Raw genomic sequence first — 144179 nt, forward strand, 5'->3', positions numbered from 1 at the left:
AACTTCCTAGTCTCCTCTTCACTTTAGCCATTATTCTCTGACTGCTTGTCTATGTCGTAGCTGAGAGGGCATGACTGGTTTAGGTCCCCAGCACCTCATAGCCTCAAAATTGTAGCAGTCTGTAGAGTAGCCTATTTCAATATGAAAGGGAGTGACTGGGTGAGACTGAGTGAGAATGTGGGAGGAGTAGGAGGAGCATGGAATGGGGAGGAGCAATGCTAGAGGTAAGATGTGCATGGCTAGATTTCCAAGCCAGAAAATACAAAGCGAGAGACCTTCAGGGGCAAGTGCTGACAAGCAATTAGTGTACACCGATTCGAAACAGCATAGGCTTTAAAGGTATCACAGCAACAGTAGATTGTTCCCTTGACAATAAACATGATTACAGATATCCTGACAGGAAACTTACTGAAAACGTTTCACTTCCCTTGTTTAAAAAATTGGACAAAAGAGAAATGATTAAGGTCAGCTTAAAAAGATTTAATAAAAAAGAAGAAGAAAAGACAAGAAGAGAGAGCGCAAGAAGAAAAAAAGAAAAAAGTTCTCAAGTAAAAAAAAAAAACTCTGTGAAACTAAAAGGAAGATGTGTTTTCTTAAAGGCCATTGCATGAATTAATGCTGCCTGCAGGCGCTGCTTGTACATGTGGGATTTGCTGTGACTTTATCTCTTTCTGTTTAATATAAAACTGTGCTTACCATAGCAACCAATGCTCTGATAGTATGTGTGCGCTCATCCCTTTGGATTTAGAGAATTTGATCAAAAAAATCAGCAGAAAACAGTATGTAAATTATCAGCCAACAATATTTTCCTAGTTAACCTCTTCGCGTCTCCTCCGCTAGCCCGTTAGTACGGGAAAACACCAGCAAACAAAGATATGCGTGTATCTTTTTTTCATAATTATTTTTTATGAATAATAATTGGAGTAATACATAAAACAGTAAAGTGAGTGCATCAGACTGTAGAGAGACATTTTAATTAAAGAGGATATTTGATAAACGCAACTTAGATAATAACATTCTTTTTTTTAAAGGAAGTCCGTAATAAAAAATAAATTGCCCCTGGGGGGTATTTAAGTCTGAAAGGGGAAGCCTCTGGATCCTGATGAGGCTTCCCCTATCTTCTTCAGCTTACTGCTGGCTGGCAGCCCCCAAACACCATGTTCAGCAAAATTTGCAATCTGTGCTCCTGCGTAGCCGCAGTATCAGCTTTCCGATAGGGCTCAGGCCAAAATAGCCAAGCCCGATTGGTTCCGCTTTACTGTGCATGGGCAGGCATGCACAGTAGAGCGGATTTGGCTCGGCTCTTTCTGCCTGAGCCAATCGTAAAGCTGATCTTGTGCCTGCAAACGAGCCCAGATTGTAACCATTGCTGCACGCTACTGTTCCTGAGCATAGCTTGTCACTTGTCAGTGCTTGGTGGGGGTATTTTGGGGTAGCCAGTGCTAGATCCCCAAGGCTCAAGAGGATAGGGGAAGCCTCATTAAGACCCAGAGTTTTACCCCTCCTGAGATAAGTACCCCCTAGGGACACTTTTTTTCCTTACAAATTCACTTTAACCACTTCCCAACTGAGGGGTTTTACCCCTTCAGCATCCGAGCAATTTTCTCCTTTCAGCGCTCCTTACATTCATTCGCCTATAACTTTATCATTACTTATCGCAATGAAATGAACTATATCTTGTTTCTTTCGCCACCAATTAGGCTTTCTTTAGGTGGGACATTATGCCAAGAATAATTTTATTCTAAATGTGTTTTAATGGGAAAATAGGAAAACATATGGGAAAAAAAACATTATTTTTCAGTTTTCGGCCATTATAGTTTTTAAATAATGCATGCTACTGTAATTAAAACCCATGAAATGTATTTGCCCTTTTGTCCCGGTTATAAAACCATTTAAATTATGTCCCTATCACAATGTTTGGCGCCAATATTTTATTTGGAAATAAAGGTGCATTTTTTTCAGTTTTGCGTCCATCCCTAATTACAAGCCCATAGTTTATAAAGTAACAGTGTTGTACCCTCCTGATATAAATATTTAAAAAGTTCAGTCCCTAAGGTAACTATTTATGTATTTTTTTTATTGTAAATTTTTTATTTTTTTTTTAATTACAAAAAAAAAAAAAATGGGGAGTGTGGGAGGTAATGAGTTAATTTTTTGTGTATAAGTAATGTATGTGTGTGTGAAAAATAGTTTAGGGTGTAGTTTACTATTTGGCCACAAGATGGCAACAGTTTAATGCGACCTCCAAGCTTCCTTCCGGAAGCTTGGAGGAAGTACAAAGAGGCTGGGATTTTTATTTTTTTTTCACAATGATCGAGCTGCTTAGCGAAAGCAGCAGATCATTGCGGGGGCAGAGATCAACGAACGGGAATGTATTTTCCCGTTCATTGATCTCCGGGCGAGCGGGCAGCGGCGTGCACGATCGCGGGAGTGCGAGCGGGAGAGCGGACATCGGCGGTAGCGGCGGGGGTACGTATATCTACGCTCCGGGCGGGGAAGTGAAGTCCAAAGGAGCGTAGATATACTGTACGGCGGCGGGGAACCAGTTAAGCAATATATCATGATACATTATTTAGTCAGTGTTTGTCCATTGTAAAATGTTTCCTCCTGCTGATTTAGATTCTGAAATTTTACACAGATGGCGACATCTTTACTGCTGGTGAGGTGCATCATTGTAGGATTTTTTTTTCTCTTCAGTATAGAGAGCAGGTACATCAGTTGACCTTATAGCGTGCTCTGGGACAAAAGGTTTGGTGACATCATGCCCTGATTATCATTTCATCTCCCAGAGTGCTTTGGGAAAGAAGGCTGTGTCACATCATACCTTGATCATCAGCTGATATCCCAGAGTGCTCTTTGGCAGAAGGCTGAATGCCCAAGGCCAGATTAATACTTTTTCCACTCCAGGCCAATTTTTGTTGTTGTTGTTGCACCCTATTAGAGATGTAGCGAACGGTTCGCCGACAAACGGTTCCAGGCGAACGTTGGGGGTTCGCGTTCGCCTGCATCAGGTGAACTTTTTCGGAAGTTCGATTCGCCCCATAATGCAATATGAGGGTCAACTTTGACCCTCTGCATCACAGTCAGCAGGCACATTTTAGCCATTCAGGCTACACTAAGCCCTGGAGCCACCCCCCCCCCCCCCTTATATAAGGCAGGGTCCGGCGGCCATTACACTCACTCGTGTGCCTGCTAGAGAGAGGAAAGGGACAGCTGCTGCAGACTTGTTCTCCTAGGAACAGATTAGTTAGGTTCTAGGCTGCTTTGCTTGCTCCTGACTGATTATTATTGCTTTTAAAGCACCCATCAACAGCAACAGCTCTTTTCAGAGCTCATCCTGTACATATTTTTTTTTCTGTGTGTCAAACTGACACTTTTGTTGCATGCACAGCCTTGCTAATTGATAGTGTGTGTATGCCACTGCCAGCAGCCCAGCACATTCAGTGATTACCTGTGTGTGTGACAGGGAGCTGCACATTGTACTACCCAGTACTGCATATACCCCAGTACAGGTTGTGTTTACTTAACCCACCTCATCACTGCATATACCTAGCTTTGTGTTGAGTGAACCCAGCTCACTGCATCTAACTACCTGTTGTGTTGAGTGAACCCACCTGGCCACCTCACTGCATCTAACTACCTGTTGTGTTGAGTGAGAACCCACCTCACTGCATCTTAAGTACCTTTACTGGTCAGTGAACCCAGCTCACTGCTTCTTACTACCTGTTGTGTTGAGTGAGAACCCACCTCACTGCATCTTAAGTACCTTTAGTGTTGAGTGAACCCAGCTCACTGCATCTAACTACCTGTTGTGTTGAGTGAGAACCCACCTCACTGCATCTTAAGTAGCTTTACTGTTCAGTGAAACAAGCTCACTGCATCTTACTACCTGTTGTGTTGAGTGAGAACCCACCTCACTGCATCTTAAGTACCTTTACTGTTCAGTGAACCCAGCTCACTGCATCTTACTACCTGTTGTGTTGAGTGAGAACCCACCTCACTGCATCTTAAGTACCTTTAGTGTTGAGAGAGCCCGGCTCACTGCATCTAACTACCTGTTGTGTTGAGTGAGAACCCACCTCACTGCATCTTAAGTACCTTTAGTGTTGAGTGAACCCAGCTCACTGCATCTAACTACCTGTTGTGTTGAGTGAGAACCCACCTCACTGCATCTTAAGTAGCTTTACTGTTCAGTGAAACCAGCTCACTGCATCTTACTACCTGTTGTGTTGAGTGAGAACTCACCTCACTGCATCTTAAGTACCTTTACTGTTCAGTGAACCCAGCTCACTGCATCTTACTACCTGTTGTGTTGAGTGAGAACCCACCTCACTGCATCTTAAGTACCTTTAGTGTTGAGAGAACCCAGCTCACTGCATCTAACTACCTGTTGTGTTGAGTGAGAACTAGTGTTGGGCGAACATCTAGATGTTCGGGTTCGGGCCGAACAGGCCGAACATGGCCGCGATGTTCGGGTGTTCGACCCGAACTCCGAACATAATGGAAGTCAATGGGGACCCGAACTTTTGTGGTTTGTAAAGCCTCCTTACATGCTACATACCCCAAATTTGCAGGGTATGTGCACCTTGGGAGTGGGTACAAGAGGAAAAAAAAATTAGCAAAAAGAGCTTATAGTTTTTGAGAAAATCGATTTTAAAGTTTCAAAGGGAAAACTGTCTTTTAAATGCGGGAAATGTCTGTTTTCTTTGCACAGGTAACATGTTTTTTGTCGGCATGCAGTCATAAATGTAATACATATAAGAGGTTCCAGGAAAAGGGACCGGTAACGCTAACCCAGCAGCATCACACGTGATGGAACAGGAGGAGGGTGGCGCAGGAGGAGAAGAAGGCCACGCTTTGTGAGACACAACAACCCCGGCCTTGCATGAGGGCAAGAAGCGTGCGGATAGCAGGCTTTGTACCGCCATGCAGTCATAAATGTAATAAAGATAAGTGGTTCAATAAACAGGGACCACGCGGCAACGCTAACCCAGCAGCAGCAGACGTGATGGAACAGGAGCAGGCGCAGGAGGAGAAGGCCACGCTTTGTGAGACACAACAACCCAGGCCTTGCATGAGGGCAAGAAGCGTGCGGATAGCAGGCTTTGTACGGCCATGCAGTCATAAATGTAATAAAGATAAGTGGTTCAATAAACAGGGACCACGCGGCAACGCTAACCCAGCAGCAGCAGACGTGATGGAACAGGAGGAGGCGCAGGAGGAGAAGGCCACGCTTTGTGAGACACAACAACCCAGGCCTTGCATGAGGGCAAGAAGCGTGCGGATAGCATGCTTTGTACCGCCATGCAGTCATAAATGTAATAAAGATAAGTGGTTCAATAAACAGGGACCACGCGGCAACGCTAACCCAGCAGCAGCAGACGTGATGGAACAGGAGCAGGCGCAGGAGGAGAAGGCCACGCTTTGTGAGACACAACAACCCAGGCCTTGCATGTGGACAAAAAGCGTGCGGATATAGCAGCAATGCTTTTTGCCGCCATGCAGTCATAAATGTAATACAGATGAGAGGTTCAATAAACAGGGCCCGGAAACGCAACACCATCCCAGATGTTCATTGGTCATGTTACTTGGTTGGGGTCCTGGAGTGTTGCGTAGTCATTTCCAATCCAGGATTGATTCATTTTAATTTGAGTCAGACGGTCTGCATTGTCTGTAGAGAGGCGGATACGCCGATCTGTGACGATGCCTCCGGCAGCACTGAAACAGCGTTCCGACATAACGCTGGCTGCCGGGCAAGCCAGCACCTCTATTGCGTACATTGCCAGTTCGTGCCAGGTGTCTAGCTTCGATACCCAATAGTTGAAGGGTGCAGATGGATGGTTCGACACAGCTACGCCATCTGACATGTAGTCCTTGACCATCTTCTCCAGGCGATCGGTGTTGGAGGTGGATCTGCACGCTTGCTGTTCAGTGGGCTGCGGCTGCATGGGTGTCAGAAAATTTTCCCACTCCAAGGACACTGCCGATACCATTCCCTTTTGGGTACTAGCTGCGGCTTGCGTTGTTTGCTGCCCTCCTGGTCGTCCTGGGTTTGCGGAAGTCAGTCTGTCTGCGTACAACTGGCTAGAGGAGGGGGAGGATGTCAATCTCCTCTCTAAAGTCTCCACAAGGGCCTGCTGGTATTCTTCCATTTTGACCTGTCTGACTCTTTCTTCAAGCAGTTTTGGAACATTGTGTTTGTACCGTGGATCCAGAAGGGTATAAACCCAGTAATTGGTGTTGTCCAGAATGCGCACAATGCGTGGGTCACGTTCAATGCAGTCTAGCATGAATTGAGCCATGTGTGCCAGAGTCCTACCAGAATCCTCATCATCCTCTTGTGAGCGTTGTGATAGTTGTTGTGATGCATCATAGTCGTCACCTTCCTCCTGGTCTGCTTCTGCTGACCATTCGCGTTGAATTGTGGAAGTCCAACGTGCACCGCTCTGGCCCTCGTCAGTGGTGGCATGAAATTCCTGCTCCAACTCCAGCTGTTCCTCCTCCTCTTCTTCGTCATAGCTGCTGGGGCCAGCGTTCCCTGAGGCGGATGGCCTGATGTTGGTACCATCACGCTGATCGTTTTCTCCTTCAGATTCCCCCAGTTGCATCATGACAGCTGTTTCCTTGATTTTTAACATCGACCTCTTCAGTAAACACAGCAGTGGTATGGTAATGCTGACTGAAGAGTTGTCACTGCTCACAAGCAACGTGGATTGCTCAAAATTTTGGAGGACTTGGCAGAGGTCCAACATGTTGGCCCAATCGGATCCACAGAAGCTTGGCAGCTGGCCGGATGCGCCTCGGTACTGCGCCGTCATGTACTGGACCACTGCACTCTTCTGCTCGCAAAAGCGGGCTAGCATGTGCAGCGTAGAATTCCAGCGCGTAGGGACATCACACAGCAAGCGATGGTGGGGGAGATTGAAGCGCTCCTGCATCTTGGCGAGTGCCCCCGAAGCAGTACTGGAATTTCTACAATGTTTGGACACTCGACGCACCTTCAACAGCAGATCGGGCACGCCTGGGTATGTCCTCAGGAACCGCTGAACTACTAGGTTCATCACGTGCGCCAGGCAAGGGATGTGTGTCAGCTTAGCCAACCTTAAAGCGCGAATGAGATTACTCCCATTATCACACACAACCATGCCCGGTTTCAGGTCCAGCGGTGCCAGCCACAAATCCGTCTGTTCCTTTATTCCCCTCCAAATTTCCTCCCCTGTGTGCTGCTTATCCCCAAGGCAGATTAGCTTCAGCAACGCTTGCTGACGCATGCCAACAGCTGTGCTGCACTGCTTCCACGATCCTACTGCTGCTGGGTTAGCGTTTCCGGATGAGGTACAGCTTTGAGATGCGTTGGAGGAGAAGGAGTCAGAGAGGTAGGTGCTGCTGTTATCCAGTGGGAGGGACGGCGGTGCAGCTGTTTGTGGCGTGGGCAACACCCGTGCCGTAGCAGGTGAGGAATCGCTGCCAGGCTCCACAAGGTTCACCCAGTGCGCGGTAAGGGAGATGTATCTACCCTGGCCGAACGCACTCGTCCAGGTGTCAGTGGTGAGGTGAACCTTGCAGGCAACGGCATTCTTCAAGCTTCGGGTTATTTTGCTGACCACGTGCTCATGCAACTCAGGCACTGCAGAGCGTGCAAAGTGGTAGCGGCTGGGAACCACGTAACGTGGGATGGCCACTGACATCATGCCCTTGAAGCTGTTTGTCTCCACCAATCGATATGGCAGCATTTCGCAGGCCAGAAGCTTGGCTATGCTGGCTGTTACTGCCACGGCCCGGGGGTCATTTGCTGGCAATTTCCTCTTGCGCTCAAACATCTCCGACACAGACAACTGAACCGTAGCGCTGCACACGGAAGGGCTGTTGGTTGTTGTGTTTGATGAACACTGGGAGACCTCAAGAGCACTACTCCGGAAAGTGACAGTGTCAGCGTCGTCTGATGTTTGTGAATGTTGTGAACCACGCAATGGCTGGGCTACTGCTGCTGCTGAGGCGGGTCTGGTGAACCCAAGGGAGGCAGTGTTGTTTCTGGTACCCTGTCCTGACGCGTTTGCCCAAAGAGTGGGATGTTTGGATAGCATGTGACGGCTCATGCTGGTGGTGGAGAGGTTGTTAATATTTTTCCCCCTGCTCAGGCGGGTCTTGCACACCTTGCAAATCGCCATGGTAACATCCTCAGTGCAGTCTTCAAAGAAAGCCCAGACTTTGGAGCACCTGCCTCCTTGCTGGCGATTTCTGTTTGCTCCTCTTTTGCCTCTCACTTGAACTTCCACGCTTGTGGTGCCTGAAATTGCGCGCCGCCTACCTTGTGGCACAAGGCGAACTCGTGCAGCAGTGTGTTCTTCAACAGACTCATCTGTGCTGCTGCTTAGACGGCGATGTTCTCGTTCACAAACAAAATCTGGGTCTCTGTCCACATTGTCCATACCCTCCTCTTCCATCTCCTCAAACTCGTCATATGTCATTGTGGGCCACCGCCGTGGAGTAGAGCTCCCCACAACAACCTCTGCGCAGCACACTCCAACGTCGTCTTCCAGATCTTGTCGGCCGACCTCCTGCAATTGCAACCCCTCCTGCCCAAATTGCTCTGGGATTTGGGTTTCCGAGTCCTCTTCGGACTCGCCTCGTATTTCAGTGCGCGGTACATTTCCCACAGTTAACGGTTGTGAATCCAGGCACAACATTTCTGGCTGTTCCTCCATTGACCTTTGAAAGGTGGAAGTTTGTTGGGCTGGGAATAGCTCCTGCGAATACCCCATTGTGTCCTGAGGTAATTCATCGGACTGGTTATCTGGCAGTTGTGTGCGTGGTGTCGCTGCCGGTTGTGTCAGCTTTGTGCCCACTGGCTCCTTGTAACTGGCTGAGGACTCGGACCTCGTGCGTGATGTGCTGGTGCTGCTTAACCCACTGCTGGACGCTTGAGAGGTCATCCAAGTAATTATCTGGTCCTGTTCTTTTGGATTTGTGAGGGTTGTTGTCCTGGACAACATGGGTGGTATTGAGTGGGTTTTCTTGGGTGCTCCCCTGTGGCCTGTACGTGAACCGTCAGGGGAAACACCTCTTCCCTTGCCCCTCCCTCTTTCACCGGATTTCTTCCTCATTTCACTTATCCTTACAGTACACGCTGACTGGCAGCAGTACAGTGGCAGTACAGAAATGCTATACAGTACCACTATTCCCAGCAGCGACACAGAGCACAATGCTATACAGTGACGGGTGAGCGGTGTACCACTATTCCCAGCAGACACAGAACAGTGAACAGAATGCTATATAGTGTGGCTGAGCGAGCGGTGTACCACTATTCCCAGCAGACACAGAACAGTGAACAGAATGCTATATAGTGTGGCTGAACGAGCGGTGTACTACTGTTCCCAGCAGACACAGAACAGTACACAGAATGCTATATAGTGTGGCTGAGCGAGCGGTGTACCACTATTCCCAGCAGACACAGAACAGTGAACAGAATGCTATATAGTGTGGCTGAACGAGCGGTGTACTACTGTTCCCAGCAGACACAGAACAGTACACAGAATGCTATATAGTGTGGCTGAACGAGCGGTGTACTACTGTTCCCAGCAGACACAGAACAGTGAACAGAATGCTATATAGTGTGGCTGAGCGAGCGGTGTACCACTATTCCCAGCAGACACAGAACAGTGAACAGAATGCTATATAGTGTGGCTGAACGAGCGGTGTACTACTGTTCCCAGCAGACACAGAACAGTACACAGAATGCTATATAGTGTGGCTGAACGAGCGGTGTACTACTGTTCCCAGCAGACACAGAACAGTACACAGAATGCTATATAGTGTGGCTGAACGAGCGGTGTACTACTGTTCCCAGCAGACACAGAACAGTGAACAGAATGCTATATAGTGTGGCTGAGCGAGCGGTGTACCACTATTCCCAGCAGACACAGAACAGTGAACAGAATGCTATATAGTGTGGCTGAGCGAGCGGTGTACCACTATTCCCAGCAGACACAGAACAGTGAACAGAATGCTATATAGTGTGGATGAGCGAGCGGTGTACCACTATTCCCAGCAGACACAGAACAGTAAACAGAATGCTATATAGTGTGGCTGAGCGAGCGGTGTACCACTATTCCCAGCAGACACAGAACAGTGAACAGAATGCTATATAGTGTGGCTGAGCGAGCGGTGTACCACTATTCCCAGCAGACACAGAACAGTGAACAGAATGCTATATAGTGTGGCTGAGCGAGCGGTGTACCACTATTCCCAGCAGACACAGAACAGTGAACAGAATGCTATATAGTGTGGCTGAGCGAGCGGTGTACCACTATTCCCAGCAGACACAGAACAGTGAACAGAATGCTATATAGTGTGGCTGAGCGAGCGGTGTACCACTATTCCCAGCAGACACAGAACAGTGAACAGAATGCTATATAGTGTGGATGAGCGAGCGGTGTACCACTATTCCCAGCAGACACAGAACAGTAAACAGAATGCTATATAGTGTGGCTGAGCGAGCGGTGTACCACTATTCCCAGCAGACACAGAACAGTGAACAGAATGCTATATAGTGTGGCTGAGCGAGCGGTGTACCACTATTCCCAGCAGACACAGAACAGTAAACAGAATGCTATATAGTGTGGCTGAGCGAGCGGTGTACCACTATTCCCAGCAGACACAGAACAGTGAACAGAATGCTATATAGTGTGGCTGAGCGAGCGGTGTACCACTATTCCCAGCAGACACAGAACAGTGAACAGAATGCTATATAGTGTGGATGAGCGAGCGGTGTACCACTATTCCCAGCAGACACAGAACAGTAAACAGAATGCTATATAGTGTGGCTGAGCGAGCGGTGTACCACTATTCCCAGCAGACACAGAACAGTGAACAGAATGCTATATAGTGTGGCTGAGCGAGCGGTGTACCACTATTCCCAGCAGACACAGAACAGTGAACAGAATGCTATATAGTGTGGCTGAGCGAGCGGTGTACCACTATTCCCAGCAGACACAGAACAGTGAACAGAATGCTATATAGTGTGGCTGAGCGAGCGGTGTACCACTATTCCCAGCAGACACAGAACAGTGAACAGAATGCTATATAGTGTGGCTGAGCGAGCGGTGTACCACTATTCCCAGCAGACACAGAACAGTGAACAGAATGCTATATAGTGTGGATGAGCGAGCGGTGTACCACTATTCCCAGCAGACACAGAACAGTAAACAGAATGCTATATAGTGTGGCTGAGCGAGCGGTGTACCACTATTCCCAGCAGACACAGAACAGTGAACAGAATGCTATATAGTGTGGCTGAGCGAGCGGTGTACCACTATTCCCAGCAGACACAGAACAGTAAACAGAATGCTATATAGTGTGGCTGAGCGAGCGGTGTACCACTATTCCCAGCAGACACAGAACAGTGAACAGAATGCTATATAGTGTGGCTGAGCGAGCGGTGTACCACTATTCCCAGCAGACACAGAACAGTGAACAGAATGCTATATAGTGTGGCTGAGCGAGCGGTGTACCACTATTCCCAGCAGACACAGAACAGTGAACAGAATGCTATATAGTGTGGCTGAGCGAGCGGTGTACCACTATTCCCAGCAGACACAGAACAGTGAACAGAATGCTATATAGTGTGGCTGAGCGAGCGGTGTACCACTATTCCCAGCAGACACAGAACAGTGAACAGAATGCTATATAGTGTGGATGAGCGAGCGGTGTACCACTATTCCCAGCAGACACAGAACAGTAAACAGAATGCTATATAGTGTGGCTGAGCGAGCGGTGTACCACTATTCCCAGCAGACACAGAACAGTGAACAGAATGCTATATAGTGTGGCTGAGCGAGCGGTGTACCACTATTCCCAGCAGACACAGAACAGTGAACAGAATGCTATATAGTGTGGCTGAGCGAGCGGTGTACTACTGTTCCCAGCAGACACAGAACAGTACACAGAATGCTATATAGTGTGGCTGAACGAGCGGTGTACTACTGTTCCCAGCAGACACAGAACAGTACACAGAATGCTATATAGTGTGGCTGAACGAGCGGTGTACCACTATTCCAAGCAGACACAGAACAGTGAACAGAATGCTATATAGTGTGGCTGAGCGAGCGGTGTACCACTATTCCCAGCAGACACAGAGTGGCAGTAAACAGAATGCTATATAGTGTGGCTGAGCGAGGTACACAGAGTGGCAGTAAACAGAATGCTATATAGTGTGGCTGTGCAAGCGGTGTACTACTATTCCCAGCAGACACAGAGTGGCAGTAAACAGAATGCTATATAGTGTGGCTGAGCGAGGTACACAGAGTGGCAGTAAACAGAATGCTGAGCGAGCGGTGTACTACTATTCCCAGCAGCGACACACAATGACTGGGGGGGACCCTGGCTAGCGTGGCTGGAGCGCGAACTACCCTGCCTGCCTACCCAAAGCTAAACCCACAGACAAATGGCGGAGATATGACGTGGTTCGGGTATTTATTTACCCGAACCACGTGACAGTTCGGCCAATCAGAGCGCGTTCGGGTCCGAACCACGTGACCCGTTCGGCCAATCACAGCGCTAGCCGAACGTTCGGGGAACGTTCGGCCATGCGCTCTTAGTTCGGCCATATGGCCGAACGGTTTGGCCGAGCACCGTCAGGTGTTCGGCCGAACTCGAACATCACCCGAACAGGGTGATGTTCTGCAGAACCCGAACAGTGGCGAACACTGTTCGCCCAACACTAGTGAGAACCCACCTCACTGCATCTTAAGTACCTTTACTGTTCAGTGAACCCAGCTCACTGCATCTAACTACCCAGTACCTGTTGTGTTTACTTAACCCACATCATCACTGCATATACCTAGCTTTGTGTTGAGTGAACCCAGCTCACTGCATCTAACTACCTGTTGTGTTGAGTGAACCCACCTGGCCACCTCACTGCATCTAACTACCTGTTGTGTTGAGTGAGAACCCACCTCACTGCATCTTAAGTACCTTTACTGTTCAGTGAACCCAGCTCACTGCATCTAACTACCTGTTGTGTTGAGTGAGAACCCAGCTCACTGCATCTTAAGTACCTTTACTGTTCAGTGAACCCAGCTCACTGCATCTAACTACCTGTTGTGTTGAGTGAACCCACCTGGCCACCTTACTGCATCTAACTACCTGTTGTGTTGAGTGAGAACCCACCTCACTGCATCTTAAGTACCTCTACTGTTCAGTGAACCCAGCTCACTGCATCTAACTACCTGTTGTGTTGAGTGAGAACCCACCTCACTGCATCTTAAGTACCTTTACTGTTCAGTGACCCCAGCTCACTGCATCTAACTACCTGTTGTGTTGAGTGAGAACCCACCTCACTGCATCTTAAGTACCTTTACTGTTCAGTGAACCCAGCTCACTACATCTAATTAGCTGTTGTGTTGAGTGAACCCACCTCAATGCATATACCTAGCACCCCCCGAGATGGACAAAATGGACAAACCAGTTAGAGGAAGAGGTAGAGGTAGACCCAGAGGATGGCCACCAGGCACCAGCAGGTCTGTGGCTGTGCGAGGTGGTGTTGCTGTGATTCCGTGCGGACCTGGCCCAAAATACAGTGCTCAGAAGAAGGCACGTGCCATCACTTCCTAAAATCGTGAGGAGGGGCTTGAGTATTTAACACAGAACACCTCATCTCCCGCAGCCACCAGCGCTACAACAAGCACCACATCTGCTGCATTTGACACTTCGCAGGAGTTATATGGTGGTGGTGGTGAAATCACTGATTCCCAGTCATTACTGCAACAACAACAAGGAGGCGCAGGTACACCACCTCATACGTCTGAGTTAGGTGGCGATAGTATGGAGGAGGGGGATGATGAACCACCTGAAGTTGGTGCAGTTGAGAAGGTGTCTGAGGAAAGCGCAGCTGGCCAGGATTATGATGACGATTATACGGATACCACTTATGTTCCCGGTAGAGGAGATGACCAGGGGGACAGTTCAGAGGAGGAGTCAGAGAGGAGTAGGAGGAGATGACTCCATGATAGAAGCAGAGGGAGCTCGTCCTCAGAAACAGCTGGGGGCAGTGTCCGGCCCCACGGATCGCCAGCTATGGCCAGCCAGCCAACATGCCCTTCAACATCAGCTGCTGATGCCACCGTAGCGCCATCACCCCAGGGGGGCTCAGAGGTTTGGAAATTTTTTCACTTGTGTGTCTCAGATCGGAGCAAAGCCATCTGTTGTCTCTGCCAGCAAAAATTGAGCCGTGGAAAGGCCAACTCTCACGTAGGGACAAGTGCCTTACGAAGGCACCTGGAGAGAAGGCACAAACAGCTATGGCAAGAACACCTGAGGAAAAGCAGCACCCCTCAAAAGACAAGCCAACCTCCTTCTCCTCTTCCTCCTTCAGGTGTATCGTCTTCATCCACTTTCTCCCTTGCACCTTCACAGCCATCCTCCTCCACACCGCCTCTTCCCTTGAGTGGTTCCTTCTCCTCTGCCCACAGCAGTACCCAGCTGTCCGTGAAGGAAGTATTTGAGCGTAAGAAGCAAATGTCTGCCAGTCATCCTCTTGCCCGGCGTCTGACAGCTGGCGTGGCGGAACTATTAGCTCGGCAGCTATTACCATACAAGCTGGTGGAGTAGGAGGCTTTCCGTAAGTTTGTGGCCATTGGTACACCGCAGTGGAAGATACCAGGCCAAGCACGGGCAGGGCCACTACATTACATACACAGCCCATTGGGTCAACCTGGTGACCGATGGCAGCAAGCAGGGTGTACGTGGCTGCACAGCGGACCGACTTGTCACACCTCCACGGCTTGCAGGCAGGCCTCCAGCCACCTCCTCTCCACCTGCTACCACCGCTTCGCTGTCGTCATCCTCCTCCTTGGCTGGTGCCGCGATCTCCTCTCCAGCTACACAGCTCCAGCACCCCAGGGCCTATGCTGCATGCCAGGTACGATGGTGTCACGCAGTGTTAGACATGTCTTGCCTGAAAGTGGAGAGTCACACTGGAGCAGCTCTCCTGGCTGCTCTTAACAAACAGGTGGAGCAATGGCTGACCCCGCACAAGCTTGAGATCGCCCACGTGGTGTGTGACAACGGCAGCAATCTCATTGCTGCATTGAATCTGGGAAAGCTGACACACATACCCTGCATGGCACATGTGCTGAATCTGGTCGTGCAAAGATTTGTGCCCAAGTACCCAGGCTTAGAGGACGTCCTGAAGCAGGCCAGGAAGTTGTGTGGGCATTTCAGGCACTCTTTCAAGGCCATGGCACGCTTTGCGGACATTCAGCGTAGAAACAACTTGCCGGTGAGACGCCTGATTTGCGATAGCCCGACTCGCTGGAATTCCACCCTACTGATGTTCTCTCGCCTGCTAGACCAGGAGAAAGCCGTCACCCAGTACCTGTATCATTACAGTACAAGGACACAATCTGGGAGGAAGGGGATGTTGTGGCCCAACAACTGGACACTGATGCGAAATGCATGCAGGGTCATGGAGCCCTTTGAGGAGGTGACCAAACTGGTAAGTCGAGATGAGGGCACCATCAGTGACTTGATCCCCTACGCCTACTTCCTGGAGCGTGCCGTGCGTAGAATGGTGGATACAGCTGTGGAGGAGCGTGAACGAGAAGAGTTACGGCAGCAGGAGTTGTGGGAGCCATTTACACCCGAACCCGATGTTCCCACAACACCTGTGGCAGCACAGAGGGGGGAGGAGGAGGAGGAAGAAGAGGAGTCGTGTGGGGAAGGAGAGGAGTCAGACTCTGATGATGGTGATGATGAGGAAGGTGTTTCTGTGGAGGAGGAAGAGGCGGCGGAAGAAGAACAACCGCGGCAGCCGTCACAGGGGGCTTCTGCTTCTCCACGTTCCCGTGGTATTGTTCGTGGCTGGGGGGAGGAAGAGGAGTTGCATCCCGTCACTGAGGAAGAGCAAGAGGAGATGGCGAGTACGTCTGCATCCAGCTTTGTGCAGATGTCCTCTTTCATGTTGTCCAGCCTGTTGAGGGACCCCCGTATCAAAAAACTCAAGGCGAATGACCTGTACTGGGTGGCCACGCTACTAGACCCTCGGTACAGGCACAAAATGGCGGACCTGTTAACAACTCAACACAAGGCGGAAAGGATGCAGCACTTGCAGAACAAGCTGTCGATGATGCTTTACAATGCGTTTAAGAGTGATGTGGCTGCACAACGCAATCAAGGTACCACTGGCAGTAACCCTCCTCCTTCCAAGTCCACGCAGGCAAGGACAGGACGCTCCAGCGATCTCAGGGTGATGTCGGACATGCGGACGTTCTTTAGTCCAACTCCTCGTCATAGTCCTTCCGGATCCACCCTCCACCAACGCCTGGACCGCAGGTAGCCGACTACCTGGCCTTGAGTGTGGATGTAGACACTGCGAGAAGCGACGATGAACACTTGGACTACTGGTTGCGCAGGCTTGACCTGTGGCCAGAGCTGTCCCAATTTGCCATACAACTTCTCTCTTGCCCTGCCGCAAGCGTCCTGTCAGAAAGGACCTTCAGTGCAGCTGGAGGCATAGTTACTGAGAAGAGAAGTCGCCTAAGTCACGACAGTGTTCATTACCTGACCTTTATCAAAATGCATGAGGAATGGATCCCGGAGGGCTACTGCACGACCGAAGACTAAGTCAGTCCCCACACACAGCATCTCTGCCTGCAGGCCTCTTGCCTTCTCCGCCACCACCAACAGGGTCCAGGACTCTAGGCGGATTCCTGAATTTTTAAGGCCGCTGCTAGCAGCGGCCGCTACACTAATTTTTCTGGTGCGTGTACATGTCTGCCTAATCTTTCTGGCTGCACTGCGGGCAGCTGCAACACAAAAACAAAAGGCATGTACATGTGCCCATCCCCCTCCGTGATCATTACCTTGCCGCGGTGAAGGGGCTTGCGTATCACAATGAAGCAATGACCGCCGGCTATTTGAGTGTCTCGGGTGGGGGTGGCACACAAAAGATAATAAGGTCGTTGCTTTATTGTGGTCAGACCAAATTTGATCAGCTGGACAGTCGCTGTTGTTCCATCATTGAGCTACCACAGCCCGGCGACCATATGGGCTTGAAAAACACCACGGCCTACACTCTGGCCACGGTGCGCACCAGTCCAGCACGGTCGTCACTACGCAAACAGCTGTTTGCAGTGCGTTACACAGTGAGTTTGGTGTGTCAGTGTGAAGCAGAACTCTAATTACACTCCCTGATTGATGTATACCCATGCAAGATGTTTGAAAGCACATTAGGCCTGCAATTTAGCATTCAATGTGATTTCTGCCCTTAAAACGCTGCTTTGCGTCAAATCCAGATTTTTCCCCGGGACTTTGGGAATGTATCCCACTCATCCATGCCCCCTCCAGGTGTTAGACCCCTTGAAACATCTTTTCTCTCACTTTTGTGGCCAGCATCATTTTTTCTATTTTTCAAAGTTCGCATCCCAATTGAAGTCTTTTGCGGTTTCGCGAACTTTTCCGCGAACCGAACCTTCCGCGAAGGTTCGCAAATCGGGTTCGTGAACCGAAACGCGAAGGTTCGCGACATCTCTACACCCTATGTGCCTCTTTCATTTCATGTGCACTGTGTGTAACATCTGTAACATCTATATACAGCAGTGCAACACTACAGCCGGGGGACCTATCCGCGCCCCCCCCCTCCACCAACACCCCCAAGAAAAAAGAAACATACTGCATTGCAAAGGGAGAAACAGAGGTGTGTGCATCTAACCAGTTTCACCTGACTTATATACTGGCTGCCTCAAGTCTATTGACTCATTCAAATTTGAAATTTAACTGACTCTCGTCTAATTAAAATGGCAGAGCGTTGCAAACTGCAATCGCCTACCAGTAGTGCAGGATCTAAGGCTAACTCCCTGACATTCCTGCAGGAGTTGGCCCACGCAAATACTTGCATCTCAACAGGGGCGCCTCGTGTAGGCCTCCTTGTACCCCCAGGAAATGAAGGGCAGCGCAAACGCCCCCACAAAGCATCCACTGCCCGGGAGCGCCGCAACTGCCCCCCACAGGGGGGGGGGGGGCGAGAACGCATGAACGGCATACTCCCCAGACGCGGCCTATGCCCAGAGAGAACCGTCCACGCTGCCCCCCAAAGGATAGATGCCCTAACCTTACGAATATTGCTTACCTGTGGTGCATATGCGCATCCTGGGAGCAAACACACCAAAAAGGGGCGAGGGGGGGGGGGGGACACAGACACCCCCCCGGTGCAACACTACTGCCGGGGGACCTATCCGCGCCCCCCCCCCCACCAACACCCCCAAGAAAAAAGAAACATACTGCATTGCAAAGGGAGAAACAGAGGTGTGTGCATCTAACCAGTTTCACCTGACTTATATACTGGCTGCCTCAAGTCTATTGACTCATTCAAATTTGAAATTTAACTGACTCTCGTCTAATTAAAATGGCAGAGCGTTGCAAACTGCAATCGCCTACCAGTAGTGCAGGATCTAAGGCTAACTCCCTGACATTCCTGCAGGAGTTGGCCCACGCAAATACTTGCATCTCAACCTTCCGCGAAGGTTCGCAAATCGGGTTTGTGAACCGAAAATCGAAGGTTCGCGACATCTCTACACCCTATGTGCCTCTTTCATTTCATGTGCACTGTGTGTAACATCTGTAACATCTATATACAGCAGTTCCACTCTTTCGTGTACAGGCTCAGCTCCCTCAAGCAGCATCTATCCTCTTTTAAATGTTGATTCCCTTTTGCAACCTGCCTTTTCCATTTGCAGGCTTCTCTTCCATGTCCAGTAAACCTTTTTTCATGTCCTTCTGCCCCTTGGGCAACAGCCACGGAAGGCCTGGGCCATTGTGGCCTCTCCAGAAATCTGGCCCTGTGCATGACATCATACCCAAGACTTAACATCACTGGGTGTAGGGAAACGTAACAATATTGTCATAAGAAGCATTTCTAATGCATTTCTAATGCTAAATAATTAACATAAAAGAGGGGTTCCAGACTCATACCCATTTTTCGTGTTTGGTTAGATTCCTTATCAACCATACTTAAAGAGACACTGAAGCAAAAACAATCATGATATAATGAATTGGTTGTGTAATACGAATAATTACTAGAACATTAGTAGCAAAGAAAATATTCTCATATTTTTATTTTCAGTTATATACTTTTTTTTTATTTATTTTTTTATAACCCTGCATAATTTTCTAATATTTGCAGTTTGCACACTACTCAGCGTCCTAAATGATTTTACAGAGTAGGCTAGTGAACTTTTGAACTCTTCTCTGAAGGAAAAATTAATACAGTACCAGACACTTGAGATAATAAGCTTCAGAAGACAGGGCTCTCTGCAACTTTGAAAGTCATGGAGCTCAATGGCTTTTTTTGCATACATAACCCCCCCACCAACACCCCCAATTTGAATGAGTCAATAGACTTGAGGCAGCCAGTATATAAGTCAGGTGAAACTGGTTAGATGCACACACCTCTGTTTCTCCCTTTGCAATGCAGTATGTTTCTTTTTTCTTGGGGGTGTTGGTGGGGGGGGGGGGGCGCGGATAGGTCCCCCGGCAGTAGTGTTGCACCGGGGGGGGTGTCTGTGTCCCCCCCCCTCGCCCCTTTTTGGTGTGTTTGCTCCCAGGATGCGCATATGCACCACAGGTAAGCAATATTCGTAAGGTTAGGGCATCTATCCTTTGGGGGGCAGCGTGGACGGTTCTCTCCGGGCGTAGGCCGCGTCTGGGGAGTATGCCGTTCATGCGTTCTCGCCCCCCCCCCCCTGTGGGGGGCAGTTGCGGCGCTCCCGGGCAGTGGATGCTTTGTGGGGGCGTTTGCGCTGCCCTTCATTTCCTGGGGGTACAAGGAGGCCTACACGAGGCGCCCCTGTTGAGATGCAAGTATTTGCGTGAGCCAACTCCTGCAGGAATGTCAGGGAGTTAGCCTTAGATCCTGCACTACTGGTAGGCGATTGCAGTTTGCAACGCTCTGCCATTTTAATTAGACGAGAGTCAGTTAAATTTCAAATTTGAATGAGTCAATAGACTTGAGGCAGCCAGTATATAAGTCAGGTGAAACTGGTTAGATGCACACACCTCTGTTTCTCCCTTTGCATTGCAGTATGTTTCTTTTTTCTTGGGGGTGTTGGGGGGGGGCGCGGATAGGTCCCCCGGCAGTAGTGTTGCACCGGGGGGGTGTCTGTGTCCCCCCCCCCTCGCCCCTTTTTGGTGTGTTTGCTCCCAGGATGCGCATATGCACCACAGGTAAGCAATATTCGTAAGGTTAGGGCATCTATCCTTCGTAGGGCAGCGTGGACGGTTCTCTCCGGGCGTAGGCCGCGTCTGGGGAGTATGCCGTTCATGCGTTCTCGCCCCCCCCCCCCCCCCCTGTGGGGGGCAGTTGCGGCGCTCCCGGGCAGTGGATGCTTTGTGGGGGCGTTTGCGCTGCCCTTCATTTCCTGGGGGTACAAGGAGGCCTACACGAGGCGCCCCTGTTGAGATGCAAGTATTTGCGTGGGCCAACTCCTGCAGGAATGTCAGGGAGTTAGCCTTAGATCCTGCACTACTGGTAGGCGATTGCAGTTTGCAACGCTCTACCATTTTAATTAGACGAGAGTCAGTTAAATTTCAAATTTGAATGAGTCAATAGACTTGAGGCAGCCAGTATATAAGTCAGGTGAAACTGGTTAGATGCACACACCTCTGTTTCTCCCTTTGCAATGCAGTGTGTTTTTTTTTTTTCTTGGGGGTGTTGGTGGGGGGGGGGGGGCGCGGATAGGTCCCCCGGCAGTAGTGTTGCACCGGGGGGGTGTCTGTGTCCCCCCCCCCCCTCGCCCCTTTTTGGTGTGTTTGCTCCCAGGATGCGCACATGCACCACAGGTAAGCAATATTCGTAAGGTTAGGGCATCTATCCTTTGGGGGGCAGCGTGGACGGTTCTCTCCGGGCGTAGGCTGCGTCTGGGGAGTATGCCGTTCATGCGTTCTCGCCCCCCCCCCCCCCCCCCTGTGGGGGGCAGTTGCGGCGCTCCCGGGCAGTGGATGCTTTGTGGGGGCGTTTGCGCTGCCCTTCATTTCCTGGGGGTACAAGGAGGCCTACACGAGGCGCCCCTGTTGAGATGCAAGTTTTTGCGTGGGCCAACTCCTGCAGGAATGTCAGGGAGTTAGCCTTAGATCCTGCACTACTGGTAGGCGATTGCAGTTTGCAACGCTCTGCCATTTTAATTAGACGAGAGTCAGTTAAATTTCAAATTTGAATGAGTCAATAGACTTGAGGCAGCCAGTATATAAGTCAGGTGAAACTGGTTAGATGCACACACCTCTGTTTCTCCCTTTGCAATGCAGTGTGTTTCTTTTTTCTTGGGGGTGTTGGTGGGGGGGGGGGGCGCGGATATGTCCCCCGGCAGTAGTGTTGCACCGGGGGGGTGTCTGTGTCCCCCCCCCCCCTCGCCCCTTTTTGGTGTGTTTGCTCCCAGGATGCGCACATGCACCACAGGTAAGCAATATTCGTAAGGTTAGGGCATCTATCCTTTGGGGGGCAGCGTGGACGGTTCTCTCCGGGCGTAGGCTGCGTCTGGGGAGTATGCCGTTCATGCGTTCTCGCCCCCCCCCCCCCCTGTGGGGGGCAGTTGCGGCGCTCCCGGGCAGTGGATGCTTTGTGGGGGCGTTTGCGCTGCCCTTCATTTCCTGGGGGTACAAGGAGGCCTACACGAGGCGCCCCTGTTGAGATGCAAGTTTTTGCGTGGGCCAACTCCTGCAGGAATGTCAGGGAGTTAGCCTTAGATCCTGCACTACTGGTAGGCGATTGCAGTTTGCAACGCTCTGCCATTTTAATTAGACGAGAGTCAGTTAAATTTCAAATTTGAATGAGTCAATAGACTTGAGGCAGCCAGTATATAAGTCAGGTGAAACTGGTTAGATGCACACACCTCTGTTTCTCCCTTTGCAATGCAGTATGTTTCTTTTTTCTTGGGGGTGTTGGTGGGGGGGGTGCGGATAGGTCCCCCGGCAGTAGTGTTGCACCGGGGGGGTGTCTGTCCCCCCCCCCCCTCGCCCCTTTTTGGTGTGTTTGCTCCCAGGATGCGCATATGCACCACAGGTAAGCAATATTCGTAAGGTTAGGGCATCTATCCTTTGGGGGGCAGCGTGGACGGTTCTCTCCGGGCGTAGGCCGCGTCTGGGGAGTATGCCGTTAATGCGTTCTCGCCCCCCCCCCCCTGTGGGGGGCAGTTGCGGCGCTCCCGGGCAGTGGATGCTTTGTGGGGGCGTTTGCGCTGCCCTTCATTTCCTGGGGGTACAAGGAGGCCTACACGAGGCGCCCCTGTTGAGATGAAAGTATTTGCGTGGGCCAACTCCTGCAGGAATGTCAGGGAGTTAGCCTTAGATCCTGCACTACTGGTAGGCGATTGCAGTTTGCAACGCTCTGCCATTTTAATTAGACGAGAGTCAGTTAAATTTCAAATTTGAATGAGTCAATAGACTTGAGGCAGCCAGTATATAAGTCAGGTGAAACTGGTTAGATGCACACACCTCTGTTTCTCCCTTTGCAATGCAGTATGTTTCTTTTTTCTTGGGGGTGTTGGTGGGGGGGGGGGGGCGTGGATAGGTCCCCCGGCAGTAGTGTTGCACCGGGGGGGTGTCTGTGTCCCCCCCCCCCTCGCCCCTTTTTGGTGTGTTTGCTCCCAGGATGCGCATATGCACCACAGGTAAGCAATATTCGTAAGGTTAGGGCATCTATCCTTTGGGGGGCAGCGTGGACGGTTCTCTCCGGGCGTAGGCCACGTCTGGGGAGTATGCCGTTCATGCGTTCTCGCCCCCCCCCCCCCCTGTGGGGGGCAGTTGCGGCGCTCCCGGGCAGTGGATGCTTTGTGGGGGCGTTTGCTCTGCCCTTCATTTCCTGGGGGTACAAGGAGACCTACATGAGGCGCCCCTGTTGAGATGCAAGTATTTGCGTGGGCCAACTCCTGCAGGAATGTCAGGGAGTTAGCCTTAGATCCTGCACTACTGGTAGGCGATTGCAGTTTGCAACGCTCTGCCATTTTAATTAGACGAGAGTCAGTTAAATTTCAAATTTGAATGAGTCAATAGACTTGAGGCAGCCAGTATATAAGTCAGGTGAAACTGGTTAGATGCACACACCTCTGTTTCTCCCTTTGCAATGAAATTTCTTTAATAAGTCAATCATAATGAGAATATCATTTTAATATAATTTTAAATGTTTGGGTCTTGCTATATAATCACATGGATATTTATGTTGAAAAAATATATAAAGTTTGACCTCTTGAGTTTCACTGTATAGGAGTGCAGAGGAAAGATTGGTCATGAGGGCAGAAACTGTCCATGATCACATCAAGGCGTCCTCATCCCACACCTGGCAGTAGTCCGCCAGTGTGGATTCCCTTCAAAGTAAGCAAACCATCTAAGCTTCTTTTAAATGCAAGTATAGAATTTGCCCTAACTCCTTTCTGGCTCGTTTGGCAAGATTTTATATTGCCCTTTCGATGTAGAGGTAGTCCCCGGTTAACGAACGAGATAGGGACTGTAGGTTCGTTCTTAACCTGAATCTGTTCTTATGTCGGAACATTGTGCCATCTCTGTCCCCTGTACCTCCTCTGTGCCCCCCTGTGTCTCCAGTGTCCCCCTCTGTGTCACCCGTGCCTTCTGCAACTGCTTATACAAGTTTAAAATACATTTTCCTTTGATTTTTTTTAAAATCGATTTTCTCAAAAACTACAAGTCCAATTTTTTTTAAAAAATTGTTTGGCTTGTTCCCGTGGAAACGCAGAATCCATGCCGTTCGTATCAGCGGGGCGCTCGTAAGTCGGGTGTTCGTAAGTCGGGGACTACCTGTACTTATAATTATAATAATATTTAAATAATCTCTTTTCCAAGTTAAATAAGCCCAGCTTGTTTATACTTTTCTTGGTAAGTTGGGCCATTCATCCCTTTGATTAAATTAGTTGCCCATTTTTGTACTTGTTCTAAAACTTCAAAGTCGTTCCTATAGCATGGTGCCCACAACTGTATTCCATATTCAAAATATGGCCCTTACAATTTCTGTGGTTTGTAGTAGTATAATAGCTTCTTGTGTGTTTATTTCTTGTTTCATGCAACCCATCATTTAATTTGCTTTAGCTACTTCTTCATGGCATTGAAAACAAATTTCACTATCAACCAGTATTTCCAAGTGTGATGTTTTCAGCTCACAGGCATTTTATAAAGGCTGAGGGCCAGTGGCGTAGCTAAGGAGCTGTGGGCCCCGATGCAAGTTTTACAATGGGGCCCCCAAGCACTCTGTAAAATAACAAATGATACATTGCGCCAAAAACCTGCCAATGGCAATTACAGTGTCAGAGGTGCAAGAAGGGGATGGGGCAGCTTGTTAATGATTACCACTATTCAAAGTATCTATAGAAGTGATTATTATGAGCACAGGACCAATAGAGAGCTAATACTGTAGTTGAGGGAGGGGAGGGCCCCAACCCCAATTGCCACGCCCCTGTTGAGGGCCCAAAATGTCATCCTATTTGTCTGTGGCACTATGTAAGACTATAATAAATTTATGGAGATTAATTACCTGGTTGAAGTTGCTATACCTTGGATCCCTAGTGGCATACTCCCAGGTTTACCAATTATATTAGTAGTGTTCCACAGAATGCATGGACTTTCTGTCCATTAGCCAGTTGTCTTTTCATGTACACAATTTTTCCCCAGTAAATAATCTTCTGCATCAAGCTGTTGTGGACGTCGAAAGCTATTGAAGAGTCTAAGTTTTTTCTACATCTATAACTTTTACAATATGTAGATTTGCATTCAAGAAAAGACTTGGCTTCAGTTTAGCCCATGCTGATGATGTGGTACTAGTGTGAGTACAAGTAGGTTGAATAGCTTGCTGACAGAAAGCGGAGAAATGATTGGCCAAAAGAACAGGCTGTATACTATCCAGAGCTGAATTTTCTAACTTCGGGTTTGTTTTGATACTGTTAATAAACCAATCATTGTGGCACCCTTTTTCAATCTATGCATTGCTGCACATGCAAGGAAGGACATGTTGTATGTAGCAGGAAGCCACAGGAATGTTTTAGGGCAGAAAAAGTATAAATCTGGCATTGGTAATGTATTAAGCGAAATGAAAGCATTAGGTTTTTATTAATACTTCCTGTAAAAAAGACAGAGCCTGTCATGATGGAGGACATCATTCCTCCAGGCAGGTGATTGCTCCGCCGACTTAGTATTGCAACCATGACAAGTTTTTTTTCAAAATCTCCATCAAGGGTCTTGACATGACAACCAGCGTTGACATGGCCTGCCACCTCCAGCTTGACAGCCACAGCCTAATTGGTGGTTGCAAAGCTGGGGGTGTGCACTGCAGCACAGAGGTTTCTAAAGAATTTTGGCAGACTTCAGAAACATGGCCACGACTTTGTTCCCGAGGAGGGGAGCAGGGGTGCAGCTTGGCCCAGGCGAGCCTGGCAGATTAATGAATGGGAAATTTGTTCCCATATCCCATTCATAAATCTAACGATCAGTGGTGGAAAGCGGTGGAAATCATCAGCGGAAGGAAGCGCGGCGGCTCTATTTCAAAATAAACATTGTTTTTGAACAAAAACTGTGTTTATTCTCTGCGGAAATGTACGGTTTGGCACAGCAGACTTTTGTCCCCTGCAGCCAATCCCCCCTGCTGCCGTCAACATCACAATCGTAGGCATCGGCCCACATGATTGCCTGCACAGCCCCCCAAACTGCAGGGACGTGATAAGCGCGTCCCTGCGGCTGTAACAGTTGCCGCTGCGGACGTGAAGCTCACATCCGCATGGCATAAATGATTAACAAATGTAGCATTTTTGGTAGCAATAGCATGTATGGGGGCTTTGCTACTGACTGCCAAAGTTGGCAGAAAATTATGCAAAATATTACTATTACACAAAATGTATTATGATTTTCTCTGAAATTTCGCATTACGATTAAAATGCATAATTGCAAACTCCGGTGAGAAATTTTGCATATGTGAAATTTCGGCTCACCCCTGGGGGGGCAGCTACCTGCTATTATTACAGGAGAAGAGGGCCACAAATGTTGTGCTGCTAGAGGCCACAGAAACCTTAGTAGCACCCTTAGAGGACTAGTGGAGCATCACCTGTGAACAGAAGACATCAGGTAAGTATGTAAGCTTGAGAACCCCACCATCCCTCATCATGAAAAGCTCGGTCTTTTTTTTTACCAAAGGTATTCAATTTATTTCCCGTTAAGGCTACTTGAGTCTTTTTTTTCCCCTTTTTGCTGACTGCAGGAACACTTTAAGCACATTTCGTCTTTAGTATCCAAGGTGAAAAAAAAAGTGGTGAATAAGGAAATATATACTGCCTGTAACTATACAGGAGCCCAGAGAGTGTGCAGAAATCCTACATGTAACTCTGCATCTGTTTATCCCTCCTGAGCAACCGGTAATTTACACGATTTCTCCCAGCCTTTAATAGTTTTCATTGATCTTCTATTCCTGGGTTATTAAAACCTGCAAAGTGCCACCTCAGCACTATGATAATGCAGAATTCTTGTTTCCAGCCTGACAGCTGAAAATAAGGTGGTTAGTCTGTATTTTAAAGCAAGCCAGAGTCTGGAAATCCTGCCGATCCTCCAGGGTATGTAAAAAAACACAGGCGAGAACAGAGGGCCATTTATGGTGTAGGTAAGTCAATGAATTGTGAGGGCAGCATGGTGGCGTAGTGGTTAGCGCTCTCGCCTTGCAACGCTGGGTCTCCGGCTCGAATCCCTGCCAGGTCAACATCTGCAAGGAGTTTGTATGTTCTCCCCGTGTCTGTGTGGGCTTTCTCTGGGCACTCCGGTTTCCTCACACATCCCCAAAACATACAGATAAGTTAATTGGCTACCCCCTAAAATTGGCCCTAGACTATGATACATGCACTACACCATACATACATAGACATATGACTATGGTAGAGATTAGATTGTGAGCCCCTCAGAGGGACAGTTAGTGACAAGACAATATACTCCGTACAGCGATGCGTAATATGTTGCCATTAAAGGATATGCGAGGTGACGTGATCAGGGCCAATTAACAATGGGGCACCTAGGCAAAATAAATCTTCGGCCCCCCCTGACAGACACCTAAACCAGAAAGCAGCAAAAGGTGCCCTTTGTTGCAGCAAAATTTCCCCCTTTAGCCAGCCGCTGTCCCCAGCACAGGCCCGGATTTACATCACAGGAGCCTATAGGCACACATGAGCTGGCACGCTACACTTCACCCTTCATGAACCTACAAACCTCCCTCTGAAACTGCACCATAAGTGTGCTGGCTGACCCAGCTGTCACCTCTCCCCTACTTCCCCTGCCCAGCATATAGTTAGCCACAGGTGCTCCTTAATATTGAAGGTATGTCTGGCAACCTAATAATAAGTAGCTAGAAGTTCCCCTGGCTGAAGGGGCATCTGGTCAGTGGAATCCCTAGAGCTGGGTGAGTAACCTCTTATATATGCTCTGCTTGGGACTCTGCATAGGAAAGGAGGGAGGGAGGCATTCAGGGAGAGGAGTGAGCCACCTTTCCAACTTCAGGCGCCTATAGGCATGTGCCTACAGTGCCTTATGGTAAATCCAGCCCTGCCCCGACACCCAACTTAACTGTGCTCCTTGGCAGAGTTTGGCAGAGTAGCGTCTTATCTGTGCTGGCAGGTGCCCTCCTCTATCAGTCTGTGGCTCCATGCACTCCCAGACTTCATCCTCACGGGAGCGCCTCTCCTCTATGACCTGGCACATTTTATTACATAATATCATGCCACAGCCGCAGAGAAGATGTGGCTGCCAGCAGAGGATGAAGACAGGAGGGCGTGGAGCCTGGGCAGGTGAGACACTACTCTGTTAAAAGCCTCGTAAGGGCCCCAGGGAGCAATAGTTAAGTTGGGAGGTGACAACTTGGGGGGGTTACAGACTATGAGTCCCTGGGGCAATTGCCCCCTTTGCTTTTATGGTTGCACTAGCACTGCATGTGACATGATGAGCTAGACATGTGTATGTAGAGTGCCAAGCACATACATAACTAGGCTGTGTTCATTTCCTGTTTCTTTCTCTGCCTGAAAGAGTTAAAAATCAGGTATGCAAGTGACAGTTTCTATCTGGGACGGGACTATAGAGTAACCCTCACTGACAAAGAATTATAGCCATAAAACACTTTCCTGCCAGAAAATGGCTTTTGAGAGCAGGAAGGAGAAAAAAATGGCAAATAGTTCATAAATTTTAGCTCTGGCATACTTCAATAAAAAATAGATTTAACTACTTGTTGCACGCCATGCAGTATATTCACGGCCCTGCAAAGTTCACAGGATGCACTAGGGCCGTGAATAAGTCTGCAGCGGTGTGCGGCCGCCGCTTGCTCCCGTGCGCCGCCATTACCGCCGGTTAGCGGGGAGGTGAATGAACGGGAATGCAGTTCCCATTCATAAATCTAAGTCCCCCGATTCAATGAATATCGGCGTATATGAGACGCCTGCCTGCATTCATTGTATCTTCCTGTTGTTAAGTGCCACGCATTACTTCCAATTCACGTGCTTACGTATGTGAATCAGAAAAAATGGCTGAGGACATCTTGTGGCCAAATAGTAAATTAAACCAAAATTCATTTTTATTTAATAAAAATCCCCACACTGACTTTTATAATTAACTATTTCCCTCCAACACCCTCCCATAGTACTCAAACTTTTTTTTTTATATAGGGAAAAAAAATTACATTAAAAAAAAATATATAAGTAGTTACCGGACCTTAGGGACTGAACTTTTTTAATATTTATGTCAAGGCGGTATATTAGTATATTACTATTAATTTTTAATTTATAGACACAAAACTGAAAAATTGCACCTTTATTTCCAAATAAAATATTGGCGCCATACATTGTACTACGGACATTTTTTAAACGTTGCAATAAGTGGGACAAATGGGCAAATAAAATGTGCGGCTTTTGTCCTCAGTAGAAGGTTTTATTTTAACACTATAATGGCCAAAAACTGAGAAATAATGCATTTTTTTTAAAAAATGTTTTATTATTATTCATGTTAAAATGCGTTTGGAATAAAATAATTCTTGGCATACTGTACCTCTCAAAGAAAGCCTAATTGGTGCCGAGAAAAACAAGATATAAATCATTTCACTGTGATTAGTAGTAATTAAGTTATTGGCTAACGAAAGGGAGGAGCGCTGACAGGTAAAAATTGCTCTAGTCCTCAAGGGGAAAAAACCCTCAGTGGTCAAGTGGTTAAAAATAAAATAAAACTGTGAGATATATTAAAAACTAATTTTTTAGGAGAAGGGGGATAGATACAATTTCATCAATTTATTTTCACCCCTTGTTTCCTTTAACCTCACAAACCGGGGTTGAAGAAGAGCAACCATAGTAAAAAGCATTGAGTGTGGTGGGTCCAACCACCCTCTGGAGTACAGGGTTCTCCTTTGGCTCGGTCGGTCTCCAAGAAAAGTGCATCTCAAGAAAAAAGAAGATATTGAGGATCAGGAGGGTCACTTGGGTGAAAAAGCATCGGAAACTGTCCTGACTAGACACTAACTTTGCACGTGTTACCGCTGGTGCAGGAGGCTATCGCGGGAGTGAACACGTATCTTTGTACGCGTTGCAGGTGCGGAGGCGGCAGGCCACCACGCAGTGCAATGCATACAAAGATACGCGTTCACATCCACGATAGCCTCCTGTACCAGCGGTAACGCGTGCAAAGGTATGCGTGGCAGCCCACCGACTTAGAGTCTGCAAAAAGGAAACTAGCTGGTGGCGGGGGACTGGAGCAGCAGTGAGTGACTACGAGGGCACAGGATGGCTGCAGGGGGGCTGGTAAGTGAAATTATTTTTTTTTTTGGGGGGGGGGTTAGTTTTCCTTTAAAATAGCCTTCCTGCAGGGAAATAAGGGTATAATTGCGTAGTAGGAGTCACAGCTACCAGTCTTACCGTACCGTGACAGTTAAGAGCACTTTGAGCTACAACTGTTAATAGCGCTGGTATTTTATTTTATTTTTCTTATTTTTTTTTACTTCTTTTTTTTTTTTTACATGTGTGCTTTTCTGCGGATCATGCGGTGATGGATGGAAGATAATTAAATATTGTCAGCTGCGGCGTTCTCTTGTACTCACTGAAATATTCTCTTGCTTTAAAGAGACTGTCATTAAAGCGCAACGCTTCACCTTCAAGGCACGCTGACGTTGTTCTGCATAAACAGGCCTCGGCGGTGGCGGAAGCTGATGGAAATTGAAGCGTTTTGTCACTGCAGCCATTATTTGTATTAGATATGTTTAGATAATGTCCATTATGTCCTGTCTTCATCTAATCTGATAGCGCAGCGCCTTTTCAATGTCAAGAAAACAACAAGACAGCAACGCTCCTGTCTCTTCACTCTGTATGTTTATTAAAGTGTTCGGACAGTTTCTCTGATTTTTTTAAACACGTCTAACCTCCTTTAAAGAGACACTGAAGCGGAAAAAAAATTCTGATATAATGAATTGGTTGTGTAGTACAGATAATTACTAGAACATTCGTAGCAAAGAAAATATTCTCATATTTTTTATTTTCAGTTATATAGTGTTTTTATAACATTGCATCATTCTCTGATATGTGCACTTTACACACTACTCAGCATTCTAAATTATTTTACAGAGCAGGCAGGTGAACGTTTGAACCCTTCTCTGCAGAGAAAAAGAAAATACATTGACAGACACTTGAGATAATAGGCTTCAGAAGGCAGAGCTCTCTGCGACTTTGAAAGTTGTGGAGCTCAAGGGCTCTTTTGCATAGAAAACAACTGGAGTTTCTCAACTCTTCGTGTGCTGGAAACAATATTAGACTTACAGTATGTCTCCGCTCCTAATGTTTTATTTCTTAGCTGTACTACATATACAAATCTTTATATCATATTTTTTTTCACTTCTGTGTCTCTTAAACCCTTTTCAACCAATTTATTTAGAGGCTTGCAAGTGCTCCAGGTCAATTTATTTTTGCACTTTTTTTATTTCTTCTTTATTACGCTTTCTTACTTCTAATTAGTACTTGTAACGAGCAGCAGGGTAGCGGGAAGCAGCGGGACCGCCGCTATCCCCGCCGCTCAACCTAGTAGGACGCCGCGCGCTGGCCTGTCGCCGGCGCATAGTGTCAGAGCTATGCGCATGCGCGGCCAGCGGTGGGACCTTTACACCGCACGGAGACGAGTCAGCTGACCTGAGGGTCGGCTGACGTCACGATCAGCGCTCTGCAGCGCTGATTGGCTCGTTTGGTCGGGGCGGGCCCTGGGGGTTCCCTGCCTTGCATAAAGACAGCGAGCCGTCAGTAGCTTGCTGTCTGCTGTTGTGTATACTCAGTGTTAGCGCTCAGACCTAGATAGATCCTTGTGTGCATTGATCCGGCAGGAACCCGGGGATTACACACTTAGACTAGGATTATTATTTCATTGTATTGATATTTTGTGTATGACTCTTTGCCTTTGACCTCTGATTACTCTCTCTGCCTCCTGATTCTGTACCTTACCCATCTGATCTGTTGCCGACCCTCTGCCTGGATACTGACCTAGATCTCTGCCTTTCGATTCTGTACCTTTGCTTATCTGATCTCGTTGCCGACCTATTGCCTGAACTTCTCTCTGAATCTGCCTACCGATTTTGTACTTTGTCAGCCCGTCTGTTGCCTACCTGATCTGTCTGACTACTCTCTCTCTCACCAGTGGGCCCTCGCCACTGGTGAGGTAACTGCTGATCTTCTATCAGCAATTTACTGTTGCACCAATCATTACACCCTGGGTAATAAAGTTGCTACTTGCATACACCTTGTGCTTCTATATCTGTATTATTGATGATTCTGCAGATCACCACATAATCAGATATAGTATCTGTATTATTGGTGATACTGCAGATCACCACATAATCAGAAATCTGTTTCCTCGCTACACACTGTTACAGTACTGCTGTAATGTGTACTTATGTCCACATGTGACTAGGGGGCAGATTGAGACAATAACAGGACTTCTGCTTTCAGTTTCTATGTTTTCTGCTAGTAGAGAGAGATCAAAGCATTCCAAGAATTTACAGCACAACGAGTTCTGCTGACTGAGATCAAAAGTAGTGCACTTATCTCAAACTACATAACTCTATTGAAGCTGCTTATGGGTAATTAGTGTATATTCTAGATCAAAGCCTGTGAGTTTAATCGAGAAAACAATTTTATACTTCAGGTCCTCCAGAGGCTTCCCACATCCTCCTGCAGACCACTGCTTTTCGCTGGGACCCTCTGATAGCTCGCATCCACACTCCTTTGCATCAATGAGCATGGCCGCTCCGTACAGGTGCAGAAAGGCTTGCGCCTGTGCAGTAGGAGTCATCTGCACATGCGCAATGTAGCTATGCTTGTCAATAAGAAAAGACCATGTCAATGAAGTTCTGGGGGTCCCAGCACTAGAAGGGTAAGGCAGAGGGGTGGAGGAAGCCTCTATATCAGGGGTGTCAAACTCAAATACAAAGAGGGACGAAATTATACATCCCAGTGTTGGCCAGAATTGGCCCGCGGGCTGAAGTTTGACATGTATGTTCGAGATTATCTTGAGGCTTTGCTCTACTGAGGTATCTAAATTGGGCAGTTTTTGTCTTTAGAGGTATTCCAAGAATGTGCCTCAAAATGTGCCCCAAGAGTATGCAGGATTCAAGCAGAGTACTTTGGGATAATTGAGACAGATCCATGGTACACACAGGAGGTTTGGCAAGGCTACCATAATTTAGTGAATGTATGCAGATACAGTATATGACACAAATACCTGTGTTTTTAATTACATAGAGAAGTCACTGTGGATGCTGGAGGAGGTAGAGTCACTGCTGTCAGAGAGACACTATCTTACCTGCTCCCACACAGCTGTGAGAATGGTTACACTAGGATTCCTGTATGGTACCTCTTTACTCCAAAGTGCCCAGATGGGGGAGTAGTTTCCCAGGTTTGGTTGGGGCTTCCCGTGGGCAATGGAAGGAGTTTTCACAGCCAAAAGGGCCTTTTATGTGAATTTAAGAAGCGGGGGTGCTTGGGTACCCAGAGCCCCCCCACGCACACACACGTGTCTGGTGTTCATACATTTCAATCACTCTCACTGTAAGGAACTCTTTTCAAAATGGATAGCAAAAACTTTTTGCCTTTTTCCTCTATGCACAGATCATGTCCCTTAAACCTCTGCACAAGCCTAAGGACAAAATATTTGAGGAAAGACAAAAAGAGACAGAGAGCCCGATATGGTGTAGTGTTTTGGTAATTGAAAGTATAGTGCAAAAGTGCAATGGTTATACTCACAAAGGTTGCCCGTAGGCAACCACTGGATAGGCGGGTGGGGGGAATTATAACCTGACCCCACTCAGGTATAAGGAGTCACTCTCTGTAGACAGGAAGAAGATGGGGATACACCCCTCCACCAAGGGTGGACTAGATAATATGCAAATATGCATAACAGAGGCGCCAATCAGAATAAAATAATTAAAATCCTGCTAAAAGGGGGAAGTTGGTGAACTCACCTCCCTCAATGAAATAAAAACCTGACTATGAGAGGGTATTCAAAATCAAAGTAACATTTATTTACAAACTCCAAGAAGGGAGGTGAGTCCACCAACTTCCCCCCTTTTAGACGGATTTTAATTATTTTATTCTGATTGGCGCCTCTGTTATACATATTTGCATAAGTACAAAATATGCTTTTTTTTAACCAATAATTGCACTGCTATTCTGCTAGCATTCAAGATGAAAGATTGCATACCTATGCGAAAAAAATTGCGTCCGAAATAAAGCAAACAAAATTGCGCGTAAATTATACTTACATGGGTAATTATGGTTAGTGATTATGTTTCTATGTTAAATTTATTCCTCAAATTTTGCATTATGATTCATAATTGCAAATTGTGATGCATAACTACGCATAGGCATACTGGTAATTTTTGCCCACCACTACATTTAATAAATTATCCAATACATTTATGTTCACGTAATTTGACAGGTTGTTGTTGTTGTTTTTTTACGAGCTACATATTTTAAATAAAATATATTGTATATTGAAAAATAAAATGTACAAGTATTTGTCATAAATTATTTTTTTAAAGGGTCCTTGGATTTGTCTTTTAAAATGTTTTGCAATCACTTTTAGAACTCAGGAAATACATTCATTGAATGCTCTATGGAGTTTTTTTGTACCCAAAAGGCCACTATTGCAGCTGACCCAAAATAACTCAGGAGAGGTAAGAATTGGCAGACATGTCTCAGAGATGCTGTGCAGCACACAGACCACACTGGCCACATGGGAGCAGGTTGGCATCTTGCAGGGCTTCTGGGAATGCACAGAACTATGTTACACTCTGTCAGAGTCAGACCCAGGAGCATTCTCTCGGGTTGGGCTATATAAAGTATCTCTAGTCCATAACAATCGAATAAAGTGACAGATTTGAGGCGCCAAACACATAAGGTTAAAAGCTTTTACCGGAGAAGCGAGCAGCATGTTATGTATCACCTTACACAGAATGCGATTGTTGCGGAATTACACATTTTCACAGGAAGGCTCTTGTTGCTGGGAGAGTTATATGTGACATGATGGGCAGCAGCGGTGATGGAGAAAATTAAGTAGGCTTGCTTTCTACTATCTGTTTATCTATCTATTCAACCTTAAAGTGAACCTAAAGTCCCCAAAAAAAAACGAGATGAACTCACCTGGGGCTTCCCTCAGCCCCCAGCAGACGATCGGTGCCCTCGCAGCTCCGCTCCGATGCCTCTGGACCCGCCGGCGAGCACTTCCGGTTTGGCCGTCACCGGCCGACAGGCATGGGAACGCGAGTGATTGTTCGCGTTCCCAGCCTGTATATCGCCCCTATGCTGCTATTGCGGCCAGGAGGTCGCAATAGCAGCATAGGGGGCGATATACAGGCTGGGAACGCGAACAATCACTCGCGTTCCCATGCCTGTCGGCCGGTGACGGCCAAACCGGAAGTGCTCGCCGGCGGGTCCAGAGGCATCGGAGCGGAGCTGCGAGGGCACCGATCGTCTGCTGGGGGCTGAGGGAAGCCCCAGGTGAGTTCATCTCGTTTTTTTTTGGGGACTTTAGGTTCACTTTAAAGCGAACCTGAACTCAGAACTTTCTCTCTGCTCTTAAAGTGAATGGGAACCGCATTTAAAAAAAAATACTTACCTAAGGAGAGGGAAGGCTCTGGGTTGTATAGAGCCTTCCGTCTCCTCTCTTGGTGCCCTCTATCCTGTGCTGGCTCCCCCCCGTTTCAAACCCCCGCTGAAAGGGTATTTGGAAGTCTTCGGGAGTTGTGTCCTCCCAAAGACGTGCGTCTCCATGCTGCACAGGCGTGAGCGTACAAGAGAGCGTGCTTGCGCAGGTGCAGTACAGGGCCGCCCTTCATCAGGAGCACTCGGGCTCCCTAAAGATTTCTGAAGCCTCCTTCGGCCGGGTAAAGCAGTATTTGACTAATTTAGTCAAATACTGCTACCAGGCGAGCTAGCACTGTAACGAGGGGACCAGGAGAGGAGCCGGAAGGCTCTATAGGACCCAGAGCCTTCCCTCTCCTTGGGTAAGTATTTGTCTCATTTTTTTAAAGCTTTTCCCATTCACTTTAAACATAATAACCTTTAAAGCAGGAGGATCAGCCATACTATGCCAGGAAAAAAAAACACATATATAAGTGGATAAATACTAGATGTACTTACATAACACATGTATTGTACTGTCCACGTTTTGATTTCAGTGAATTTTCTATAGTAAATGAAGAGGATTCTGTTCCTAGCAGGGACCTTGTCTTTTTCCCATAGTGTGAAGTTAAATTCTGATGTCATTTCTTCCCTTAAGTTTTTTTTTCTCTTCTCCTCCAATCTGCTGTGTCATCTCTGGCTTGCTTGTAAGCACATGTGAGCATAGGATCATGCTGCAGCCTCAGTCTGTCACACTGAAGTGTGCTCAGACCAATCAGTGAGAAGCAGGAAAGTGGGAGGAGAGATGACAAGCATTCTCCTTAGTGATAGTATAGAATAGAGGCTGGGTGACTGAGAAAAGATAATTACAGCAAAGACAGTTCTGAATAGATTGGAGAGCTTGCACTGCAGAGTGAGATTCCTGGCAGCATTACAAACACATTACAGAGTTTACATGGAATTTGATTTTGTAACTGACAATCCTACTTTAAAGAAAAAAATTCCTTTGTTAAAGCTGATACAAATCCTGCAATAAATCTGCAGTGTGTCTACTTCCTGCTTTCATGGAAGCAGACATATTGTTAAAGGGGAACTTCAGCCTAAACAAACATACTGTCATTAAGTTACATTAGTTTTGTTAATTAAAATAGATAGGTAATATAATCTCTTACCATCCCTGTTTTAAAAGAACAGGCAAATGTTTGTGAATACATGGGGGCAGCCATCTTTTTCATGGGGGCAGCCATCTTTTTGGTTGAAAGGAGGTGACAGGAAGCATGTGACACAGTTCTAACTGTACTGTGTCCTGATCACCTCTCCCGCTATGCACTAGGCTTTAAATTGCAAACTCAAAATTGAAAAAAAAAAAGTGCACTAAACAGCAGAACGAGAACAACAACATCAGAAATACCATCATGCTTTGCACAGCATCAGGGAAAAAATGCCAGGGCAGATTTCTTCTGTGCAGCTAAAAATGAGGCTTGGGTAAGAAAAACAAAGTTCTGATGCTGTGAAACTGTTAAAGAGGATCTGTAACATAAAAAGATCCCCTGGGGGGTACTCACCTCGGGTGGGGGAAGCCTCCGGATCCTAATGAGGCTTCCCACGCCGTCCTCCATCCGTCAGGGGTCTCGCTGCAGCCCTCCGTGGAGTCCGGGCAGCGGTGACGTCATTATTTACCTTCCTGGCTCCAGCGCAGGCGCTCTGACGGCTGTCGGCTCCGAACTACACGGAAATACCCGATCGCCGTCGGGTCTGCTCTACTGCGCAGGCGCAAGTTTCCGGCGCCTGCGCAGTAGAGCGGACCCGACTGAGATCGGGTATTTCCGTGTAGTTCGGAACGGAAAGCCTCCACAGCGCCCCCCGCTGGAGCCAGCAAAGGTAAATATTAAACTAACAGTCGGCACAGTCGCCGGCTGTTCGGAGGGCTGCGGAGAGACCCCCGTGGGACAGAGGACGGCGTGGGAAGCCTCATTAGGATCCGGAGGCTTCCCCCACCCGAGGTGAGTACCCCCCAGGGGATCTTTTTAATGTTACAGAGTCTCTTTAAAGTGGACCCAAATTAAAAATATAAGATTTCAGAAATAAAATCTATTTTCTAAATTACAATAATAAATAGCAGCCTTTTTTCAGCTGCATGTTGACAAATATAAAATATTTTACATTTAATGGAGGAACCCCCCCCCCCCCCCCCCTTTCCTTTCATATTGCTGGGACAAAATCCGGCAAACTGGTGAAGTAGGTGGTGTCTGGCATAGGAGGAATTGGTAATGGCTGCCACCTGTATAACCCTAGTTATGAAAAGAGAAGGGTGAAAAGCATGCACTGAAATGCTCATAGCCTTGAAGGAGTGTTTATTTATCTTTGTATGTGTCAGAGTGGTGCAACTAAATATTTTGAATTACAAAAAATGTTTGGTTTGGGTCCACTTTAAAGAAACACCAAGCCGTTTCAGTGCTGCTGAGTAGATTTTTACTGTGGAGGTTCACTTTAACATCCCGTGTTTATCAGTTAACTGCTCTGCCATGCAGAGGAGGATCTTGACCTGACACAGCTGAAGATATCAAATTATAGTGGTGAGTTGTCACATATGAGGGGGAATTAGACAGGCTCTTCTCTCTAAATACATACAGGGTGTATTTCTCTATGTTTTCTTTCTGTCCAGTTCATGTCCACTTTAAGGTGACCATTTATGGAGAGATTTTAGCAATCAATCGACCTTTCGATCTAATAACTGTGATTTGAATATTTGTGACTTAGGCAGACAGTGGAGCACTGTCCCCAGCTCCTGTTGTTGGACTATGGCCACAATTCACTAAGTTCTTCACCTGCCTTTAATAACAATTCTGTGCTGTTTTTTACTGTTACAACACAACTGATTCAATACAATACACACATAGCTATACCTTTGCAAAAGAGCTAGTGAGTTTAGCTCACTACATAGGTTCTCCCTATTGCCCAGATAGAGTTGCTAATCAAACACACAACACCCCACCTATCAACCCTACATGTTTCACTCCATAATAATTAGGGGCTTCATCTTGGGGTACTTTCTAAAGTGCAACATGCTACATAAACATAATAAATACAATAGATATGGAAAATAAGAACATGGCAATATTGACAGGCTAAAAAAGCCCAGTGAAGCCCCTAACTATAAATTCATTCACATGGGTCTGTGTACTCCTTTCTCCCTTCCCCAGCCTGTATATGGAAACAGTATTTTTACAGGCTAATGGTTTTTAATGGTAAAAAAAATAAAAGTTATGTTTTAATCACTTTTGCAAAGGTATAGATTTGTATGTATTACTGTTTTTACTGTTATTGCCGTAGTGATGAAGCATTTAGTATTCACTAAGTGATGTACTTCAGGCAAACCTTAAAATAAGAACTCTAACAATGTTACAATACTCTAGTTGTCCGTACCCAGAGCGGCACACACAGCGCACGACCGAGTCTCAGAGGCTCGATAGGTGCTGCCAGCAGTGCCTGCACAGATGGGGCCCTAAAGGTCCCCTCCACAGGTTTCCTGTACAACAGGTCCACCTTCAGGGCATCACAGGTGGGACTGCAGTATGGGGCCCAAGTGTGTCTGGGGCCCAGCGAACAATGCTACAAACATGGACCCCAGCTTCAAGTCTGTCACAGAATGTACAGACTGTCAATGAGTGCGGCTGTGTTCGCCTCCGCTGGCCGATTCTGCAGTGCGATTTTTTTTTGTGATTTTTGCATGCTTGTGCTTCGCCATTCTCAATTCAGTGAATGAGAATCCCAATCGCTGAGAAAATGTTGCATGCAGCACGTTTGCGATTTTCAAATTGCAACGCGCTGCTCAAGTACTGCAGTAAGAGTAATTGCATAGGATTACATGGGTCACATCGCTATGCTGATCACCGGCAATCAACTTAAATTTAGAAGGTTTGCCTTAAATATAGGGGAGAAGGGGAGTGAGGGAGCCCAGAAGTTTTCTGATGGCAGCCCTGCTGTACAACAGCGGTGACATCACCTGTCAAAATGACAGGCGTTCCCGCTGTGTCCCCGAGCAGCTATGGAAATAAACAGCATTCATGACAGTGGTTCTTTAAAGTAAACCTGAGACGATCGTAGCAAGCAGATTTATACTTACCTGAGGCTTCCTTCCAGCCCCCTGTAGGCCGTCTGCTTCCTTGATGTCCTTCCGGTTCCTTACGTTGTGCCGCTGTGCAGTCGGCAAATTATCTGGGTCGTGGGCCACTGCGTAGGCCACTGCAATTGTACTCTCATAGCCAGGAGTGTTCTGGGCGAGCGCAGTTACAGTCTTCACCCCCTTGGCTGTCTGATTCTTTCCGGATTTTAAGGTCTAAAAGCGGTGCAATTTTTTTAGCATGCTTTAGACCCTAAAGCCTTGAAAAAAATCACACCGCACAGAGATCTGCAGCAGCCCCAGCACTCACCTCCCTGGGATCCAGCACTGCAGTGTGAGGAAACGCGGAAAAGCCGCCGTCTCTCGAGGTGAGGCAGCTGTTTCCGCGTCCAGCATGGCGTCACAACGCGGAAAAAACGCCGCATGCCGCATGGGCAGTGCGGCGGAATCCGCATTGGTAACGGCGGAATCCACATCAGAGGCGACCCCCGCATTAGATACATTGCAAAACAGTACTGGTGTGGCTGGGACTGATAGTCCACCAAGATTCAGACTTACACGCGCGCGAGCACTGAGGCAGAATTTAAATAGCAGTTAGAAGGGTGTCGGCTGACCAGCTGGGTCAGCTGACAAATTCCACTGCTCTCATTGGACCAGCAATTAGGGAGGTCCTGGAAAGGTCCTAGAGTATATATACTGCTGGTTGTTCACTTGCTCCTTGTCTGGCGTTGCGTTCACATATGTGGGAGCACCCAGATCCGTAGTTAGATCCGTTAGTGTGCCGGGACCAGCTGGAGCTGTAATCCTACACTAAGCTAGATTCTGTTGATAGCTAAAGTACTAGTTTGATTGTGATTATCTGTTATGACTTTTGCCTGCCTTGACTATCCTCCTGAACTCTGATCTTGCACCTCGATATTTCTGATACTCTGTTGCCGAACCCTGCCTGTACTTTGACTCTGCCTTTGCCTCCTGATTTTGTACCCCGATATTTCTGATACCCCGTTGCTGAACCCTGCCTGTACTTTGACTCTGCCTTTGCCTCCTGATCCTGTACTTTATCTGTCCGTGTGTGTACGACCTGGCTTGTCCGACCTCGAGAACCGACCTTACCGTTAGAGGCGGTTCCTCGCTCTGTTAGCGATCCTTCCTCCTGAGGGTCACTTTCAGATATCCCTTCCTACTGTCAGTCTGACTCCTCCCGTCTTGGAGAGCTCAGGTCTGCGGAAGGAATCTGTGCAGTACTCCTTACTGCATTGAGGCCTTGTCCTCTTAGTGTTACAGTTACACCAAACACTACACTCTATTCAGGTGATCAGAGGTTAGTTTGTATATCGGATTATCGGTGAGACTGCAGTTCACTTATAATCTGGTATATATCTGTATTTCCGGTGATACTGCAGATCACCGGTAATCAGATACTCTCTGCGCCCACCGATCGTTACATGCAGTTCTCCCTCTGTCCTCCGGGTGGTGCTGTAACCCTATAGTGAGATTGCTGGCTGTCATCATGATGACAGACGGCAATCTCACCAGGGGAAAGCAGAGTTTCGGAGGAGAGGAAGAAGAATGGCAGCCGACGTCGGGATCCCCTGGGAGGTGAGTAAAAACTTCCAATGAGCACAATGCTCTGCATAGACCTCCTGGCAGCTTCAACGAGTTCAGCTCGGGATAACCACCCCTAGCTTGTTTCTCCACCCCGAGCTAAACTCGTGATAACTGCTAAGGAGGTTAATGAACTGTGCATGCCACAGAAGTATGATCGGGACCATGCAGGTGCGGCACAATAGAGGAGAAGACATTGAGGGATCAGATGGACTACAGGGAGCTGGAAAAAGCCCAGGGTGAGTATTTACATTTTTTTTGCTATAATTGTCTCATTTAGACTTTAGGGACCACATGGACAGGGTCAGGAACAATAAATCTTTATGGGCCCCCTTGACCATTCACTGGGACCCAATTGATTGCTTGGGCTGCTTGGTGGGTAATCCTTTCCAACTTCTAAGTTGCAGCCCTGCCCAAAAGTTGCCAGATATGCAGATAGGTTTATGCAATACAGCTGGATATGACTCTTCTCTTTAAGACGTTGAATACTATTTAGTTAACAGGTAAATAAATGACATATGCCATCACTTAAACATGGTTCCAATTAGCAAACACAGAGAATGAAGTGCATGACTCATTAAGGCAACCTACAGCATAATAAGCTGAGACAATGAAGAACCAACATCAAACTTCCACTTCTCTCCTTCGTACGGAAGCCGACATACTTCAACTCATCAGAAGTGAGGAATCCTAGTAGTTCCATACATTGATGAGCTGCACTCCTACACAATGCGCTTAAGGCATCATCTTTTATGGTGTAATTATTTCAAACCCACAGAATGATAAAGACGGAACATCTGTGGCAGAGATGTATGAGCTCTGCATAGCAAATTGGATTCCTTGTAGCTGTGCATGCTTTGATGTTTACTGTGTTATTTTATAGAAAGAGATGCTGTGAAGAAGCTCTGCAGAGCACTGCGTTCCTCTACACTGACCCCCTAAGAAAAAAGCCCAGGGCAATTTACAAGTAAAGCCCAAGTATGATTAAAACTTTTTTTGTTTGTTTTGGCTAGGTGTTCTCCTTTTTAGCTGAACCCATCTGGTCATCCTACTCTACCTTGATAGGAGACAACTGTCTACTGTGTGTGTACGTACCTTTAGTTTGTAAGCTGGATTATGCAGACTTGCAGTCTTCCTTCCCTATAGTTTGCATTTGGCATGAATGCTGGTTTATCATGGTGGCATAGTGGACTTGGTTAGTACTCTCGTCTTGCAGAGCTGGGTCCCCTTTCGAATCTCACTCAGGGCGCTATCTGCACAGAGTTTGTATGTTCTCCCTGTGTCTACCTGGATTTCTTCCGGGCACTCCAGTTTCCTTGCACATCTCAAATCCCAAAAACATACAAATAAGTTAATTGGCTTTCCCCTAAATTGGCCCTAGAATATGAAACATACACTAAACGATATAGACATATGACTATGGTAGGGATTGGATTGTAGTCTATACAGTGCTGTGGAAAATGTTGGTACTATATAGATACTAAACAATAATCTCCACCCCTTTCATTATTGTACAGTGATCTCTGATCTGTTACATGTCGACACTTTATCAATAAAAAAAGAAGAAGAAATAGGAAAAGAAGAAGAGGAATGCTAATATTAATAATGAGAAGCAGAAGAAAAAGGAGGAGGAAGAGGTGGAGGAAGAGAAAAAGGGGGAGGGAGAGGAAAAGGAGGAGGAAGAGGGTGAGGAAATGGAAGAGGAGTAAGAGGAAGAGATGGAGGAAGAGAAAGAGGAGGAGGAAAAGAGGAGAAAGTGGAAAAGGAGGAGGAGCTAGGATTTAAGGATGGCCATATAAAGAAGAAGAGGAAGCTATTGGATTTTAGACTGACCATATGGAAAGCAGTAGTGTGTGAATGGAGATACACTTGAATTTTTTAGGGGGTGAAAAGATCAAGTCTGGCGTTAAACAAGTCTGGAAAAGTCTGTTAATTACCCAAAATGAAAGGTGTTCATAATCAGGGATAATAATGAAAACTCGTATTATCTGCATTACCTTCTACCAAAAAAAAAAAAAAAAAAAAGATTACATTCTGAAATACGGAATGCTTTCATCTAATAATCCCCAGGAATAATGGATAAAAGTTGGTTTACTAGTAATAAGGTGACAGCAGAGCATTTATTAAAGTTAATTGAGAGGTTGTTTTTACATGAAAAATCCCTGTTCTTGGCATTCATTACTTTGGAGCTAATTTTTACAGCTTGTTCATTTATGCGTCGCGAGCAACACAGTTCCCCCGTCCTTGTCATTTTTCAAAGCTGAAATCACGGGCTCCGAAACTGATGGACGATTAATCACGTTAAATGCTAAAAGTTTGGTGCAGTAAAATCATTTCCCTGATAGATGGATCGGAAGAGGACATTTTTCATTAGCAGAGGTTGATCTCCTGTTATGATACTTTGGAACATCTGTAATACAAACTCCGTCCGGTGTCAGGTCATTTTTTGTCCTGAAAGGAGAACTACAGTAACCTTTATTGTTGTTTTGGTGTTTTGTGTAACGATTGCGGAATCGTTTTCGTGGTCAGCGCACAAGATGCGCACTGACACAACGAAAACCCTCCTCAAGCGTATGAAGGGGGGAACCCAGCTTTGGTGCAAGCATCAGTAGAGGGCAATTCCCACCGGCAGATGGCGCTGTGGAGTGCAGACGAGTACAACCGCTGCACGGCCACAGATGCCAGTTGGGGATTGTACAGATCAAGACAATGCGGGGCTGAACAGCCCTTAAAGAGAAAGAGCACTGGTACAGGATGAATGTGTGAACAAAAGTAGGAACGCAATCGTGAGAGAGGCGACTGTCAGAGGTGACACAAGGCTGAAGCAAGACAGGGCACAAGAGTAGCAAAGGCACAGCAAACGACAATGAGAAGTTACGAAAATAACAAACGCTAACTAAACGTGAACACCGCACTCATTCTCAACAGCGAACGCGTTCACAGCGTGGTCTCCTCGTGTTAAGCATAACAGAGACAAGCACGCCTAACTAACCACCGACAGGCAAACACAAAACAAAGAACGCGAGCGTTTGCTTAGCGGTTACCTCACCGAGCCTACAGCAAGCGTTCGTATCAGACAAGACAGACAAACGGAAAACAGGAATACGAGAAGAAAGATCCACTGCTCTTTCCGTCAGAGCGAGTGCGATCTAAGCTCAGGAACAAGAAAACAGATCAGAAGGATCCACAGCGCTAGCGCAAGGCTAGTGCGATCCAGACAAGACAGAACAGAGGGATCCACTGCCACTACCGCTAGAGGCTAGTGCGATTCAAGCAAGACAGAACAGAAGGACCCACAGCGCTAGCACAAGGCTAGTGCGATCTAGACAAGACAGAACAGAAGGATCCACTGCCACTACCGCTAGAGGCTAGTGCGATCCAAGCAAGACAGATCAGAAGGGACTACCAGTAGCAACCGCTGCACCGGTTAGCACCCAGACAAACAGAACGATTTCCTGTCAACCACCGCTGGGACAGGACAATCGCAACAGACAGACAAAACAGATATACAATCTAACTGCACTAGGGAAACTGCCTAGTGCAGTCCCAGGAATTACTCTAAGATAACTTTGACAAGATATAGCATGGCTGACACTCTAGGAGTGTTTCAACAAACCCTGGGAAACATAGCTTCTTATACTGCCAGCCCTCAAAGGGGACAGCTGGGCAATTTGCATGTATGCAAATCCCTCAGCAAAGCAACTCTGAAAGTTGCAAGATGAAGCCAGGTCTCCTTTCCAGAGACCTGCATCCCTCAGACATAAGGAATGGTCAAACAGCTGTCTGCCTGTGCAGCCAGCTGAGCGGATCCTTACATTTTGTTTTTGTTTGTTTTTTCTACTTTACCCTAATGGAAACTTTTCATTTTATTTGGATATACCTTAGTTTTATTTTTTTAATATGTATTTCTTCTCCAACATCAGGGCGTAACTACAGGGGTACAGCACCTGTGACCACAGGGGGGCTCAGAGCTGTAAGAGGGTCCCACCTACTACATCACTCCCTCTGATAAGGATAAGAAAAGGAACAGAGGCGCCAAAAGAATAAAAGGTGTTAAAACCTTTAAAATGACGGAGTGGCAGAGGAGGACTTACCTACTCTCATGGACATGAAAGACAAACGTGTTTTAAGTTCAACAATCGAAAAATGTATTGATTCACTCCTTGATTTGTAACACATTTCGCAGGTGTGGTCTTGCTTCATCAGGCAGTCAGGTGGGAGCATATAACAAATAGCCATCCGGCTGTGTGCCAAGCGTCTGGTAATCCTGTTTTGTGAGTATACATTATACTTACCTTTCTATTTTCCCACCTAAGATCAGTACCTACTAGACTAGATTGGGCTCTCGGTGTCCCTCTGTTTTTCTCATTTGTTACACAACCCTCTGATAAAGGGTTCAGTCCTTCAACTAAGGTTTTTTTTTTGTTGCTACACATATGGGTGTGACGATTATGATGTCCACACTTGTTTTGTGACTCTTGTGAGATGGGCCCCAAGGTCGTAAAGGGCACCAAAGGGAAGCAAAGGAATATTAGGGGGACCTCATCAAAGTTTTGCTGGGGGCCCCATGATTTCTAGATTTCTGTCAAATATCTTCTTATATTCAAGTTACCTAAGTAGTGTGGGTCGCGCTAATTACACAACGCATGTTACCTTACTGTTGGGAATACCGGTAAAATTGCCATGAGCTCCCAGCCTGCACCCAGCAACTTTACTGTACAGAATACATTCCTTGGTGCTGTAAAGAGTTAAATGACACACTGCTGCATTCTATTTTGCTGCATGTGAATGCAACACCTATTAAAGGGGCACTATGGCGCAAAAATGTAAAATTTTAAATATGTGCAAACATATACAAAAAAAGAAGTACGTTTTCTCCAGAGCAAAATGAGCCATAAATTACTTTTCTCCTATGTTGCTGGCATTTACAGTAGATAGTAGAAATTTGACAGAAGTGGCAGGTTTTGGACTAGTCCATCTCTTCATAGGGGATTCTCAGGGATTTATTTTTCAAAAGCACTTAGTGAATGGCAGTTCCTCCATCCAACTGCCAAAAAACTGTGTAGCGAGCAGGGAAACTGGCCAGCATCATTGTTTAAATCCTTTTTATGGAATATCTTTATAAACAATAAAAACCTTGCAAAGAATCCCCTATGAAGAGGTGGGCTAGTCCAAGACCTGTCACTTCTGTCAGATTTCTACTGCCAACTGTAAGTGACAGCAATATAAGAGATAAGGTATTTATGGCTCATTTTACTCTGGAAAAAACATACTTCTTATTTGTATATGTTTGCACATATTTTCAATTTTACAATGTTTGCCATAGTGCTCCTTTAACTGGGGGTTAGTATAAGGCAATGGGGTGGTGGGGTTGCAGGTTCAGTATATAGTCGAGTATTGGTAATGTTATATTAGCAATACTTTTATGGAGGGCCAGGGGCTAGGGGAGCCCGCTCCTGTATGTAATGTAAAGCAGCTACAGGGCAGAGTGCTATCCAGTATCTACTTTTGGTGGCAGTACCAGTCCTCTTTATTCTGTGCTATACAGCCAATCACCATGTGGCTTCCATTCATGTCACATGACATGCAGGGACAGAAGCCGCATGGTGATTATCGGTGCAGGGCTTGTACACCTGTCCTACCACCAGAAGCAGGGCCGGCGCTACCATAGAGGTAAAGGGGGCAATTGCCCTAGGACCCCAGAGCCTGTAGGGGCCCCAAGGTGTCTCCCCCAACTTAACTGTTGTTCCCCGGTAACCCTTGCAGAGTCTTTGGGTGAGTCACGTGGTGTCAGCTCCTGCCTTAGGGACCTTGGGTGGAAATTTAGCTGCAACATAGGGTCCCTAATGCCAATTTTTGATTGGGGTGGTGTCTATTGGGGGGCCCCGGGGTTAATTTTGCCCTTGGGCCCCATTGTTACTAGAACCGGCCCTGACCAGAAGCGGGTAATTTATAATGCTCCGCGGCTGCCCTGCATTACATACAGGAGGTCCAGAAACATATAGTTACACTCCTGACTGTGGGCCTATTTAAATAAAAAATGGTTTAGCATGGACAGTTGTTTGACCTTCTCACTGAAAATAAATATGCTTTTATGCTTTTTATGCCAGCATGAAACATTACCTCTCATTGTCTATTTCCTTGTGCTTTAGCCTTCAGAACCATCTGAAGAAGTGCTTTAACGTTAAAAGAGATTATATTGATAAATGACATTCTTTAATGATCCCGATTACTCTCTTTTCTTTAAAGCTTTAGACTTTTGAATAACCCCTCAGATTATGTTAGATAATAAATGATACCTTCAATTGCAAAAATGATGATACAAATATAGGTTAGTTTACTTTTTTGTAGGCGAATAACAGGCCATAAAAGAAGGGCTACTGTGCCTCTGTTGTTTATTTGTGGGAGGGCAATAACAGCCTCTGTTCTGATAAACATTGCCTGAGCACTTTTTTAGGAACACTGTTGTAACACTAAGAGGCGCTGCGTTCTTTGCTCATTACACACCTTTGGCACTTCATTTGGCCTGAGGAAGTGGGCACAGACCCACGAAACGCGTAATTAAAATTCATATTTATATGAACTTGTTGTTATCGAAGTAAGTCACCTCATTTTCTATTTTTTGTAGCTTTTAACTCTGTTTTATCTACCATTTGGTGCCTGTTAACCCCTTTGAACACTGTATCGGGCCTTTTTTTTTTTTGCTTTCACAACACCCTTATTTATCCCTGGAGCTGATTCCAAAAGATGATGATATTGGAAATAATTGACTAGTACCTGGAGGTGCCCAAAAAGTAAAATAAATAAATAAATAAAAACTGTTTAAAACGAAGGTAGGTTTTGGCTTACCTTCAATGATGACAACTGTACAATACATTTTAACAGCTTACTGGATAGGATGGAAAACAACAACGCATTTTGAGGTCTGTAGCCACTTCTTCAGGTAAATACATGCCTTATCAGCAGTTGTGAGTTGTTCGGTGTGTCTTTTTAGCAAAACGATTCTCACAAGAAATGCATCCTTGCAAATGAATGACCTCTGATGAGTCACCACCTGTGGCGAAACGCGTAGAGAGGCGTTCTGGGCCACATACACAGTCTTGACTTTCCTTTAGAGATGGTTGTCACTCAGCATGAAGTGGATGCTCATACTTGGTCATAAGAATAACCCCTGATGAGCCACCACCAGTGACAAAACACGTAGCGGGGACTTCTGGGGAACATGCACACTCTTGACTTTCCTTTAGAGATGATTGTCAGTCACTGAGCATGATGCGGATGTCCATACTTGGTCATAGGAATACACCGGTTGTCACAAGCTTGGCAAAATTCTCTTTCCTGTCTCAGATTATCTGTGGATGCAGATGTGTCTAATATGCTGAGAACCAATAAGCCTGCAGGTGAACAAGGACTTACAAGAGGTTGCAGTGGCTTTTGGCTGGTGACGGCAACTTTCCTATAGCAGGTGGCTTGGCTCAAAGGGTGTGTGCAGTGCAAAGTTACACACTATGCTCTGTTTTTTCTCTGTCTCTTAAAGCACCGGTGCACTAATACCGGAGGCATAAAGAGAATTTGTCAATTTCAAGAGGATAAGAATACTTGGCAGCCTGCTAGACGTTTAAAATAAAGGTGAAGTGGCGAGGAAAGAAAGAGATTGATACTCACGTTTGTAGAGTGAAGGCTCTGGATCCCATCATTCCACCGTTGCCCCACGGTGAAGATACAGGCCTTCGAGAGTCTTTGGCAATCACTTGGGGAGTACTTCTAAAGACAAGCGCATCAGTACTGGGCATGCACAAACATGCCTGAACTCGCGCACGTGCAGTATGGATCCACTCATATTCGGAAGTACTCAGGGACGTGAGCAGCGGTGGGACAAAATTTTGCACATGCGAAATTTTGCATCAAAATTTACAATTACGCATTGTAATCGTAATGCGAAATTGTAGGGAAAATTTTAATTAACTTCATATGTACCGGTAATAGTAATATTTCATAATTTTGCGTAATTTTCCACGTAATTTTTGTGAAATTTTGCTAAATGTTGTTCCTTTTTTTGACGGTGTCACTACCATGTAGGGGAGCTTTACTATTCACTGCCAAAGTCGGCATGAAATTACGCGAAAATTAAGCAACATTATAGGCGAAATTAAAAATCACTTGAATTTACAAATCGTAATTACGTATAAGTATTTTTGTTTACGTGGACACTGTGTAAGTGATCTTTTCGTCATTGTATTAAAGTGGATCCGAGATGAACTTTTACTTATTGCATAATTGTGCTCCGTTCCTATTGTTTATAGGGCATTCCTCAAGCCAAATACTTTTTTGTTTTTGTTTTAATATGGGAGGTCAGTCTGGGCAGGAGGAGGATGAGGTATTACTAGCCAGAGATTTCAGAGGCAGAGGGGAGGAGGGAGGAGGAGGGGGGATTAGGTGTTTTTTGCTCATGATGCAGATAAGCCTGCCTCTGTGTAATGTTTACAAACAACATGGCTGCTGTCATTGTATCACAGGAGGAAATAATCACATTCTATTAAAACTGTTTGCAGCTATATTTGCTGAGTAAACTATTTAAACTTTAGATAAGATATTGTAACGATTGTGGAATTATTTCCGTGGTCAGCGCACAGGATGCGCGCTGACACTGCGGAAATCCTCCACAAGCGTATAATCTGAGAGAACCCAGCAATGGTGCTATGCACCTGTAGAGGGGAATTCCTGCCCGCAGATGGAGCTGTGGAGAACAGAGGAACAGAGGAACAACCCCTCTGTACTGCCACAGATGCCAGATAGGAATTGTACGAGGGGGAGCAATGCAGGGCAAGATAGCCCTTAAAGAGAGAAAGCACAGAGACAGAATGTATGTGTGTCCACCAATCTAGTCGCCACCCAGCGACGGTGAACAAACAACAGGGAAGACTAAGTGGGAAAGCAACCGCAAGAGATGGTGATTGCTAACAGCGACACAAGACTGAATAAGCACAGAGAAGGAATGTATGTATGTCCACCAATCTAGTCGCCACCCAGCGACGGCGAACACACAACAGTGGAAACCAAGTGAGAACGCAATCGCAAGAGATGATGATTGCTAACAGCGAAACAAGACTGAATAAGCACAGAGATAGAATGTATGTGTGTCCACCAATCTAGTCGCCACCCAGCGACGGTGAACACACAACAACGGAAACGAAGTGGGAACGCAATTGCAAGAGTGGTGATCGCCAATAGTGACACAAGACCAAATTAGACAGAGCACAAGTGTAGCAGGAAAGACATAGCAAATAACAATGATCAGAACGTCAAGTAAAATAACAAACGCTAGCTAAACGCGAACACCGCACTCATTCGCAACAGCGAACGCGTTTAAGACACGATCACAGCGCGTTAGGCGCCCAGTGATAAGTGTGCCACCCTAACTAACCAATGAACACAAACACGAAATAGAGAACGCGAACGCTTGCTAAACGGTTACCTCACCGAGCCTATAGCAAGCGTTCGTACCAGACAAGACAGACAGATGGGGCTACCAGTAGCAACCGCTGCTCTGGTTAGCACCCCTAAGTCATAATACAGAAGGAAGCACTGCCACTACCAGTAGGGCGAATGCAATTCAAACAGATGGAGCAGCCAGTAGCAACTGCAGCTCTGGCCTACACTCCCAGACAGACAGAACGATTTCCTGTCGACCGCTGCTGGCGACAAGACAATCGAGGCAGAGAAACAGAACAAGGCAAAACAGATAATACAACCTGACTGCACTAGAAGGGATGCCTAGTGCAGTCCCAGGAAATTACTCTAAGATAATCTTTAGCAAACGATAGCAAAGGCTGACACTCCAGGTGTTAGCAGGAACAAACCATCATGACCAGCAAGGAATTCTGGGAGCACAAGATATTTATACTGCAAGCCATCAAAGGAGGCAGCTAGGCAATTTGCATGACAAGTGTATGCAAATTCCTGACCAGCGGAGCAACTCTGAAACTTGCAAAGTGAAGACAGGTCTCTTTTCCAGAGACCTGCAGCCCTCAGACCTAAGGAATGGTCAAACAGCTGATCATTACAGATATATAGACAAGTTACTTGTTATAGTTAGTTTTTCATCTCGGATCCACTTTAAAGGGTGGCTTCATATTGCATAATTAAAGACTAATAAAAGAGACAAAATGTATGCATTGGTTCAAAACTGTACTGTAGATGAAGGTTTAAAGGACCACTATTGCGAAGAAAGTAGGCAGTTAAAATCAGACTGAACTGACAGGTTTTGGGCCAGTCCATTTCCTCATGGGTATTCTCAGGGTTTTCTTTGTTTTCAATGGCATTTCCTGAACAGCAGTTGCAAAGTCTAACTGACAAAATAGTTTGCAAGTGAGTAGGGAGGATGACTGCCTGGTATTTTATCATTTTGGCAGTTAAACTGCTGTTTGGGAAATGCTTTTGAAAACAAAGAAAACCCTGGGAACCCACCATTGGGAGTTGGAGTGGCCCAAAACCTGTCTGTTCTATCAGATTATAACTGCCTACTTTTTTGCGTTTGTGGTCCTTTAAACAAGGATTATAACTTCTTGGGCTGGTTTTAAATGCCACAATTTGTATGTACTCAGCCTAAGTTATGTGTGAAATCTGGACTTTCAATATCCCCCCATCACCCGGAGCATGTGGTATGGGATGTTTCAGCAAAGGGGTCTTATCTATTTGTCATAAATTAGCTAGCATCCCTGTGAGACCCTCCTGAAGTTGTAATTAAGACATTTCAAGTTATTTATGTGTGCAAGAGAGAATGTTCTCCTCCGTATGTCCAGTATAAGCTGTGTGTTTTAACATCTTGTTAATATACAGGAACAAAGTCTAAAGTAGGGTTATTAGCTGAAAACTTACTTTTTATTTACCTCTAAGTTAGCCAATAAATGGTATCATCCTGATTCCAAACTCCTTTCATATATTTTTGCAAATATTCTTATTTGTGAAAAAATGTAAAAAAAATGACGAGAATCCCTCATCGCTATTCCCTGCATCCCAGGGCCGGATGTACCATAAGGCACTGTAGGCATGTGCCTACAGGCGCCTGATGATGGAGGGGCGGCTTACTCCCCTTCCCTAGCGACTCCCTCTTTCCTTATGCAGAGTCCTGAGCAGAGCGTAATTAAGAGTTTAGTCACCCAGCTCTCTGCATTCCACTGACAAGATCTCCCTTCAGTCAGGGCACCACTAGCTGGTCAGCCAGCACACTTGCGGTGCAGTTCGGCAGGGGTTTGAGGGCGAAGTTTAGGGTGCCAGGACATTTGTGCCTATAGGCTCCTGTGATGTAAATCCGGGCCTGCTGCATCCTCAGCTTTCTTTTCTTCGTTGCCAGGCATGGAACCCGCAAACGGACAAACATGATTCCCTAATAAAGCTTTCAGAGAGAGATGTTTCTCTTCCCCTTGTGCAAAATATTCATAAAAAGGTAATTTTCGTGAAAATTTGGCAAAACTTTTTTTTCTGCAAATAAAAATTCACCTTGTGCGAAATAAAGACTGAGCTCCAGCCAGAAGCCAGCCGTGTGCCGGGCCAGCGCTGAATATTAAAATCATTTACAAAGCTGTGACTTTTCCAAGACGGAGCGCGGCTCTTACAGGCCGGAGGAAGCTGTTTGAAGGAGCAGCGCCGCTGCCTTAATGACAATGCCTATTCCCTGTGTTCAGAAAGCTGCAAGCAGCAATGCAATTATTGTGGAAGTAATCATGCTTATTTATAGAGCACTTTATGTCAAGGCAATTTCATCTACAGAACATTACGTACACACACTCAAATGAAAACAAATAAAGTATGTTGCAGTCACCTAGCGTGGTCTTCAGCATTTCAATGATGCAGCCAAAGCAGCAGAATTATATATACAAATGTTTTTATTATTATGGTAAAGTTTAGCTTTAATACTCAGATGGATTTTATTGTATTTTTATTTGGTTTATTGTTTGTTAGAGTATTCTTTTTCTTTCACCTACCTGGCGTTATGATTATTTCCAGATTTAAGGTCTAAAAGCCGTGCAATTTTTTCACAAGCTTTTAGACCCTAAAAACGATAAAAAAAAACCATACCACAGAGAGATCTGCAGCAGCTTCTACATATAACTCAGTCAGGCACGGGATTACCATTCTGGGATGCAGATGTCCCTCCCGAGCCTGACTCGGGATTGCCGCTAACGAGAATAAGTAAAAGCCTAGTTGTTATAAAGGGAATGTATATTTTTTTGAAAAAGTATTTATTTACTTACTAGTTGTAAGAATATCAATAGTGTGTGTGTGTGTGTGTGTGTGTGTGTGTGTGTGTGTGTGTGTGTGTGTGTGTGTGTGTGCGCGCGTGCGCATGCGCGTGTGGTGTGTGTGTGTGTGTGCGTGTGTGTGTAGTGTGTGTGTGTGTGTGTGTGTGTGTGTGTGTGTAGTGTACGTGTGTAGTGTACGTGTGTAGTGTGTGTGTGTGTGTGTGTGTGTGTGTGTGTGTGTGTGTATGTGTGTGTGTGTGTGTGTGTGTGTGTGTGTGTTTAAGAAGATATCTAGAATATTACAAATGAATGCTTTATTTTTTTAGGAGTGCCACCTGCTGGGTTTTTATTGCTGGTTTAGGAAATTAAAAAAAGTGTCTTGTTCCATCTCGGTGGCTATGATCAGGGCCGGATTTTTAGAAAAGGCCACAAAGGCTTGGCCTTGAGTGGCTTCAGGTCAATGAGAGCAACATAGCAAGAAGTTTTAAATCAGGATGATACCATTTATTGGCTAACTACAAATGAATAAGAATAAACAAGCTTTCGGCCTTGCAGCCTTCGTCAGGTTTACATCCTGTTAGTTTGCAAGCTGGTGGTACAGACAGCTTATATACATGCAACATCAAAAGGGAAAACAGATATTTTTTTCAAGCATAAATACGTCATTAAGATGCCTTAATACAAACAGACCATCTAAATGGGGTAAGATAAGGATCCTTGTTTACTCCATTGCTCACAGACAAGCACCTGGATCACCTTAACCACTTCACCACTGAGGGGTTTTACCCCCTGACCACCAGAGCAATTTTCACCTTTCAGCGCTCCTTCCATTCATTCGTCTATAACTTTATTATTACTTATCCCAATGAAATGAACTATATCTTGTTTTTTTCGCCACCAATTAGGCTTTCTTTAGGTGGGACATTATGCCAAGAATTATTTTATTCTAAGTGTGTTTTAATGGGGAAAGAGGAAAAAATGTGGGAAAAAATTATTATTTTTCAGTTTTCGGCCATTATAGTTTTTAAATAAAGCATGCTACTGTAATTAAAACCCATGAAATGTATTAACCCATTTGTCCCGGTTATAAAACCATTTAAATTATGTCCCTATCACAATGTTTGGCGACAATATTTTATTTGGAAATAAAGGTGCATTTTTTTCAGTTTTGCATCCATCCCTAATTACAAGCCCGCAGTTTATAAAGTAACAGTGTTATACCCTCTTGACATAAATATTTAAAAAGTTCAGTCCCTAAGGTAACTATTTATGGTTTTTTTTTTATTGTATTTTTTTTTTTTAAATTACAAAAAAAAAAAAAAAATTGGGGAGTGTGGGAGGTAATGAGTTAATTTATTGTGTAAATGTAATGTTTGTATATGTAAAATGCTTTTAGGGTGTAGTTTACTATTTGGCCACAAGATGGCCCCAGAGTGTTTGTTTACATGCGACCTGTAAGCGTCCGGAAGGACGCTTACAGGAAGCAGTAGGAGGCTGGGAGACTCACAATGATCTCACTGTTTCTGAAAGAAGCAGCAGATAATTGCGGGGGCTAGATCAACGAACGGGAATGGATTTTCCCGTTCATTGATCTCCGGGCGAGCGGGCGGCGGCGTGCATGAGCGGCGGGTGCGTGCGCACGAGCGGCGGTAGCGCGGACAGCGGCGGTAGCGCGGAAGGTACGGATTTCTCCGTCCCTGGTTTTTTAGGGGGGAAAAAAGGGACGGAGAAATTCGTACTGCCAGGGGTAAAGTGGTTAAGAACACTTTCATTAAACAAGGTTACAGTCCTCACATGGCTGAGGCCCAAATCAGGAAAGACAGCAACATCCCCAGGACTGAACTCCTGAAATATAAGCAAAACCAGAAAGAGGAACGTGTCCCTTTGGTTGTCACCTACAACCCACACCTGGAAATCTTAAGGAGGATTGCTAAGGAACTTCATCCCATTTTACACAAGGATCACAGACTGAGAACGATATTCCCTTAACCTCCACTCTTGTCATATCGGCAACCACACAATCTAAAACAGATGATTGTCAGGAGCTCTTTGAATAGGCCTCAACAAAACGGAACATCACCCTGCCGACAAAAAATATGTGGGACCTGCAGACACATTTACTCCACTGACAGGGTAACGATACCAGGTTCACAACAGGAGTACAGAGTACAAGGTAAATTTTCCTGTGGGTCCACCAATCTGGTATATCTGATCATGTGTGCTAAATGCCCCAATGTTATGTATGTGGGAGAAACTGGACAAACACTGCGCAAACGTATGAATGGACACAGGCACACTATTAATGATACCAAATCTGGACTCCCAGTTGCTACACACTTTCAGTCCAACGGACACAGCATGAATGATCTTCGTGTCACTGCCCTGAAGGGCGGCTTCAAAATGTCAAATGACCGATTAATAGCAGAAACAAAATTTATAAATTGGTTCAAAGCTGTGCAGAAGGGTTTGAATAAGGACAACAACTTTCTATATTGGTATGAGATTGATGATATATGAACTGTCTCAGCCACTCTAGCTGAGCTTGTAAACTAGGAATTTACGATACCTCTGGGTCAGTTCTAAAGACAAGGTCTGTGAGCAATGGAGTAAACAAGGATCCTTACCTTACCCCATTTAGATGGTCTGTTTGTATTAAGGCATCTTAATGACGTATTTATGCTTGAAAAAATATCTGTTTTCCCTTTTGATGTTGCATGTATATAAGCTGTCTGTACCACCAGCTTGCAAACTAACAGCAGGGCAGTTTCTTGTGCAGTGCGGGCAGGGCGACCGCACTGGGCGCAGACCAGAAAGTAGATAAAGGGGGGGGCGCAGGCAGAAGGACATTACCGCTAGGGAGCTGGTGACGAGCAGTGCAGCCAAATGGAAGAAGAAAGAAGATTACCAGCATGATCACAATTTTTACACCCTCGCCCTGGGTGCAATTTAGCCTAGAAACTGCCCTGACTAACAGGATGTAAACCTGACGAAGGCTGCAAGGCCGAAAGCTTGTTTATTCTTATTCATTTGTAGTTAGCCAATAAATGGTATCATCCTGATTTAAAACTTCTTGCTTTTACTGATGGCTAACACGGTACAATACCCTACTGTTTCTACATAGGAAAGAGGAGTATGAAAATGGGGAGTGACACATGAAAAAGGAAACTGATGCCCAAGGGAGTTGTACATGGAAGAGAGGGTGTGCAGTATATGCATGATACACATGGAAAAGGGGGCTGCACATGAAAGCTGAGCCACAACATACTTGGCCTAGGGGCACAAAAAGTATAAATCCTCTGCTGGCTATGATCACAGTGATATGTTGCAGTGTATGTCCTGTAAAAACAGCACAGCAATGCAACAGAGGGGAGATGTCGCGTTGTGCATTGCCACAGTAAGTAGTACAAAATTAGCAGGACATTTATTCATTAACCACTTGAGATTTTTAGTCCTCCTATAGATTGTGGGATGTGAGGCTCACGTCACATGTACTTGTGCTTTTTTTTCCTGTAGTGAAGTATTAGGAATGTATCAGTATGGCGCTGGGGTCCTCAAACTGTGTACCCTAGTGATGATCACATTCAGTTGCTAAAGATGCACAAGCTGGTGATGGTAAGTGGTACATTATATGCCCAGCTAGCAGCAAAGGGCTCAAGAGTCCGAGATGGGCTTCCGGCTTGAAGGAGTCACGAGATAGGCTTCCGGCTTGAAGGAGTTACGAGATAGGCTTCCGGCTTGAAGGAGTCACGAGATGGGCTTCCAGCTTGAAGGAGTCACGAGATGGGCTTCCAGCTTAAAGGAGTCATGAGATAGGCTTCCGGCTTGAAGGAGTCACGAGATGGGCTTCCAGCTTGAAGGAGTCACGAGATGGGCTTCCAGCTTAAAGGAGTCATGAGATAGGCTTCCGGCTTGAAGGAGTCACGAGATAGGCTTCCGGCTTGAAGGAGGAATTGCGCCGTGGTGAGGCTTGCAATGCAACCAATAGGACGCATGCAAGCTGTTTGGAATGTACGGCGGACAGCGGAATCATGGGTAACTAACCCCTTGTAATCCAGCCGCTCACCTGCAGCAATTAAGGCTCATTTGAATCACCAGTAAGCACTCGTGATTACTCCTGAGCCCATCCCTACCAACTAGTGATGAAATATGGCATCTGTGATACCATTTTATTCGGGACTATAAAATAATATATTTTTAAGTGTTTAATAAGGGTGGCATTTGTCATGTATAATATAGAAATGCTGAAAAAAGAAAAAAATGTTCTTTTTCTGCCTGTACACTTCATTTTCCTGTGTAAAATGCCTATAAACAATTCTTGGAAAAAAAATATTACCCAGACAGTCTAGATTATCTCGACAAGAACAATATGTGTATCACTTTGATGGAATAAGTAATAAAAAAAATTATTTCTGTAACAATAGGGAAACAGCTTAAAAGCCAAAATTGTCAGGAATCTTAAAGAGAACCCGAGGTGGGCAGATGGGGGGCAGATGGGATGCAGAGGCATGTTCTCTGACTCATGACATGCCTCTGTGTCCCCACACCGCTGCGCTATAGCCCCCCCCTCCCCACACACACACACACACGCACACTAACACACACTATAGCCCTACCGCCCCCTGAGATTAGAGACAATATTTGTCACTATCTCGGAGGTAAACACAGGGGAGAGGGATTCCCGGTTTAAAACGCCCGCCATGGGTGTTCCTACAGGGTTTCCAGAGCTTCCATTGGGCAGCTCTCTCTCCCTGGCCGCGCCCCCTGCCGCTCCCCCGCCTCCCTGCATGCTGTGAGAGACACACAGTCTCTGTGCAGCGTCGTGACCTATAGGTCACAAAAGTGAAAGTGGGCCAGTGCAGCCCACAGGAGTGGCGTTGTTTGCGGCTACCTGATCGGCTCTGCACCCCGGATCAAGTAGCATACTTTTTAAACAATTTTTGAGTTCACCTCGGGATCTCTTTAAAGGGTTAAAACCCAGGAATGCAAAGTGGTTAAGTGGGCCATACACTAATTAATCATCATTCAATATTTTGCTTTTGATCAATACCACTTTTAAAAATATGATCGATATTACAATCCATATTATGGTCATTTATTTTATGACTGACTTAAGCTAGCCATATACTATTCAATTATCGCTTTATTTTTGTTTTCTAACAATATTACTATATTAATTACAATTGATGTTACAATTGATATTATGATCAATTGCTTTAGGACTTATGGCTCAAAGCAAACACTACTCATATATCTTTCAATTAATTTTAGCCCTTAATATTGCTCCTGATATCAATCGTAAAATGAATCACAACATCAATTAAAAATTAAGTTGATTGATAATTAAACAGTGTATGGCTAGCCTAAAAAAAACAACACTATGGATCTATCTTTTGATCGATTTTAGCCCTTAACAGATTTTAGCCCTTAACACTTTCCAACCTTATACTGGCCTTTTCCTGCATAGGTCAGAAAAATGGCTGATGCTAGGTGGTCTAGCTGTTGCTGGATAAAATCTGGCACAGCATCAGCACCTTTAGATTTGGACTAAGACTAGTCTAGCATCCTAAAACTGTAAGAGGACCAAAGTGCCGGAAAAAGTCAACTGTGCCTCGCAATTTCACAGTTACACTAGCAGGCGTGCAAGGGGGCAGAGCTACAGCATGTGATCCAGTGTTAGCCCCACCCCTTTCCCTAATGCCTAATTGCCTCCTCTCTGTAGTGTGAGGAGAAGACCCTCCAGATCCCTCCCTGCTACTGCAGCACTCCCAGGATCACTAACATCCACTCTGCCCAACAGAAAAAAAATATGCTCCAGGGGAGGGGAGGGATGTAAGTGATCCAAAACTTAGATTGTAAAGGGATTATGCCCTTTTTTCTGCCTCAGGAGGGCACCATCTAAGACAAAATCCTCATCTTGCTTCGCATCAAAAAGATCCAAGGCAAGTGTAGGTGAGCAGAATATTGAAACGCGTAGGTGTTTGTAAATGTGTCTCTTTCGCAACACAAACAGTATCGCTAAAGCCAAACATGACTGATTGCCCTGATTGAGAAGCAGAGGCTCTTCCCCTATTACTCCAGACCCATTTATCGACTGCGCTGTCAGCTGCTCAGAACAAGCAGTTCAGCATCTCTGAGGCCAGCCTCATGCTCCGAAATAAATGCTTTTTATTGTTCTCAGATAGATCCTTCTTTTTATAGCTGATATGGCGGCGTACCTTAGCGGTGAGGAGCTATTAATATTTATTAAGTCCGCAGACGCTGGTGGGCCGCAGACATTTAAGCATTATTTACGGGGTTTTTGCTGCGATCGCGAAACGATGCCAGATTCGGCAGAGTAGTAGCATATCAATTTAGCAGCCCCCTCCTAGCGAGGGGAAAGGAGCTGGTGTTCGATGCTAAAACTAGTTTCACGGTTTCCCTGAAGATAAAACGTGGATTTCGGTGAGTAACCTTTTCAGAGATGGATTTTTGGGATTCAGTGGAGGTAACAGAAACTCAGGGCCGTTTCTTGGGAAGTGTGGCAGGGCGACCGTCCTGGGCGCAGACTGCCAAGTAGAAGGGGCGCGCAGGCAGAAGGACATAACCTCTAGGGAGCTGGTGACACGCGGTGAAGCCAAATGGAAGAAGAAGATTACCAGCGAGATCACCTTCCTTGACTCGTCCTAGTCATCATCACATCACCACCGTGTGATGACACCTGATGTCCTGTAGCGGTCCTGCAGGCTGTCAGTGCCACGGCGCCCATGGAGGAGTCGGCTTTTCGGGCTCTCTTTGCCTGTGTGTTTTCCTGGTCCCTGCTTCCTCTTGGATGAGCGGCTGGTCACTAGTAAGTAGGCAGATCTACTTGTGACCTGTGGCTGTGTGACTGTCCCTAAAGAGTAAGGGTGCGGGAGTCCACAGGGGGTGGAGGGTGCAAAATGTTTACACCCTCGCCCTGGGTGCAATTTACCCTACAAACTGCCCTGCAGAAACTCCTAAGATATATTATTAGGGCACGATCATAAAAACTTTAAAAAAAGCACCTAATTAACAGCATTTTACCCATGCACCTCATCATCCCACCTCCCTGACCAGACCTGCAGAATCTGTTGTTTCTGCTTGATAGGGGCTGCCACCTTGTTTTCTTTTTAATTATCTTGCTTGAATAGCTGGCAATACTAAGTGAAAGCCGACAACTGCTTCAAGCACTAAAAGGGATATCACTGCCTCTGCTTCTGCCTTAAAGAAAACCTGAAGTGAAAATTAACTTATGAGATATTGGAGTCTATTCACAGAACTTCTCATAAATGGCATATTTTTCCCCTAGTTAATAAAAAACGCCTTTCCGCACATTTACAAGCAAAATATTCACTCAAAGTTTTTGATTAACTTCATTTCAATATTACCTTTCTTACCTTTATTATATTCTTTTTTTTGCTCTTTGAGAGCTTAAAAATTTAACATAGATAAGGTTAAAACAGGTGAAAAAGCTTTGTGAATCATTTCCAATGAATTGTATGTGTAGTACAGCTAAGAAATAGAACATTAGTAGTAAAGAAAAGAGTCTCATACAGTTTGCCAGTACAGAAAAGGTTAAAAAACTTCTGTTGTCTTCTACGCAAAAGAGCTTCTCTGAGTTATTCGAACCATTGGAACAAATACAGTCCTGTTTTCTGCAGCACTTAAACTGCCGATAAACAGTGAGAGACAGCTTGAGATAAGAGGAAAGTTTAATGGGTCATTATCTTTGCTTTGTTTTATAGCTTAAAAGACAGGGTGTGGTTTTAAAACCGCAAGTGTGACAGTATGATTCAATGTTATAAAATAAAAATAAAAAATAAAAAATATATATACATATATACCGTATATATATATATATATATATATATATATATATATATATATATATATGCTTTGTAACAGGAAATAAAAATATGATACTTTTTTCTTTGCTACTGATGTTCTATTCATTATCTGTACTACACAGATACTACACAGACACTTCAGGTGCATGCTTTAAAGAGAAACTCCGACCAAGAATTGAGCTTTATCCCAATCAGTAGCTGATACCCCCCTTTTACATGACAAATCTATTGCATTTCACAACAGACCATCAGGGGGCGCTGTATGACTGATTTTGTGATGAAACCCCTCCCACAAGAAGCTCTGGTACCGCGGTACTCTGGGCAAACTGCCACAATGTAACAATGTTCACAGACAGGAAATGGTTGTTTACAGCTGTCTCTAACAGCCAAAACAGCTAGGAGCAGTTTACATACCCTGCCCACAGTAAAAATGTCACCATGTGATAAATGTCAGAATGTAAATCTGGGAGAGGAAAGATTTTACAATGAGCAAACACTGACTAAATAATTTATACATAATTATTGTAAAAATGAAGCACTTTTTTTTACTACATTGTTTTCACTGGAGTTCCTCTTTAAAGCAGGGGTCCCCAACCCCCGGTCCGCAGCCCACTGCCAGGCCGTGCACATCTGACTTTGCAGTGCACCAAAGCTGAGGAATAGCGAGTGAGTCACTGAACTCAGCAGGATTCTAGGAAAGTAGAGCCGTCTGCAGCCATTGTTACTGCTGCCACCTGGTGTCTGTAATTTGTATTGCAGTATTTCTGTTTGTTCAGACACTCGGTGGCAGCAGTGAGGATGACTGGGACGCTCTGATCTACTACCAGCCACAGAGTCTGCACGGAGGTGAGCAGCTGGTGCAGGAAGCAGGGAAGGCTTAGGGAAGGATGAATTGAGAGGGGAGTAGGGAAAGGTTGTGGGGTGGGAAAAAGCTGGAGGTAACTGCGCCAGTAGATAGGGTAGCCCAGAAAGTACCCCCCTTCTTCACCTGTCACACAAAATGTACCTTGTGCTAGAGGGTCATGCAGCAGACACATCTTTTCCAAATTGCTGAGGGTGATGATGGTGGTAAGGATGGTGCTGCTTCTTTAAGTAATGACACCGACAGCCTCCCGTCCGTGGGTGCGGGGGGCCGGCCGCCGAGCTGGAACGGTAGCGGGCAGGACGGGGGTATTGGGCCTAGCGGTGGGGAGGGGGGTCGGATCCCCCCTCCCTCGCCTGGGTCCCCCGATCTGCGCTCCCCTCCAGCTGTAAATAGTTAGGAAGCAGCCGATAGTAAGAGGCACGGGCGGGGAGGACTCACCTCTTCCGCGTTCCAGCTTGCACTCCACTGACGTCACTTCCTGCAACACCGCCCACTGTATTGTAAGTGGACGGCGTTGCAGGAAGTGACGTCAGTGGAGTGCACACTGGAACGCGGAAAAGGTGAGTCCTCCCCACCCGTGCCTCTTACTATCGGCTGCTTCCTAACTATTTACAGCTGGAGGGGAGCGCAGATCGGGGGACCCAGGCGAGGGAGGGGGGTCCGACTACCCCTCCAGCTCAGCGGCCCCTAAAAGTTTGCCGCCTGAGGCAAAAGTTTCACCCCGCCTCATGAGCCCTGCCTGTATGAATCTCACTCACATATCCCACCGCCGCTCATTAACCACTTGCCGACCGCACGCTTATACCGTGCGTCGGCAAAGTGTCAGCTGCAGGACCAGCGACGCAGTACTGCGTCGCCAGCTGCAGGCTGATTAATCAGGAAGCAGCCGCTCGCGCGAGCGGCTGCTTCCTGTCAATTCACGGCGGGGGGCTCAGTGAATAGCCTGCGGGCCGCCGATGGCGGCTCGCAGGCTAAATGTAAACACAAGCGGAAATAATCCGCTTTGTTTACATTGTACGGCGCTGCTGCGCAGCAGCGCCGTAAGGCAGATCGGCGATCCCCGGCCAATCAGCGGCCGGGGATTGCCGCCATGTGACAGAGGACGTCCTGTCACTGGCTGCACAGGACGGATAGTGTCCTGTGCAGCCCGGATCACTGGGGGGACAGGTAGGAGAGGGAGGGGGAGGGAATGTCGCCGCGGAGGGGGGCTTTGAGGTGCCCCCCCCCGCAACTAGCCTGCACGCAGGAGCGATCAGACCCCCCCTGCACATCATCCCCATAGGGGGGAAAAAAGGGGGGGCGATCTGATCGCTCTGCGTGCCCGCTGCGTGCCCCATCAAACAGCGCTGGTCCTTAAGGGGGGGTAAAGGGTGGGTCCTCAAGTGGTTAACTTGGTACACAGCCCGGAGGCTGGTAGGGGCAGATAGGAGACAATAGACCAATCCTGCCTAGGGAGAATTTCCATTGGTCCACCATGTACCAATCAGTATCCTCTCTGTTGTTGAGGATTCCCATTGGTCTTTTGCAGACCAGTGGAGATCCCCATGCTTCTGTGGCCAATGGGCTGTGTATAGGGACCAAGCAGCAGCAATCGGTGATAACGGAGTATTACGTCACAGCAGCGATCGAAATGAGTGAAGCGGACATGGCAACTAGCCTGGTGGGAGCGGACACCGTCCATTCTCACAGGCTTTCATTGCATACATCTTCCCGTCTGGTCCGGGAAAATGAGCAACATTCCGACTTAGCGTTCCGCTTAGCATATTGCAGGAAGAGGATCTGTTTTTTTTTTTTTTAAAGTCTGGGGATCATATTGTTAACATTAGGATCCGCCTCCTGCTCTAAGCAGAGCTTTTAAAAAAAGTCCTGAACCGGTACATTTTTTAAGCAAATGTGAACCAGTCCTGAGCATTTGCATTAATATTTCTTTATATTTTAATTTTTTTCTTACATCCGTATATTACCCCTTGGTGCCTCCAGGCATTAAATATTGCCTTCCCTTGGAAAAAGGATAGGGTAGTATATCCCTCATTTTCCCTCCTCTTCTTTTTCTTTTTTTGGGAGTTTGGCAGTCCTGGTATACATGGCAATAACTGCAAGCCAGCTAACTAGAGCTTAAAGAGAATGTGTACTGTCCGATTTGTACAATAAAAAACATACCAATCAAGTCACTGTGATCTCCTGGGTCCCTCTTTGCCATTTCCACCACTGCCCACCGCAATCCTGGCTTTTAATCGCCAGTTTTATGCAGTGTTAACAACCAAAAAACATGGCCGCTAACCAGAAAGTGATGTATGTGTATATATATATCATGTTACAGTATACTACAAGTTTTTATTTTATTACATTGTGAATTATCTGCACTCCAGTCTGGGATTAGCATGTGACAGGCAGCAGCTCCTTCCCCCCTCAGTCTCACAAACTTAGAAAACTGAGAGCAGAGACCTGTCTGTGAGGGATAAACAAAGCACACACACACAGCCTGCAGGGGGCATGGAGGAGGTGTGCATACCTTCTCCCTATCACAGCAGAGGCAGCACATTCCTCTCTGGGCCAACAAAGCTTGACAAAGAAAAGAAGATTAGAAATATTACAGAGACAGTACAACTAGGAAAGGCTGCAGTTAGACAGAGCACATTAGAACAGGTATAGGAACTTATAGGATAGAAGAAATAAGGTTGAACATTTTGTTACAGAGTCTCTTTAAGGTGTTCGGGGCTTAGGGGCCCCGGAGCAATCAGTGTGTGACGGCTGGGAGGGGGGAGGATAGGTGGGTCGTACTTTGGTGTCTCAGTCTTGGGTGCTGGAGGAGCTTTTCCCGGCTCTGCCCAGGAGAACCTGTTTTGTAAGTACCCAACATCTTCACAATAATTATATTGATATTTCCTCCAGACTTATATGGTTTTTCCCTTCCTTTGCTTTTTATCAAGTTTCTATTCCTTAGGAAGGGCACTGAAGAATGGCTGTTCCCCCCCACCTGTGTCTGTAAGTGGGGGGTGAAAATGATGGACGTCATGAAGTCTTGAAGTCTGCCCTATGTAGGGCAGCAATATATCTGCCCCTTTTCACAAACTCAGAATGAGTTAGGTAGTACATGAGTATCTCTTACCCTTTCCAATAAAAGTAATTAAAAACCTGACCTGAAAAAAAGACTTAGATACTCTATGGATAACATCTCCTAATTCCCTCACTTTGTCCTGTTTAGAATTGGTGCTTCTGGACTCCTCAGGAGTCTTTGGAATCACTCCCATCCTCGAGTGCTTCTGAAGACGAGCACATCTCCACTGTGCATACTTGAACCCGGACTCGCGTGTGTGCGCAGTACGGATCCACTCCTCTTTGGAGGTGCTCAGGGACATGAGTACTTCTGAAGGGTTTCCGAGGAGAGCAAAAGAGGTATTCAACCTGCAGATCCTTCCCTCTGCATAGGTGAGTATCTAATAGGGATGCCTATTTGGATTATGTGGAATTGAAATATCCACATTTCCGCTTGGAAATCAGAATTATCATTCGGAAAACGGAAATTGAATTTACTGCAACTCAGTAGTTTTAACTCAATCACAGAACTCAGAAGCATTGGACCAATCAGAGAATGCAGAACTTTTCCCACAAAAATCAGATTACCGCGGTAGTTTTAGACCAATCACAAAAATTCCTTTTTCCTAATTTCCGATTTTCACTGTTTTTTTTGTCACTTTTTTTTGCATTCTCTGATGCAAGAAAATGACAAATAGAATATTCTGCAGAAAGTGGAAAGTCAGAAAATCGGAAAAAAACTAATCGGGAAAAAAACAAATAAAAAAACGTGAAAAACGCAAATAAAAATATTGGAATTGACATAAATCAGAATTTCCGTGGAATCGGAAAGGGACATTTCTGACCATTCCTAGTAACTAAGTATTTTCTTTTTGTTGTTTTTTTCTTGCTACATAGTTTCTTTAATGGATTTACACACACAGATAACTTCCTCGTTTTTAAAATGTAATTCATGTACATTTGCAGAAATAAGTCCTTCGTCACTCACGTTGTCCAGTGATGCATCCATCAATCAAGTCATCTGGCATTATAATTCACGTCAATCAGAGTTTCCATTGAGGCACTTAAGGTCGAAAAGTGTTCAACTGTAAGCTTCTTCTAAATATAGAAAATAAAAATTACCCAGTTTAAAACATTCCCATATTGTTACTTTGCAGCCTTTTTTTGTTAACACACACACAAAATACTTTTTTTTCCAGGAGTAGCAGCTGATTCTTTTCTATGCCCACCATAGTTACAGAAACTATACTAATCTCTTCAAATAGACAAGAAACACAATATTTATATTGCACTTTTCACCTGGTGGATTTAAAGCACCAGAGCTGCAGCCACTAGGACGCACTCTATAGGCAGTAGCAGTGTTAGGGAGTCTTGCCCAAGGTTCCCTTACTGAATAGGTGCTGGCTTACTGAACAGGAAGAGCCAAGATTTCAAGCCTGGTCATCTGTATCAGAAGCAGGGCCCTTAACCAGTACACTATCAAGCTACAAATGCCTAGTGTAAGGATCCTTCATGTAGTGTATTCTGTCCATTGCAGTGGAGCTGCAAACTAACAGTTCTGGCTTATCTGCTTGCATTCGGTTGTGCATTTGCATTGGGTCTCATTGTCATTTGCAATCGCTTTGCAGTTCTGGGCAGCTCAGGATGCTGTCATCATTCCACCAATTGCTTGTTGCAGCTGAGCTGCAGCCAGATAGTCCTGGATTTCCTGCATGCATGTTGTTACATAATACTGCATGTATTTCTTATGGGGGTCCTTTGCATTCATAGCCAGCTAGCAAATGGTAATCAAGCCACCTCAGAATAGAGTGACTACCATTCAGCTGTGTGGAGATTTGCATACCTGCATCCATTGGCTGATGCCAGCATAAAAGTCTGCCTCCCATTTCATACCCCACCCGTCATAGTGGTCAGTACGCTGATCTGCTGGGCACCTTGTTACTCTGTACAGTTCTGTTATTGTAGTTCTATGAGACCTTATTACTTGTGCCTAAGCTAGTTCTTGATTGCAGAGATGAATCCGGCACCATCAATGTAAGTATATGCTCTTTATCGGCACATAACAGCTCTGTCATAGCAACGTTTCAGGGCAACCGCCCCTTTATCAAGCTGAGCTGTTAGCCATCAAGTTTACACTGACATACAAGGCGCTTTATATACATAGCATCTTGAGCAAGTAACCAATCACAATTAAATTCCTACATCAACCAATCCTGCAGTCCGTCCTCAGAGCGGACCTAATGGGGAACTATACTGGTTACAGTTCATAGGTACATTTGAACATGGATCCTCCCCTTCCTCCCACACTTACCCATTGCCGAGTGGCAATGCCTCAGTGTCAGAGCACGCATGGCCGCCACTCCCAGCAGGCCGCCAGCTTGGCGGACCTGATGGGGAACTGGCCTACGTAACGTGGGGTAGGCGGAGCTATTGCGCCGCTTCTCATGTTGCCCTGACTATGCTAGTGGGAGCGCCAAGGTATCGCCGCTCACCATAGCAGATGGAAGGAGAGGCGCGCCTCTGCCACACCAGCCAATAGGAAGACACCTATGCATATAAACAACATCACATGTCATGCGAACTCGCAATAAATGACGTGGCTACAAAGACTGGGAGCACATAAGAAAGGCACAGAGGGGACAAGTGGGATCACTGAAATATACTATATTAAAGATAATAATAATATCGGCGCTCTGCAGGGAGGACATTTAAAGGGGAACAGCCAGAGAAGTCTAATTCTCAAATGACACTACTAACTCACATGAATGCTGGCATACAGAGAGGCATATGGAAAAAGAATATATACCGTATATACTCGCAAGCAAGCCGAATTTTTGACCCCCCAAAAGTGGGCCAAAAGTTGGGGGGTCGGCTTGCTTGCGAGTCATGTGTGGGTGGGTGGGTGGATAGGTGCTGTCCCTCCCCGCTCCCCCCGCGGCCACCGCTGCTATTACCTTAGGCGGCGCCGCTGCCTCTATCCCCGTCCTCCTCCGGTAACTCATTCACAGCAGCGCGCCCCCCGCTGCTGTGATGACGCAGGAAACCATAGAGAGCGGTTCCCATAGTAACGGCATCACGCTACAGGAAGCCGCTCTCTATGGTTTCCTCGTCATCACAGCAGCGAGAGGCGCGCTGCTGTGAATGAGTTACTACCGGAGGAGGACGGGGATAGAGGAAGCGGCGCCGCCTGAGGTAATAGCAGCAGCGGCGGCCGCAGGGGGAGCGGGGAGGGACAGCACCTACCCACCCATACTGGGGCATTATGCTAGCTATATGGGGCACTATACTAGCTATAATGGGGCACTATACTAGCTATAATGGGGCACTATACTAGCTATACTGGGGGCACTATACTAGCTATACTGGGGGCACTATACTAGCTATACTGGGGGCACTATACTAGCTATACTGGGGGCACTATACTAGCTATACTGGGGGCACTATACTAGCTATACTGGGGGCACTATACTAGCTATACTGGGGGCACTATACTAGCTATACTGGGGGCACTATACTAGCTATAATGGGGCACTATACTAGCTATACTGGGGGCACTATACTAGCTATACTGGGGGCACTATACTAGCTATACTGGGGGCACTATACTAGCTATACTGGGGGCACTATACTAACTATACTGAGCACTATATTAGCTAAACTGGGGCACTTCACTAGCTATACTGAGCACTATACTAGCTATACTGAGCACTATACTAGCTATACTGAGCACTATACTAGCTATACTGGGGCATTTTACTAGCTATACTGAGTACTACCTACCTATACTGAGCACTATACTAGCTAAACTGGGGCACTTCACTAGCTATAATGAGCACTATACTAGCTATACTGAGCACTATACTAGCTATACTGGGACATACTGGGGGGATCACGCGGCCAGCGTTTCCTACCCCCGGCTTACATGAGGGTCAATCATTTTTTCCTGTTTTTTGGGGTAAAAGTGGGGGGGGTCGGCTTACATGCGGGTCGGCTTGCTTGCGAGTATATACGGTAATTAAATAAAAGGCAGCAAATTAAGCTCTCGATTTAAACCTCGAGGCTCCATTGTATCAAGTTTTTTTTAATCCAAAATGCCTCTCTGTATAGCAGCCTTTTAACCCTATCACCTCCTCTCCTCAAAGGTGCAAACCTGATGATTAGCCTGTTTAAAGTGAAAAGCCACTGCCTGGTCAGTCAAAGATTCTCTAATCGCATGTTTATGCGATGATAGCCGCTTCTTTATTTTCTGCGTCGTCTGCCCGACATATAGAAGGCCACAAGGGCGCTTTAATGCATAAACTACGAAAGAAGAATCGCACGTGAAACAATCACGTATCTTAAACTTCACACCAGAATGCGGGTGCTGGATATATTGACCCTTAATAACAGAACTACAATGAACACAGTTCATACACTGAAATGTTCCCATGCGATTAGATTTAGACTGACTCTCCCTATTACAGCTCATATCAGCGCGGACCAATTGGTCTCTCCAATTTGGCGCTCTTTTATAAGAAATAATAGGAGGATGACGAAATTGTTGGATTTCAGGAAAACTGTCTGTAAGAAGATACCAGTGGCGTTTAATGATCCTAGCTATATTTTCACTTTCAGTGTTGTATTTAGTCACAAAAGGTAACCTCTGACTGTCCTCTCTGTATGCAGCCTGCACAACATCTTCAGGGTAGCCTCTATGTAAGAATTTAGTCTGTATTTCATCAAATCTCTGCGTCCTGACCCCATCCTCCTCAACTATCCTACACACTCTTTCAAATTGACCAACCGGGACAGACTTCCTATTGGCCCACGGATGGAAACTCCCAAAGTGTAAAAGGGAGTTTACATCCGTGGGCTTGGTATAGAGGTCTGTAACCAGTTTCCCATCCCTGACACTAACTAAAGTGTCCATAAAATCAACCTGCTCAATAGAAGTATGTAGTGTAAGTCTGATGTCTCTACACTTGGACATCAACTCCTCAGTGAACTCAACAAGGGTCAAATGTGGCCCCGCCCACACACAGAATATATCATCTATATAGCGGAACCATTGCAACGCATGTTGTCTAAAAAGGGGACTAGAGTAAACAAACAACTCTTCATACACAGCCATATAGATATTTGCGTAGGACAGGGCCACATTCAACCCCATAGCAGTGCTCCTAATTTGCATACAAAATTGATCCTCAAACCTAAAGTAATTACATTTCAGTACTATCTCCAACAGTTTCCCAATGAAACCAATCTGTTGTGTAGTCATATCAGAAGCTGTTTCCAGGATGTACTGTACTGCCTCCATCCCGCTATCATGGAGGTGTACAGACTCTCCATATCCATTGTTACCAGAATGCATTCACTGCTAATATATATTTATCCGTTAGTTGAGCCATTTGTTATTTTTCTTATTATTGTGTATTGCCTAGTTCCATGCTTGATGGACATTCCCTGCATCCGCGGTGGGTCAGTGAAGTCCATTATTCAGATAGCTTGGATTCTGCCATCACCACGTTGGTGACTGGTAGTATTCCTGCTACTCTAGTTTCTGGGAATGTAACTATAGGCTGCAGTTGCTATTAGTTACGTTCTATCCTATAGTCTTGCCTGGGTGGATGCTTACTGGTAACTGTTAGCCAGCTTGCTCTGCTTCTGTGGACGTGACCGTGAGCTGCTGTTGCTACTAGTTACGCTCCAATCTATAGTCCTGTCTTGTACCTGTCTGAATGCTTGTTATCGCTAAGGCAGCGCAGTGGGAACTAAGGTAGCGCAACATTGCACTGCGCTGCCATTGTGTTTTATTTGCAGCGATATTGGAAGCCCAGAGCTGCAGTTGATCTGGGTAGCCTGTGTAACCTTTTCCATTATCCAGCTCTTAGCCTTGTTGTGCTGGGAGGTCAGAAGGTATGACCCCCAGCATTACATTATGGCGGGCCAAACACAAACCCACATGGAGGAGGGCTCTGACACAGTTTATTATGGTTCTTTGTTTGTTAAAAGATTTGAAAAGCTTGGTCCTGAAACAGCAGACACATTTTTGCATGAATGTGTTAGATTTTTGTCAAACCCAGACTTCCAAGCTACACATTTCTCTACCTGGGTGTAATAGATAGCGGAGAGGCCACCGCGGCGGTGAGGAGCGTGGAGCGCTCTGAGTATATATAGGACCTGCCTGTCAGTTGCTCTTCGTCTGCTGTTGCAAATGCTACGTGTTAGCACTCAGACCTTAGTCAGATCCGAAAGTGTGCTAGAACCAGCAGGAGCTGGGGATCCACACTTAGCCAGATTCTGTTGATAGCTTAAAGTACTAATTGAATTGTATTATTTGTTATGACCCTCTGCTAGCCTTGACTACTCTTCTGTCTTCTGATTCTGTGCCTATGCCTATCTGATCTTGTTGCCGACTCAGCTTATACCTCACTCTGATTCAGTCTTCTACCTTTGTACCGTATCTGTCCGTGTGTTGCCGAACCTGCTTGTCTGACTCTTCTACCCTCACCAGTGATCTTAGTTCTGGTGAGGGATTCTCAGTTTATTAATCACCTGCTCCTCAGATTGATAGCTGCAGTACAGTCTTAATCACCTGCTCCTCAGGTTGATAGCTGCAGTACAGTCTTAATCACCTGCTCCTCAGGTGACTAGTTACTACGGTACTGTCCTCATCACCTGCTCCTCAGGTGATCAGAAGCTGCAGTACAGTCTTGATCTCCTGCCCCTCAGGTGATCACCTGCTGCAGTACAGTCTGAATCACCCGCTCCACGAGTGATCAGTATACGTTGTCTTACTGTGCATGACCCGCTCCTCGGGTGAACCGATCACTAATTCATCTGTGTCTCCAGCCTGCTGGAGTACTGATTCCAGTATTCTATAGAGATACCTCCCTCTACCAGCTCCTCTGGGATAGTGGATATCTCTATCTATATTTACTTTTGCACCAAACTTTTATCTTATACCTGGGTGTCCTGTGTCTTGCTATACTTGCATTATTGGTGATTCTGCAGATCACCACATAATCAGGTATAACATCTGTATTATTGGTGATACTGCAGATCACCAAAAGTCAGAAAATCTGTTCTTGCTAACACCGATCGTTACACTGGGCTGATCAGATAGTTTGCACTCTCTTCAAGGGCAAGCTTTTTGATTGGGCAGTTGATTTTTGAATCACACTACTCTGAGAAAAGCCTCTAGAATTCATAGCTTTTGTGATCCATAACTGGTTAAGAATAACTTCATAACCATATCCTCTTAATGAACTCCTTATTGCTAGTCAATCAGATGTCTCTTCAGTAGCATCTAAAAGCAATCTGTATGCAGCAAAGTCTAAAGTCTTGCATAACACTAAACGTAAACGTTCCAGAAAATGTTCCCAACCAGCAGTGTCATCCATAGCAACTGCGCATCAGACCCATAGTCAGACTCTGTCATTAGCAGATAATGAAATTCAATTGTCATTCATGGGAGTCAAATGGACTTATGAAACTATCAATTAACTTTCCTTGCTAGCCAGGGAGAATAAAGATTTTTGTTTAAAAGAATTGTCTGAATATTCTTATGAGGAAATATTACAGAGTATTGAGCAAATCAAATCATTTGTGCAGCAAGGGAAATTTGCATATTCTGCAGTTCATCACTTGTTACGAGTCCAGGACATTCTTAAGAATAGGAAATACCCTAGTAATGATCCAGTTAATCAAGTTGATTCTCTGTCAGGAGTAAACCAAGCCAAGTCCACTCCAACTAGCTTCCTGCAGACTAGTCGAACTGTAAATTATGCACAGAATAATTGATTAGTTCCTGACAAGAATGAATGGGATCCTCCATTTGAAAAATGGGAAATTGAGGCTTTGATTTATGAATTGGAGAATGATCGAGGATATTTCTATGAATTTTACACTGCTAAGAGTAACATAATTTTGCATGCATACATTGAGTCTGCTTTTTCTTTGATTGAAATAAATCTGTGTGTGCATGACTTTGTGATTCCATTAACTGATGCATGGAATGAGATCTTGAATGATCGCTCTGGGAGTCAGTATGAGCAACACTCAGTAACCAATGTCAATTCGGTCTCTCCGTTGCCCCTAGAAACAACATCACCTGCTAGCCTTGCTCCAGATGCACGCCTTGCTTCTCTAACCGGTTATAATGGTGGCAATAAGTCATGAATTTTGAATTCATGTTCTTTCTTCAGATCAGCTACAACATTTCAACAGTCCAGGTTTATTATCTTATACCTGCTTGATAGCAAGATGAGAACTTGGGCTGAGGAAGTTGCTGATGAAAACGAGGAGGTTTTTGATGAAACCCTGAAATTTGTTAAATTGATCGCAAAACGTTTTGCGAAAAAATACAAATTCCTACTGATTTGTTTTCTGCATCCTGCAAACCATATGATCCAGCAGACACCAATGGATGCACTGCATCAGTTCCTGAGTCTCAGCAATCATGTTTGGTAGCCTTAGAAATAGGGGTGCTCGGATACCCCTTTTCAAAATCCAAATTGATCCGGATCCGGATACCCAGATATCCGGATCGGATATCCAAATCCGAACTTTCAGATATCCGCGTTCATGCGGATATCCGACCGCATTATCCGGGGCTATTTGGGTAGATTCGGATATCCGAATAGGAAAACCGGAAGTGGGCTTGAAATTGCTTCTAAAACGTTTTTTTAGGGTAAATGAGGCATGTAGCATCATGTTTTTTTAAAGGAAAACACTAACTAATTATGTGGGGACTTAAAATCCCCCCCCCCCAAAAAAAAATTGGCTGTCAATTAACATTAGACCTAGGTTCCAGACAGCGGTCGAGCAGCCCACATTGTGTCCAAAGTCAAACCGCACAACTGGGACATGACAGTTTTCAGCCAAGACACCCCCCAAAAATGTAGCAGCAATTGTGTTAAATATAGGTGGTATCAGTGGCCTGTGGCACCCTGGCGGTGGGAACTGCACAGGCAGCAGGAGCAGGGCAATGCAGAAGCAGCAGGTGTAACGTGTGCCAGGAGCATGCCGGGCGTGGCACGTGGCACTTGGCACTTGGCACATGCTACGTGGCACTTGGCAAGTGCCTCTTTCTTGCTCTCAGAAGCCATTTTCTGCTAGGAAAATTTTTTATAATTGGAATTTCTTATCAGTGAGGGTCACAAGTCACTTCCTGTCTGAGTCAGGACGGAGTCAGCCACCTACACACCTGATATTTTACTCTTTCAAGCAGAGAAAGAAAAAAAGGAGCACAGCGTAGTTATTTGTGTGCTAGGCACTGTACATACACATGTCTATCCTATCATGTCACATGTCACTTCGGGTATCCTGTAAGCCAATCAGCGGTGCGCCTGCTGAATTGGACTGGCCCACTTCCAATAGGCATTTACTTTGCATATAAGCTGAAATTATTTGCATCTCATTAGCCATCTCTAGTGTTATTTATGGTGCAGGTATAACCTACACCATATGTAGGTTATAACTAACACCTAACATACCTATACAGGGGGTACCTATACTTGGCTGGCTGGCTGCCTGCCTACCTACCTACCTATACGGAGGGTGTTTTTCTCTTGGTCACACTGAAGCTATAGCAGTGTTGGGGGGGGGGGCAAGAAGGAATCCAAACAAATTTGCTTCTGGCAGCAAAAAGTCTAAAAGCGTCCCTGATGACATATTTATTTATGTGTTGCATATTCTGCATATATTTATAGGAGGCTAATCCACTGTATTTATGAATAACTTGTCATAAGTATTTTCTATGCCAAAATGAACTGATCTATGTAACTATAACCTGTTTGAGGGATTCCTTGCTTTGGCCTGCAACATGATTGGGGGGGGCGGGGCACATAGCAAGCAATTGGGCAGGAAGGGGGGGGGGGCTGTATGAAGCAGGCTTTCTCAACGCTGCTCTTCCCTGTGCTGTGCCCGACCTCGGCGCTGCTATAGACATAATGTTATTATGTCTGTGGCCGCGCAGTAGTGTAATTCTGATGCTGGCAATGGCCGGAACTAGTGTTAAACAGAAATTTTCGTAATTTCGTATTTCCTTAATTATGGACATGAATTGTGCCGCTACGACGCAAATTCGTAATTGTCATACAAACCGTAATTTGGAATTCCGTAAGCGAAATTTCAGTTTCGTAATTTTGCGTTTCAGCACAAATTCGTGTTTAACGCGAAATTTCATAATTTCATATTTTTTATAAAAACAAAGTTATTTTAGTTAAGAAAATGGATGTAATTTCGTTTCTAATAGTAATTATGCACACTTAAGTAATGACTAAAATCACTCATTGATTGCAACTACTGATTGCAATTACTGATAATGCAAAGGCCCCTGGACATGCGGTCACTTGAAATGTATCAGGAGGCTCTATCTACAGCCACTTTAAAGACAGGTGCTCTTTGCAATGGTGCACTTAGCAGTCATGTTGAGACACTTGGTTTTGGGCCTTGCAATATCTGATAATGCATGGGTCCCTGCACGTGCTGTCATTTTAAATGTATCAGGAGATTACCTGCAGCCACGTCTAAGACAGGTGCTCTTTGTAAAGGTGCACTTAGTGGTTATGCATGTTGAGACACTTGGTTTTGGGCTGTGCAATATCTGATAATGCAAAGGTACCTGCAAGTGCTGTCGCTTTAAATGTATTAGAAGGCTTTACCTGCAGCCACTTCTAAGGCCCTGTTCACATCTGAGCATTTTGCCGGCGATTTCGGCAAAACGCTCAAGCGCTAGCGCTTTTTAAAGCGCTAGTGCCATAATACCCTATGGGCCCATTCTCACTTGGGTGATTTGTGTAGTAACTTGCGTGCCAAATGCAAATTTGTATCTTGCACCATTTTCAGGTGATTTCCCGGCGATCGCGTTTAGTGCTATAGAAGCGCTAATCGCCATCGCAAAAAATCGTCAAAACAGAAGCCACCGAAACATGCCCATCAGCACTACAAGTCTTAGCGTAACACCCATCAGGACTGTGGATACCAGAGAAGAAGCCATCAACACCCTCCAGACAATACCCACCACCTTCCAAGGAGCGTCCGAAAATCCCGAATCTGCCACAAAACCTGTTCGAAGTGTCCCTTACAACACAAAAGCCACCGTTGATCTTATCCAGGGTACCAAGCAAAATTTCTCCCGGAATCTCCCAAAACCTTTTGAAGCTCCACAGAGATCCCAAGAGGGCAAAACAATCACCAGGCTGGAGAACTATCAAGAACCCCTATGGAACCAATGACAATTCCAGACTCAGAATTACGAGGACACCCATCAAGATCAAGACTTTCAGGGACCACTTCTGGGCATGCAAGCAGGCAGGCTAAATCAGAACATGTCTCCACCGAGAAAGCATCTGAGTACGCTGGTAACCGAGGCACACTTGGGCTTTCTGGGTCACAGAGCACACTGGGGTACACCAGCACAGGAGAAACCTCAGGACATGTCGGGGAACTGCCAACCTCAGAGTCCGGCACGACAAGACCAAAACCAGTACCGGGCAGAGAATCATCATGAGTGGAGGTCACAGGTACTGGTCTTTCAAAAGAAGACTCGGACATAAATTCAGAATTTTCTGTGACTGTAATATCATCATTGACTACATATGAGTGAAGCTCCACCAGAGCTGCAAAGGTAGTCAGCACAACAGCAATGCCTACTGAAGTGGGCAACACCTCAGAAGGACTTGGGGGGCAGGAGACATCTCCTACAAGTTCTGCTCCCTTTGGGAGGAACTCGGAGACCTCCAGAACATCAAACAAGACCTCAGGAACATCATTTTCCAGGTTTTCTAAGAAGGATTCTGAACTATCCAAGTTACAGGGCAAAACTGGAACTTTATTTTGTGGACAGGGCAGATGTCCCAGGAATGGTTCCACCATAACCTGAGACTGAACTTCATCATAATTAGCAGGATGTACAGGAATATTTACTGGAACACACACTGACTCCCTAACTTCATTCTCCCTGTACCCAGAATTCTGTGTGGCAGTCAAACTAGCTTGTAACTCCAAAACTGCTGAAAAACAGGTGAGTATAGTGGCAATACCTATACGAGCCTCTAGGGACACTACAGGGGATTCTAAGCAAGGCCACATTGACTCATACAGAGTACAGGGTGCAGAATCAGCACTTCCCTTAGAGCAAGAAAGGGACTCACAAACGTCAGTGTGAAAGGAAAACATGTTTTCGTTCATGGTACAGGGCAGGTTCAGAGAAAACGTCTCTGAATAAGGCAAAGAAGGTTCAGCATCAGATTCGCAAAACCGAAGCGCTGTCTCACTCTTAGATTCGGCTAACAATGTCGAATCCGAGGAATCAGAACGCAAAACCTGCGAATCAAAATTCACTTTAGGTTGTGAAATTGATGCTTCCATAGCGCAAACCTCCGCGATCTGCGGAGCAGACTGCAAGGCATCTAGGACCGAAACACTGGAGCAACTGTCATCAGGCAACGGGTCCTTACAGGTGTGAACAGGGTGAGACAGAGACTCATTTGCAGAAGAAATAGTGACATCAACAGGATAAACTTTATTAGGCATATTAATTTTACTTTTGACGCTGCATAGTCGAGAAATTTTCCCCATAGCAGGGTCACAGACGGAAGATCTCAAAGATCTGTTACTAAATGACAAAGGATCCCACACATCCTAGAGGAAACCGGCAGACTCATGCCGATCACAATATGCAGGAACATCCGAGAAACAGGCATCAGATCGCACAGATTCAAACTGCACACTGTCAGGAGAGAATCCTTCAGGATTCGCACAGGAATCAACCACAGCGGCACACTCATTCATTTCAGATTGCACAAAGTCAAGACTCACATGCTTTACCCCAGAAAGGCAGGAACAATCATCCGACAATGATGTCTCTTTATTGGAATCAATTAGTTGGTGTGTGTGCAACTCATCCAAAATCGTCTGCCACACATAAATCACCAGATCCACATCATCCTTGTCACATTCATCGGAATCAATCAGAAGGTACATTGAATCGAGACAAGCATTCAAGACATTTTCGCTTTTTGCAATGTAAAAATCGCAAAAGGCTTTCCAATCAAAATCGAATTCTTCCAGCAAGGCCCCAACATCCCAGGAAGCAAATGTGGGTTCAAACAGGCCAGTATCCAGATAATCTCCATATGGGTGGAGTTCAGGAACCAGAACAGATTTTTTAACTGCTTTAATATAGTGTGCGATCCTACCTATAGCAGGATCCACATAAGCTTTGGATTGGGGCAAAAAAGACGGAGACGGAACAACATCATTATAAACATCAATAGGGAGTGTTTTATTCTGATGCTTGCGTTTTTTAGTTTTTCTCTTTTTAGCCACTTTGCATGTCTGCTGTTTAAAACCTGAAGTGGCAACAGACACATTGAACTGATAGTCATACTGAAAAGTTTTGCATGGAAGGGAAAGATCAGATGACCTATCAGCAGCTACACACTCAATCAGTGCAGGTGGTAAGCCAGGCAGTTTAAACCAGTGAGAGAATATCACTGCAAGAAACTGATACAGATTATTATTCCAAAAATTGTTTTTTAGCACATCATATGCCCAGGTGAACAAATCGTCTTTTAAGAGCACATAGGCAAACTGAAGAGCCGACGTGGACGGATCAGAAATCTGAAAGGTGGGATCCAGACAAAACCTCACACATTCAGAAAGAAATTCCGCCTTGGTCTCTGAATTTAGCCTTTTAAAGCTTTTAAAGACACAGGACCCAAACTCGACAAAATCGTACAAATCAGAAATTCCGTCTACACTGGGGTTTTGGGTTGGGCTGGTCATACTGTAACTATTGTGGAACTTTCTCCGTGATCAGCGCACAACGCGTGCGCTGATACGGCGGAAATCCTCCACAAGCGTATAATTGCAGGCCCCCAGCAAAAGGTGCTACGCACCCGTAGAGGGAAATTCCTGTCGGCAGATGGTGCTGGGGAGTACAGAGGAACCAATCCTCTGTACCTCCACAAATGCCAGACAGGAATTGTACAAAGTGCAGAACGCAATCGCAAGAGAGGCGATTGCGAATGAGAACGAGCAAAGGGACAGGTTGTATGTGTGTGCGCCAACCTAGTCGCCACCCCGCGACAGTGCACACACAACAGCAGATATGAAATAGGAACGCGATCGCGAGAGGTGCGATCACCAGAAGTGACACAAGGCAGATCAGAACAGAATACGAGGTTAGCAAAGGCACAGCAAATAATACAATGAGAATAACAAGGAAAATAACAAACGCTAACTGAACGCGAACACTGCACTCATTCGCAACAGTGCACGCGTTCGTGCGCGGTCTCCATGTGATAAGCACAATAGAGACAAGCACGCCTAACTAACCAAGACAAGACAAACATGTAACAGAGGACGCGAGCGCTTTCTTAACGGTTACCTCACCGAGCCTCCAGCAAGCGTTCATAGCAGACAAGACAGACACACGAAAACAGGGACAAGCGAGAGATAGGATCCACAGCACTTGCGAAAGTGGCTAGCGCGATCCAGGTACAGAGTAGCAGAACAGAAGCATCCACAGCACTAGCGGAAAGTGGCTAGCGCGATCCCAGGAGACAGTACAGAAGGATCCACAGCGCTAGCGAAAGTGGCTAGCGTGATCCAGGTAGACAGAACAGAAGAGATAGCTGGTAGCAACCGCTGCACCAGTTATACTCCAAGAACAGAGATCAGAACGATTTTCTGTCGACCACCATTGGGACAGGACAATCGCAACAGACAAACAAAACAGATAAACAATTCTAACTGCACTAGGGAACCTGCCTAGCACAGTTTCCAGGAATTACTCTAAGCTGATCTTCAAACAAAGAGCAGGGCTGACACTCTCCAGAGTGTTTCACAGGAAGACTCCTTATGACCAGCCAAGCATTGTGGGAAAGACATAGTACTTATAGTACACGCCTCCAATGAATGTGGCCAGGCAATTTTCATGACAACGTATGCAAATTCCTCAGCAAGCACAAGCTGCAAAACTGACAGAAGCTCTTCATTCCAGAGTCCTGCAGCATGCAAACCCAAACAATGGCCAAAAAACTGCCTGCCTGCACAGGCAGCCGAGCAGATCATCACAGGGGATTTGACTATAAGTGCAATAATGCTCCCACCCATCGCCCCCACCCACCAATTTTTAGTTTTTGACCTTTAGTTGAGTATATGCAGATAACTATCGATTTGCACTGTAATATGTAATCACTAAAGCGAATGGATTTCCTTCCGACCACACTTAGCAAGGCATTGCCCCAGTACTGCCAACGGAGGCACGCATTAACCTAAACTGACCTAAGACGGGAGACCTTGGCTAGAAATATATATTAGCACTTGACTTTGAAATACTCCCTGTGGAGAGGAGAAGCAAAAACTGCAGCTGAAATTAAGTTCTGTCTTTAGGGGAGAAAAAAGCACCTCAATTTTTAATTTAGATTTATCTAGTGCGGAGAAGTAACGCTTTGAGTGAAAAGACTTCACTTTGTGTGCCATTAACTCCCATTACACAAACATTATGTGCGCCTGAATGGGTAGAAGAGATTTTGACAATCAAGTACCTTAATCACTGAAGCGCAGTATTGAATGAGCGCAATGTAATAAGTGCATTTCATGACAGGCTGCTTTTATGTACTTACAACAAGGGTGACTGCCTGTTTAAATCATCTGCAGGCTGTGTTCATCTGGACAGGCGGGGGCGGGGAGGGGTTTTTAATATGCCGGATATTTAGAAACAGCTACTCGTGATGAGGCTAAACAAGAAAATAGTTATTAATATATAACTGTACTCCAGGCACAAATATCTCTATAAATTTCAATCTGTATTGTTAAAGAGCAATCATATCTAATAGGACATCTGCTGTTTTGCATAGCTGAAATCAGAAGGCAGGGCATGCTTGTCAGCTTGGAGACCAGTCTTTCTTACAGGGAAGTTACAGCGCTAGAGTATGAACACGGACACGCCCTTGTATGATTGTAAAGCTGAGCAGAATGTAATGAGTCTAATGATGTCATCACATCACTCCACCCACAGGCTTAATAAAAAGGTACTATCATTAAAATCTGCATTATGGATTGTTACAGTAGATGGATAATCCACTGGTCGAGGGTTCTGCCTCTGACACAAGAGACCAGGGTTCAAATCTCGCCTCATCCTATTCAGTAAGCCAGCACCTATTCTTTTGGCTAGACTCCCTGCCTACTGAGCGTGCCCTAGTGGCTGCAGCAAGCACTTTGAGTCTGCCAGGAGAAAATCTAAATATGAATGTTATTTGTCTTGTTTTGTCAGTGTTTATTAGGGAAATGCATTCACAACAGGTTAAATCTAACTGGGAATCATCTAGCCTGTGTAAAAGTTGACCTACAATCAGGGCACTTCTATAGAGGCAAGGGGGGCAATTGCCCAAGGGCCCTAGAACCCATAGGGGCCATACAAGGTGTGTGTCCCCTCCCCTCTAGCTATGGTGACCCCATACATGCCTGCAGGGAACGAGGAGCCATGGTGAAAATTCTGGAGTGTAAAGCATGGTGCTGTCTCCTGTGTCCTGCCTGGATTAGGTAAGACCCCCAATGTGTGTACACTCTGGATTTGTAAGGGAAAGAAGGAGGGGCATAATGGGGTCCCCAACAATGCTTTTGGGGACATAAGATGGCCACCTAATGATTTTATGTGGTGAGGAGTGTGGTGGGGTGGTTCCTGGGAGTTGGTTTGGAGGCTCGAGGGGGGCATTGCTAGGTGGGCCCCCAAGTTATTTTTGCTCTGGGGCCCCATTCCCCATGCTCCCTCCCACCAGGAGTCTTCCTTTTTCTGGAGAGCGACAATCGGGGTGGGCTGACTATCTCTCACTCTGGAAGGTCTCAACATGGACTACCTACGAAAAGCTGGAAATGGTGTAGATAGTCACACCTGATGAAGGACATAGGGTGAAACATATAGCGTGATGATATTGCATTTCATTGAACTCAAGTTTGAACCAGTGGTGTGCCCCATTCTGTTATAAAGTCAGTGGATAGTGTTGGGCAGGAGTTGTGTACCCGCTTGGAGGAGTGCAATGGCAGCAGCTCTACTGCATAGAATTGACCTTTATTGAGGTCCATGGGGAACACATTGCAGTTGACTATCAAGCTACACAAATTGACAATGAACAATTTACAGACAAATTTTGCCCTCCCTGCTCTTGGGCCCCTTGCAGTTGCTATTAGTACCCCACCTTTGATCATGGTCATAACTACAAGGGAGAAGCCCTTGCGATCGCAGGTGGATCCAGAGCTGTAGGAGGCCCAAAGTACTACTTCCCTCCCCCGGATATAGGGCTGCATCCTTCAGATCAGGTGTTTTTGTGGCTACACTTGTCATGTATGTTAAGATTATGATGTCCGCAATTTTTTTATCCTTGCAAGATGGGCCCCCAGGCTGTAAGGGTCATCAGTAGTAGGCAGAGGAAAGGTTGGGAACATTGGGGGGCCCCATCAAAGCTTATCAGGGGGGCCCCCTTGATTTTTAGTTATGCCCCTGCCTCCGACCCTGTAAATTATGACTGATACCCCAATTACAGCGACCTTCTCATCTGATATAGCATATGTGAGAATCTGGACTTCCGCTCCCTCACCACACAGGTACATTGTTCTATTAAAACCAACCGAACAGAAGTATATTTGTGAATTGTTGCATTTTTGATGCTCCTGCGAGCTCTGAACGCTCCCGCTTGTCAAAGAAATGAGCAGCAATCCAGCAAGCCTTTTTCTCAGGAGTATGCGCACTCTGCTGACATATGGACAAACATTTCACTGCGACGGAGCCTTGTCACCGCCTTGTCACATCATATGACCTAGTTTCCCTCTAACGCATTTTATTAGATGATGCTTGTAGAGGGAGAGGAAATCCCTTTTTCTTTACTGAGGTGACAGCAGCAAGCACAGTCTTTCACTCAAGGCAGTCACCTGTCAGAAAAAGAACCATTTAAACGGAGAATGCAGGTGGTGCTTTTAGAGAAAGGTCTTTGGAGAGGAACTCGGAGCGATGATAACATAGGAGGATTAAGCAAGTTAAGGGAATAAGTGGCAGTGAGCACACATTAAATGGAGCTGGTAGATGAGTAAAATGCACTAAAAGGGTATGGACTGGCCTATATATAACTGATGAAAACAGCTTACCTTGATCAGTATTTGTTATGTTAACTCTTTCCAATCCAATTTCCAAAGTGTCCACGTCTGTCCAACAATTTTTTGACTGTGTGCTAGAGAGAACATGGGTGATCGGCGTGTGCGAGGACCAGGCCAGATTTATACGTTTTTGTGCCCCTAGGCCAAGTATGTTGTGGCTCTGCTTTCATGTGCAGCAGTGCCCCTCCCATTCCATGTGCAGCCCCCTCTTCCATGTGTAACCATGTAATCCATGTTTTCAAGTGTAACCATGTAATCCATGTACAGAGAGCGCTCCAGAGAGAGCTGGCTGATGGTGTAACGGTTAAGGGCTCTGCCTCTGACACAGGAGACCAGGGTTCAAATCTCGGCTCTGCCTGTTCAGTAAGCCAGCACTAATTCAGTAGGAGACCTTTGGCAAGTCTCCCTTACACTGCTACTGCCTATACAGCGTGCCCTAGTGGCTGCTGCTCTGCTCTGGCGCTTTGAGTCCGCAAGGAGAAAAGTGCAATATAAATGTTATTTGTCTTGTCTTGTCTTTCTTCATGAAAACTCCCTTGAGCATCAGTTTCCCTTTTTCATGTGTTCCCCATTTCAGCCTCCATTTCAGCCTCGTCTGTCATATGTAGCAACTCCTATTTTCCATGTCCAGGTGCTGCAGCCACCCAAGGCCCGGACCTTTGTGGCCTTTCCAGAAATCTGGCCCTGCTAGAGGTGACCCGACAGAAGCGGATGGCCAACACCTGCTCTGCCCCACTGCACGTGTGCCAGCGTAATTCCGCTAGTACACAGTGCTGCATGGTGCTGGAGAGGGTCACAGTGTCAGACTTTATTAGACACTTAATGCAGTGATGCAGTGCCGGGCTAAATTCTTCAGTGGTACCCCTAGTGATCAGCCCAATATTTATATTACTCTATGTGGTGCAGATGGGGGGGGGGGGGAGGGGGGCGGGTTGGTGAACATCAACACTTAGGCCCATATGCAATTCACTTTTTCACCCGAGTTTTCTCCTAGGTGATATTTTCACAAGTTGTCATAAAATGCCTTTTAAGCCACCAGCAAGCAAGAAAATGCTCAAAGTAAATTTGATGTCACTTTTTCACCAACTTTTTAGTACTTTTTCACTTGATGCTGAAAATTTAGTTTAAAGGGACTCCGAGCAGTGCAGAAACTATGGAAAGATGCATATCATTTTAAAGCTCTCGTTCTCCTCTTTCCAATGATATATAAACCGCTGCCCTACGCCTTTTAGTTTTCGCTATATTCGCGATTGAAATTGCCGCGACCGTGATTTCAATCGCGAAAATAAAGAAAACTAAAAGGCGTAGAGCGACGATTTAGGTGTCGCCAGAAAGAGGAGAAAAAGAGCTTTAAAATGATATCCATCTTTCCATAGTTACATTGTATTACACAGGCCGACTTTTTCTGCTGAATGGAGCTGCTGACACTGGGAAAAGTGTCGTCCTGTGTAATACAAGTAACTATGGAAAGATGGATATCATTTTAAAGCTCTCTTTCTCCTCTTTCTGGCGACACCTAAATCATCGCCCTACGCCTTTTAGTTTTCTCTACTTTCGCGATTGAAATCACGGTCGCGGCAATTTCAATCGCGAAAATAGCGAACACTAAAAGGCGTAGGGTGGCGGTTTATATATCATTGGAAAGAGGAGAAAGAGAGCTTTAAAATGATATGCATCTTTCCATAGTTTCTGCACTGCTCGGAGTCCCTTTAAAGAGAAGTTGAAAAGTATCTCTTTGGAGATAACTTGGGTGAAAAAAAACAATTGCATATGGGTCTTAGATCTAAAGGGACTGACGGTGTGCCAGATTTTATCCCACAACAGTGCCATCTAGCGGCAGCCAGTTTTCCTGTGTCTGACTATGTCCAACATTGGTCCTACGGAGGAAAATGCTAATGTCGGACATAGCCTGACATAAGATTGGAAATGATTCAAATGATTGATTGTTGGAGTGTAACGAGCAGCGGGGATACCGCTGTGACGGAGAGCAGCGTTACCACCGCTGCTATCCCCGCCACTCAGACTTGCAGGACGCCCCGCACAGGTCTCTCTGCCGTGCATAGACTCAGGGCTACGTGCATGCCCAGTGGCAGGACCTTTATTGTTTGAGGAGGTGCGTCAGCTGACCTGCGGGTTGGCTGACGTCATTGAGCTAGCTCCTCGTTCCTGATTGGTCAGACTGGTCTGGGCGGGCGGGCAATAGGATTGTCTGCCAGCATAAAAGACTCAAGCTGTCAGTGGATCATTGTCTGTTGTTGTGAATACTTCATGTTAGCGCTCAGACCTTTGGTAGCTGTAATCAGTAGTGTAAAACATACCAATTGTATTTATCTGTGTATGACTCTTTGCTTGCTCTGACTATTCTCTCTGCCTTGTGATTCTGTACCTCTGCCCATCTGATCTTGTTGCCGACTACTGCCTGAACTTTACTCCGAGCCTGCCTTCTGATTCTGTACCTTATCTGCCCGTCTGTTGCCTACCTGGTCTGTCAGACCACTCTCACTCACCAGTGGGCCCTCGTCACTGGTGAGGTTACCGCTGAGGTTGTGTCTATAACCTTCCTCGCCACCGGTGAGGTTACCGCTGAGGTTCTATCAGTAACTTACTATTTGTACCAATCACTACACTTTGTACAATAAAGCTAGAGACTTCTGTCACGTCCTTATGCCTCTTGCTTACTATATCTGTAATATTGATGATTCTGCAGATCATCAAATAATCAGATATAGTATCTGTATTATTGGTGATACTGCAGATATTTGGAATTCTGCTGACAGAATTGTTACATGGAGAAATTATACTTTAAAATAGTTGGACTTGTAAAGTTTAGTCATCCTAAGTATCACCCTTAGCACTCTCCAGAAGCCCAGAGACTTCCCACATCATCCTCAGTCCCGCTGCTGCTGTCCAGGACCCTTTTTTTTCTCATGGTCATGCTCCCATTGGTGTACTAGTGTGGCCTCTACTGCCCAAGCACAAGCTTGGTCTGTACAAGTGACTTTGTACCACTGGTCAGTCATACACAGACCACACTTGGGCAACTTCCTAGCCCCCCTTCCTTTGCAAAGCACCTTAGTCCTTATATTAAATATAACAGGTTCATTTGCATCGCTGATGGCCAGTAACGCAACAGGGATGCTCAGCTGGAAATTCAAGTAATTACTAGTGTATAGTGATAGACTAAATTCTCAAGTCAGGTCATACTTAGTAGAACACAACCACTTGTGCCAACATTCTTTTCTATTTCAAAACACTGCGCCGACTCAATTGAAAGTATAAAAAGCGGTGGTGCGCTCCTTTAAATGTCCACAAAATTCTAAAATCGATATAAGGGAAAGCGCTCAGGCTGTGAACAAAGTCCTACTAATACTAAAAACAGTTTCTGAGACTCCACGTTATCCACTTCGTGCCAGACTTGTATCCCCGATTCAAAACAAGTAACGACCACCACCTCACCCTCAGAAGGGGGCACTCACCATGCTGCGGTATCCTCATGTGCCACACCGGCTTACTTCTGCGTCTGTAGCCACTAGTAAACTAGCGTGGCACATGGGGATTGGGGATACCACAGCACGGACCCTAATATGAGCACGGAGAGCCAGCCAGGTGGCCAACGTGAAGGGGTAGAGCCCTTAACAACTCCATGCTGGATCATTTCTACTGGAATGTGCATTTCTAATTTTAATAAACTTGTCATACGGTTTTACGCTATGGAAGGGACTATTTGTTTTATTTGAGGTGAACGCTGTGCAACATTGTGCCAAGGTTGGGACTGCCAGGAAGAGCCAAAATAGGCTGGGAATAGCCTGAAAATGATCCCAGAGGCGATCGATGACCCATCTAGCCGGCGGTCATCTTCTAAGGGCGAGTGCCCACTTCTGAGTGTGAGGTGGTGGTTGTTACTCGTTTTGAATCTGGGATACAAGTCTGGCATAAAGTGGATAACGTGGAGTCTCAGAAACGTTTTTTATTATTAGTAGGACTTTGTTCACAGCTTGAGCATCAAAATTATTTTCCTCCATGGGCAAGCGCGCCATTCTATAGGGCATGTGTGGACCCTTACTCATGCATGTGAGGTACAGTTGCACTTAGCTGGGAACACGGCCAAAAAAAGAAGAGGGTTCTGTGTAGGACTGGTGGGCTTGAAGGAAACCAGAGCTCACGTATCTAAAAAGATGTATACATACCTGGGGCTTCCTCTAGCCCCATCTGCTCGGATCACTCCCACGCCACCATCCTCTTCTGCCCGCAGCTTCGGTACTGGGTCCCGTCACTGTAGCAGCCACTGGAGAGATACGTAGAGGGCGCACTTCTCTTACGTCAGACTGGCTCCAACTGATGACAGTGACGGGACCTGGTTCCCGAAGCTGCGGGCAGCGGAATACGGTGGCGTGGGAGCGATTCGAGTGGATGGGGCTGGAGGAAGCCCCAGGTATGTATAAATCTTTTTAGTTACATGAGCTCTGGTGCACTTTAAAGCAGTGGCGTAGCTAGAGCTTATGGGGCCCCATAGCAAAACTTTTCATGGGGGACATAAGATGTAGGCATTCTTGAGCAATGTCACCTGCCCCTACCCTATGGATATGAGTAAATTGGGCAATTTACATTCTCATGCAATCTACACTGCATACAGTCCATGGGCACTTAAACAAAATCATAGTGGAGTGGAAGAACACAAGAAAGTTAATCGTGAACACATCAAGAACCACCTGGACCCCCCTCTGCTCCAGGGCTCCATAGCCACTGTTATGACTGCTATGGCTATTGCTACGCCCTTGGCTTAAAGTATACAAGAGACGACCCCTATGGCAGGCAGCATTTTTATTTACCTCATGTCCTCCATTGCCTCCCTTGCTGTCCTCCCTGGCCGCTCTGTTTGTACCTGCTGGTAAAAGGACTTGAGTCACGTCAGTTGGCTGCAGTGCCTGGACGAGGCCCGGCCGCTTGCGCCCCCATTGTGCTCCCATCGCCTAGTGCTTTCTGCGCCTGTGCAGTTACTACTGTGCAGGTGTGGAATGCTCCTGGAAAAGGGAGCACAAAAGGGGAATGTGTGCCGCCGGTCTGTGCATGCGCACTGTAGCTAGATTGACACAACAAGACCCCTTTTACCCATGAAGATTGTAACCATCCCAGGTAAGTATAAATGCTGCATTGGAGGTCTCAGGTTTATTTTAAAGGGCATTTGGAAAGCCCCTTTTTTGACTAAAAAACAAGAGCTTGGCATTACAGCCAGGTAACTGGCATTGTTTACGAGGGAATGAAGTCTTCAGCCTCTGCATTCATCACTTTAGGTTCCCTTTATTACCACTACATTTAGGATCCCTCATCTATATCAACATCAATATTTTATTTAGCTCTGTTGATGCAAATTTTTAGCCCTTTTCGGGATGCATTCAAATAAGAGCCATTTTTTTTTTTTTTTACTGTTAGCACTTTTATATCAGACATTTCACCTTGTTAGTACTTTCATGCTGAACTTTATCTTACAATTTAGTTACAGCATTTGGTTTAGTGCACTGCTTAATTCAGAGGTACTGGCATATTGAACTATATACAGGCGAGTGTTTTCCTTGCATTTATAATTTTTCGTGTATTTAGCATAAGGTGGCACCCTCCTGAACCCATCCAGGGTTTCATTTCACTTTCATGACCAAAAATTGCAAGCAAATAGCAATGATACACAAGTCATATCATTATTTAGAGGATACCTGGCCTAAGGCAAAGCTACCTAAGCTAAGCACAGAGTTTTGTTCATGCTGGATCCACACACCTCTGTGCAATGTCCGTTCCTCTCTTCACTCCCCTTGGTCTCCAAAGTCACAAAAATTGTGACTTTTTGGCTGCAGTCAAAATTTTACATTGGAAAAGGCAGGCTTGCTGTAATGTACCCTCCCATCACCCTCCCATTCCCTCTGCTTCTCCACCCCATTCACGCCCCTTAAATTGTCCATTCCTTCCCTTAAAGGGACACTGTAAGGGTCGGGGGAAAATGAGCTGAACTTACCCGGGGCTTCTAATGGTCCCCCGCAACAATCCCGTGCCCGCGCAGCCACTCACCGATGCTCCGGCCCCGCCTCTGGTTCACTTCTGGAATTTCAGACTTTAAAGTCTGAAAACAACTGCGCCTGCATTGCCGTGTCCTCAATCCTGCTGATGTCACCAGAAGCATACTGCACAGGCCCAGTATGGTCTGTGTCTACGCAGTACGCTCCTGGTGACATCAGCAGGATTGAGGACATGGCAACGCAGGCGCAGTGGTTTTCAGACTTTAAAGTCTGAAATTCCAGGAGTGAACCAGAGGCGGGGCCGGAGCATCGGTGAGTGGCTGCGTGGGCACAGGATGTCTGCGGGGGACCATTAGAAGCCCCGGGTAAGTTCAACTCATTTTCCCCCTGACCCCCCCTACAGTATCCCTTTAAGTGGAGTGATTGAGGGGAAGTCAGCACCACAGCAGCCAGCTACCCACTTGCTGTGTGGCTTTTTAAAATATGTGGTCACCTGCGTTGCCAGTCAATGCTCAAGAGTGGGTCGGGCCCTTAAGGAAAACCTGAGGCAGTGGAAGAAAGAGGAGTTTTACTTACCTTGGGACTTTTTTAAGTTCCCCAAAGTCTATCAGGTCTCTTAATTTCTTCATGGTCCCCTCTGTTGTGCCTCTGTCCTTCTCTGTTGTGCCTCTGTCCTTCTCTATTGTGCCTCTGTCCTTCTCTGTTGTGCCTCTGTCCCTCTCAGAAATATCACAGACTGTGCAAATCATTACACAAAATCATTTGAATTCACAATTCCTAATTACGTATGGGTGTCATTGTGAAAATGTACACAAAATTTGGTGTAATCATAATTAGCTGATTAGGATCATCACTACAGAGAGGAAACCGATAGACCTAATAGACTGCAGGGGCTGGAAGACGACCCAGATAGGTAAAACTCCACCCCTCCTCCCCCCACTCCACCATCACCACCACCTCCTCCTCCTCAAGAAAGCAAAAGAAAAAAACACCAGATGGAGACAGACTATTGAAAGACAAACTATTGTAATGTTGAGACAACAGATTATATCACTGTTCAAAGGATAAAGTATTTTTAGTATTTTTGTTTGAAGTTTCGCTCTATAGAAAGCTCGTTAGATTTACCAGTAATTATATGTAACTTGCTGTGATATTGAAATTCCCTCTTCCCAGCAAACATCACTAAATCCAATTTAAATTTTCTGCTGATTTGCCGGTTTCCTTTGTTGAGCGTTAATTAGTTGTCATTTGAGCAGTCATTTTTTCCCAGCTGTCAATCACGTTGTTTATTATCATTTTCTGATGAGCGAGAATATAACAGAGTTTAATGCAATAAGGTGCAATTACAAATCATTGTGTATGTGTTTTTTATGTGTATTATAGGGAAATAACAACAATGAAGTGATGGAGGTTTTTAAACAATGTCTTCGAAAAAAGATACAATTTGGATGAGTATTCACTTCATTCCCCAAAAAATCATCAATGGGGATTGCAAATACATCATAAGGGTCTTCACTGGATTGTTGGCACTACAGTATGCAAAGGAGCATAGGGGGAGGCAGCTTTAGCTTGCTAGTAGTGCTTGACCCAAGCCCAGTGTGCTCTGACAGATACAGAATATCTAGGAAGGAAAGGTCGACACTGCTGTCTTCTGCTTTAAGGGACACCGAGGCGAAGATAAACTAATGAAATAAAGGATTGTATTTATCCTCCTCCAAAAAAAATGACTTTTTAAGATATTCCACAGTTTTAATTTATGTTTAAATCTACTTTTTAAGCTTTAACTGTTTTATTGTTTTTGCTCAATGACACATTCATTGAAGTATGCCAGAGCTAAAATTTCTGAACTATTGACCCTTTTTTATCCCTTTCCTGCTCTCAGAAGCCAACCTGCACATCGCTCTCTGGTAGTAAACTCTACTACCAGAACCCACAGTTCCACACTTTGGTAGATGAGAGACTCTGGATGATTCAGAGGCTTCTTTGATCATCCTGCACCCAACCAATTCTCTCTTGGACCGCCTCCTTCTTTGGGGCTGTGCTACCCTCCGAGCACAGCATGCGCCTGCACAGTAGTATAAAGCCGCTCATGCCTGGAGGAAAAATCCATGCTCAAAGGTTCTGTTCTACTGCACAGACGCGCACCATACTTGAGCCTCTGTAGTGCGCCCACGCTCTTGTCGAATATGTTCCGAGGCTCCCAGTGCTGAGTCGGTGGGGTCAAGGAGGATGGGGAAGCCACTGGATTATCCAGAGGAATAGAGGGCCGTTTCTCTAAGCCAATGTATCATAATAACATACAAAGGAGGAAACCATAAGCCTGATATAGGATAGTTTTTCAATGTAAATAACCATCAAATATGTAAATAAGGAGTAATACTATGAGTCACAAACATGAACATTACCACCAAGGCAACCACTGTATAAGCAGATGAGGAAAGACACCCGTCCCCATTAAGGTTAAGAAGTCGCTCTCTGTAGCAGGAATAATAAAGGCTGCACCCCTCCACCTCCACCCAGAGTAGCCAGCACAGAAGCCAGATAACTCTGCCTATTTATGTGATTTGCTACATTTTATATATATATATATATATTAATGGAGAGGGGGCTTCATCCAACATTTTGCTGGGCAGGCCTACTTAGACCCCTGTTAAGTTCATGTAAATTTGCCTCCACCCATGACCACACCCACATTCTGGTGTGTAGCCACACGTATTTTCTGGCTGGAGTGCCCAAAAGTGCCCCGTCTCTTAGGTTCCTAGCAATGCCCCTGGTCCTACTACCTGGAGGTAAGTCCACCTCTACCTCCCTTTTAGGCCTCTTGCACACTACACGAGATTCCAATTTTTTATCTGATCCGATTTTGGATTCCGATTAAAAAATGTACTGCATGCTGCTAAGATTTTTAATCGTAATCCAAAATCGGACGTATAAAAAAATCGAAATCGCATGTAGTGTGCAAGAGGCTTTAAACTGGTTTTAACAAATTTTATCCTGCAATGAATGGCACCTCGGTTTTCTATCTGCGTGTCAATTTAGTATCTTAATACTTTTTCTTGCTACCAGCATTAAGATCATTATCAACTCCTCTTCTTTGGAATTTTTTTTCTTTCGACATTACTAAAAAGTCCTCTACGAATATCAATTTGGAGGTTTATTTTTTGGCTTATTAATACTCTCATTGACCATCTCATCAACAAATACCAAAGAGCCACTAGGAAAAAATACAGATGGAGAAAGCATTTTGTAAGTGGTGACCGTCACGGAGTTGGCATCGAACGAAGAGAGCGATTGCCCACGCAAAAAAAGGGTTTAAAACTACATAGATCTTCTCACACATTTTATTAAGATAAATACCATTTTGCAGCGGCCTCTGAGTCTTATCGTTTTAATTTGCTACACACAGTTTGGAGTTATCTGAGTAATTCGGGAGGCCATGTGGGCAAACTTCAAAGGTAATTTTGTGTGTTCATTGCCCCAGCAAAGACCAGATTTAAATAAATTCCATTTAAGCGATTAAAGTGTTCATTATTTTGAAGGAGAAAAGATCTATGCAAATGGCGTCATGTTCCGAGAGCAGCACATGAATAGAAAGGCAGCAGTGATGCTCGGATGTAGATAATTCACTTATACTCACCCTCATCGTGTACCTCTGATAGTGACGTTCCCTGGTGATCTGTGTTGATGACATCAGGGTCACGAATCGTTAACATCTGGCAGCAAACTTTTTTTTATTTCATCCAATACTATAACCGGCAGGGGATTCCGAAGACTGATGAGCACCGCGTGGTTGTTGGCGACACAGGAAAGGTAATGTATAAATGCACAAGAGGGATACATTTATACACTAGGGGGACCTCGGCGAGGCAGCGGACATGGCCAATTCCCAAAAGATTTCATGTTGAAATCAGGAAACGGCCTGCGGCGTATGGGCAGCCGACAAATCTCTGTCTAATCAGATTCTATCAGAGAGATTTGTCTTTTGGTCAAATCTGCCCATCAACGCGAGATGTATGGCTAGCTTTACATTCCTATTAGTGCAGGTTGAACAGCTGCAGCTTATAAATGATCAGAGATTTTGGGGAGTAATTTTGAAATGTTGGTTTTGATTTGATTTTGTGTTTCAAGCTTATATTATACTCAAAATGTATACTAGAACTAGACCCTTCCTTGAAACATTTTGGTAAGTTACAGGAAAAAAGGTTATGAAAATTAATTGGATTATTTTTTGCACAGAAATCAAGCAGAAACTGAACGCCGAAGAGGTTAACATGAACAGGTATGCGTGGACTGGTATTACAAATGTGCAGCTGTCACACACACACACAGGTACACTGAACAGGTATGCAGGGACTGGTATATAACACTGCGAGCTGCCACGCAGGTGCAGTGAATATGAACAGGTATGCACGAACTGGTATTACAAATGTGCACGTGTCACACACAGGTGCAGTGAAAAGGTAGGCCCTGAATGTGGGCCACAAAAAAAAAAAAAACAGATCACAAGAACATTAGCTCTCCAAAGAGCTGTTTTGGGGTGCTTTTTAGCAATAAGTATCAGCAAGGAGCAAGCTAACAAGCCTAACAACAGCCTAACTAAGCTTCCCCTAATCTCTGCAGCAACTCTCTCCCTTCTCTAACTAACTACGCAGCACACAGAGTGAGACCATGGCTGACGCAGCTTTTATACAGGGGGAGGGGAGGGGGGGAGGAAGTGTAGCCTGATTGGCTACCATGTTGTTACGATACCTCTGCACTGGTAACATAAAACATCATGTGAAGTGCATAGGAATTGCAAGAAATGCAGGTTTGTCACTAATGTGGAAATGCACCAAGACTCAGACCAGGGAATAAAGGAAAAAATAACAAAGGTTTATTGCAACATAAATTAAGAAAATAGCATCAAAACGTACATTGACTTCATGCACGGAAGCCAGGCAATCAAATAAGAAAATATGCAACTGCAAAAGGAAACCATACACAAGACTAGTGTTGGGCGATCACCTGGATGTTCGGGCCGAACACACCGAACATGGGCCAGATGTTCGGCATGTTCGGCCCGAACCCCGAACTCAATGGAAGTCAATGGGACCCCCAAACATGCCGCTTTTGGGGGCCCTATGGGGTCGCAGGCATAAGGGGGGAGCATGCCCCGATCGCGGGGGGGTGTCGGAAATTCCCCCCACCCCTCCGCTAGCGCTCCCCCCCCTTTGCCCGCTTCCCCATAAAAAAAGTTTGCGTAAAGTTAATAGTACCTAGTGGTGGCTGGCTGGCTGTGGTGATGAGATGAGTGAGGAGGAGTCCGATCGACTAAGAGACGCGTTGAGGCCGGGCAGCGGGCGGTTCAGCGGTAGTACCCTTGTGGTACTTCCGCCCTTTCTCTGACCTCACATCCTCTACGTGATGACGCATACGAGGGTACGCGTGACGTTTCGGCGACAGCCGCCGACAGGCTGTGAATGCGAGTGATTCTTCGCGTTCCCAGCTACAATAACACCCTCTATGCTGTTATTGTGGTCTTCTTGTCTTGTCTTAAGTATCCTGGATATCAAAAAGAACAGAACACCCTCAAGATGAACAGTAGATGGGAGGGCATCAGCAGTAGACGGGAGGGCATCGGCAGGAACTGCAGACTTGAAGGCAGTAGCAGGAACTGTGGACTGGAAGTCATCAGGAGGAGGGACAGCAGACTGGAGGTCATCAGGATCAGGGACAGCAGACTGGAGGTCATCAGGAGCAGGGACAGCAGACTGGAGGTCATCAGGAGCAGGGACAGCAGACTGGAGATCATCAGGAGCAGGAACTGTGGACTGGAGGTCTTTAGGAGCAGGAACAGCAGACTGGAGATAATCAGGAGCAGGAACAGCAGACTGTAGGTCATCAGGAGCAGAAGACTGTAGGTCATCAGGAGCAGCAGACTGTAGGTCATCAGGAGCAGCAGACTGTAGGTCAACAGGAGCAGCAGACTGTAGGTTATCAGGAACAGCAGACTGGAGGTCATCAGGAACAGCAGACTGGAGGTCATCAGGAACAACAGACTGGAGGTCATCAGGAACAGCAGACTGGAGGTCATCAGGAACAGCAGACTGGAGGTCATCAGGGACAGCAGACTTGAAGCCATCAGGAACAACAGCAGACTGGAGGCCATCAGGAGCAAAAGCAGACTGGACGCTATCAGGATGGATAAACTGAAAGTCATTTACCAGTAGGGCAGGCAAAGCAGCAGACTGGATAATCTCAGGCAAAAGTTTGTACGGCTGGGCAATAGTTAGTGAATGAGGAGTCTCCAGAGGAGTCTGTGAGAACCGGGTATCAGCAGAAATCTTTGAGGATAAACCATAAGTCGAAATGCGTGTGCACTGTGCCTCAGCGGGAAACTGTGGGGACTGACTTTCAGCAGAGCATTGAGGGAGCTGGGTCTCAGCAAGAGTAAATGAGTACAGGGCCTCAGTGGAAGCCTGTCGAAACAGAGCATCAACAGGGGTCTGTAGTGTCTGGATTTCAGTAGATGACTGTGGAAACTGGGTAACAGTGTAGATTAGTGAGAACTCAGTGTCAGACACCTGTGCGGATTGAAAGTCAGTGAGAGTCTGGGCTCTAGCAGAAGTCAGAGAGCAATGGACATCAGCAAGGATTTGAGAAAGCTGGACCTTTGGCTGAGCGACTGGTTGGACCCCTGGCTGCATAGCTGGCAGGACCTTTGGTAGAGCAATCAGCTAAACCTTCGATCAAGCAGCTGACAGACTTACTGGTCGAGCATCTGGCTGGGCCTTTGGCTGAGCTGTAGTGTGTGGTTCTGCTGAAACGGCAGACTGAGACTCTGCTGGAACATCTGGCAAGAGATCCACTGAGACATCTGGAGGGTCCACCACCGAACCGGCTGGCAGGGGTTCTGCCAAGCTGTTCGACCATGCCACTGCCCAACTGATCAACATGGACACAGCCAAGCCGACTGACAGACGCCGCCAAACCGTCTGACAGAGGTGTCATCAAGCAGACAGGCAAGGGTGCTTCTGAGCCTACAGACAGGGACCTAGCTGAGCTGACTGGCTAACAGACACTGGGTTGGCTGGCACAGGCATGGCAGAGGTGGCTGGCACAGGCATGGCAGAGGTGGCTGGCACAGGCATGGCAGAGGTGGCTGGCACAGGCATGGCAGAGGTGGCCGGCATGGATGTGACAGAGGTAGCTGGCACTGCTGGAATGACTGGTACAGGTGTGGCTGAGGTGAGTGGTACTGCTGTGGTGATGGATGCAACTGGAACGGCAGGCTGGAATACAGATGGAACCTGTTTCTGCAAAGAAACAGTTTGTGGGTCTGCAGAAACTGGCAACATAGCTGTTGGAGTCTTTGCGGAGGTAACTGGAAGGATGGAGGCTGTAGGAAAATATTTGCTTCTTGTCTTTGTCTTTTGAACTAGTCTGGAAGCAGGAGTAAACTTGTAAGAGTCTATGGGCTTGATTTACAAAGCCGTGCTAACTGTTTAGCACGGGTGTGCTAAACATTTAGCACGTGAAGTGCCGTTCGTGGACTTTTGCGCGTGCAATTTGCGGCAAATTGCATGCGCAAAAGTCTGCGATCGCGTGAATCGTGGCAAATTGCGCACGCAAAAGTCCACGAACGGCACTTCACGTGCTAAATGTTTAGCACACCCGTGCTAAACAGTTAGCACGGCTTTGTGAATCAAGCCCCATGTATGTAGTTGCTGGATGCTGGAATGACCATGGTGTAGATCTGATAGCTGTCTGCAAAGGAACAGGTTTCTTTTGAATCACAGGTGAAGACAAAATAAAGTCTCTGGAGCAGGTTTTAGCTGCTGTAGGTTGTGAGTTCTGGTCAGAGGTTGGTACGGAGTTAACAGAGGAAGGAAAAACATGGGAGTAGGAAGACAGAATCTTTTGCCAAGCGATTATTAAAGCAGTAGCAGGTTCATGCTTACAAAGTTTATGATCAACCATAGGTTGAACTGCACGCATGCATGCCAACACATACGGATCACCCTTTTCTAAGTAAAATTCTAGAAAACGATCCCTGTCTTTCTTAAGGTAAGCAAACATATGATTAATTTGTTCAGGCTGAAATACTGGATCAAAGTTAACAAACTTGGTACTGGAACTGACAAGGTTACCATTGGTTACTGAGTGCTGCATAAATTGACTGCTAGAAAGTAGAAACCTCAGCAGAAGGAAAAGGAGAAAGAGATCTTGCAAAATCTTTTTCCATGCATCAATCAATGGGGCCACAAAGTCACGTGTACAAACATTCATATTTATCAGAGCTGTTGCAGACTCAATGCAAGCAGACAAAAATCTTGCATCCTTCATAGCATAATAATCAGAAAATGATTCCCAGTCATACCTTAATTCATCATTTAAAGCCTCAATCTCCCACCTTCCGAATGGGGGATCCCAATCACTCTTGATGGGGGTAGATAAATTACCCTGAGTAGCAGGAACCGAATTTGTTTGAGTTGGTTTTGTCTGGTTTGTTATTGTAGAGAATTTGTTGTGAAAAACTGGTAGGGTTCTGGTTTGAGTCCAGGTAGTTGAAGGATCTCTTTCTGTAACAAGGGTTTGCAGAATCTGCAATAAAGATTGCACCTCAGTTTCTGCTATTAGATGTCCTTACTCCTTTAGCTATCTACCACGGCTTTCCGATTGGTCACCGCACGCTATTACTCTCCGTTCTGTCCACGCCTATTGACGCCATCAATCGTGCAGACGCACCGCTGCTTCCTAACATTCTCCCCACCTCCTCTCTCTCATTGGCTGCATTACACTTACTCTACTCCTATTGGCCGCCATTCCTACATACTTTCTACTACCTTCGCTGCACAGCGCTGCTTTAAAGGGGAAAAGCCCGTTTACAAAGATCAGTCACATTCTCATCTCTTCATGTTAACCACTAAGCATCATCATCTCGATTACTTAGTAACCACATTCCTTTCCAGTTAAATATGCAATATAAATGTAATCATTATATATATAGATCGGTACACCAATAGTTATATCCACCATAAATGTTAACCTTCAATACCTCCTACAGCATTTTATATACACATAAAGACACCAGACATATGTCTCACCGTGACCCTATATTCAATTGTCAGCAATAAAGCAATTTAGGTCCAATTTTATATTATGACCCCCAGGCTTCATGCATCCCATTCCATATATCCATCTTGTCTCTCTCATTGATATCTGCCTAACTTTTTAGGCATCCAACTGTACTTGACCTTTTCCAATCCCCCAAAAAACAAATGTTTTGGATCACTATTATGTTTTTTACTAAAATGTTCTGATACACTGTGGCCACTAAAGCTCCTTTTGATGTTTCTAATATGCTCCTGTACTCTAGTCTTCATTGTCCTAGTTGTTCTCCCAATGTACTGTTTTCCACAGCTACACCACAACATACACACCACACCCAAGCTGTTACGTCATCTTATATTCTGTAAAATTACTGGATGATATAACCTCTGTTCTCTAGCTATATCAATGTCCTAACGGGGAAGCAGGAAAAAAGGGTGCTGGCGGCTAGTGGACAAAAAGGCCGCCACCATAGACTCTAATGCAATTATCGTTAATACGGCACAGAAAAAGGGCGCCCAATAAATATCGCTAACAACATTAGAACATTCAAGTTTTTGAAAAAATTTTATCATTTTAGAACCTTGCAACGTTATAGTTTTTGTCATATATTTCATTTGTATGTACAGATTTTAAGTTCTCAAATATATTATTGTTTCTGTGTGTAAGGGTGTTTGTGCAGGGGGAGTGGTTAGGCACCACTGGGGAAAGGGGGGGGTGGTTAGGGTTAGGCACCTCCCGGAGGCGATTAGGGTTAGGCAACAGTGTGGGTGGTGGTAGGGTTAGGCACCACAGCGGGGGGGTGGGGGGGTGGGGGGGGGGGGTAGGGTTAGGCACCACCAGGGGGAATGGTTAGGGTTAGGCACTACCAGGTAGCAGTGTTGCCAACCGTCAGTAAATTTACTGACAGTCAGTAAAAAAGTCAACAAATCTGGGCTGTCAGTAAAGTCCATGAAAAACCTGTGGGGTCAATAAAAAAAACCTCTCTCTTTCCCAGAGGATCACAGCACTTACTGCTTATCAGTTCACATATCACTCAGGAATGTACACTGCTCTAGCTAAAGGTGACCATACATCATCCCACAGAGGTGCCATTCGTGCTACTGACGAGCTACTGTTTGTCCCCTATCTTATTGCCTGTTGAAGCGGGCTGTGCCTGCGAAACGCGTTGCATCTTTTGGGGTACCAATAATACATTTATTTGTTTAATTCAGACAGTATTTTGAGTCTGCTTTCCGTAGGTAAGGCCACCACTGCCTCCCAGCAAATTTTAAAGTTTTTATTACCTTTTATCCTGCTGGCGCCTCTGTTCTCTTACGATAATACTGTGTCCACCCCTGGTGGAGGGGTGATCTACCCCTACTTTCCTGATCTACAGAGAGCGACATCTTAATCCTGAGTGAGGACAGGTCTAATCTCCTCACCTGCATCTACAGTGGTTGCCTAAGAGGTAACCCATGTTTGTGAGTATATTCATCTCACACTTACATTTATCCACGGTTTCCAATACATACTACACTATATTGGGCTCTCGGTGTCTCCTATTTATACATCTGTAGACTTGGCGATTATTGAAATTATAAAAATCAGTGCCATCAAGAGCATGCCTAATTGACAATCAAACCAATTTCGGGCCGAAATAGTTGCATGCATCTATCGCATGTATCAATCAGACATGCTGGAAAATCTCAGGTTGGCATGCTCAATCAGGTGTGCAGTGGTAAGGGCTGTGATAATCGAGAACAAACGTGATGGAAACCCCTGGTCTCATCCCCAAATGTAAATGTTTCAAAGTGCTTCCCCAGATGCTGTGCATTAATGCCGTCCACCATTGCACTCTTCTTCCTCATTCGCGCCCACGTGGTTGCCGGTGTATTGCACGTGGGGCGCATGTGTGATATCTTTCATTTTAAATTCAGTAATAATAGATGTCAGTAAAAAAAGTATTCTGTCAGTAAATTTTTTGTGTGTTGTCAGTAAAAATGTATTTCCAAGGTTGGCAACACTGCCAGGTAGGGTGGTGGTTAGGGTTAGGCCACCATCCGGGGGCGGGTTAGTTTTGGGCACCACCAGCGGAGGGTTCTTTGTGAGAGTAGGGTTAGGTTAAGCTGTAGTGTTGAATTACGTAACATTTTTTAACGTTAATATATTTTCGTTATCATCTCCCATCTGTTTTAATATGATTTATCATTAACCAATTTAGTTAACAATGTTTATCGTTATTGAAATTTCGTTATCCACCGGTGCCAATTTGTTGATCAGCCGGGCCCTTTTTTCTTGGCGCCCTTTTTCATGCACCCCCTAATGGTTTGATCTGCTGTGCACAAGTAAGTGAGCTAGCAACTTGGCTCTTATCCCTTACCACACAAAAAACGACTAAGCCTATACAGACACTAGTAAGATAATGCGTTTAACGGAACTCAGTTTTCTTCTTCAGATGAATAAGAACAGTGTCTTTTAATGTAATGAGAATAGGTCAGGAGCGCCAAAAGGTGCCAGCTTTTGCCGGTGAAGTTTTATGCATACTGTATATTGTATATATTTGACAGGCAGGTTTTGTGTTGAGAAACCTTACTTGTTTTAGTCCTGCATAGTAAGCATAAGGCTGGGTTTACACTAGACCACAACCAAGACATTAAACGGTCACAGCGGCTCCTGTGATCCACTGTGTCCATCCACTTCTGTCCTGGTCTGCGTGTTGGTGTGCACTGTAAAAGACATCAAAGAGAGAGACCTCCACAACCTTTCCATTGCTCATGTCAAAATGATATTTTTCAAGAATGAAACAAACAAAAGTATATTCGACAGACTCAAGTATAAGTCTACCCAGAAAAGTTAATGGCTGCACTTGAGGATGAGACCAAGGGGAGTTAATGACTGCATTGCGTACAGTATTGCAGCCACTAACCCTTCCTGTCCCTTAAATGCAGCCAACTACTCAAGGCCCACAAGTTCAGCAATTATTCACTCTCCTTCCTGCAGCCCAGTATTTTCCCGCTGCTTCTTACCTCGTAAATTGTTGTGGTCAGGACTTTCAGACACGTGCTTTCTTGGCATTCCTTTATCAACAAACTACCACTTACCACTAGGTAAATTTCAGCAAATGGAAATGTCACTATAGTACACACATTACTCGGTGTGCTCAGTGTTGCTTGTGACTCGTTTATAAGTCGACCCCTATACTTTTATCGAGTGAGTCAGAACTACATTTCTAGACTTGTACTCGAGTATATTTCTGACTTTGTTCCTGCCTTATGATTTTTGTATCACAACATTTGTATATCTTTGTATGTATTGCTTTGTGTTCACTAGTTAGGCAGATACTTAGATACTGTGTTCCTTGCTCGACTACTTGTTGTAGCTATGTGTTACATTTTTCTCTCCTTGTAAGTAGTGCACTTTTTTTCAATAAAACTTTATTCACTATTATAGGGTGTCTAGTCTTCAGTATATTGCTGCAATGAGCGATCATCTTTTTATTGCCCACGAGGCCCAGAACATGCAGCGTCTGACCTGTCAGTTACTGCAGTGAAATAATTACTGTTAGCATTTTTTTTTCTGTCTGAAAAACCAAGCGAAGAAGAGGAGAATTCGGGTCATTATCCATGGCAGACTAGTAGGGGATGAGAAGATGTCAGATATTCCAAAGTGACATTTCTGAGCAATTTCAGGAGGAGGGATTCAAAATACACATAAATGACTGCAGTGGTAGGAGAATGTCATTTTTTATCTGCCGACTTCCTTTAACAAGATTATAGCCAAGATAGTCTCTGCTGACAAAGGTCTGGAGTGGCAAGTGGAAGTTTAGTCCTTTTTTTACATACATAGAATAAAGGCACCTACAACAAAGGGTGTCGGGTAATGCTGCTAGTATAATATCAGTTAAATTACCAATATTCTACTACTTAATTCTTGTAGTAAAATATTGGTAATTTTTACTGATATTTTACTATGACGGAACCTAACTCTACTCTCACACAAAACCCTCCCTCTACCAATGCCTAACTGTTAACCCTCCCTCTACTGATGCCTAACCCTTAACCCTCCCTCTACCAATGCCTAACTGTTAACCCTTCCTCTACTGATGCCTAACCCTTAACGCTTCCTATGCCTACTCCTCCCTATACCAATGCCTACCCCTTTACCTCCCCTTTTACCGATAACCGATGCCTTACCCTTAACCCTCCCTCTACCGATGCCTAACCCTTAATCCTCCCTCCTATACCAATGCCTAATCCTTTATCCCCTCTGTACCGATAACCGATGCCTAACCCTTAAAGAGGAGCTGTTAGGTATAAGGTCTCAGAGAAAATTACCACATATATCAGTAGCTAAATATAGGCTGTACTTACATTACATATGCATTTCACTGTCCACGTTTGTATTACACAGAATTTTTATATAGTATATGCAGAGAATGATGCTCCTGACAGCTCATGGCAGGTTCCATGTTTGTCTGTCTCCTATGAAGCCAAATGTGTCGTCATGTCCTGCCTGCTTCCTGATCACAGAAAAGCTCGTACTGAATAACACTAGTTTGCAGTGAATATTAATTAGCCATGTGGCTAGGAACAATAGCGGACTCCTGCAGTGTACTCTGCCGGGAGATTTATCAGTGCTGTGCGCTGGACTGAGTTACATGCTATTGTTACTTGACCCTGTAACTTCTCATTAGCAGCTGAGGGGAGGGCCCCAGAATGCTTTGCAGTATGGTTTGCGGCTTGCGTCCTCTTAAGAGCTTGGGTCTAACAGCTTTGCTGATAAGCACACATCAAATGAAAGAGAGATTTTTATCTTCAGTAATGCCTTTTTGGCTTTCGTCTAAACTGTTTAACACAGGAGAATAGAGGTTTAAATTAGCTTCTGCAGCCTGACAGTTACTCCCTACCTCTACCGATGTCTAACCCTTAACTCCCTCTGGTGGTGCCTAACTTTTAACCTTCCCCTGGTGATGCTTACTGCCTATTCCTTAACCCTCCCACCCATGTTGCCTAACTCTTAATGCCCACCCCCCAATCACAAAGCCACAATTAGCGGCATTACAGGGACGTTTGGGCACTCAGAGGCTTCCACTATCTGATTTACATAGTGAGACAAACTAGTGCCGATATATGAATTTCCGTATTATTTTTGTCTTGAGGTTTCCACTAGATGATTCTCGTATTGAGACTTCCTATTGCTGTTATATGAATTTCCCTATGTTTTCACATTGAGACTTCCTCTAAATGATTTTCTTATTGAGAGTCTATTGCTGGTAAAAAATATAATGCGCCCCTATGACTGTGGGCATCTCAAAAGCCGCTAATAACATTGTGCTCTAGGCGGAGCCCTTTTTTAATGCTTGCCGTATGTGCCCTTTTTTCCTGCTTTCCTTCCCCGTCTCCCTGTCCTTGATAAAATATAGACTGCTTTGGACATCTCCTGATATTATCTGATTGTTATCGTTTTTGCCGTGCATATGCTATTTGCACAGTGCATGAATGATTTTTGTTTAATTGATGGAACTGGCATTTTAACAACTGTTTTGCTGATTAGGGAAAATGTACTCTTGTTGAAATTCTCTAATGGACTGTAGTCAATGTAATTTTTGTTCAGCATGTATTGACATGAACTGATTAATGCTTTACGTGCGTAGCGTGCTAATTGCATTAAAGTGTACCCGCCATATGAAACAGCACTAAGGCACACATTATCTGCCGTTGGAACAGCTGTATTTATATTACATAGTTACATAGTTAGCTTGGTTAAAAAAATACATCCGTCCACCATCAAGTTCAACCAAAAAAAATAATAACAATTTAAAAAAAAAAAAAAGAGAACATCCCAAAAAAAAAAAAACCACACCAACATGGACCTGCATAGGTTGATCCAGGGGAAGGTGAAAAACCTTACAAGGACTGGGCCAATTAGCCTTAAAAGGGTAAAATGCCTTCCCGACTCCAGATGGCAGTCAGATAAATCCCTAGATCAGCTATTCCGGGAAATACCTAATAATTATAGCCATGGATGCCCTTCAATGGAAGGTAAGCATCCAAGCTCTCTTTAAATGCAGATATAGAGTTTGCCATAACTACTTCCTGGGGTAAGATGTTCCAGATTTTAACCACTCTCACTGTGAAGGACTCTTTTCTAAATAGATGACAAAAACTTTTTTTCCTCCATACGCAGATTATGTCCCCTTTTTCGTCATACAACCCTAGAGACAAAAAAAACTAATCTGCCAAGCTTTTGTATTGCCCTCTGAAGTGTTTATACATGTTAATAAGGTCACCTCTTAGTCGCCTTTTTCCAAGCTAAATAAGCCCAGTTTGTCCAACGTTTCTTTTTAAGAGAGCTCTTCCATCCCTCTGATTAATTTAGTTGCCCATCTTTGTACCCGTTCCAGAACAGGTATATTAGTATATATTATTTTAGGGATTTGCCAATAACACTGGGAGACCCAGCAGCACATTTCCGCATTTCTGATCGGAATTCTGCAGAAATATTGCTTTACCTCAACTCAGTAATTTTAGCCTAATCACTGAACTCAGAAGCATTGGACCAATCAGAGAATGCAGAGTCAACTTAGAAGTATTTGGGTAATCTGAGAATGCAAAAAATGACACCCCCCCCCCCCCCCCAAAAAAAAAAGACTCCTCAGAAATCGGAATTTGGAAAACGGAAATCCACAGAATTGGTCATCGGCATTGGCGGCAATCGGAATTCCTGCAGAATCGGAAATCAGCTGATGCTAGTGGCCAGTGGAAGTTCACGACGATCCTCATGCATAATGCCACCCAGCAGATGAAACAAGATATTGCCTGATTCCTGATATTGTGTAGACTAAAGCCTCGTGCACAGGCTCAAAAAACGTCATGTGAAACATCCAATAAACAACAGATTTTTCCTGTGTTAGATGCCAATCATTTGAAAAACTGAAGCCAAACAGCGACGAGCGACCAATACCATTTTGCCCAATCCATCCGGCAGATCAGTTCAGTTGACTGTTGTGTTGGGCAGATATCATGTAATCGGCCAGGTGTGTACAATTTTGTTTCAATGACATTGAGTTGGTCATTTCCAATATCGGTATGTGGATAAAGCAGTTGGAAGGACTCATCGTTTGTCTATATCCTTTGCGTGCTGTTTTTCTAGGGGTCTTCTTTTCTCCCTTTACAATTTCAGAAATATATATATAACTGCGCCAATGTCCTCAAAACAATGTCCACCTCAGTTTACATCCACTGCTGGGATCGCTGCAGAATGTCCAACATTCAATTACTTTCAATAATCACTGCTGAGCTCTCCATACATGTCTAGAACAAAGAATACAAATTCCACATAGGGTGATAACATTCAGTACATTTTCACTCAAAAACACCCAGGTGCCTATGTTGATAAGTGCCACTCTCCTGTGAAGGACTACGTCCCCTCTGTCTAAATGCTCACCAGATACAGACCACCTCTGCTCTCAGGTGGATCTTAAGCATTGGCCACAATTCCTTTGCTTGTGCTGCGATCTCTTTGCTTGTTTATATTACAGAACAATCTGGGTACACTCTCCACATAGGGTAATATTGCTTCAACTAGTTTACAGGATAAGGTTACCAGTGCCCTCTGTGCAAAAGTGGATTCACGCTGTGTTACCACACTCCCAACACACTATATGCTCATCAGATACTGCCCACCTCTCTCGGCAGGTGGTAACACCAAAATCAGGTCAGACGACACTTTTCTAAAATACTTCTTAACCTCTTATAGGTCTTGTTTTAATCCAATAGCAAATCTCAATAAAATACATAAAAAATTCCCATAGCGTAAAATTGTAAAAAGCCTGTTTCTGGGCGCAATTTGACATACACTTACGTGTCCAGGTAGGTTTAAGACATATAACAAATGTCCTCCGTGATGCCCATCCGTTAAGGGGTGCTGTCTCAAGGTCCGTGCGGCGTCCCGCTTGCTTTTTCCCCCGGCTGTGCGCTCGCAATTCCTCCGTTCACGCTCTCCTTAGTGACCGGCCTTTCACTTCCGCGTGTGCGTGGTGGCGTCAGACGTTAGCTTTGCTCTACATGTTTCGTCCTCACGACGGACTCATCAGGGGCTCCTACTGTACATGAAAGTGTGGCAAGTGGCAACGCAAAATTATGGCACAACATTACAAAATTATGAATTATTATTTGTTTGATAATTTTAAATTACAATTTTGTTTTGTAATTGCTAAAACGCGAAATTTTGGTTCATCACTAATTAGAAGCACATTCATTCTTTAGAATGTGACTGCAATAAAAAAAAATAATAATAAATAATAAAGTTTTCCAAAACTGTGCCTAGGGGAAAAAAAAGACTGCTGAAAAAAGATAACAAAAAGAACAGAAAACCACCTAGGAAGAGTTGGTTATGCAAGACATGAATCGAAAGAAGCAATAAATAAATTACCTTAAATGTGTTTATTTAATGGTGACTGTTATTATCGCTGTTATTTTTTCCGTTAATAGGATTCAGAAAGGAACAGCAAGAGACACATTTTGCAATAAAACCAATAAAAGGAAGAACTGCGTAAAAAAAAAAAAAAGGAAAGCAAGCTAAACAATTTCTAACTTCCTAAGCAGAGCTATTACTGGTAACCCTCTGGAGGATAAACTCATTGCAACAGCATCTCAGAACCAGGATGAGAAAACGGAGATGAAAACTAGTTTGGCATCTGATAACTCGCCTGGTGCTGAAAAAAAATAAGGCACAAGCTATTTGCATCCTTTTTTTTATTTAACCACTACAGGACCGCGGATTGCTTTAAAACATCCTGTTGGTCCCTGTTAACGGACCAATGGACATTTTAAAACATCCCCCCTCGCCGCCACTAACGTTCGTGATCAGCGCTGGGACTCGCAGGGCAGTGATTGGGGAAAGGGAAGAATCCTTCCCTGAACCAATCACAGTGCCTGTAAGGCAAAGTTCATGAACTTTGCTGTAACAGCACTGTCCTGTTCAGAGACAGTGCTGAGTGTGAGGACATCTAATGGTCAAAATAAAATACATACAAAAAATAAAAGTACATACTTCACATTACATATCCCCTGTCTGCTGCCCCCTCCCCCCTTCAAAAAAATAAATAAATAAATAAAACCCTTGTTAAAAAAATGACACAATAAAAAAAAAAAACTAAATAGTTATGTTAGGGACTCCGCTTTTTCACTATTTATGGCATGAGGGTATAGAACTGTTATATTTGCATACATGGGCTTGTAATAAGTGACTGATACAAAACTAAAAAAAAATCCACCTTTATTTATAAATCAAATCGTTGCCATACATTGTACTAAGGACATATTTTAAATGTTGTAATAACCGGGACAAATGGGCAAATAAAATATGTGGGTATTATTCACAGTAGCACGTTTTATTTTAAAACTATAATGGCCGAAAAATGAGAAATAGTGATTTTTTCTCGTTTTTTTTTTTTTTTTTTACATTATTCCTGTTAAAATGCATTTAGCATAAAATAATTTTAAGCAAAAAGTACCACCCAAAGAAAGCCTTATTGGTGGCGAAAAAAACAAGATATAGATCATTTTGTTGTGAAAAGTAGTGATAGCATTATTGGCAAATGAAAGATAGCGCTGACAGGTGAAAATTGCTCTGGTCCGTTAGGGTAAAGGGGTGAAGGGGTTAACTAGATCAACTCCGATGGTGGCAGCTTGATGCTAGTGGCCTCTTACTTTGGTCATCACGACCAGGTATGAGGAACTTCTCAAAGAGGTGAAGCCATAAATAGGTTATGTTTGTTGAGTTTCACCGCTCTGTTTTGCTTCACGGTAAACCAGAGTAAAATGATCTTCTAATATTTCATGCTGACCTTTCGGCAGACAGAAGGGAATGATTTTCCGTCAGTGCTCTCCTGACTTAGATTTAGAAGGCCATTTTTGGAGGTAAAAAGGCCAGAACTTTAGGCAGCTCATTATTCCTCCATCCTAGTCTATCCTGATAGATAACAAATGTGACCTTTCCTGAAGAAATCAGCTTCTTTATGAGCTAAGAGTTTGGCTTCAATGACACTGAAAAAAAAAATCTGTAACCACAATTCCTTATCGCTTGATGGGTCAGTTCTCTCAAAAAATTGATATTTCAGTTAAAATAATAGAGTTGAGTCAATTATGATAACAAATTCTGGTAAGCTGGCTCCTCTGATTTGACATAGAGAAATATTTATTGGAAAACGGTGGAGATAAAAAAAAAGAGATCTCTACTTTTTTGTTCTCTACTTTAGAAACTTTGATTACCACTTTTATTAGCACTACATTTGTGGAAGTGAGAACAACTTTGCTATCTGATGATCTAAAGTGGTGATCAGAGAATCTCGAAGAGGGAGAAAAACAAAATACAGGGAAAGCAGAACGATTCTAAGCGTAGTAAGATAAAAATATGGATACTCACTGTAATGATCCGCTCAGCTGTCTGCACAGACAGACAGCTGTTTGACCATTCCTTAAGTCTGAGGGCGCAGGTCTCTGGAAAAGAGACCTATCTTTGCTTTGCAAGTTTCAGACCTGCTCTGCTGCTGAGGAATTTGCATACATTCATTATGCAAATTGCCTACTTGCCTCCTTTGAAGGCTGGCAGTATAAATACCATGTTTTCCCAGAATCCTTTGCTGGTCATAGAGGTTTGTTCCTGCTGAACTCACCTTCAGTGTCAGCCATTGCTATCTCAGTGTAGTTAATTCTTGGGGAGTGCATTTTGCACTCTCACTAGTGCAGTCAGGTTTTGTGTTTATCTGTATTGCCTAGTCCTGTCTTGTTTTTCTGTCTCGATTGCGCTGTCACCAGCGGCGGTTGATAGCAAATTGCTCTGTCTTGTTTGGATCACACTAGCCTCTATCGGTAGTGGCTGTGGATCCTTCTGATCTGTGTTCCTGGAGTGTAAGTTGGAGCAGCGGTTGCTACTGACTACCTCATCTGTCTGTCTTGTTTGGATCGCACTAGCCTCTAGTGGTAGCGGCTGTGGATCCTTCTGATCTTAGTTCCTGTAGTGTAAGCTGGAGCAGCGGTTGCTACTGGCTACCTCACCTGTCTGTCTTGTCTGTTTGTGCTCATTTGTGTTACTTGTGGCTAGTTAGGGTGGCTCACTTATCACTGGGCGCCTAGCACGCGGTGATCGTGCAGAAATGCGTTCACTGTTGCAAATGAGTGCGGTGTTCGCATTTAGCTAGCGTTTGTTATTTTCCTTATCTCTCATTGTTTGCTACTCTTGTGCTCTGTCTTGATTCGGTCTTGTGTCACTATTTGGCAATCGCCATTCTTGCGATTGCGTTCCCACTTCGTTTTCCGCTGTTGTGTGTTCACCGTCGCTGGGTGGCGACTAGATTGGTGGACACACATACATTCTGTCCCTGTGCTCATTCTCTCTCTTTAGGGGTTATCTTGCCCTGTGTTGCTTCTCTTCGTACAATTTCTATCTGGCATCTGTGGCAGCGCAGAGGGTTTATTCCTCTGCACTCCTCAGCTCCATCTGCCGGTGGGAATTCCCCTCTACTGGTACTTTGCACCAAAAGCTGGGTTCTATCATTTGACACACTTGTGGAGGACTTCCGCAGTGTCAGCGCACACCTTGTGCGCTGACCACGGAGATATCCCACAATCGTTACACTCACATTGGGTAGTTTCCAATGGCAACTAGACATTTCACCTGAGGGAATACCCGCCTTTAGGAATGGTCAGTGAGGCAATGGTCAGTGAGGCACAAATCATTCTGAATTGATATAGAATTATGCAAATTGTATATGCAAAAATGTAGGCAGCTTGAAAACGGACTAATGAAATGAAGCCACCAAAGTGTGATTCCATTGCTCCATTTTCAGAATTGCATAATCTTACATGAACTTTATGCAACACTACTAGCCAGTTACTTGGGTCTCTGTCGTTGGTATGGTCACACTTCAACTAGCAGGTTGAGGACTAGGTGGAGATGGGGAAATACATCAACTGTGAATTGATTTACTGAATGTTTGGTTTTTTATAGGTGGTAGTTAAACAAATAAAAAGTTAGTTAAACACTCACCTCACAAAGTCAGTAAGGTAATTTGAGGGCTTTGCTGGCACTGTAACAACATGTTTTGTGGCCCACTTCCTCAGAGGTCGGTGTCAAATATAAAACAACATTTATAGCGTATGTTAAAAAATAAACATATAAAACAAAATGTAATTGTATATATATGTGTATATATATATATATATATATATATATATATATACATATATATATATATATATATATATATATATGTGTGTGTGTGTGCGTGCGTGTGCGTGAGCGTGTGCGTGCGTGTGTGTGTGTGTGTGTGTGTATATGCAATGCAAATGAGGATCTCTGTATATATCAGAATCCCCAGTCACTCACTTGCTGCTGCTGCATTTTCAGATACTGGAGTAGATCCCGGGATAGACAATAGCTTGATGGACTTCCATGGATTTTTGCATATATGAAAATATGTGTAACTTAGGCTTGTGTTCTTATCACAACTAGAGACAACTACTGTTTCAGAAATGTTGGCAGCAGCCCGGAGCTTCATTGTTATGTGTACTTTCCAAAATGCCTCCTCTGGTTATTATTCTCAGCTAAGGTTATGAGCATGCTTAGAAAATTGCCATTTTTTTTTTATTTGTTTTATCAGGTTGGGCTTCACAGCTGAATATATACTAAAGCAAGTGTCCAAATTTTTAGGAGCATGGCAGCCTTGTGGAAAATCTCTGGCATAATTATTTATGATTAAAAAAATTATAATTATTTATTACAATACTCTTCTGATTCTTTATGGGTGCGAAATAAGGACCATTCACTACACAGGAAGTCTGCCTCATTCCCATGTACCTGTAAATGAACAATTCTCACCTTGCTTACTGCCACTATACTCACATACTTTCCTTGACTTGTAATATACAAATCTGTTTTGTACTGCAGTTTAGATTGATTGACAGATTGTATTATAGTGGGAAGTGTCCTCCTTACCCTGTGTGAGATATTGTATCTGTGCATTGATTACATGGTCCACACCTTGTGGCTCGACCTGTGTACAACCTTTTAATTGTTTTTAATCAGCATTTCTTCTTTAATAAAGATAATTGATATTTAACATGGAGCTGGAGACATGGTTTATTTTGGATGTTGTGGACATCTATTCAGTGTTAGAGTGTGTAATATACACACTGTCTGTCCTTGTATTGTTTTTGTTAGTGTTTGCGTTTGTCAAGCAACTGCCAAGACAAATTCCTTGTAAGTGCAAACTTACTTGGCGAAATAAATTGATTCTGATTCTGATTCTGAATAGGTGTAACTATTGCCTGTGTTTTTAATGATAATTATAGCCAGGGACTGTTGCAAACCTGCCTGGGCAACCTGAAGTGTCTCCTTTACACTGGTAATGGTAGTGTGTGATCATAATTTAATGTGAAGGTGATGACCAGGCTGAACCGGTCAGCATCGGCAAATCCTGTGTCAAAATCACATGGTGCTAAATTGCCGATATGAAATATTTATGGCTACTGTAGAAAGAAAACAACGAAATTGACCTGATGAATTTCTGCAGAGAGAAACATGTTGTAATATTGATCGTCTTTATACATGTAGTTGTGTAATTCATCCTGGTATCTCCTCTATCTTTTGTCTGATTAAATTGTTTCTCGATTGTGGCACGGCGAGATGGTGCTTCCAGCGGGATGATCCTGGTGGAATTTGTAGTAATAAAACAGGATTATCTATTTTCAGATCGTTCTGGAGTGTTGTCTTTGTAATTGCTTGTAGTATCTGCATTTCCCGCTTTACAGAAGCTTGGGATTGTCATAACATATTCCGAACACAGCAGGAAGAGGCTATGGAAATGTATTCATTGCCAGATATTGAAGCTGTGTTCATTAAAGAGACAATGAGCTTTTACCAAGAAAAAAGATGATATGTTTCGTTTGGTTTGTATATCACATGGATGAATAGCAGGAATTATTTTAGCTCATTTAGGGGCAGATTACTAAACTTCAGGTAGCAAGGCCTGGAAATTTTATTGCGATTTACACTAACGAGGTAACAATTAGCGCAATCCACGTTACCTAGGTAGGTGTCGAAGCGATGGATGGGGTGTAATGAGGCCTTTTGATGATCGTAATCTGTCATAGTCATGATCACGTAAAATGTTGGGTACATTTTCGCAATTACGGCTATATGTAATTATAATTTGGAGAGTCAACCAAATTCATGTAATCACTTTGTAATTTTGTGTAATTGTTGCGTAATTTCTTGTCGACTTTAGAGGTTAAAGCGGAATGAAACCCAGCATTTCTTCTTTGCTCTAAAAAATAATTTACAGCATATTATATACAACCAGCATTTTTTTTTTACCAGACCAGCATTCAAAGGGTTACACACAGGGCTGGAAAGTTCAGTGCAGAGAAATGTGAACACATCCGAAGTATAGATTATGTTATCGTGTGTTTACTTAATTGTATTACGTGAGGAATGTGACCCATTCTCTGACTGTGGAGAAGCTCCTGGACACAGACAGAGACTCAAAGCATTTCTGAATTCAATAAATAATGAATAAAACCAGTTATTAATAAAAGGCAAAGTCAGCTTACAAAGACAAAAAAATGTACTTTTGGGAACGTATAATTTCTAAATGAATAATAATGCTTATGCACAAATGCAAATATGATAACCGTATGGCATATAAAAAGCAGGAAAACATGTTTTTGTTGAATATTATGTCAGGGTTTTATACCGCTTTAATAGCAAAGCCCCTATACATGCTTTTGTCACGAAAATTGCAATGCATGTAACATACATAGCAATTCTGGTGATGATAGCATCTATGGGGGCTTTGAAATTAACTGCTAGGCACGAAATTAAAATTATTCGAAATTGCAGATTATGTACACAAATTGAATTAATTACGATTTTACTCAAAAATTTGCGTTACGATTTTGCATTGTAACATCGAATTGTAATGCAAAATGACTTTTATGTGAAACGAGGCCGATCCCCAAAAGATTTAATGCTGAAATCGATCAGGAATTGGCTGTGGTGTATGGGCAGTCAACAGATCTCTTTCTATCAGAATAAGATCTGTCTCTTGGTTGAATCTTCCCAATATTGCTAGATGTATGGGCACCAGTGCATCGTAAGATGGCCATTCACAAATAGACGGCCACCCGATTCAACTAACAGATAGCGCCCCCTCTGATTGAAATCTGATCAGAGAAGGATCTATTAATGCCACACACTGTAAGCAGATTTTCAGCATGCCTCCTCTCCACCATGTGGCTTTTTTTATTCAAAAGTCAAAGTGCTCTGGTTGTTGCTGGATTCCAGCAGCGGAGTGCACTATCAACTAAGTATGGCAAATACTTGAATTGACATCTGTATGAACAGTTCAGCGCACATCCTTTAAATACATTAATGGCTATAGTTCACTATTCCCCAACCAGGGATATATATCATATAGTCTCTGATGCCGTTACTCCTCAGTGTTCCACCATCTCGTAGCACCCAACAGGAAACGCACTCACCAATTATGATGTGACCACTACCAGACTGGTCATATAGCGCATAACTCCAGGGTGCCCCGGTGCATCAGGTCCTGGCTTCTCTTTTCATTCCATATATCCCAAGTTCCTTAAAGGGACTCCGAGCAGTGCAGAAACTATGGAAAGACGCACATCATTTTAAAGCTCTCTTTCTCCTCTTTCCAATGATATATAAACCACCACCCTACGCCTTTTAGTTTTTGCTATTTTCGCGATTGAAATTGCCGCGGCCGCGATTTCGATCGCGAAAATAGAGAAAACTAAAAGGCGTAGGGCAACGATTTAGGTGTCGTCAGAAAGAGGAGAAAGAGAGCTTTAAAATGATATCCATCAAGCCATAGTTATATTGTATTACACAGGGCGACTTTTTGTCAAAGTCAGCAGCTGCATTCAGCAGAATGGAGCTGCTGACACTGGGGAAAGTGTCGTCCTGTGTAATACAATATAACTATGGCTTGATGGATATCATTTTAAAGCTCTCTTTCTCCTCTTTCTGACGACACCTAAATCGTTGCCCTACGCCTTTTAGTTTTCTCTATTTTCGCGATCGAAATCGCGGCAGCGGCAATTTCAATCGCGAAAATAGCGAAAACTAAAAGGCGTAGGGTGGTGGTTTATATATCATTGGAAAGAGGAGAAAGAGAGCTTTAAAATGATATGCATCTTTCCATAGTTTCTGCACTGCTCGGAGTCCCTTTAAATGAAAATCTCCCATAGCGTAATACAGTTTAAAATCAATTATGCTTTACTAAAAATTTACACTCACATGTCGCCAGTTGTCATGAGCGCAGAGTTTTTTCTACAGGCTCTCCCCCGTTGCCTAGCCAGGCTGCGTCACACGCTGCACTCCATGTGATTCCACGTTCGCCGCCGTTACTGCAGACTTCCTGGTACGTCCAATCCCCGCCCTACTAGTTTCGTCACTCCCTTGTGACTCATCAGAAGCATGGGGATTGCATGTTCTACCAGGATACTTAACTCAGACGTCCTTATTCCATTGGCTATCTTCCACGGCTTTCCGATTGGTCACCGCATGCTATTACTCTCTGTTCTGCCCACACCTATTGACGCCATCATCACGCAGACGCACCGCTGCTTCCTAACATTCTCCCCACCTCCTCTCTCTCATTGGCCGCATTACACCTACTCTACTCCTATTGGCCGCCATTACTACATACTTTTTACTACCTTCGCTGCTTTAAAGGGGAAAAGCCTGTTTACAAAGATGTTACATAAAATCAGTCACATTCTCATCTCTTCATGTTAACCACTAAGCATCATCATCTCAATGACTTAGTAACCACATTCCCTTTCCAGTTAAATATGCAATAGAAATGTAATCATTATATATACAAACCGGTTCTCCTATATACCTGTACATGAAGTTTAACTCCATCCTTATATCAGCTCTTTTGCCAGATGTTCACCAATAGTTATATCCACCATAAATGTTAACCTTCAATACCTCCTACAGCATTTTATAAATACATAAAGACACCAGACATATGTCTCACTGTGACCCTATATTCAATTGTCAGCAATAAAGCAATTTAGGTCCAATTCTATATTATGACCCCCAGGCTTCATGCATCCCATTCCATATATCCATCTTGTCTCTCTCATTGATATCTGCCTAAGTTTGTGGCATCCTCTCCAACTATACTTGATCTTTTCCAATCCACAAAAAACAAATGTTTTGGATCACTATTATGTTTTTTACTAAAATGTTCTGATACACTGTGGCCACTAAAGCTCCTTTTGATGTTTCTAATATGCTCCTGTACTCTAGTCTTCATTGTCCTAATTGCTCTCCCAATGTACTGTTTTCCACAGCTACACCACAACATATACACCACACCCAAGCTGTTACATGTTATGTTCTGTAAAATTTTTAATTTACGACCATTACTGGATGATATAACCTCTGTTCTCTTACTGCCAAGTGCCAACTAGCTAACTGAATACAGGAGGCTGGAAGAAGCCCAAGGTAAATAAAAATACTCTTGCTGCCTTCATTTCAGGTTTTCTTTAACCACTTCTCAACCACAGGGTTTTTCACCTAAACACGACAGCAATTTTCACATTTAAGGGAAGCAAGGGTTAATGGGCTTAATGGAGGTATAATTTATTTAAAAAAAAACTCACTGATGCTGATCACTCACTATTGCTGTGTAGGGCCTGTACACACTGCTGCGCTTGCGCTGCGCTTTTCAAATCGCACGCGCTTTTTAATCACAGGGTCTTTTGAAAAATAATGAAAATCATGAAGACCTGTACACACTGGTGCGATGCGCTTTTTCTATTCTCAGGAAGGCTTGCGATTTTAAAATCGCATGCGATTTTAAAAACACAGCAGTGTGTACAGGCCCTTAGTTATCTGAGATCCTCTCACGAGTGATCTCAGTAACTGTAACAGCATAGTGACTGATACAATGTTTACACACATTCTGCATGAATGAGCACTGTCATTGGCTTTGTGAACACATGAACATATCATGTTCATATCAGCCAATCATGGACCAGAGGGTGCCCGACGCGTATGCACATCCGCGTCTACGCCCCTGTGACTCAGGTGAATTTTAAAGGGATGTAGATAAGCGTGGCAGAGGTTGTTAAGTGTTTAAACATAAACTGTCTATTGTGAAAAGTATTATATTATTATTTTGTTATTTAAAAAAAAAAAAAAACACACAAAAAGTGCTTGATCAGAGTTTAAATCTGCAGAATGTCTTAAATGTCTCATCTGATATTTGCAAGCTCCCAAGTGCGTTTGTGTAAACAACTCCTTCTCGTTCCAGGGCCGTGTGTCTCCACTAAAAAAAACGGCTAGATTTCACAGCTTGCAAATACCATCTTATTGAAGCAGTTCATCAAAATTCAGCACTCATTCCCCAGCTATTCCGAGCCATAACTTACACGGGCTCAGGTAGGGGCACTGCATTAATCTTTAATGATGGCTGATACAATGGCCCATAACAAATTTCTAAATTATTCCTGTCTAAAAGAGCTGCAGAACTTTGTAATGATGTGTATGCGGTGGCTTCATTTTCCAACTGTTCTGGGAAAAAAAAAAAGTAATCTTGCCTGCACATCTCAGAACTTATCATTTGCCTTTTCACGGTAGCGGTATTTCAGTGTATGTCTGCACAGCATAGCGCTGACCTTTAAACTAACGTACTCTAAGGAGGCCCCTCCAATAAAGATAAAAAGTTCAAAGGAGCACTATCGCAAAAAATTTTAAAATACATACCGTATTTTTTGGCATATAAGACGCAACTTTTCTCCCCCTAAAAAGTCCCTGCATCTTACATGCCGAATGCAGGGAATAAAACAAGAAAACAAGAGCGCACCGCTGGTGCAATAACTTTTTTACTTAAAATTTGACACACTGGTCAAAGTTACACTTACAGTGTATTGATGATACATGCGCCTGTCAAGCCTGCCATTTTTCCTCTCCTCGCTGTCTTTAGGTAGATGATGAGGGAGTGCAATTGGGTGCTGCTCCGGAAGCTGGATGGTGTCGAAGTCGGAGGCTGTGGGCGGAGCCAGGACGCTGGGGATGCCGTCTGACGTCACAACGTTTCGGAGTAGACCACGCCTTCATCACCTGATAAAGGCGTGGTCTACGCCCAAACGTTGTGACATCAGACGGCATCCCCAGCGTCCTGGCTCCGCCCACCGCCTCCGACTCCCACACCAGTTCCATCGGGTCCCGCAGCTCTGGCCAAGCGCGGAATTGAGGAGAGGAAGAACTGCAGGCTTGACAGGCGCATGCATCATCAATACACTGTAAGTGTAACTTTTACCAGCGTGTCAAACTTTAAGTAAAAAAATTATTGCGCCAGCGGTGCGCTCTTGTTTTCTTGTTGCTTTCTGTTAGATTTGCTGGCACCATCCAGCTTCCGGAGCAGCACCCAATTGCACTCCCTCATCATCTACCTAAAGAGAGCGCAGGGAATTCTCTTTTGTCGAATGCAGGGAATCACTGACTTACAAACATTTGCCAAAATGAACTGCCGACCTGCTGCAACATTGGGGACTCCCTGCATTGTCCCCCTGAGTCTCCCGATCCCCCTTGTGTCTCCTGCTCCTCGTGTATGCTCCTGCTCCTCAGCTGCACCCCATGTATTTTTCTCTGTCCCCCATCTGCTAATATGGACCGCTGATCCGCCATCACATTGGGGACTCCCTGGATTTCCCCCTTCTGTTCCCAGTGTGTCTGCTCTGTCCCCAGTGTGTGTCCGCTACCCCCAGTGTGCCGCTACACTTCCACTTATACAGAGGGAGCAGGAGAAATGGAAGGAGCGGAGACACGGGGGGGGGGGGGGTCACACCTTGGGGACACAAGGGGGAGAAGGGGACACATGGGTACAGAAGGGGGCATACTGGGGACAGAAGGGGGCACACTAGTGACAGAAGGGGACACACTGAGTACAGAAAGGGACACGCCGAGGACAGAAGGGGACACACTAGTGACAGAAGGAGACACACTGTGTATAGAAAGGGACACATGGGGATAGAAGGAAACACACTGGAGACAGAAGAGGACACACTAAAGACAGAAGGGGACGCACTAAAGAAAGAAAAGGACACACTGGGGACAGAAGGAGGCACACTAAAGACAGAAAGGGACACACTAAAGACAGAAGGGGCACACTGGGGACAGAAGGAGACATACTGTACACACACTGGGGACAGAAGGAGACACATGGGAACAGAAGGGAACACATAAGGACACATGAGGGACACAGGAGGACACCAATTGGGGCAGAACATCTACAGGATGGTCCTAGAACATGGATGCAACAGATTTAGGAAATATATATTTTTATCCTGTTTTTTGTCCTCTAAAACTAGGTGCGTTTAAATTCTGGATCGTCTTATACGGAGGAAAATACAGTACTTTATTACCCTTTTTTAATAATTAACTTTATTAACATAATTACAAAAAAAAACCCTTTTCTTGGAAATTCAAAATCCACAGGTTCAGTAATCGGTATTTCAAATTCCCTATAGTGGTATTTTAACTCTTGCGGCAAGTCCCAGAGCTCCCAGATCTCAGTATCTATGAAATGTTCAAGACAGCACAGCACAGGAAATCTACAATTTATGAGGGAAATACCCAATCTTTTCTTTTTTGAAACAACTAAACATTAGACCAGAAAAGCGGAGGCAGGGTGGCGACTTATTCCCAGAAATAAGAAATAAGTACTCTCGTTTCCAACCTGCGTCAGGTCAGTGGGATCCATTACATCTTTCTTGTAGGAAATATGATTTCCTGTCATTTGAAGTGTGCACACTGTACCAGGAGCCAAAGGTTCCCCTTTCAATCTGAGAAGGAAGCTATGGAAAGAGCCAGGAGGGAGTATTATATTTATGGCAAATTATTACATTAAACACAGCGTTTAGACGTGATTTCACACCGACAAACACCCCCAGGGATTAAGGGTAATTTCTCATATTCTGAAGAACACATTATGACCTCCCCGACGAGCAATTTAATTAACAAAAGCACAGATAGGATTTGATGATACCTGGCTGTGTCCCAGAAGAAACATCGTCATAGCAACTGCACCTTAACCGTACCGTGCAGGTGTGAGTGGTTTGGTTTCTCTCAGAATGGTAAAAATGAATAAGTACATACGGTGTGGGTATATCTATATATATTATAGATATAGATATACAGTATACACTAAATATATATATCTATATATATATATATAAATATATGTATAAATATCTGTATATATATATATATATATATATATATATATATATATATATATATTAGCTGATCGCCCGGCGTTGCCTGGGTATGTATTTGGCAGGTGTTGGCTCTGCGCACTTTTCTAACCCTAACACACAATTACTCAATGACCAAGTTTGCGAGCTTTGCGGTTTTTGGCATCAATAATTTGCATTAAAATGAAACAAAATCTGATTGGTTGTTTGTGGCTCCACCCCCTTTTATGAATTTGAACCACAGTCACCCAATGGCTAACTATATCTGGTTTGGGGCTTGTGCCATTAACCGTGCAAGAATGGCAGCAATGAAATATCCCCCTTGAAAATCAATAGGTGAATTTTGATTGGCTTTTGTAGGCTCCACCCACTTTTTCTGAATAATAATCTCAGTCACCCAGTGGCCAAATGTGCGAAGTTTGAGAACCCTGTCATAAACAGTGTAAGAATGGCTGCAGCGACGGGCGACAGTTCGGGGTGCGCGTCCGTGCAACGCCGCATACTCACGGGCGACCTGTCGCCGCAACACGCGCGCGCCGCGTGTTGCGGCGACAATTGTAGCCCATGAGTATGGGCCATAACACTGCCCTTCAGCACTAGCACACATCAGCAACTCATAAGTTATGAGTAGGGTTGGTTAATAAGATACTGAGAAATGTATCCAATTCAGAATCAGACCAATCAGAGGCAGATGCTGGTGATGTTGATAGTTCCTCCCTCAACCTGCATAAATTTGCTTAAATTAAATTAAAATTTGCATCAAATCAAAATTATAAGCATCTCTATGGCAATCTCGAATCAAGGGTAAGTGATAAGGGGCACGGAATGTGTTGGTTCAGTGCTATGATCTTTACCAGTAAATAGTGATAAGATTTAATTTCGCATAGTAGTAATTTAATTTTTGCAGTAAAAATTGGAATTATGAAGCAAAATCATGATACGAACTTAAAGACCATTGAAAACGAATTTCACACATAATCATAGTTATAATCTGTAATTATCCTATAACTTTCTCTACGCAAAATCAAGATTACCCACACAATCATAATTAAGAATGCTCATTCGGATTCCTCAGAATTTAAATTTCCGCATTTCCGATCGGAATTCGGAAATTGGAAAATGCAAATCGGAATATTGGGTAAATCCGATTCACTACAACTCTGTAATTTTAGCCCAATCAAAGAACTTGAAAGCAGTGGACTAACCAGAGAATGCAGAATTTTTCTGCAAAAAAATCGGATTACCATGGTGATTTTAAACCAATCACAAGATTCCGTTTTTCCAATTTACGTTTTTCCAAATTTCTGGTTGTTATTTGTAATTTCTTTGCAAACAAAATATGACAAATATAAGACTCCTCAGAAAACGGAAAATCGGAAGTCGGACAAACGGAAATCACAAAAACAGAAATCGAAAACCGGAAAATTGGAATTTCCACGGAATCCGAAATGGGCATTGCCGACCATCCCCCATCATAATTACAATAAGAATTGTAATTGCAAAAATGATGCAGAAATTTGCGAAACAAAAATTGCTCATTGTAGTCAATACAAAGGCCCCGTTCACACTTGAGATTGCAAAACCCTAGCGTTTTGCACCGGAAATTTTTACGCAATTAAAACATATTTTTCACTGGACATTTGTATGTTTTTGAGCGATCACGATTGAAATACATTTGCGTTTGCCAGCGATTTACACTGAGATCACTGCTATATACTTAACAATGTACTAGCGCTTTAAAAACAGCAAACGATCACCGGCGATTCAGCGATTAGCGGTAAACGCCTGCTGTGTAAAGTGTGAATAGGCCCGAATACTAACTGAGGATCTGCATATATCCTTCCATTTACATTTATTTACTTTTTTCCTCTTTCTGCAGTAACACTAAAAGCATCCTCGTCTTCCTCATAATATAACTTTGCTACGTTAGGCTAATAAAAAAAAAAATACAAGAGGACTTTTATATCGATATCTCGGGCAGCACTGTCTGTTCTATTTTCTTCCAATTAGACTATATTCCAAATCATTTTTGTGAGTTGAGATTAGCAATAATTCATTCCACTCCAATGATATGTTACAGGTCTCCGATCTGTCCATAAAGGATATTGTCCCATTCTTTTTAGTTCAAACTCAATTACCACTGCAATTTATCTTAGTCCCGCTCTCAAGACTGTGTGCAGACAGGTAAAATTGGAACAGAGCAGTATAATGACATGGAGCTATGTGACAAGGGAACACACAGAGAGTACAGCTGTGCCAAATGTCCCTTACTTTGGCTTCCTTAAGGATATAGCAGAGATTGGGCAGGGATTCAACACTCTCGTTTTTTATGCAGATCTTTGGAAGGTTGATGTTCAAAGCCAAACGCCAAGCAGAGATCTAAATATACCCTCCGACAGCATAGTTAGCAGAGTGTCCAAATGCTACCTTATTGTGTCAAAGTGATACTTCTGCAGGCTTTGTGGGCCAGATGCTTGGCTGAGTCTCGGCTGCACCTGCGAGAGAAAATTCTTGATTAACTAACATCAAATATGTCTGTGAAGTTTCCCATTTATCTGGGTCATAGTTACATCCAAAGGGAAAGTGATGCAAACTCCACTGGACTATTTCTCAAGCCGGTCGAAGGCATAGTTAGAACGTATGCATTTATTAGCAATGCACAAAGTTTTGTGAATTGCAGACCTGTGCTTATTAGAATAACCGTATTAAAAATTAATAAAATGTATTTGTTATTAAAATTAACCTGGGAGAATCCAATAGTTTAATTATAGATAGCAGAGTGTGAGTTCCCACCCCTGCACAAAAAGCAGATTGCCTGATCCTGCTCAGCTCCTCCCCCTTTTGGGGAAGATGAACTCTTTGTGGCCAGCAGTGCAGCAGTACAGTATGCAATAACGCATTTAGCCCCTCCCACACCATCCCAGTGTGTTTATGAAAGACATGGTTACCTCTCATTTTACTTATATAAAATCAGATAAGGTGTTGATCCCCTTTCCTTCCTCTCATTTCCATCCTGCCCTTTTCATCCTACACCTCTTGCCTTCCTTCACCTGTTGGACCAAAGCGGTCCATGTGTCTTATTAGTCGTGTCCAAGCCTAGCTGCCGTCACTTCCTCTTTCAAGGAGGAAGTGACAGCAGTGAGACTTGGACATGACTAATAGGACGCATGGACTGATTTGGAGCACAGGGAGGACGCTGATTTATGGGTAAATAACCCTTTCATCCCCCGCCGCACACCTACTGTGATTAAACCTCATTTGAATCACAAGTAATTACTCATTATTACTCGTGATTGAGGTCAGAGAGCATGGCTGAACACAGCATAGTTATTAGTGTGCTAGGCACTGTACATATATTTTTCTATCTCATCGTGTCACATATCACCTCAGGTATCCTTTAATGACAACTTTATTTAGGTTTCAATATGCAAAGATTTTTGCATGATACCTTTTGGTTAATTGTAGCCTTTTAAAATAAGTATGCATGCCTTAGGCTATCACTAGGCAAGAACACAAACCATAATTCTAACTGAATCCCCACCCCATGTTTGTAGGTGAAAAGGCGGGGCTTGTAGCTCACAGGAAGAGGCTGGTGAGCCATCGTAAGACCTCAGTCTGCTAACAGGAAACTAGGCATAGAATAGAGATTGGGTTCAAAAGGTACGGCTCAGTTTCCACATGACACAATTTCTTCCAGTTTCCTGCAAGCAAATTCGGATCCAGACCGACAAGCTATTGAAATCAATATGCTGCTTCTGCATCGTGCTTGGAAACAGGGATGCAGCTAAGGTTTTTGTGGCCCCAAGCGGACTGTAGGAAGTGGCCCTATCCTTGCGCGCTACGGCAAACAATGGGTGTGGCTATCCCACATAAGTGGGCGTGGCCATGACATGTGGGTGGAGCAGGAGGGCGGATTGGGGCGGGGCTGTTTTCGGGGTAAAATGGATGTGGGAGTGATTGCGCCGCGCTGAAAGATGAGCGTGGCCATGACATTGTATGGGCGGAGCTTAACCGTAGCACAGCAAATATAGCCAACTATGACCAATAAATAATAAATGCAGCAACAGTTACCCCAGACACCAGAAAATAAAAACGCAATTTGTGCAACATTTCAGCAGAAAACAAACGCAATTTGTGCAACATTTTAACACAAATCAAAAGCAATTTGTGCCTAATTTCAGCAGAAAACAAACGGAATTTGGGCCACATTTCAGCAGAAATAAAACGCAATTTGGCCCACATTTCAGCAGAAATCAAACGCAATTTGGGCCACATTTCAGCAGAAATCAAACGCAATTTGGGCCACATTTCAGCAGAAATCAAACGCAATTAGGGCACATTTTCAGCAGAAATAAAACGCAATTAGGGCACATTTTCAGCAGAAATCAAACGCAATTAGGGCACATTTTCAGCAAAAATCAAACACAATTTGGGCACATTTTCAGCAGATATCAAACGCAATTTGGGCCACATTTCAGCAGAAATCAAACGCAATTAGGGCACATTTTCAGCAGAAATCAAACGCAATTAGGGCACATTTTCAGCAGAAATCAAACGCAATTAGGGCACATTTTCAGCAGAAATCAAACGCAATTTGGGCACATTTTCAGCAGAAATAAAACGCAATTAGGGCACATTTTCAGCAGAAATCAAAAGCAATTAGGGCACATTTTCAGCAGAAATCAAACGCAATTTGGGCACATTTTCAGCAGATATCAAACGCAATTAGGGCACATTTTCAGCAGATATCAAATGCAATTAGGGCTGCAAAAAGAAAAGAATTTACTCACCTGGCACTGGCAGAAGTCTTCTCTCCCCTTCTCCCGGCCGGCTCCTCAGGCGCGCAGTTCCCACGGAGCTCCCTCCATCCTCCAATCTCCTGCACTGATTGAATACAGGGCTACGGGAAGATGGCCACTCGAAGCCCTGTACTGGAGACATAAATAGTCTCCAGAGCAGGGCTTCGGCGGCGGCCATCTTCCCGTAGCCCTGCTCTGCTCTGCCAGCCCCGCGGGGCTGCGGGAAAACACATCACGCTGATGTCACAGAGCCGCCGAGGCCCCTATGACCTTGAGGCCCCAAGCGGCCGCATGGTCTGCTTGGTGCCTCGCAGCGCCCCTGCTTAAAAAAATGAAATGTGTCTGCGGTATTTTCCCGCAGATCGCATCTGAATCCCTGAATTGCTGTGCTGTGCTTTGGCATGGCAGGGGGATTTAGATGGGAATTTGCTTCAGGACTAGCACCGTGTATGTTTCAGAGATTGGCCGCAGCACACAAATTGCATTATGTGAAGGCTGAGCCTAAAGGTACAGACACACATTAGTTAAAAGTTGGCTAAAAATGGCGCTTTGAGTCCGCCAGGAGAAAAGTGCAATATAAATGTTATTTGTCTTGTCTTGTCTTGTCTAAAAACATTAATGTGTGCGAAAGATGACGCTTAACCCCCAAAGCTGAAACCTACACCCTGTTACAGCAAGGATACTGCAACGCTGCACAGGGCTGGCGCTACCATAGAGGCAGTGGGTGCAATTGCCCCAGGGCCCCAGAGCCTGTATGGACATCCCAAGGTGTCCCCCACCCAACGTAACTGTTGTTTCTTGGGACCACTGCAGAGTGTTTGGCAGCGTAGCGTCTCACCTGCCCCGGCAAGCACGCTCCTCCCTCAGTCTGTGGCTCCGGCACTTCCATCTTCACCCACCGCTGGCTACATCTTCTCTGTGACCTGTGGCATGATATTATGTAATAACGTGTTGGGTCATGGAGGAGATGCGCCCAGTAAGGAAGAAGTCGGGAAGTGCACGGAGTCATGGACTGATAGACTCATGCCAGAATAGGTAAAACGCTGCTCTGCTAAAGTCTCTTAAGGGGCCCCTGGGAACACAGTTAAGTTGAGTGATGGTTGTTAGTGGGTAGGAGGGGCAGCTGGCTCAGGGGCCCTGGGGGCATATTTGACTGCAACAAAGGGTCCCTCCTGACACTTTCTGGGTTGAAGGTCTGTCAGGGGGGCCTCCAGATTTATTTCTGCCTAGGTGCCCCATTGCTACTAGAACTGGCCCAAACGCTGCAGCCTGCTTGCTCTGCTGTCATACACCAATTTCATTGGCTCCTGAACCTGTGATCATTGTGAGCCAATCACAGTAATCACGGCTTTTTTTTTTTTGTTGTTGCTTTTTTTAGAAAGAAATCTCTGGTCTTTAAAGTCTTGAGGACCGGAGGTTTATACCCCCCTAGTGACCAGGTGATTTTTTTACAATTCAGCATTTCTGCACTTTAAAGATTTATTGCTTGGCCATATAACGGCAGTAGCGGGGGATAGCTTACCGGCATCAGAGCGATAGTGCTGCGTCCTGCGTGCCACTGGGCTGGGCTGGTCTCCGTCTCCTGCACTGACCAATCACGCTCTCGACTCCAGGCCACACACACCAACCAAAAGACTCCAGTCCAGCCATGCCACACACCAACCAACAGACTCCAGGCCTGGCAGGCCACACACCAACCATCAACACACCGTCCCTGGTCTGGTGGTGATCCCTCCCTCTCTCTCCTCACTCAGTGACAGTCTCCTCCACTAACCCTGGCTGGGCTGAGTGAGTCTCTCCTTCTCTCCCCGGCCGTCCCCCCACTACACACACACGCACACACACACACACACACACACACACAACAAAGAGCCCACTGTGTGTGCAGGGCAGCTGAGCCTGACTGGCAGCGGCGGGCATCAGATAGTGTGTGGCTGCGGCGAGCGGCTGCCTCTCACTCAGGCCCAGAGTGTCCAGGCGTTCCCCCTGCAGGCTGCGGGCTGCGGCGTCTCCAGACAGCCAGACCTCTGTCAGTCTGTCTGGCACCAGGCTGCGTGTAGCGATGATGCGGTGCGGACAGAGGTGGAGCTTGTCGTCAGAAGAAGGCTGATGCCTCTTCTTATAGGCCTCCGGACCGCACGCATGGGTAGCGTGATGACGTCACTGGCGCGCAGGCCCAGCAGCCCGGATAGTAGAGAGGGGGCCCTGTGGTCATGTGACTGTGATGTCACAGCTCTCAAAGGGAGCCCACCAAACTTTACGTCGGTAGTTCGGTGGGTCAGTCCGAGGCTGCTTACCACCCAAATGAATTTCACCTCCTGTTCTTGCCACTAATAGAGCATTTTTTGGTGGTCTCTAATTGCTGCTGCAATTTTTATTTTATTTTTTATTTTATTTTTATTTCCCTCCCCCTTAAATTGGCCATGAGTGCAATCCGTACACTACACTACCCTCTCATAGGTATCAGCCTATAGGAGGGATTATATTGTGAGCTACTTCTAGGGACAGTTATATGACAAAGCTGCCCCCTTTACAGCGCTGCGCTAAATCGCAGCACTGTACAAATGATTATTGCCCATTTTTCTCTATTTAAGCCTGCCAGCTCCGATCGTGGCTGGCAGGCTGATGACGGATCCCCACTCTTTGTTATTTTGCGGGTAACGAGCATGTGAGTGAGTGCGCGTTCCCTGCTAATCCCGCCTACTGCACTTTAGGGGGTCCCCAGACAGCCACTCTCCAACCGCCCATTGGTGTGAGGCAGTCGGGAGGTGGTGGTTAAAGAGGAAATATCAAAGAAACTGTCCTTCAGTTAACTCCACATACCTATGGAGCTTTTAGCCAGCAACACTAGAAAGCGTTCAGAAGTCTCTGATAACAGCCTGTGTGAAAAAAAAGGGCCAGAGCTGTACCATGTAGATAGGTTCCACTCTCTCTGTCACTATGCACAGAGGAATAATGTACTGTTTGTTTCTGCCCTGCTCACACACACACACAGCTTTCTCACAGATCTTATGAGAACAGCTGAGAGATTTTTTTAGCTACAGAGAAGGATCCGAAGAGAGACCTGTACTTTTTCCTGTACTTGCCTGCTCACCTCACCCCCTATTCAAAACGAGCTCTTCCTGGCTGTAAACACAGTTTACTTTACACTGCATGAGGCAGAGAGAGACACAAGAGCAGCTGATGAGTTATGTACACACTATTTGAAGCTATATTTCTGCTTTTTGTGATTCTAAAGAAGTTTTACTCACAGGATTACAGCCGGTGAAGATTGTTTCTGTATGCTGGATGTGCTGGACACAGTCCTCCATAGTAATGTCCACAGTGAAATCTGTTTTCTGTAAATGTCATATTTTACTTGAAATATATGTGGCATTTAGAATTTTAGTTAGCTTTGATAGTTGTCCTTTAAGGGGCCAGAAACTGCTAGTACACATGTGCTTAAAGATCTAACATGTGGGTTCCTTAATGACACCCGATGGCCAAGCATGCTCGATCACAATGTTATTTTCTCTATCCTCGTCGCTCCTCCTCCCTCTATAGCAACAGAATGCATCACTAGTCTTCAGGCTAGAGATGTGTCTGTACAGCATTGGTTCCAGATTTGTCACTTAAATTCCTGAACCCCCATGTGGGACAATAATTCCAAGTGTGTACAACGCTTACTACTTATGTTTTACTTTACACTAACCAACTTTTGTTTTGAGAGTCTTCTTTGCCCGATTTTGAGTTCACACACACACACAAACACACACACTCACACCACACACACACACACACACCACACAAACACACACACACACACACACACTACACACATACCACACACACACACACTACACACACACACACAAACACACACACCACACACACACACACACACACACACACAAACACACACACTCACACCACACACACACGCGCACACACACACACACACACACACTACACACACACAAACACACACACACAAACACACACACTCACACCACACACACACGCACACACAGACACACACACACACACACTACACACACACCACACACACACTCACACCACACACACACACACTACACACACACCACACACACACTCACACCACACACACACACACTCACACCACACACTACACACACACACACACACACACGCACACACTACACACACACACTACACACACACCACACACACACTCACACCACGCACGCACGCACGCACACACACACACACACTACACGCACGCACGCACACATACACACATGCATATGCCTAAAACACACCACACACAAACCCATCAATTCTTAGATTGCAGATAATTAGAGAACACAGAAATTAACCAGGTTATTGGATATCCTGCACAGAATATGGATGGAGAGGGGGTAGCAGAGAACAGATCAAAGTTTAATTTAAAGTTATTTAACAAAGACTAGTCTCTGTGACCCCCCTGGACAGAAGGAGACCCCTGTGACATTTTCTAAACAGCCCAATCAATGGAGATTAAGTAAATTAACAAACGTATCGACTTGCGTTTTCTCAGGAAAAAGATTAATTGTGATACATCTTAACACATTAAGGCATCTAATCTCAATGAATGTAGATCACATTAGTCATGTAAGTGACAGTGGCACGCTACAGGGCCGGTGGGGCCGGTCACATGTCGGTTCAATTAAACACCAGCGAGCTTTCAAAGAACTGTCTAGCTTACTTAAAATATTAACATTGCATCAATTGTTGTTGCCGAAGCTAGTCTGTGATTTAGTGCTGTTCAGATGACCTTTTCATTCCAGTCTTCAACCAGCAAGGATATTCTGTAGGTGGAAGAATAAATGTATTGTTTCTTTTTGGCAGACGCACAAGGAGAGCAAGCGTACCTCTCAACTTTCTTAGACTAGTTAACACTGTTCGGAGAAACTTTACTCAGCGGAAAAATATTTAAAGTGTACCCGACTCGAAGCTCAGGTACAAAATCAGATACTTACCCAAGGAGGTGGAAGGCTCTGGATCCCAATGAGGCTCTCCTTGCTGTCCTCTGATCTCCCATTGTCGGCCGCGGACCCTCCAAAGATTACCGAAAAGGGCTTGTAAGTATTACGAGGCGGTATTACACAGAGCTGGATTTACCATAAGGCACTGTAGGCTAGTGCCTACAGGCGCCTGATGATGGAAAGGTGGCTCATTCTCTTCCCCTAGTGCCTCCCTCCTTCCATATGCAGAGTCCCAAGCAGAGCATAAATAAGGTTACTCGCCTTGCTCTCGGCATTCCACTGACGAGGGGCCAGGGGCACCTCTAGCTACTTAGTGTTATGTAGCTAGAGGTACATTCAGTATTAAGGGGCACCTGTAGCTATGACAGGTAGTGTGGAGCCGAAACGTTTGTAATTTTGTGTTTCCTTAATAACGGACGCAAATTTTACCGCTACGACACAAATTCGTAATTTCATAATTGCCATACAAACCTTAATTCGGAATTCCGTAAGCAAAATTTTGGTTTCAAAATTTCGCATTTTGGAGCAAATTCATTTTTTCAATACGAAATTTCGTAATTTCATGATTTGTATAGAAACAAAGTTATTTTAGTTATGGAAATGGACGTAATTTTGTTTCTAATAGTAATTATGCACACTTTAGGTAATGACTGAACTCAGGAAAGTCACTCATTGATTGCAATTACTGATTGCAATTACTGATAATGCAAAGGCCCCTTCACATGCTGTCTCTTTAAATGTATGAGGAGGCTCTATCTACAGCCTCTTCTAAGACAGGTGCTCTTTGCCATAGTGCATTTAGCAGTCATGTTAAGACACTTGGTTTTGGGCCTTGCAATATCTGATAATGCAAAAGTCCCTGCACATGCTGTCTCCTTAAATGTATCAGGAGGCTCTACCTGCAGCCACTTCTAAGACAGGTGCTCTTTGTCAAGGTGAACTTAGTGGTCATGCATGCTGAGACACTTGGTTTTGGGCCTTGCAATATCTGATAATGCAATACATGCATGCAGCTACATTAGAGTCGTCAGCAGGTGCTCGTCAGCCAATCAGGATGCACTGTCATACACCCTTTACCTGCCATACCACATCTAGCAGCCATTAGCATTCAGGTGGGAGGCTTCAGTTGGACGCAAATCGCAAGATTGCGTCGCTAGCAGGACCGCCCCGTGCAGGCATCACTCCCACAGGGGTCCCTCCCTAACCGCTCACCTGTCCGCCATGTCCTAGAGCTGAAAAAAAACGTTTAAAAACACACGATTGGTTCGCACGATGACCAGGGGCCCCGGACCTCTCTCACTGGCCAGGGCCCCAAGGCCAATGCGCGATACCTGGAGGGGAGTGCAGGTGGGCCTGGACCTCTCACACCCAGGCTCTGGACCTCTCACATCCAGAAAACCCACCAACACTGCCTCCATACTGAATGCTAAATTCGACACACACAAGCAATAGAACACAGCAATACATGCATGCAGCTACATTAGAGTCGTCAGCAGGTGCTCGTCAGCCAATCAGGATGCACTGTCATACACCCTTTACCTGCCATACCACATCTAGCAGCCATTAGCATTCAGGTGGGAGACTTCAGTTGGACGCAAATCGCAAGATTGCGTCGCTAGCAGGACCGCCCCGTGCAGGCATCACTCCCACAGGGGTCCCTCCCTAACCGCTCACCTGTCCGCCATGTCCTAGAGCTGAAAAAAAACGTTTAAAAACACACGATTGGTTCGCACGATGGCCAGGGGCCCCGGACCTCTCTCACTGGCCGGGGCCCCAAGGCCAATGCGCGATACCTGGAGGGGAGTGCAGGTGGGCCTGGACCTCTCACACCCAGGCTCTGGACCTCTCACATCCATGTATGACAGTGCATCCTGATTGGCTGACGAGCACCTGCTGACGACTCTAATGTAGCTGCATGCATGTATTGCTGTGTTCTATTGCTTGTGTGTGTCAAATTTAGCATTCAGTATGGAGGCAGTGTTGGTGGGTTTTCTGGATGTGAGAGGTCCAGAGCCTGGGTGTGAGAGGTCCAGGCCCACCTGCACTTCCCTCCAGGTATCGCGCATTGGCCTTGGGGCCCCGGCCAGTGAGAGAGGTCCGGGGCCCCTGGCCATCGTGCGAACCAATCGTGTGTTTTTAAACGTTTTTTTTCAGCTCTAGGACATGGCGGACAGGTGAGTGGTTAGGGAGGGACCCCTGTGGGAGTGATGCCTGCACGGGGCGGTCCTGCTAGCGACGCAATCTTGCGATTTGCGTCCAACTGAAGCCTCCCACCTGAATGCTAATGGCTGCTAGATGTGGTATGGCAGGTAAAGGGTGTATGACAGTGCATCCTGATTGGCTGACGAGCACCTGCTGACGACTCTAATGTAGCTGCATGCATGTATTGCTGTGTTCTATTGCTTGTGTGTGTCGAATTTAGCATTCAGTATGGAGGCAGTGTTGGTGGGTTTTTTGGATGTGAGAGGTCCAGAGCCTGGGTGTGAGAGGTCCAGGCCCACCTGCACTCCCCTCCAGGTATCGCGCATTGGCCTTGGGGCCCCGGCCAGTGAGAGAGGTCCGGGGCCCCTGGCCATCGTGCGAACCAATCGTGTGTTTTTAAACGTTTTTTTTTCAGCTCTAGGACATGGCGGACAGGTGAGCGGTTAGGGAGGGACCCCTGTGGGAGTGATGCCTGCACGGGGCGGTCCTGCTAGCGACGCAATCTTGCGATTTGCGTCCAACTGAAGCCTCCCACCTGAATGCTAATGGCTGCTAGATGTGGTATGGCAGGTAAAGGGTGTATGACAGTGCATCCTGATTGGCTGACGAGCACCTGCTGACGACTCTAATGTAGCTGCATGCATGTATTGCTGTGTTCTATTGCTTGTGTGTGTCAAATTTAGCATTCAGTATGGAGGCAGTGTTGGTGGGTTTTCTGGATGTGAGAGGTCCAGAGCCTGGGTGTGAGAGGTCCAGGCCCACCTGCACTCCCCTCCAGGTATCGCGCATTGGCCTTGGGGCCCGGCCAGTGAGAGAGGTCCGGGGCCCCTGGCCATCGTGCGAACCAATCGTGTGTTTTTAAACTTTTTTTTTCAGCTCTAGGACATGGCGGACAGGTGAGCGGTTAGGGAGGGACCCCTGTGGGAGTGATGCCTGCACGGGGCAGTCCTGCTAGCGACGCAATCTTGCGATTTGCGTCCAACTGAAGCCTCCCACCTGAATGCTAATGGCTGCTAGATGTGGTATGGCAGGTAAAGGGTGTATGACAGTGCATCCTGATTGGCTGACGAGCACCTGCTGACGACTCTAATGTAGCTGCATGCATGTATTGCTGTGTTCTATTGCTTGTGTGTGTCAAATTTAGCATTCAGTATGGAGGCAGTGTTGGTGGGTTTTCTGGATGTGAGAGGTCCAGAGCCTGGGTGTGAGAGGTCCAGGCCCACCTGCACTCCCCTCCAGGTATCGCGCATTGGCCTTGGGGCCCGGCCAGTGAGAGAGGTCCAGGGCCCCTGGCCATCATGCGAACCAATTGTGTGTTTTTAAATATCTGATAATGCAAAGGTACCTGCAAGTGCTGTCGCTTTAAATGTATCAGGAGGCTCTACCTGCAGTCACTTCTAAGACAGGTGCTCTTTGTCAAGGTGAACTTAGTGGTCATGCATGCTGAGACACTTGGTTTTGGGCCTTGCAATATCTGATAATGCAAAGGTCCCTGCAAGTGCTGTCGCTTTAAATGTATCAGGAGGCTCTGGACTGGAACACAATTTCGAGAATGGATGAATTTCCGAAATTCTGATTTGTTTGTTTTACGTAAACGATCAGAATTATGAAAAATGATCGTAATTATGAAAAACGATCCTAATTGCGAAATTCCCCATAAATGCGAAATTTCACGTAATTTCGTGAAATTTTTGACATTTTGATTACGGTCATAGTCGTATTTTCATGAATTATGTGAATTTTCGAATAATCATAATTAGGCCATTACGCTCATCACTAATGACAGGCAAGGGAAGTAAGGGACAAGTGACAGCTGGGACAGCCAGCACATTTACGGTGCAGTTTCTTGGGGGTTTGTGGGTTCATAGAGGCTGAAGTCTAGGGTGCCAGGATATCTGTGCCAATAGGCTCCTGTCATGTAAATCCAGGCCTGGTATTACACTTATGCTTTTACTTGGCATGCGCTTATAATGGACTCGAGTTCATGGCCTCAGGCAACAACATCAGCAATGAATCAGTAAGGGGCATTTATTAAGAGTGTCTGAGAAAAAATATTGGTAGGTTTTTACAAATCCATGCAAAATTGCCTCAGACATATTAGGAAATCGCCAAATAGTGCAGTTTCCTTTTTAAACTTTTTTTAAGTAGGAGAAGTTAGAAAGGTTTCTCGGACAGTGCAGTGTGGAAGGGAAACTGCTGTTGCTGAGGCAACTAATACAGTATTGCATCAATGCCCAGCACTAGAAGGGTTAGGCACAGAACAGCTTCACAGGATTCAGCAGGGGAGGAGCACTTCACAAATCATGCCTATGTTGAACTGCACATGCTGTACAAGTGCTATTAAATTGGAGCTACCAGCCATACTATTTCAGAAAAAAAAACACATTTATATATAAGTAGATAAATACTCGCTCTACTTACGTAACATATGTATTACACTGTCCATATTTAGATTTTAGAGATTTTTCTATAGTAAAAAACGAGAAAATCCTTCTTAGGATTTTTCAATTTTACTCTGAAGCCAATCCTGACATCATTTCCTACCTTACTCTGTCTGCATATGCAGCCTGCCCTCCTCCCAGTCTTCAGACACTCTCACCCAGCTCTGCAGTAAAAACTACATTGTCTCAGCATGAAAAAAAAAATTGGCCAATCAGAGAGGAACAGAGGTGTGGGAGGGGAAAACGGGAGGGAAAGAGGCATCAGCCAATCAGGCTGCATTAGTTATGTCTGTGGGGAAAGTGAAGAAAAAAAGAAAACCCAGCATGCCCTGCAACTTCCTTTGTGCAGCAGATGTACCAAATAATAATTGGTAATAATTGGAAATTGGGGAATTATGTTTTATGGAGAAAAAAAAGTAAGAGCGATTTTTTACTTTTGGATTGTCTGGTTAGCATCCTCATCACTTGTTTACCAGATAAACATAAATCATTGATTTTTTATTTTATGCCTGACAGTTACACTTTAAGTACTTCTTAATCTGCAGCAGTTTAGGGACAGATTTGCACTTTTCTTAACTGTAGTGCAGTTCTAGAAATTCACACTAAACTGCTGCTATTAAAAAGAAACCAGAGTCGGGGATGCGTAAAGATTTTATACTTACCCGGGGCTTCCCCCAGCCTCATAAACACGTTTGAGTCCCTCGCCGTCCTTCCGCAGTCTGACATTCAGCTGCCATCAGCCCCGGTAAGTGGCTCAATCGTGTCAGTGGGGGTTTTCTGTGCATGTCCGCGTATGTGGAGAAGACCATGACTGAGCCAGTTACCGGGGCTAATTGTGGCTGAACGGCAGACTGCGGGAGGACGGCGAGGGACTCAGACGCACTTACGGGGCTGGCGGAAGCTCCGAGTAGGTATCAAAATCTTTAGGTATCACCATCTCTGATGCACTATAAGTAGGATTTAAGAATTTTCTAATTATCATGCAGAACAGTTCCTCCTGATGGTTAGAACTGTGTAACGAGAGCCCGGGGTGGGCTCATACATTTTTTTTTTTAAATGTAGGCTACCTGATTCGGGGGCTGAGCCGCAAAAAACACCGCTACCCGCTGCTCCTGTGGGCTGCACTGGCCCACTTTTACTTTCGTGACCTCTGGGTCACGACTCTGGACTGAGAGATTAATTTTCTCATTCACAGCGTGCAGGGAGGCAGGGGAGCGGCAGGGGGCGCGGCCAGGGAGCTGCTCAATGGCAGTTCGGGAAACTCTGTAGGAACACCCCTAGTGGGCGTTTTGAACAGGGAATAGCTCTCCCCTGTGTTTACCTCAAAGATAGCAATAAATAATGTCCCCAAACTCGGAGGGGGGGGGGGGGGGGGCTATAGCGCGGCAGTGGGGGGGGGGGGGGCAAAGAGCGGTGGTGTAGGGACACAGAGGTGTGTCATGAGACATGCCTCTGTGTCCCATCTGCCCCCCCCCCCGAACAATCTTGGGTTCTCTTTAAAGAGACCCTGTACTAAAAAATAGTCCCCTGGGGGGTACTTACCTTGGGAGGGGGAAGCCTCAGGGTCCCAATGAGGCTTCTCCCATCCCTGTAGCTGCAGGCAATCCGGCGCTGGCTCCCCTGAAGCGTCCTGCAAGGCTTGCTATATTTACCTTCCCTGGCTCCAGCAGGTGGCACTGTTGCGGCTCTCAGCACGGAAATAGACGGAAATAGCCAATCTCTGTCGGGTCTGCTCTACTACGCAGGCGCCGGAGACATGTGCCTGCACAGTAGAGTGGGCCGACAGCAATCAGCTATTTCCGCCTATCTTCGAGTGGAGAGCCGATACTGCGTCTGCGCTGGAGTCGGGAAGGTAAATATTTGCATCCCCGCTGTTCGGAGGGGCACAGCAAGACCACCGTAGGACACAGGAGGATGGGGGAAGCCTCGATAGGATCCGGAGGCTTCCCCCTACTGAGGTGAGTACCCCCCTGGGGCACTTGTTTTAGTTACAGGTTTACTTTAAGAAGAAAAAACTGTTGGCAATGATTTGATAAATGTGGCCCATTATTCTTAAATACCAAGGATCAATTTGGGGTTGATTTGCCTATTGAAAGGTCCTTTAATAACTTTGTTATTTTTTGTACTTTGTAAGAAAGGCATCTTTTCTGCAGTAATCACATTTTGCCATCACGAGGAGAGAGCCAGAGACAGCCCTCTACACTTTCTACAGACAAGAAAAGGACACAAGCGTTTCATATTCGTCATTCTTGACAGCGAGCGGATCGATAAGGCTGCACTAGATTAAGATGCTCTTTTGGAACCCTTGAGTTCCAATTCTGTAAAAACAAAAAAACAAAAAAAAAAAACCCTCCAGAGTGAAGATGCCGTCTTCACTGATGGAAGATAGAGAGGAGGACGGTGAAGAGACAGATGGACAGGAACAGTGAAATATTCCTCAGGATTCCTAATTCACCGCAGTGCAATAATACCTTCACAGCTATGAATAACATTACAGAGCCAAAAGGAAGAAAAAATAATCGGGGGTTTTCATATTTTTATGGCGCTGTGTTCTATGGATAGATGGGCGCATTAAAACCACCCTGGCGTTCTATTAAGATCGCCAGGGCGGCTGCGGGAGGGTTTTTTTTAAATTAAAAAAAAACTATTTCATGCAGCCAACTGAAAGTTGGCTGCATGAAAGCCCACTAGAGGGCGCTCCGGAGGCGTTCTTCCGATCGCCTCCGGCGCCCAGAATAAACAAGGAAGGCCGCAATGAGCGGCCTTCCTTGTTTTGCTTAGATCGTCGCCATAGCGACGAGCGGAGTGACGTCATGGACGTCAGCCGACGTCCTGACGTCAGCCGCCTCCGATCCAGCCCTTAGCGCTGGCCGGAACTTTTTGTTCCGGCTACGCTGGGCTCAGGCGGCTGGGGGGACCCTCTTTCGCCGCTGCTCGCGGCGAATCGCCGCAGAGCGGCGGCGATCGGGCAGCACACGCGGCTGGCAAAGTGCCGGCTGCGTGTGCTGCTCTTTATTTGAACAAAATCGGCCCAGCAGGGCCTGAGCGGCAGCCATCGGCGGTGATGGACGAGCTGAGCTCGTCCATACCACTAAGATGGTTAAAGGAAACGTGTGTATGTGCCGGACTATGCGTGTTAAAAGGGACCCTGAGCCGCTTTAAAATGAAAACTGGCACTTACCTGGGGCTTCCTCCAGCCCACCGTTGCTTGCAAGGCCCCTCGGTGTCCTCCGTGTGCCCCCTTCCGTGGTGCTGCAAGCGGCCCCATTACCTTGGTGACTTCGGACAAAGTTGTGCGCAGCTGCGCATGCACAGCCCGTTCGCGCACCCGGCTTGATCACACATGCATCGCCGTAAACCTCCTGCGCATGCATGGTTCTTGAAACACTGAGCTGCGCATGCACAGGAGGCTTACGTGATATGGGCATGATCCAGCCGGCGACACAGATGGGCCGCGCATGCGAAATTGTGCACAACTTTGGCCGAAGTTGGCAAGATAACGAGGCCGCCAACGGAGGGGACCCGGAGGATGCCGATGAAACTCGCAGACTACAGGGGGCTGGAGGAAGCTCTAGGTAAGTGCCGATTTTCATTTTAAAGCTCTGCTCAGGTCCCTTTAAAGGGGAAACAAATAACTCAATGCATTGCAAAGGGAAACGTTAAAAAAAAACTATAGAGGAGAGATCAAGAAATGATTAATATTTGCCATGTAATTTCTTCATATTGTTTGATCCACAATCAGCCTGCAGGTCGTCATCATTACTACTGGCAGACATGAAAAAACAGACAGCACCAACTGCCATTATAAACACAACTCCTAACAATGATAGGCTAAAAGGTTGTTTTTTTTTAAATGTTTTAATAGATATAGATATGCACAGAGGGAGATACTCAAAATAATTTTGTCAGTACTTTATCACCTACGTTTCAATACTTTTTCAGTTGAAAAGTGCTCAAAAGTTATTTTCAATAGAAGAAAAAATTAGATTAGATTAGAAATATTAGAATAAAAATATCTCCTAGTAGAAAACTTGGGAGAAAAGGGGGATTGCATATGGGCCAAGATGTCTGACTAGTTTGCTAGTGCTCTGGCAGACTGACCATTATATCAGTTTATGAGGCTGGAAGTGTTACCAGAACCCTGATTATTGCTGGCACCCATATCTGCCAACAAAGAATACGTAAAGTGAGTACTGTATGGGGCAGGCATGCATGGGCAAACTTGGCCCTCCAGCTGATAAGGAACTACCAGTCCCACAATGCATTTGCCTTTATGAGGCATGACTGTGGCTGTCAGACTCCTTCAATGCATTGTGGGAGTTGTATTTCCGTAACAGCTGGAGGGCCAAGTTTGCCCATGCCTGGTCTAAGGTAAAGGCTAGTGGTTAGGATTATGTGCTAGAGGCAGGGGCGTAGCAATAGGCCCTGCAGCGCCTGCGCCCGCGGGGGGGCCCGGCCCCCCCCTGGGGCCCGCTCGGGGCCGTTTTTTGGGGGCTGGAGGGGTGGCAGCATGAGGGGAAAGCCTTGCCCACAGTCGGCGGGGAGAGGGGAAGTTCCCCCCTCTCCCTCACCTCGGGGCTCTCCCCTCTGCGCTCCCCTCCAGCTAGTCAATGTGTGTGGGCAGCGGGCAGCGGCGGCGGGATACATACCTTCTTCCTTGCGTTCCATCGCCGCCTTCTCGCTCTAGCGGCTGACGTCACTTCCGGAAGCGGAAGTGACGTCAGCCGCTAGAGCGAGAAGGCGGCGATGGAACGCAAGGAAGAAGGTATGTATCCCGCTGCTGCCCGCTGCCCACACACATTGACTAGCTGGAGGGGGATTTTCAGGTGTCTGCTGCCCACATTACGATTTTCAGGTGTCTGCTGCCCACATTACGATTTTCAGGTGTCTGCTGCCCACATTACGATTTTCAGGTGTCTGCTGCCCACATTACAATTTTCAGGTGTCTGCTGCCCACATTACGATTTTCTGGTGACTGCTGCACACATTACGATTTTCAGGTGTCTGCTGCCCACATTACGATTTTCAGGTGTCTGCTGCCCACATTACGATTTTCAGGTGTCTGCTGCCCACATTACGATTTTCTGGTGTCTGCTGCCCACTTTGTGATTTTCAGGTGCCTGCTGCCCACATTACGATTTTCAGGTGTCTGCTGCCCACATTGTGATTTTCAGGTGCCTGCTGCCCACATTACGATTTTCAGGTGTCTGCTGCCCACATTACGATTTTCTGGTGACTGCTGCCCACATTACGATTTTCAGGTGCCTGCTGCCCACATTACGATTTTCAGGTGTCTGCTGCCCACATTACGATTTTCAGGTGTCTGCTGCCCACATTACGATTTTCTGGTGACTGCTGCCCACATTGCGATTTTCTGGTGTATGCTGCCCACATTACGATTTTCTGGTCACTGCTGCCCACATTGCGATTTTCTGGTCACTGCTGCCCACATTACGATTTTCAGGTGTCTGCTGCCCACATTGCGATTTTCAGGTGCCTGCTGCCCACATTACGATTTTCAGGTGTCTGCTGCCCACATTACGATTTTCTGGTGACTGCTGCCCACATTACGATTTTCAGGTGCCTGCTGCCCACATTACGATTTTCAGGTGTCTGCTGCCCACATTACGATTTTCTGGTCACTGCTGCCCACATTGCGATTTTCAGGTGTATGCTGCCCACATTACGATTTTCAGGTGTCTGCTGCCCACATTACGATTTTCAGGTGTCTGCTGCCCACATCACGATTTTCAGGTGTCTGCTGCCCACATTGCGATTTTCAGGTGTCTGCTGCCCACATTACGATTTTCAGGTGCCTGCTGCCCACATTACGATTTTCAGGTGTCTGCTGCCCACATTACGATTTTCAGGTGTCTGCTGCCCACATTACGATTTTCAGGTGTCTGCTGCCCACATTACGATTTTCTGGTGTCTGCTGCCCACATTGCGATTTTCTGGTGTCTGCTGCCCACATTACGATTTTCTGGTGTATGCTGCCCACATTAGGATTTTCTGGTGACTGCTGCCCACATTGCGATTTTCTGGTGACTGCTGCCCACATGGCGATTTTCTGGTGACTGCTGCCCACATTGCGATTTTCTGGTGAACTCTGCCCACATTACGATTTTCTGTCCCACATTACGATATTCTGGTGAACGCTGCCCACATTACGATTGTCTGGTGAATGCTGTCCACGTTACAATTTTCTGGTGACTGCTGCTCACGTTACGATTTTCTGGTGAACTCTGCCCACATTATGATTTTATGGTGAACTCTGCCCACATTATGATTTTCTGGTGAACTCTGCCAACATTATGATTTTCTGGTGAACGCTGCCCACATTACGATTGTCTGGTGAATGCTGTCCACGTTACCATTTTCTGGTGACTGGTGCCCACATTACGATTTTCTGGTGAACTCTGCCCACATTATGATTTTCTAAAGGCCCACATTACGATTTTCTGGTGAACTCTGCCCACATTACGATTTTCTGGCCCACATTACGATTGTGTGGTAAAATGCTGCCCACTTTACAATTAATTTACAGTGAAACGCTGCCCCATTACGATTATTTGGCACCTATGGGGGGGGCCATCCAAATATTCGCAGGGGGGCCCAGTGATTTCTAGTTACGCCCCTGGCTAGAGGGTCAGTGTTAGGGGTTACGGTAGAGTGAGGTTAGATTGAACAATTAGGGTTAGGAGGTTAGGTTTATACATCTGGATTGACTGCACATTAGAATTTACAGTAAAATGGAATTTCCGCATCCTCCTTTAGAAGCACTGTGTAATGGATGTGCTTTACATGCACACACAAACAAATTAGGTGAGCTTCTGTGAAATATTGCAATATAGAGAGCTAAGCTCAATGGATTTTGTTTTGTTTTATTAACAAATGCGGTATTTCCCATTTAAATTATCTTTGGTGACTTTTATAATACCCTTTACACATTTGATGTGTTTTTTTTTATTGGTTCAGGCCACGTTCACATTGCAATCCGATTGCAGTTGCGTTGGACGTTTTTTTTCCTTTCCAGGCGATTTCTGTGAGTTGAACGATTTTGGTAAGCGTTTTTGAAAACGTTTTTTGCAAAGCGATTCTGTTTTTTCACTTTCTGACATCAGTCAGGAAGTGAACTCTTAGATCCGGAAAATAATAAATACAATGGGCTTGATTCACAAAGCAGTGCTAACTACTTAGCACGTCTAAAGTCTTTAGACGCGCTAACCAGGGTGCTAAGTAGGTTAGCACCGGATTTCTCAATCAGATCGCGCGCTAACTTTGCGCGCGCAAAGTTTTACGTGCGCAAAGTTTTACGCGTGCTAAGTCCCATAGGCTTTAATGGGCACTTCGCGCGCGTTTTACGCGCATAAAGTTTTGCGCGCGGAAAGTCTTATGAGCGAAAAGCTTGTTTAGACATGCTAAGGGGGTTTTCAAAGGCGTGCTAACAGTTAGCACCGCTTTGTGAATCAAGCCCAATGTATTTATTCTTAAAAACGCTAATGCAATCGCTGCACAAAGCGCTTTTGTGAGCGTTTTGCATTTTCCCTATAGGCAAATCGCCTCAAAAATGGCGCATGCAGCACTTCTCTGAGCGGATCGGAAACAAACTGCTCAGATGTGAACACTCTCATAGCGAATCATTGCACATCGCCTCCAGTGGGAACGAGCCCTCAAAGTGTCCTCCTTATAACAAGCAACAATTAAAAGCATTGTGAAGAACCCCCTAACTTACAAAAAGCACAATATTAATGAACTGCTAAAGAAAACAACCCCATACAGGGTTATACATGAAGCCCCTAAGGGAATGACCCTGTTCTCCTTGCTGCACAAAAATTCCAATGTGCAGGTGTACTAAAATAAAATACATATTACGGCATCAAAAGTCACAAATGTGCATATTTATAGTAAATCCAATAATAACCAATAATAAGGCACAAGGTATCCCAGGAGTGCCATGGTGAGCTAGCCCTGACACTAGGAGCGTAACAATAGACCCTGCAAGTGATGCAGAGGCAGGGGAGCCCAGAAGCCGCAGGGTGGCCTGTGGGGGGAGACGTTTCTTTGACCTGTCCTAGGAGACAACTAAGGGCACGGATTGAAAAAGCTTTCTGCTCACTGCTCAGTTGTTCTGGCGACTGCATCTGCTCCGCCCCTGCCTGACGCGTTATTAAGTGGCCACTTCTTCAGAGGGTGCAGAGTGCTTGTGCTATTATTATTGATTTATAAAGCACCAACATATTCTGTGGTGATGTACAGAGTAAAGAACAAATACAAGGTACATAATAATACAGACAATGGTATGTACAAAATATTGACATTGGTACATAATACGGAATAGGTAGACATAGTAATTACAGTGACAAATGTAACATGATGAACAAAATGTTTAGCAACTTAAAACACACAAAAAAGGATGAGAGAGCTCTGCCCTTGGAAGCTTACAATCTAAAGGAATAGGGAGGAAACAAGAGGTGTGCAAGATATAACATGTATATCTAGAGGTCATGTGTTTTTTTTCCAGGTTATATTTAGTAAACACACAACTTGCATGGGGAAAGCAGGGGCATGACCTAAGTTAGAGCATATGCTTGTATGAATGCATGAGTTTTGAGGGAGCATTTAAAGATTTCAAAGGTTAGAGAGTGAAGGATGTATTTTGAAGGGGATTCCAGAGGAAGAGTGAGGTTTGTGAGAAATCTTGTATCTGTGAATAGAAGGGAGGGGGTGATTCTAGAGAAGGACAGAAAAAGGCTGTGTGAAGAGCAGATACTGTATTTCAGTTGGGTTGAGTTATATTATTTGGCTCCGATTTCTAGTCCGTAGAAAGAAATGGACAAGAGTGCAAGCCAGGAATACAAATGAGGCCTCTAAATGTCGCGGTGTCCTATGTAATTAATAAAGACAACGTAAAATGAGATGGACAGGGGATGGCGCAGAAAGTGTTTACCCATCCCGCATTACTTGTGTTTTATTGCCGTGTCATTAATTTAATCAAAGGGATGAAATTCATGTCTCATTAAAGAGCTCTTCTTATGATACTTCATTTAATCCATTTAATCAGTGAATCACCTTATAGAGAGAGATAACTCCCTCACATACCCAATCAGTTCTCAAAGTATGAATCTGACTTAAGGAGTACTCAGGTCTCCGTACAAAGTGCAATTACAAAGAAGCTATCATTCATGTTGCTTTTACCTTAAAATTATTTTGGGGGGACAAAAAGGAAAATTTAAAACGAATTATAATCTGAGATCTACATCTACAAAAATATCATTTTTTTTAATAGTATTGAGTAGGATGTAGGCGCTCTCTGTGTATTCTATTTTAGTGTTTCTTTTAAAAATAAAAAAAATAACAAAGACAGAGGTAATGGCTTATTTCTCCAGAAGATATAGACACCAGTTCAACTGGAAAAAAAGTGTATTCAGAAAACAAACCGACAACGCATTTCATGGGTCATGGTCTGCTTCCTCAGGTCAATACAAAATTCCTTGATAGCATAGGGGATAGAGTGTAGGCACCTCTACTAGCTATTATATCTGTAGAATCTGGACAGGTAAGCGATTACCTCTCTATTTTTTATTTATAATTTTTTAATCTAATACCAGTCAGACCTCCTTTGGAGGTAATAGCCTTGCAGTTGTTCTGGAAAGTCTATCGTACTACAGGAGAGCGACCGTCCAGTATCCACCAAGAGCTGAAGTCCTGAGCGGGGACAGTTAATTCTAGTGATGATCGTAATCTGCTAAATACGATTACGCGAAATTACGCGTACATTTTCGCAATTATGCTTATACATAATTGCAAATTCGTAATTCAATTGACTTTGTATAATCATTCATAATTACACATCAAATTGCGCGTAATTTACGTGTAATTTTGTGCCGACTTTGGCGGTGAATATCAAAGCCCCCATACATGCTATTGCTACCAAAATTGCTACACATATTAAGAGGAATAGTGGGTATAAGAGGCAAAAATAATTTTTCAAAAAGAGCTCATAGTTTTTGAGAAAATAGATTTTAAAAATGCAAAAATTCATGCGTAATTACGAATGGTCACAATTACCTACAAAATTAATTACGCTATTCCCCAAAATTTTGCATTACACTTACGATGCATAATTGCGTATTATGATACGTAATTACGTATGGGCGTAATTTCTGCTCATCAGTAGTTAATTCCCCCAGGCCTATACGGAGATCGCAGGAATGGCAACCCACCTTCTTATACTAAAAGATGGGCTCCTGGTCTCTTTACTTCTCGCGTAGGTATTCTTGGTCAAAAAAAGAATCATCGAAAAGAAAAAAACTACTGATAGTTTTCGTTTAAAGTGGGATGCAACTCAGACTTTATCTATA

This window comes from Hyperolius riggenbachi, chromosome 12, assembly GCF_040937935.1.
Source record: "Hyperolius riggenbachi isolate aHypRig1 chromosome 12, aHypRig1.pri, whole genome shotgun sequence".
Lineage (NCBI taxonomy): Eukaryota > Metazoa > Chordata > Amphibia > Anura > Hyperoliidae > Hyperolius > Hyperolius riggenbachi.